This window comes from Octopus sinensis, linkage group LG3 (assembly GCF_006345805.1).
Source record: "Octopus sinensis linkage group LG3, ASM634580v1, whole genome shotgun sequence".
Taxonomy (NCBI): Eukaryota; Metazoa; Mollusca; class Cephalopoda; order Octopoda; family Octopodidae; genus Octopus; species Octopus sinensis.
Genome location: NC_042999.1, coordinates 157,323,436 through 157,440,057, shown reverse-complemented (window position 1 = coordinate 157,440,057; position 116,622 = coordinate 157,323,436). Strand labels below are relative to the sequence as shown.

At 39.4% G+C, this 116,622-nt stretch overlaps 1 protein-coding gene and 1 non-coding gene across 4 annotated transcripts; both read left to right on the top strand.

The window, feature by feature from the left end:
• Window positions 1-11,102: 11,102 nt before the first annotated feature.
• Window positions 11,103-101,840, top strand: LOC115209390 (succinate-semialdehyde dehydrogenase, mitochondrial). Of its 3 annotated transcripts, XM_036501536.1 has the most exons (14): window positions 22,202-22,211; window positions 37,231-37,242; window positions 37,378-37,382; window positions 41,791-41,929; window positions 55,176-55,297; window positions 58,342-58,425; window positions 59,905-60,075; window positions 70,759-70,875; window positions 74,541-74,684; window positions 77,975-78,118; window positions 83,422-83,580; window positions 86,576-86,745; window positions 89,188-89,246; window positions 100,968-101,840. In XM_036501536.1, coding segments are annotated over exons 1-14 (1,533 nt in total). In that variant the 5' UTR covers window positions 22,202-22,210; the 3' UTR covers window positions 101,174-101,840. The 3 variants fall into 3 exon arrangements, with proteins under 3 accessions (XP_029633639.1, XP_029633638.1, XP_036357429.1); XM_029777779.2 differs by lacking the exons at window positions 22,202-22,211; window positions 37,231-37,242; window positions 37,378-37,382 and adding an exon at window positions 11,103-11,281; XM_029777778.2 differs by lacking the exons at window positions 22,202-22,211; window positions 37,231-37,242; window positions 37,378-37,382 and adding an exon at window positions 11,310-11,524.
• On the top strand, window positions 73,976-74,094 carry LOC115209977. The gene has a single exon (XR_003881347.1). It is a non-coding gene; the product is annotated as a 5S ribosomal RNA (ribosomal RNA).
• Window positions 101,841-116,622: the final 14,782 nt, after the last annotated feature.

Genomic DNA, 116,622 nt, shown 5'->3' with positions numbered 1-116,622 from the left:
TTGCAGGTGGAGGCACGTGGCTTAGTGGTTAGGGTGTCAGCATCATGATCGTAAGATTGTGGTTTCGATTCCTGGACCAGGCAACGCGTTGTGTTCTTGAACAAAACACTCCATTTCACGTTGCTCCAGTCCACTCAGCTGGCAAAAATGAGTAACGCTGTGATGGACTGGCATCCCGTCCAGCTGGGGAACACATACGCCATTGAAACTGGGAAACTGGGCCCATGAGCCTGGCTAGGCTTTTAAAAGGGTGAGTGGAGGCGCAATGGCCCAGTGGTTAGGGCAGCAGACTTGCGGTCGGAGGATCGCGGTTTTGATTCCCAGACCGGGCGTTGTGTGTTTTTATTGAGCGAAAACACCTAAAAGCTCCACGAGGCTCCAGCAGGGGGTGGTGGCGACCCCTGTTGTACTCTTTCACCACAACTTTCTCTCACTCTCTCTTCCTGTTTCTTGAGTAACTTTGCGATGGACTGGTGTCCCGTCCAGCTGGGGGGAACACATACACCACAGAAACCAGGAAACTGGGCCCATGAGCCTGGCTAGGCTTGAAAAGGGCGACAAATTGGATTGAAGCCTTGAGATGTTAATTTATTTACTAAAAGGTGACATTTCATTCTGCCATTTGACACACTTGCATTGATCTATGCACTGCAAATTTTCTGGGTGTCTCCTTATTTACTATTTTTAGATCTTTCTAGAATCAAGTCAATCCTATGAATGTTTCTCTCGTGCAACATAACAAGTAAGCATGCCAGTGTATGAATTAACAAGAATACTTCAAAAACAAAATAGCTTTAACCTTTTAAGCACTCAGATTACTCTGTCAAATGTAATACATATTCCTTCACATTGATATACTCTCTTTTACTCCTTACTCTTTTACTTGTTTCAGTCAGTTGACTGCGACCATGCTGGAGCACCACCTTTAGTCAAGCAAATCGACCCCAGGACTTATTCTATCGGTCTCTTTTGCCGAACATCTAAGTTACAGGGACGTAAGCACACCAGCATCAGTTGTCAAGCGATGTTAGGTGGGGGGGGGGACAAACACAGACACACAAACACACACACATATATGTTCTCTTATCTGTGGTAAATACTCTGAACATGTTGTCTTGTCTGTGGTAAATACTCTGAACATGTTGTCTTGTCTGTGGTAAATACTCTGAACATGTTCTCTTGTCTGCGGTAAATACTCTGAACATGTTCTCTTATCTGTGGTAAATACTCTGAACATGTTGTCTTGTCTGTGGTAAATACTCTGAACATGTTCTCTTATCTGCGGTAAATACTCTGAACATGTTCTCTTATCTGTGGTAAATACTCTGAACATGTTGTCTTGTCTGTGGTAAATACTCTGAACATGTTGTCTTGTCTGTGGTAAATACTCTGAACATGTTCTCTTATCTGTGGTAAATACTCTGAACATGTTGTCTTATCTGTGGTAAATACTCTGAACATGTTCTCTTATCTGTGGTAAATACTCTGAACATGTTGTCTTGTCTGTGGTAAATACTCTGAACATGTTGTCTTGTCTGTGGTAAATACTCTGAACATGTTCTCTTATCTGTGGTAAATACTCTGAACATGTTCTCTTATCTGTGGTAAATACTCTGAACATGTTGTCTTGTCTGTGGTAAATACTCTGAACATGTTGTCTTATCTGTGGTAAATACTCTGAACATGTTGTCTTGTCTGTGGTAAATACTCTGAACATGTTGTCTTGTCTGTGGTAAATACTCTGAACATGTTCTCTTATCTGTGGTAAATACTCTGAACATGTTGTCTTGTCTGTGGTAAATACTCTGAACATGTTGTCTTATCTGTGGTAAATACTCTGAACATGTTCTCTTATCTGTGGTAAATACTCTGAACATGTTGTCTTATCTGTGGTAAATACTCTGAACATGTTCTCTTATCTGTGGTAAATACTCTGAACATGTTCTCTTATCTGTGGTAAATACTCTGAACATGTTGTCTTGTCTGTGGTAAATACTCTGAACATGTTGTCTTATCTGTGGAATCTCTGAACATGTTCTCTTATCTGTGGTAAATACTCTGAACATGTTGTCTTATCTGTGGTAAATACTCTGAACATGTTCTCTTATCTGTGGTAAATACTCTGAACATGTTGTCTTGTCTGTGGTAAATACTCTGAACATGTTGTCTTGTCTGTTAAAATACTCTGAACATGTTCTCTTGTCTGCGGTAAATACTCTGAACATGTTCTCTTATCTGTGGTAAATACTCTGAACATGTTGTCTTGTCTGTGGTAAATACTCTGAACATGTTGTCTGTCTGTGGTAAATACTCTGAACATGTTCTCTTCTGCTGGTAAATACTCTGAACATGTTCTCTTATCTGTGGTAAATACTCTGAACATGTTGTCTTGTCTGCGGTAAATACTCTGAACATGTTCTCTTGTCTGCGGTAAATACTCTGAACATGTTCTCTTGTCTGCGGTAAATACTCTGAACATGTTCTTGTCTGCGGTAAATACTCTGAACATGTTCTCTGTCTGTCGGTGGTAAATACTCTGAACATGTTCTTCTCTGTGGTAAATACTCTGAACATGTTCTCTTATCTGCGGTAAATACTCTGAACATGTTCTCTTATCTGTGGTAAATACTCTGAACATGTTGTCTTATCTGCGGTAAATACTCTGAACATGTTCTCTTATCTGTGGTAAATACTCTGAACATGTTCTTATCTGTGGTAAATACTCTGAATATGTTCTCTTATCTACGGTAAATACTCTGAACATGTTGTCTTGTCTGTGGTAAATACTCTGAACATGTTCTCTTATCTGTGGTAAATACTCTGAACATGTTCTTATCGCGGTAAATACTCTGAACATGTTCTCTTATCTGTGGTAAATACTCTGAACATGTTGTCTTGTCTGTGGTAAATACTCTGAACATGTTCTTATCTGTGGTAAATACTCTGAACATGTTCTCTTATCTGCGGTAAATACTCTGAACATGTTCTCTTATCTGTGGTAAATACTCTGAACATGTTCTCTTATCTGCGGTAAATACTCTGAACATGTTCTCTTATCTGTGGTAAATACTCTGAACATGTTGTCTTGTCTGTGGTAAATACTCTGAACATGTTCTCTTATCTGTGGTAAATACTCTGAACATGTTCTCTTATCTGCGGTAAATACTCTGAACATGTTCTCTTATCTGTGGTAAATACTCTGAACATGTTCTCTTATCTGCGGTAAATACTCTGAACATGTTCTCTTATCTGTGGTAAATACTCTGAACATGTTGTCTTGTCTGTGGTAAATACTCTGAACATGTTCTCTTATCTGTGGTAAATACTCTGAACATGTTCTCTTATCTGCGGTAAATACTCTGAACATGTTCTCTTATCTGTGGTAAATACTCTGAACATGTTGTCTTGTCTGTGGTAATACTCTGAACATGTTGTCTTATCTGTGGTAAATACTCTGAACATGTTGTTATGTCTGCGGTAAATACTCTGAACATGTTCTCTTATCTGTGGTAAATACTCTGAACATGTTGTTATGTCTGCGTAAATACTCTGAACATGTTCTCTTATCTGCGGTAAATACTCTGAACATGTTGTCTTGTCTGCGGTAAATACTCTGAACATGTTCTCTTGTCTGCGGTAAATACTCTGAACATGTTCTCTTGTCTGCGGTAAATACTCTGAACATGTTCTCTTGTCTGCGGTAAATACTCTGAACATGTTCTCTTCTCTGTGGTAAATACTCTGAACATGTTCTCTTATCTGCGGTAAATACTCTGAACATGTTCTCTTATCTGTGGTAAATACTCTGAACATGTTGTCTTATCTGCGGTAAATACTCTGAACATGTTCTCTTATCTGTGGTAAATACTCTGAACATGTTCTCTTATCTGTGGTAAATACTCTGAATATGTTCTCTTATCTACGGTAAATACTCTGAACATGTTGTCTTGTCTGTGGTAAATACTCTGAACATGTTCTCTTATCTGTGGTAAATACTCTGAACATGTTCTCTTATCTGCGGTAAATACTCTGAACATGTTCTCTTATCTGTGGTAAATACTCTGAACATGTTGTCTTGTCTGTGGTAAATACTCTGAACATGTTCTCTTATATGTGGTAAATACTCTGAACATGTTCTCTTATCTGCGGTAAATACTCTGAACATGTTCTCTTATCTGTGGTAAATACTCTGAACATGTTCTCTTATCTGCGGTAAATACTCTGAACATGTTCTCTTATCTGTGGTAAATACTCTGAACATGTTGTCTTGTCTGTGGTAAATACTCTGAACATGTTCTTTATCTGTGGTAATACTCTGAACATGTTCTCTTATCTGCGGTAAATACTCTGAACATGTTCTCTTATCTGTGGTAAATACTCTGAACATGTTCTCTTATCTGCGGTAAATACTCTGAACATGTTCTCTTATCTGTGGTAAATACTCTGAACATGTTGTCTTGTCTGTGGTAAATACTCTGAACATGTTCTCTTATCTGTGGTAAATACTCTGAACATGTTCTCTTATCTGCGGTAAATACTCTGAACATGTTCTCTTATCTGTGGTAAATACTCTGAACATGTTGTCTTGTCTGTGGTAAATACTCTGAACATGTTCTCTTATCTGTGGTAAATACTCTGAACATGTTCTCTTATCTGTGGTAAATACTCTGAACATGTTCTCTTATCTGCGGTAAATACTCTGAACATGTTGTCTTGTCTGTGGTAAATACTCTGAACATGTTCTCTTATCTGTGGTAAATACTCTGAACATGTTCTCTTATCTGTGGTAAATACTCTGAACATGTTCTCTTATCTGCGGTAAATACTCTGAACATGTTGTCTTGTCTGTGGTAAATACTCTGAACATGTTCTCTTATCTGTGGTAAATACTCTGAACATGTTCTCTTATCTGCGGTAAATACTCTGAACATGTTCTCTTATCTGTGGTAAATACTCTGAACATGTTCTCTTATCTGCGGTAAATACTCTGAACATGTTCTCTTATCTGTGGTAAATACTCTGAACATGTTGTCTTATCTGCGGTAAATACTCTGAACATGTTCTCTTATCTGTGGTAAATACTCTGAACATGTTCTCTTATCTGCGGTAAATACTCTGAACATGTTCTCTTATCTGCGGTAAATACTCTGAACATGTTCTCTTATCTGCGGTAAATACTCTGAACATGTCTCTTATCTGTGGTAAATACTCTGAACATGTTCTCTTATCTGCGGTAAATACTCTGAACATGTTCTCTTATCTGTGGTAAATACTCTGAACATGTCTCTTATCTGCGGTAAATACTCTGAACATGTTCTCTTATCTGCGGTAAATACTCTGAACATGTTGTCTTATCTGTGGTAAATACTCTGAACATGTTCTCTTATCTGTGGTTAAATACTCTGAACATGTTAGCTTATCTGTGGTAAATACTCTGAACATGTTGTCTTATCTGCGGTAAATACTCTGAACATGTTGTCTTGTCTGTGGTAAATACTCTGAACATGTTCTCTTATCTGTGGTAAATACTCTGAACATGTTCTCTTATCTGCGGTAAATACTCTCTGAACATGTTCTCTTCTCTGTGGTAAATACTCTGAACATGTTCTCTTATCTGCGGTAAATACTCTGAACATGTTCTCTTCTCTGTGGTAAATACTCTGAACATGTTCTCTTCTCTGTGGTAAATACTCTGAACATGTTCTCTTCTCTGTGGTAAATACTCTGAACATGTTCTCTTCTCTGTGGTAAATACTCTGAACATGTTCTCTTCTCTGTGGTAAATACTCTGAACATGTTCTCTTCTCTGTGGTAAATACTCTGAACATGTTCTCTTCTCTGTGGTAAATACTCTGAACATGTTCTCTTATCTGTGGTAAATACTCTGAACATGTTAGCTTATCTGTGGTAAATACTCTGAACATGTTGTCTTGTCTGCGGTAAATACTCTGAACATGTTGTCTTGTCTGTGGTAAATACTCTGAACATGTTCTCTTATCTGTGGTAAATACTCTGAACATGTTAGCTTATCTGTGGTAAATACTCTGAACATGTTCTTTTATCTGCGGTAAATACTCTGAACATGTTGTCTTATCTGTGGTAAATACTCTGAACATGTTCTCTTATCTGTGGTAAATACTCTGAACATGTTCTCTTATCTGCGGTAAATACTCTGAACATGTTCTCTTCTCTGTGGTAAATACTCTGAACATGTTCTCTTCTCTGTGGTAAATACGCTGAACATGTTGTCTTGTCTGTGGTAAATACTCTGAACATGTTCTCTTATCTGTGGTAAATACTCTGAACATGTTCTCTTGTCTGCGGTAAATACTCTGAACATGTTGTCTTATCTGTGGTAAATACTCTGAACATGTTGTCTTGTCTGTGGTAAATACTCTGAACATGTTCTCTTATCTGCGGTAAATACTCTGAACATGTTCTCTTGTCTGTGGTAAATACTCTGAACATGTTCTCTTGTCTGTGGTAAATACTCTGAACATGTTCTCTTGTCTGCGGTAAATACTCTGAACATGTTGTCTTATCTGTGGTAAATACTCTGAACATGTTGTCTTATCTGCGGTAAATACTCTGAACATGTTGTCTTATCTGTGGTAAATACTCTGAACATGTTCTCTTGTCTGCGGTAAATACTCTGAAGATGTTCTCTTATCTGTGGTAAATACTCTGAACATGTTTCCTATCTTCTATAGGTGTGTTGACCATACCACTGTGGTTTGCCTTCTGGGTGCTGTCAATGCATATTGTCTGCGTGATTTTGAGACTCTGCAAACTCCATCTTGACTTTGAATCAGAAGGCCTTTCTGTATACTGAACTGCTTCCCACAGCACCTCACTTCAAATGTTCCCATGTTGTATACATTCAAATCCTGGTCCTTATACACATCCATTTTCATTTCCAGTCCATTAACATGACTCCCTGTAGCTGTTATTCTCCCTCAGTCTTCCGGGCTTTGAGAGCATATTTCTATTGCGTTAAGATATATTTGGTGGGGTTGTCAATACGTCCATAATAGACTCAATACAGTAAATTTCTATGCTTCTGCCTTATAAATACATATTTCTTTACTACCCACAAGGTAGTAAAGCTCCATTCGGCTCCGGCAGAAGATTAATGGGGAGCTGCTGCTGACTCTTTCACCACAACTTTCTCTCACTCTTTCCTCCTGCATCTTGCAGCTCACTTGCGATGGACCGGCGTCCCTTCCAGGTGGGGAACCTATACGCCTAGAAACCGGGAAACTGGCCCTTATGAGCCAGACATGGCTTGAGAAGGAACAAACAACAAAAAAAAAACATTTTTCTCTCCTTCCCCTCCCCTATCCCCAGACACCAGAGAGGACAAACAAGGACAAACGGTTTAAGTCAATTACATCGACCCCAGTGCGTAACTGGTACTTAATTTATCGACCCCGAAAGGATGAAAGGCCAAGTCGGCCTTGGCGGAATTTGAACTCAGAACCTAATGACAGACGAAATACGGCTACGCATTTCGCCCGGCGTGCTAACGTTTCTGCCAGCTCGCCACCTTATTTCTTTATTATCCACAAGGGGCTAAACACAGAGAGGACAAACGGTTTAAGTCGATTACATCAACCCCAGTGCGTAACTGGTACTTAAATTATCGACCCCGAAAGGATGAAAGGCAAAGTCAACCTTGGCGGAATTTGAACTCAGAACCTAACGACAGACGAAATACGGCTACGCATTTTGTCTGGCATGCTAACCACTCTGCCAGCTCACCGCCTTATAAATACAAGTTATTTTTCCCTCTAGTTATGATCGACATTTTGGGTAAACACCCTAAATGATCGGCTGGTGTTTTTTACATGCCACTGGCATGGAAGCCAGTCAAGGCGGCGCTGGCATCGGCCAAGTTCGGATGGCACAGGTATCACAACTACAATTTCCATTTGATTTTTATTTGATTGGGATGGAAGCACTCCATCGGTTACGACGACGAGGGTTCCGGTTGATCCGAATCAACGGAACAGCCTGCTCGTGAAATTAATGTGTAAGTGGCTGAGCATTCCACAGACACGTGTACCCTTAACGTAGTTCTTGGGGATATTCAGCGTGACACAGAGAGTGACAAGGCCGGCCCTTTGAAATACAGGTACAACAGAAACAGGAAGTAAGAGTGAGAGAAAGTTGTGGTGAAAGAGTACAGCAGGGATCACCACCATCCCCTGCCGGAGCCTCGTGGAGATTTAGGTGTTTACACTCAATAAACACTCACAACGCCCGGTCTGGGAATCGAAACCGCGATCCTACGACCACGAGTCCGCTGCCCTAACCACTGGGCCATTGCGCCTCCACTTTTATTTGATTATCATTTATTCCACAGTCTTCAAAATCACCTGGATGGAAAAAATATGAATTTTGTAGATGAGGTCATTATATTACTGGAAGAGTATTTTTCATCATGGACAATGTGCTGAGGATATTGCTGTACTCTGTCTCCGATGTCCCTTCCACTGTGACACCAGAGCTGCCTGGGGTCATCCATTAATGTAGGCCACATGTTCTACAACACGAAGTTAGTTGAGCCAGATGAGAATCTGGGCTGGATATTTCTATCACCCTCAATGCTCGCTCTTGTACCACTCATTCTCTCTCTTGAACAAGATGTGATAGCTTGCTTTCTCAGCAGCCTCCGACAATTTTCTGGCATTCTCTTTTCTCTTCTTTGCAGTGCTCTTCTTTGCATGTACTCTCTCTCTCTCTCTCTCTCTCTCTTTCTCCCTTAAACACACAAACACACACTGAGTCAATGAGCTTTATTCATCATCATCATTTAACGTCCGTTTTCCAAGCTAGCATGGGTTGGACGATTTTGACTGAGGGCTGGCAACCAGATGGCTGTACTAGACTCCAGTCTTGATCTGGCAGAGTTTCTACAGCTGGATGCCCTTCCTAACGCCAACCACTCCGAGAGTGTAGTGGGTGCTTTTTACATGCCACTGGCACGGGGGCCAGTCAGGCGGTACTGGCAATGACCTCGCTCAAATTTTTTTTACATGTGCCACCGGCACAGGTGCCAGTGAAGCGATGTTGGATAATGATCACGCTTGAATGGTGCCCTTTTACGTGCCATGGGTACGGAAGCCAGTTGGCTGCTTTGGCAATTTCCACTTATTTCTTATTTTTATTTTCTAAAATTTTCGTTGCGTCTTGCAACCGTTTCAAATAAAAATAAGAAATAAGTGGAAATTTTACCGGTGAGTGTGTTAAATAATAAGGCACTAAAAGAGAATGACTCTCCCCAGACACAACAGAATATGCTTCAACACACGAACTCATATAAAGAGTCTTGCAAACCAAATCCCAAAACGAAATATTGCTTTTTGCATCCCCCCAAAACTGAGGCCATCACCTTACCTGCAGAGGAAACAACCTTGGCCTTCTCTGAAGCAGGTGAAGAGCGGGTGTTTCCATTGCATGGATTGTTTCTTTGTCTCTGGCTGAAAGTGATGTACCCAGCACTCATCCAGGGTTAGGAAATGCACAAGGAAACTAATTGGATCTTCCTCAAACAATGTCACATTCTCCTGTGATGTGATCAGCCTTGTGTGCTTTTAGTCATAAGATGTGGCAGCTACTGACAGAACCCTTCGTCATACTAAGTTTATGGTGCAGAATATTCTCAACTCTATAAAAGGACTTGCTAATAGCATTGGCTGTTTGATTTATAAGCCAGTCGCCTGTCATCCATCACCATGTGATGAACATGATCAATGTTTTTCTCGGTGGTGGCAGTCGCAAGATGTTGAGACCTTGGGTCATCTTCAAGACATTCCATTCCCCTCCTAAATTTAGCTGCCCACTTGCACTTTTGTTGAAGCTGGTGTGTCATCCCCTAATATAGCAACCATATGAATGTCTTTCGGGGACAAATCCTTATTCTGCAGGTGTTTGATAACAGTATGACACCAAATTTTCCGCTGAGGTCGACTTTGCCTTTCATCCTTTCGGGGTCGATAAATTAAGTAGCAGTTACGCACTGGGGTCGATGTAATCGACTTAATCGTTTGTCCGTCCTTGTTTGTCCCCTCTATGTTTAGCCCCTTGCGGGCAATAAAGAAATAAGATAGAGCCAAATTAGGAACTAGGGAGGATGACCCACCAGTGCAAAGCCAGTCACACACAGCAGCCATGGAGCACTGTCTCAATGAAACAAACCCCTTTCATGAGTTTTTCTGGGCGTTTGGTCTGACAGCCTTTTGTAACTGTCTCATCATCCATTTTCAAGAGAAGTCACTTCAGACGTGAGTTTACTTGAAAAGAAACAAAGGTTGTTATTGATAAGAAGTGTTGAATTTAATGCACACAACATTTCACAGCTCACGTCTCTTTCATAGTCAGCCTACAAACTTTCCCGTCTCCTCTTTTTTTACTCTTTTACTTGTTTCAGTCATTTGACTGCGGCCATGCTGGAGCACCGCCTTTAGTCGAGCAACTCGACCCCGGGACTTATTCTTTGTAAACCCAGTACTTATTCTATCGGTCTCTTTTGCCGAACCGCTAAGTGACGGGGACATAAACACACCAGCATCGGTTGTCAAGCAATGCCAGGGGGACAAACATGCACACACACACATATATACATATGCATATATATGACGGGCTTCTTTCAGTTTCCGTCTACCAAATCCACTCACAAGGCTTATGTAAGCCTAATACTTATTCTATCGGTCTTTTTTGCCGAACCGCTAAATTACGGGGACGTAAACACACCAGCATCGGTTGTCAAGCGATGTTGGGGGGGGGACAAACACAGACACACAAACATATGCACATACATATATATATATATATTCATATATACGACGGGCTTCTTTCAGTTTCCGTCTACCAAATCCACTCACAAGGCTTTGGTCGGCCCGGGGCTATAGTAGAAGACACTTGCCCAAGGTGCCACGCAGTGGGACTGAACCCGGAACCATGTGGTTGGTAAACAAGCTACTTACCACACAGCCACTCCTGCGCCTGTTGAGGTTTACTAAAAACCCGTTAAAACAGTTAAGCTTTAAGACTAAAGACGTAAAGATTAAAGATTTATCATTTTTCAGTTCACGAATAATAGTCTCCCGCGGGTTGTTATTCACTTGTAGTTCGCTACTAGTCGAAATCCTCCCGTGAATGAGCTTACCTCATTATCTCAGTAATACTAGTAGCAGTAGTAATAGTAGATCAGGCACGTACTCCAAAGCAGCTGTCACTTTACAGGAGAATACAACTTTAATCGAAGCTGTTTATATTTGTATGTAGAATCACATTTTCTATATTTTTTTTTCGTGTGTTCTTATCTTTAACATTTTTGCATGTAACTGATTTTTTTTTTCTGAACGTGAATGAGATTTTGTATCGTCCTTAAAAATTTGCTAGAGGAAACATAAAAACAGCAAGGAACGTTTTTTTCACCGGAATATTTATTTCATAAACATCAGAAGTCTGTGCTCGTATAACAGAACTATTTATCACCAGTTTCGGCTTTGTTTCTAAGGTTTGATTATATTTTATTATCAGTAACTTGTCCATGTTCTGTTCCAGGTATATTTTGCAAGAAGTCATTTTCTTTTTCACAAATATTTTTGTCCTTCTTTAAGCAAGCACTGTGTAGATGTAGTTTTCATGTCTAGCAGTTTGCATGCACACATTATCTTGTTTCGGAGGTCCCATTCTTGTATTTTTATATTTGCAAAATTTGGATCTAGTTTTGACAAAAAGAAAAAAAAAATTTTTTAATTGATAAATCAAATTTCGTTTTTACATTAAACTGCGGCTTAATTAACAAAACTTATAATCTATCGCATGCAATTATTTTTTTGGGGGGTCGGGCTGTGATATTGCTGGAATAACTGTAGATTGGTGCCTCACCGATTGTGTCTCCTCAAAAATGTATATCTTTAAATGAAATTATCAGAAATACGTTTTCGAGGTTGTACATTATGATCATATTGATGAAATTTACGAAAAAGCTTAGCATTTTTCATTATTCTTTTCAGGTTTATGTGTTTGAAATATCAATATTACGTAACCTAGACTCTCAAAATTTATATTTCTGCAAAATGTCAGTTCAAAATATGCGTTTTTAAAGACAGTTATGAGAAAGTATGGAGAGCATAGAATTATTCAACACTTCTTACATATTTCTAAGCCACGATCCCTGCAAAATTTCATCAAGAAAATCTGCATTTCTGAGAATGTGGAAACTAAATCCGTGGGTAGCGCCTAACTGTAGTTAAGCCCTTTATTTTTACTGAAAAGTAACTGGTTTCTCTATACAGTTTCGACTTTGTGTATTCGATCAAGTAGCGAAACTTGTTTCCTTAAACTACCCTCAATCAAAATCTGAAGGGTGCGGCGTGTGACAAGGTTGTTCATTTGAATTGCAGCTACTGTCAATCATCTGATAAGCTTCTACACAATTTCTGTCCACGCAATTTTAACCCTTTCGTTACTGTATTTATTTTGAGATCCTCTGTATTTCTTTCAATTATTTTAAATATAACGAAAAATTTAGTAAAATAACTTAGTTATCATTAAGCTAGTGTTAGGAACATAAATTGTGACTAAGGTCTGGTAGAAGATTTTAATTCAGAACTTATGAAAATATGACATTTGTACTACAGAGCCAGAGGCGGTTTCAGCCGGGTTCGTATCAGGTTTGGGTTGACACGAGACCATAGTAGAATACATTGGCCTTAGGTGCTGTGCAGTTGGATCAAACCCAGGACCTCATGCTTGTGAAACAAAGAATGCCATTTATATTTAAATTACTGAATCCACTATTGAATCACATTGAAATACATGGATTTGTTTGTTCGAGACATATTCTCTTTTTCTCTTTTACTTGTTTCAGTCATTTGACTGCAGCCATGCTGGAGCACCGCCTTTAATCGAGCAACTCGACCCAGGGACTTATTCTTTTGCCGAACCGCTAAGTAACGGGGACATAAACACACCAGCATCGGTTGTCAAGCAATGCTAGGGTGACAAACACAGACACACAAACACATACACATATATATATATACGACAGGCTTCTTTCAGTTTCCGTCTACCAAATCCACTCACAAGGCTTTGGTCAGCCCGAGGCTATAGTAGAAGACACTTGCCCAAGGTGCCATGCAGTGGGACTGAACCCGGAACCATGTGGTCGGTAAACAAGCTACTTACCACACAGCCACTCCACATATATATGAATATATTTTTCAAATAAATTTGCCATATCTTTCTATTTTCCTAAATCTCAATTTGGTTTGTAACAGGTCTCTGCTTCAATTTGAATCTGAATCTGAACTGTTTCTTTTCTGATTGGGAAAATTTTCATAAATGCAATCTTTCAGACTGAGTTATAATGTCAGCAAAAATCTGGTTACAAAATTGTATATTACACACATTCTAGATTTTCAAATGATGAAAGGCAACATGAATGATGTCTGTGTATGTACAAGTATGCTACACGACAGTGAAACATGGGCTGTGACTGAAGGGGACATGTAAAAGGAAATGAAGTCAGCATGCTCTGCTGGTTGGGTAATGTCAGTTGCAACTGTGTGTTCACCCATGTAAGGTGTTGTTATCTGTTTGGTGGGACATGAAAGGTTTAGTCCACTTTGAACTTTTAAAACCAGACCAAACAATAACTAAGGAGATCTACTGTGAGCAGCTTGAGCGGCTTAACCCCTTCGTTACTGTATTTATTTTGAGATACTCTGTTTCTTTCAATGATTTTCAAATATAAGAAAGAATTTAGTAAAATAACTAAGTTATCATACAGCTAGTGTTAGGAACATAAATTGTGACTAAGGTTTGGTGAAAGATTTTAATTCAAAACTTATGGAAATAAGACATTTGTACTACAGAGCCAGAGCCGGTTTTGGCTGGGTTAGTAATGAAAGGGTTAAGAAGAAAAATGACCATCTTTGGTTTTGAGACAAAAGTTGTTCTTCCATCAGGATAATACTCAGTCACATACAGCAAGGATGACCTGCCAAAGGCTGGAGCAGTTTGAATGGGAAACAATACCCCACCCACCATATTCACCAGACATTGCCCCATCTGATTATCATTTATTCCACAGTCTTCAAAATCACCTGGATGGAAAAAATATGAATTTTGTAGATGAGGTCATTATAATACTAGAAGAGTATTTTTCATCATGGACAAGTGAACTTTGGAAGAGGGGCCTTACAAATCTACTAGATAGCTGGAAAAGCATTGTAGAAAATGAAGGAGAATATATTTTAGATTAAAAATGAACTTTATTCAGCTTAAATTTGAAAAATAAAATAAGTATTAAAAAAATCACATTATTTATGGGATGACCCAATATATATGTGATATATATATATATTGATGATGGTGATCATCATCATCATCGTTTAATGTTTGTTTTCCATGCTAGCATGGGTTGGACAGTTCGACCGGGGTCTGGGAAACCAGGAGGCTGCACCAGGCTCCAGTCTGATCTGGCAGTGTTTCTACAGCTGGATGCCCTTCCTAATGCCAACCACTCCATGAGTGTAGTGGGTGCTTTTTATGTGCTGCCGGCACAGGTGCCAGGGGAGGCTGGCAACAGCCATGATCGGCTGATGCTTTTTACATGCCACCAGCATGGAAGGAAGCTAGTCAAAGCGGCATTGGCATTGGCCACGTTCGGATGGCACAGGTATCACAACTACAATTTCCATTTGATTTTTATTTGATGTTGATGTACGATCAATGTTGCCCTACGATCCAAGGTAAGCACAGCAGACCGTCCTGCAATCCAAGGTACTTTGGATGGGCTGGGACTTCTATGGGAAGCTGGTGCAGGAAGTAGCCATGAACTCATGTTATTTGTCAGGTCTTCGCAGTCACAGCATATCTCAAGAGGTCTCGGTCTTTCGTCATTGCCCCTGTGAGGCCCAACGTTCGAAGGTCATTCTTGACCACCTCATCCCATGTCTTCCTGAGTCTACCTCTACCCCGGTTTCCTTCAACTGTTTGAGAGTGGCATTTCTTCACACATCTCTCCTCATCCATCCGTAGTACATGACCATACCAGCTTAAACGTCTCTTGCATGCCACATTCAATGCTACTGTGAAGCATGGCAGTTCGCACACATGCGTCGTACAATCTACCTTTCACTCTGAGCGAGAGACCCTTTGTCACCAGTAGGGGTAGCAGCTGTCTGAACATTGCCCAGGCAATTCTTATTCTAGTAGTAACGTTCTCTGAGCATCCACCTCCACTACTGACTTGGTCCCCTAGGTAGCAGAAACTATCAACTACTTCTAGTATCTCCCCCTGGTATTCTACCTACGCCTTTTCTACAGATCGAGCAGGGCCACCTACCTGAGGGGGTGCGTGATGAATTCACCTTCCTATTTACTATAACCTTGGTCTTTGCTACATTGACTCTAAGGCCTTTTGATTCTAAACCTAGCTTCCACACCTGAAATTTCTTTTCTAGTTCCGGTAGTGATTCTGCTATGAGGACCAGGTCATCAGCATAGAGGAGCTCCCAGGAGCAACCCGTCTTGAATTCTTCTGTTATTGCCTGGAGGACTATGAGGAATAAAAGGGGACTGAGGGCTGAGCCTTGGTGGACACCTACTTCAACCTGGAATTCTTCACTGTACTCATTGCCGATCCTAACCTTGCTGACAGCCTCTCTGTATAGGGCCTGTACAGCCCTTACTAACCATTCGTCATTCTCCAGTTTCTGCATCACCCACCAGATAAGGGATCAGGGGACCCTGTCAAAGGCTTTCTTCAAATCCATGAAAGCTATGGTGATGGGTTTATCTTTAGCTAGGTATTTCTCCTGCAGTTGTCGAACCAGGAATATGGCATCAGTGGTCCTTCTACCCGGAACAAAACCAAACTGCATCTCATCTAAGTGGACTCTTTCTCTAATGAGATGGGCTATCACCCTCTCTGACCTTCATCACCTGATCCAGCAGTTTACTACCCCTGTAGTTATTTCTATCTAGAGCATCACCTTTACCCTTGTAGCAGTTGACTATGGTGCTGCTATGCCAGTCATTGGATATGACTCCATCATGAACTACCTGGTTTGCAATGCGGGTGACTAGGCCATAGCCCATACTACCAGATGTTTTAAGCATCTCAGCAGTGATTCCTGATTGGCTGGGGGCTTTTCCTGGCTTCATACCCTTAATTGCTTTATCTATTAGGGAGCTGTCTATTCAGATAGCTGATCCCTCTACTGGGTCAACATTTGGCAGGCTCTCCTCCTCCCATTCATTCTCCACATTCAGCAGTCTCTCATAATGGCTTCTCCAAGCCTCTTTCTTTTCAGAAACATTAAAAGAAAGTGCACCATCATCCATGCGGACGCATTTCTCTCCTGTGACATCACAATTTTCTCACACACTGTCTTGCAATCCAAAATACCTCGGTTCTTTGGTCCTCATGTCGCTGGACATTGGCAAACTTCTTTTCTGCTTTGCCCTTGGCTATGTATACCTGCCGCCCAGCCTCCCTTTTGGCTACCTGGTACATTTCCATGCTACCCCATTCCTCCAGGCTTTCCAGGCCTGTTTCTTTGCTCTAATGGCTTTGTCTACAATACTATTCCACCACCACATAACTCTAGGTCTGGAAGGGACTTTGCACCATCCGCAGACTTGGTCTGTGGCACTCAGCAAGCTGTCCTGTAGGAATTTCCAGCTACCTTCTATGTCAGACGTCTGTAGCTCCTCCTCCCTCTCATCAAATTTCTTGATGAGGATGTCCCTAAATCTCTGACCAAATTCTTCTTTTCTGTATTGGTCTGCTTCTTGGTATCCTTCTGGCCTCAAGCCTAAAGGAACTAATGACTAGCCTATGCTGGGGAGTACATTCTTCACCCAAGAGGGTCTTTGTATTTAAGAGCAACCCTGCGTCCTGCTGTCTGGTGAGGATAAAATCAATCTGGCTAGCAGAGTCCCCTGACTGATAGGTTATAAGGTGGCTGTCTGGCTTCCTGAAGTTAGTGTTGCAGATTAAAAGGTTACATTTGTCACAGAATTCCACTAGCCTAGTTCCATCATTTTTTCGAGTGCCAATACCATGGCCACCATGTACCCCAGTGAAGATATCAGATTCCCACCCAACATACCCATTAAAGTCTCCAGCCACAACGATGAGGTCATTGCCACTCTTCTTTGAGGTAGCCTGTAGAAGGGTATCATAAAAATGGTCCTTCTGATCATTTGGTAGCCCCACATGTGGGGCATAGGCGGAGATAATTGTAGCTATGCTGTTCTGCAGGACTAGCCTGAGCTTAAGCACTCTATCGCATACCCTAACAACCCTATGACCTTATCCACCCATTTCTCCACAAGGAGTATGCCAACACCCCCTACACCATCCATGTTACCTTGCCAGAAGACTTTATATCTATGTGCCTTGCCTGTGAGAACCCTAGCTGAAGCTCCTCTCCACCTTACCTCTTGTATGCAGCATACGTCAACCTGTCTCCTTTCAAGCATTTCTACAATCTCACTAGACCTACCTTTCAGTGTGCCTACATTGATAACTGGTACGGGTGGTGACAGATTTCTGAAGAGAATGAAACATAAGATAACTGGTTAAATGGGTGGGTTGATGAGCAGCTGCACTGGCTGCATTTGTCCTATGAGAGAGAGAGAGAGAAGTGCAGGTAATACATGGAGAATAGCCCATTGAGGAGGAAAGGTTGGAAGAATAGACACAGGTAATGCTGGCGAGAGAAGGGATATCTGGTGTAGATGGTGCGAATATAGATGTATCTGATATTGGTGGTGGGGATGGGAAAGGGTGGGCGCACCGTGAACAAGCGATGTATTATACTAGCAAATGCACCTGTCCTTTGGGCGGTTTAAGTTGCTTTGGTGGTATTTTTTCCACCAAATAATTGAATGACTGAGAAGGTTTATGAATAACAATGCAATCTATGTTTCCGATTAACCTAGGAACAGAAAACCAAACTGAAGGCTGGTTATTGTGGAGGTCGTTGCACTTTAATGATCATAGAACATATAAGTTTGCAAGTGATGCAAAGTAGAGCTATTGAAGTGTTTTGGGAGTAGATTACAGATAATGACTACAAAATATAGTTGTTTTACATGAAAGTGAAGTTTCTTGTAAGAAACAGTCACATAAATGGTGTAAGGAAATTGAAGGAAGGTGTTGAAACTTCCCCTTTGTGAGTTTATTTTATTCAACAGCGAAGGGAGCTATTTTTTTTGGAGAGAAGTATGATTGGTACGTTCAAAAGTGGCAATATAATACCTACTTGAAAAGTAGAATTAAAGGAATGTATTTGCTACGTCATACATATCATCATCTAGAAAAGATTTTCTAACTAGAAAGGGTATGGCCTGGTCACCCTGTAATGACATGCATAAGATCTGGTCATCAAATCTAAGTAGAGACTTCAAACTTGAAATCTTCAAAGCCACAGTCGAACCAATTCTACTATATGGCTCAGAAACCTGGACGTTATCAAAGAAGCTTGAGAGGCGGTTGGATGGAACCTACACTCGCTTCCTTATGAGAGCTCAAAATCTCTTGTGGAGGCGCCATCCAACCAAAATGCAAATATATGGGAAACTACCACCTGTGTCATCTCTTGTGAAATGTAGGAGAGTCCAGTTTGCTGGACATTGTTGTAGAGCTAAAAAAGAGGTAATTTCTACTCTTCTCCTCTGGAAGCCATCTACTCGCAATATCAGAGGGCGCACACTCTCCTACCCTGATGTAATCTCCAGGGATACAGGCATCCAGCAACAGGACCTCCGTAATGCCATGATGGACCGTGAAGTCTGGCATAGCATTGTAAATTCCATTGTCTCGACCACGATCGAACAATGATGATGATGCTATGTGCTTACAGTGTACAACCACTCTGAAATTGACTTCAGGTAACGGAAAATGAAGATACAAAGAGTTTGACTTCATTTCACGAATACTGTTTTGAATCTTTCGCAGTTCGCAGTGAAAAGACATCGCACAGTAAAGCAGACAAATAATAAATACAAAAAAAATGTGAAAACAAACTAAAAAATATTCTGTAATACAAATATATGACCATATAGATTAAAAGAGTATCAAAAGTAGTTGGAATAAATAAACAGGCAAAATCCTTTCATTATTATAATATTCTCTAACCAAAACATTAAAACACAAAATACACACCAATACACATATAAAAAAATATATAGAAAATAATAATACATAATACATAGGCGCAGGAGTGGCTGTGTGATAAGTAGCTTGCTAACCAACCACATGGTTCCGGGTTCAGTCCCACTGTGTGGCATCTTGGGCAAGTGTCTTCTGCTATAGCCTCGGGTCGACCAATGCCTTGTGAGTGGATTTGGTAGATGGAAACTGAAAGAAGCCTGTCGTATATATGTATATATATATGTATGTGTGTGTTTGTTTGTCCTCCTAGTATTGCTTGACAACCGATGCTGGTGTGTTTATGTCCCTGTCACTTAGTGGTTCGGCAAAAGAGACCAATAGAATAAGTACTGGGCTTACAACAGAATAAGTCCCGGGGTCGATTTGCTCGACTAAAGGCGGTGCTCCAGCATGGCCACAGTCAAATGACTGAAACAAGTAAAAGAGAATGACAACAAATAAATAAATGATAAATTAAAAGAATGTAAAAACCACTGACTCTTTTACTTGTTTCAGTCATTTGACTGTGGCCATGCTGGAGCACCGCCTTTATCGAGCAAATTGACCCCAGGATTTTTGCCAAACCGCTAAGTTACGGGGATGTAAACACACCAGCATCGGTTGTCAAGCAATGTTGGTGGGGACAAACACAGACACACAAACACACACACACACACATCACCGTGATCACCGTGACTGACCAGGCTATCAGATGTTGTTACACATCGCTGGTCACAATGCGCTTTGCATTGCTTTAGCCTTCAAGTGACGCCATCCCGCTGGTTAAGCGAGCAGGCCAACAGAAGAAAGAGTGAGAGAAAGTTGTGATGAAAGAGTACAGCAGGGATCGCCACCACCCCCTGTCGGAACCTTGTGGAGCTTTAGGTGTTTTCGCTCAATAAACACTCACAACGCCCGGTCTGGGAATCGAAACCGCGATCCTACAACTGCGAGTCCGCTGCCCTAACCACTGAGCCATTGCGTCTCTCTCTCTCTACACACACACACACACACACACACACATATATATATATATATAATAAATATTAGGGAATAAATCCAAACTTAAGTTTTTCATTGTATGATTTGCCTAATAGTGGTTTTGTCTCTAATTTAATATAATATATATATATATATATACACACATACATATATATGACGGGCTTCTTTCAGTTTCCATCTACCAAATCCACTCCCAAGGCTTTGGTTGGCCCGAGGCCCAAAACTCAAAAGGAAGTTTATTTGTTCGTTTTGCAAGATTCTTGATGTGTATTTGGGGATGGTCATGTTGCCAGTGTATCCAATGGAAACACACACACTATATATTTGGTGTTCGCTTGCTTCATCTTTCATCATATCATCATCATCCTCCACAGCAGCAACTAGCACATTTTGTTTCTTAGTTTCTGTTTGTTTTAATATTTAAATTCTCTATTTGACTTTATTTTCAGCCACAACATTCTTATTCATTTCTGTTTATGAAATTCTCTGTATGTACTTTTGCTTTCTTGGTGGTTGAAACAAAGAGATGACTTTGTGCTGTAGCCATTTTTCTTCCTATGTGATTTAAAGCACTACGCCATATACCCACAGGCATATAGCATAGTGGTTAAGACCGCGGGCTACTAACCACAAAATTCCGAGTTAGATTCCAGGCAGTGTCATGAATAATAATAATAATAATAATAACAATAATAACAATAACAACAACAACAACATCGAAAAATACCTTAGAAATAAGAACCCAGGTTCGAAATTCCTGATGAAGGCTGGAGAGTATATCAGCCAAAACGTGTTAACAACCAACAAGATGAAGACAAATATCTACTCATTGTAAATAATGTAAATAATGCTATTCAAGTTCACTGAAACTTATCTCCTGCCACTCAAAATAACAATTCAAATAAGATAAAGAGTACACACTTTATCTGCCTAAACAGTGCAATGGGACCTGCTTGGTAGTCAAGTCCCTGACACCCCACTATATTGAGGCCACCATTGTTACGTGGTATGGGAGGAGGGGGAAATGTTTTTATTTCAAGGATGCACCTTTATCCCTCGGGGTCAGACATGCTGTTTAACATCCGCAGATCACCATGTCCATCAACAAATCTCAGAGCCAAACACTATTGGTAGCAGTCATTCATTTGGGGGAGCCGTGCTTTTCACATGGGCAACTTTATGTGGCCTGCTCCTGTGTGGGAAGTAGAAACACTCCTTTTGTGTATGCTCCACAAGGCAGAACACGCAATGTTGTCTATAGCGAAGTTTTATAGACGTAGAAAGAAGAACAAGTCATCATTGCAGCCGATATCATTATAAACGGGTGATCCAGAAGCATTGGCCGGACATAGTCTCAAACCATGGCAGCATGACTCATGGACTCTTCCTCTTCTTTATTGGACAATGCTGACTTCTCCGACAATAATGCTCACTTGGCCGATATCAGTGCTTGGCCAAGTTGCTCATAGAGTTAGGCTAGAAGGGCCAGGCCCCTTATTTTTTTGTTAAGGCTGTTGGTAAGTTTTGCTAAGTTACTCTAATCTGGATCCCCAATGCAAACCTTCGAATCAACCTTCTTCACTGCAGATCTACAATGCAAACCTTTGATGCATCCTTATCCAATGCAAACCTTCAATGCAATCTTCTCCAATGCACATCTTCGATGCAGCTTTGATCGATAGTACCCCTAGGAGGGGTTAGGACTAGATCGGGATTAGTCGCTGCCTTTTAGGGGCTCCTGAGCCCCCTTTTCGCCAGGTTAGCTTAGGCTTAGGTTAAGGCTTAGTTGTAATCTGAACATAACCTCTTCTGACATGGAGAATCAGGAGCTCTTTTGGGCGTTCTATTTTCCTTGCCGGAAGGGCTCCCAGCCCATGGTCGGAGGGGAGTTAGATGATGGGGGTGGGGTTCGAAAAGGCTGGCATGAACAACCTGATCACCTCTGCCCGTCAAACTCCCAACCCATGCTTTCCCATCATGACACTGATTCTGCAGAACCGGGTTGGGTATGAAAACCAACTTTAAAGTATAAATATAAATGTTTTTGAACCAGCAATGTTGTGTTCGGTTAAGTCCTATTTGAGGTGAAAAATCAATAAACTGATTCCTTATGGGGTTTTCTATTTAATCAGGATAAAAAATTGATAAACTGATACCTTATAGGATTTCCCACAAAAATTGCTACACCCCATTTTCAACCATAACTTTTACCAGTTTTGATGTATTTTGTTCAAACTTGATGCCGGCATTACTTAGGACTTGTGGGAGCTTTGAATGTTTTAAATTTTCCAAAAAAAAAACAAACACAAACAATTGATGATTGGAAAAAATCGATAAAACGATTCCTATGGATTTCCCAATCAAATTGTCTGCAACCTATTTTCAACCAAATGTTTACCAATTTCAATGGATTTCACTCAAATTAGACGTTGGTGTTACTTAGTTTGGTTTGAAACAAAGCACTTGATTAGCTTAATAATCCTAACTTAATCCTGGCCAACGCTGGACTATACTGCTAGTATATATCTCTCTCTCTTTATATATGTAATGATATATAATATATATACATACAATATAATGTTATATATATATATTTATAAAATATAATATAATATATACATATAATATAAAAAAGCACCCACTACACTCACAGAGTGGTTGGCGTTAGGAAGGGCATCCAGCTGTAGAAACACTGCCAGATCAGACTGGGCCTGGTGCAGCCTTCTGGCTTCCCAGACCCCAGTTGAACCGTCCAACCCATGCTAGCATGGAAAGCGGACGTTAAACGGTGATGATGATGATGATATAGAGGTGAATTAACCAAACCCCAAAGAATTCCTCTTAACACATGGCTATTAAATAAGTTTGTCCTGAAATTGAAGTTGTGGTCCTCCCGGCTTCCCAGCCCCCGGTCGTACCGTCCAACCCATGCTAGCATGGAAAACGGAAGTTAAACGATGATGATGACTTAATCATACAAATTCTAAGATACCTTCATTAAAAATGAGAATAAGAATAAAAATATCTATATATATAACTTCCTAATATACTTTTACAATATTGAAAAGATTTTAAAAATTAAAAAAAATTATGAAATTTTAAAAATTCATAAAAATTCAATAAAATTAAACACCTGAAAATATGATAACAATGTATATATATATATATACTCTTTTACTCTTTTACTCTTTTACTTGTTTCAGTCATTTGACTGCGGCCATGCTCTAGCACCGCCTTTAGTCGAGCAAATCGACCCCGGGACTTATTCTTTGTAAGCCCAGTACTTTTTCTATCGGTCTCTTTTGCCGAACCGCTAAGTGACGGGGACGTAAACACACCAGCATCAGTTGTCAAGCAATGCTAGGGGGACAAACACAGACACACAAACACACACACATACATATATACGACGGGCTTCTTTCAGTTTCCGTCTACCAAATCAACTCACAAGGCTTTGGTTGGCCCAAGGCTATAGTAGAAGACACTTGCACAAGGTTCCACGCAGTGGGACTGAACCCGGAACCATATATATATATATATATATATATATATAGAAAGTGCTAAACATAAGGAAGCCCTCATCGACTATTTTATAACCATGTCAAATTAAACCGCCTATCTAAATAAACTTTACGGGAATTAATAATTTATTGTGAAATTTACCCGTATGTATGTATTACCATTATTATGTTAAATGTAAGTTAATAATATTTAAAAAGTAAAAAAAACTGCTATATCTTTATATATAATAGTGAAGTTGTGTGTCTGTCTCCTACGATTTAGATTCCTAACTGCTCCCACATTTTGCGGTGCAGTTTAACCAAAACCGGGTATCTTATAGTCGTGATTCATATCGAGCCCTTCTGGGTATTAGCATGAGTCTACGATTTAAAAAAAAATTTACCATCATTTTTTTCCATTTTAATGCATTTTTGGCATATATAAGGGAAGTAACTCTCTAAAAATTTATTATTAAATCTCAGAACGTAAAAAGCTACAGTAACACTCCCCCTCTTTGTGGTTAGCCATATTGAGATGGCTATTATACTTTACATCTCTAAAAATGCTTATATAGTTATTTCCCGTACAAACCCGAGCAACACCGGGCGATACTGCTAGTATGTTATAAATTTATTGAATAAAACTAGTAAATGAAACTATTTACCACAATTACTGTATGGTGCTAAGTATTATTGGAATAAAAAACACTACTCTAAAAAAATTCTTTATGACTAATATCATTTGAGAGGTTTAATTCAAGGGGAGATAATAATAAGATACTCTTATCTTTAGGTATAATTGGATTTTTTCTAGTGCCAAAGATTTAGTGATTTATTTTCTTTAATATGTGGCCTGTCTAATCCTTTTTAAGGTAATATTCTTTAAATTTATTCATAGTTTTAGGTATAACCATATCTAATACTATTATATTATTCTATTAAAACTATATTTAACTATCTTCATAATAATTACTTAAGATTACATACTGGGGGGTGGTATCTATTCATATATTTTTCATTTTATTATGTGTAAAGCTATTTTTGTGTCAGCATTTTGTTCCCTCTCTTCTGTACTGTTCAGTAATACTTCTTTTGACTGGAGTATTTTCATAAATGTGTATACATATATACGATGGGCTTTTTTAAGATTCCGTCTACCAAATCCACTCACAAGGCTTTCGTCGGCTTGAGGCTATAGTAGAAGACACTTGCCTAAGGGGCCACACAGTGGGACTGAAACCAGAACCATGTGGTTGGTAAGCAAGCTACTTACCACACAGCCACTCCTGCGCCTATATATATATCCCTCTCTCTCTCTTTGGGAGAGGCACAAGCACCTACATGCACATACGCACACACGGCAGTAACTTCCACCTACCGAATTCAATCACAAAGCTCCGGTCAGCTCGGGGCTATAGTGAAAGACACCTACCCAAAGTGCCACGCAGTGGGACTGAACCCGAAACCATGTAGCTAGGAAGCAAGCTCCCTAACCACACAGCCATGCCCGCGATAATATAATATATATATATATATATGTGTGTGTTTGTGTATATATATATCATATAATGTAATATATATACAATATAATGTAATATATATATATATATATATATATATATATATATATATATATATATTTATATATATAATATAATGTAATATCATCATCATCATCATCATCATCATTTAGCGTCCGCTTTCCATGCTAGCATGGGTTGGACGGTTCAACTGGGGTCTGGGAAGCCAGAAGGCTGCACCAGGCCCAGTTTGATCTGGCAATGTTTCTACGGCTGGATGCCCTTCCTAACACCAACCACTCCATGAGTGTATTGGGTGCTTTTTACGTGCCAGACAAGTCTGGCAAACGGCCACGATCGGATGGTGCTTTTTATGTGCCACCAGCACAGGGGCCAGGCGAGGCTGGCAATAGCCACGAACGGATGGTGCTTTTTACATGCCACCGGCGCGAGGCCAGTCGGGTGGCGCTGGCAACAGCCACGAACGGATGGTGCTTTTTACGTGCCACTGGCACGAGGCCAGGTGGGGCGGCGCTGGCAACAGCCACATTCGGATGGTTCTCTTACGTGCCACCGGCACTGGTAACTCGGCTGCAATTTCCATTGATCGATTTCGATTCTGATTCTCACTTGCCTCAACACGTCTTTACAAGTAGAGTTTTGTGTCCCAAGAAGGGAAGGTATGCATAAATGGGCTGCCTACATCCCATGTAGAAGGCCACGGGTTATGGGTTATGGTCTCACTTGTCCTGCCGAGTCTTCTCACGCACAGCATACTTCCAGAGGTCTCGGTCTCTCTCTCTCTCTATTTATATATTTAATATAATGTAATATATATATATATATATATATATATATAATGTATATATATATATATATATATATATATATATATTTATATATAATATAATGTAATATCGGCTGGGCTGATGGTAGGACCACTTCTCTGAGCTGCTCAATCACCTGCCTCCATCTATGACAACCGACGTGCAGCCACCTGGTGAAGAGTACAGGTGCAACACTGTCCCTCCAACAGACAAGGAGGTGCACGGTATCCGGAAAAATCTCTAGAACAACAAGGCTCTGGGTGAGGACGTATCCCAGCTGAGATCAACAAGGCTGAGCTTGATGCCTTCGCAGCCTGGCTCCATCGTGTCTTCTGTGTTGTGTGGGCGACGGAGTGTTTTCCTGATGACAGGAGCAAGGCAACTATTTTACCTTTCTTCAAAAAAGGTGATAGAAAGCTATGTTCCAACTACAGAGGCATCAGCTTGATCGATGTGGCTGCCAAAACCTTTGCAATCCTTCCTCTGAAGAGGTTCCAGGCCATCCGTGAGGTTCATACTCATCCTTCTCAGGGTGACTTCCATCCCAGGAGGGATGCATTGATTAAATCTTCAGTCTTCGGCGAGTCCTGGAACAACAGTGGGCGCACCAACAACATGCCATCCTCCGCTTCATCGATTTTGCGTCTGCCTTCAACTCGGTGGATCGGGAGGCCCTCTGGCATATTATGCAGGCGGACGGTATTCCTGTGAAACTGCTAAACCTCATACAGGGCTACTATCGTTCAACAAGGGCTCGTGTGAGGGTCTATAGTGTGGAGACGGAATTGTTTGATGTCACTACAGGTGTTCGACAGGGTTGTGCGCTCTCACCAACCCTATTCAATTACACCATCGATTACATTCTCAACACTGCGCTTCGGGACTACCCGAGCGTAGAGGCTGGGAGAGGAGTCATGGTGATGGACCTGGCCTATGCAGATGACATTGCGCTTTTGGGCTCTAACCGGGCAGATGTCCAAGATGCTCTCGAAAGGGTGTCTACCTGTGCTCAGCGGTGGTGGTTGCAATGAGTCAGGGCGCAGCCGAGGTTGAGTGTCGCATAGGTGTTGCCAGATCTGCATTCATGCGCCTCCAGCATGCCTGTGGGACAGAAGAGAGATCTCTTCGGTGACCAAAAGGCGAATCTCCCAGGCCATCGTTCATACTATCCTCCTCTATGGTTGTGAAGCATGGCCTATGAGGGTAGTCGATCAGCGAAGGCTGGAGGTGTTCGACAATGACTGTCTCCGCCGCATTCTTCTCTGCCGACACATTGATCGAGTTCTTACAGCCAGTCTTCGTCATTGCCTGAATCTCCGGCCCCTCCCTTCGATGCTTCTACAACGGCGCTTAAGGTGGTTTGGTCATGCAGCCTGGTGTCCAGAGGGTGAGCTGAACCGCGATGTCCTTCTCCCACCTCCACTTCCAACTGGCACAAATGCACAGGCAGGCAGCTGAAGACCTGGGCAACGACGATAAAGGAGGACCTCTCCAAACTCTCAGGTCCACAGGTAGCCGGTCTGCGCAGATGGAACTGCGAATGGCTGGCTATCTCCAGTGACCTCGCACAGGACCATCGAGCGTGGGCAGCTATGGTTCGTGATGCCGTCAGGACCAGAGAAGCTGACTCAATCCACCCTGGGTGAATGCTGTCACAAGTACAAGTATATATATCTCTTTCTCTTTTACTAGTTTCAGTCATTTGACTGCAGCCATGCTGGAGCACCGCCTTTAGTCGAGCAAATCGACCCCGGGACTTATTCTTTGTAAGCCCAGTACTTATTCTATCGGTCTCTTTTGCCGAACCGCTAAGTGACGGGGACATAAACACACCAGCATTGGTTGTCAAGCAATGCTAGGGGGACAAACACAGACACACAAACATATGCACACACATACATATATATATATATATATACATATATACAACAAGCTTCTTTCAGTTTCCATCTACCAAATCCACTCACAAGGCATTGGTCGGCCCGAGGCTATAGCAGAAGACATTTGCCCAAGATGCCACGCAGTAGGACTGAACCCGGAACCATGTGGTTGGCAAGCAAGCTACTTACCACACAGCCACTCCTGCGCCTATATATTTATATATATAATACAGGGTGTCCATAAAGTCTCTTTATAATTTAAAGAATTATTACAAAGGCAGTTGATGAGATATTTTAACCAGATTTGCTTTATTTTAATAATTGTTTATTAAAGTTTTTATTAGTATTAAATTTTTGTGTTTCAGATACTCTGTTGATGGAAGGGAACTGATTCACTGAACCCCTAAAAAAAATGGCTACTCCTTATGAAAAGGCACAAGGTGTGTGCTGGTTTATTGAGGCAAAATTGGATGTTCAGACTCAACGGAACTACAAAACTAAGTATGGAAGAGATCCACCACCGCGTCCTTCAATTTGTGCATGTGTGGTGAGGAATCATGTGCAATCGAATAATTGATCCCTTTTTTTCAACAAGGCAACAATTACTGCAGATGTTTACCTCGACCTTCTGACTGAATATGTGGCACCACAACTGACTGATTTACAACCAACCATCATTTTCCAGGAAGATGGTGCACCACCACATTGGGGATGGCTTTGTAGTGACGTCATATTCCAGTGTGCGTGTGCGGAACGTATTCTTCAGTGTGCGTGTGCGGGGTTGGAACCTTCTGGAACGGCATAAGGAAGTTCCCTCATGCACATGCGCTAGAGACTGGGGAAGAAATTCTATCGCGTTCCTTAATAGCGTCGTCGACTTGAGACACGGCGATAGAAGAGAAAGGATGTATTTTTGAACGTGTGATCAGCCTATTCTCCTGTCCCAGACGTTTAGGATTTAACCTGTTTCTGTTGCTGCTGAATTGTTGTAAGAAACTTACAAACGTTAGAATTCAGCCTTGCTGTGTTGAACTAGGTGGTTACCAGTATACCAACATGCTTCATTTGTGAATAAGAGAATAAAGAATCATATATATTTTTAAAGTTGTGTTTTGTTACCGACTGGTAGTTTCTAGAAACAAAAAGAAAGGAAATTGTGTTGCACCCAAGTTGCACCCCAAAAGTGTAAAGAAGCAACCAGTTCCCTTTACAGCATGTTCGTCAGTTCCTCAATCAAACAAGTCCAGACCGATGGATTGGAAGGAATGGGCTAATTCCATGGCCACCGCGTTTGCCAGATATCACTCCCTTGGACTTCTTTTTATGGGGTAATGTAGAAGATATCGTGTATCAAACAAAGATACGGGACATTGCTGACTTGAAGCAAAGGATTCGTAAAGCCATTGCCACCGTTGATGAGGCTATCCTACAGCGAACATGGCAAGAAATCGAGTACCGTCTTAATGTGCTTCGCACAACTAATGGTGCCCATGTTGAGGTCTATTAAATAACAGTTAAAAAAAACTTTAATAAACAATTATTACAATAAAACAAATCTGGTTAAGATATCTTGTCAATTGCCTTTGTAATAAAATTTTAAAATTGTAAAGAGACTTTATGGACACCCTGTGTAATGTAATATATGTGTATGTATATATATATATATATATACACTCTTTTACTCTTTTACTTGTTTCAGCCATTTGACTGTGGCCATGCTGGAGCACCGCCTTTAATCGAGCAACTCGACCCCGGGACTTATTCTTTTTTGTAAGCCCAGTAATTATTCTATCGGTCTCTTTTTGCCGAACCGCTAAGTAACAGAGACATAAACATGCCAGCATCGGTTGTCAAGCAATGCTAGGGGGACAAACACAAAGACACACAAACACACACACGCATATATATATATATACATATATACGACAGGCTTCTTTCAGTTTCCGTCTACCAAATCCACTCAGAAGGCTTTGGTCGGCCCGAGGCTATAGCAGAAGACACTTGCCCAAGGTGCCACACAGTGGGACTGAACCTGGAACCATGTGGCTGGTAAACAAGCTACTTACCACACAGTCACTCCTGCGCCTATTTTATATATATATAAAACGGTGGATATATATATATATATATATATATTATATATATCCTAAATCCTTAAATCCTTAAAAATGTTTTAGCCCGAAGGCCGCGGCCATGCTGGGGCACCACCGCTGAATGAGCTACACTAGTTTGTGAATCCACCTCTGATACGTGGCAATGATCAACAAGGGGTTCGATGCTGCTGCCCGCATCCGTGTCTCCGTCGTGAGGTAGGTTCATCGGACTCCAACAAGAAGAGACCAGTTTATTTAAAGAAAACCCACATCCACACCATGTAAGTCTCTCAGGCATTTAGGGAGGATGTTAAAGAGCTGTGGTCCTCTGAAACCCAAGCTGTTGCAGTATCTGGACCTGTATTTTGATATATATATATATATATAATGTAATGTAATATATATACATATATATATATTTATATATATAAATGTGACCACGTGTGTACCATTTGCGATTTTTTTTTCCGTCTTCCCTTCTCTGGATCTTTCCTTTTCTTATGTTACTGACGAAGAGCTCCACTCGAAACGTAAAACCTCCTTCTTCCCTTCCTTCCTGAGCATCCAATAATACTATATTTGTTCCATGTCCTCGCATGTTGTGTTTTCTCTTTGTGTTTTCATTTTGGATTAACTATATATATATATATATACATACATAACATATATATATAGATATATATATATATATATATATATATATATATATATATATATATATATATATATATAATGTAATATATTATCATCATCATCATCATCGTTTAATGTCCATTTTCCGTGCTAGCATGGGTTGGATGGTTCGACCAGGGTCTGGGAAGCCAGGAGGCTGCACTAGGCTCCAGTCTGATCTGGTAGTGTTTCTACAGCTGGATGCCTTTACTAACGCCAACCACTCCATGAGTGTAGTGGGTGCTTTTTATGTGCCAGGGGAGGCTGGCAGTGGCCACGATTGGTTGGTGCTTTTTACGTGCCACCAGCACAAAAGCCAGTCAAGGGGGCACTGGCATCGGCCATGTTCGGATGGTGCTTTTTACATGCCACCGGCACAGGTATCACAACCACAATTTCCATTTAATATTTAATGTCTATCATTGGGCTTCCTATAAGGTTTATAACTATTCTTATTTAGATCTAGTGATACATCAAGGAAACTGACAACTGTCAGGTTGGCATCTATAGTTATGCTAAGATTGAAAGTATTCATCATTTGGATAACGTCCTTCCAAAACCGCTCTTGTGCTGGTCCATTGGTATTTGCGGTTAAAGCTAGGCATCATCTTTATAAATGGTGAAATATTTATAAACCTTATAGGAAACCCAACGATAGACTTAGTTATTTGAAGATAGCTTGTTAGATTCTCTGAGTTTCAAATGTTTTACAGCCAATTTAGATCACTCCATCCAAACCAATTGATCTTCCATCCACTACTCCCAATTTTCAACATTCACACTGAGAGACTTAATATTTGATGGCATCCCTAAAATGTCTCTTAGGTTTACATTTTGGATGTTTACCACATTGCAACTTTTCATAAAACAACTGCTAAAGTAGCCTGTCATTTTGCATTCTAGTAAAGTGCCAAACTCAACACACTTGGTTGCATAAGTGAAGCATTTCAGTACTTGATGTGTTAGATTGCTGATGACCTGCAATGTTTGGTGTTAGAGATTGCCATTTAATATTAAAGATCCTCCTAAGACATGTTTGATGGAAACTTTCCAAAGCCTTGATGTGATGACAACATGTTGTCCCAACTCCAAAGGGGAGTTAAGACGTATGATTCGTAGATACTGAGCTTGGTTGTGATGGTGATCCCTTTGTTACACTACACATGAAATTTGAGTGTCCTATATGCTTTGCTCTATCTTGCATAGTACTGTTTGAAATTATATTCAGATTATTCCTCATTCATAACAATATATATATATATATATATATATATATATATATATATATATATATCACGTGATCAACCAGACCATCAGATGTAGCTACACATCACTGGTCACAATGCGTTCGCATTGTTTTAGCCTTCAAATGACGCCACCCCTCTGGCTAAGCAAGCAGGCCAACAGAAGAAAGAGTGAGAGAAATTTTATATAGTGAGAGAAAGAGTGGTGCAAAAGTACAGCAGGGATCGCCACCACCCGCTGCCGGAGCCTCGTGGAACTTTTTAGGTGTTTTCGCTCAATAAACACACACAATGCCCAGTCTGGGAATTGAAACCACGATCCTACGACCGCGATTCTGCTGCCCTAACCACTGGGCCATTGTGCCTCCACACACACACACACACACACACACACACACACACACACACACACACACACATATATATATATATATATATATATACACACACACACACATACAGAGAGAGAGAGAGAGAGTGGGGGGGGAGTATATCTCATGGCATTTGGCTGCCATTTCTAGCTACAGCATTTACCATGTAGACGGTATTTCCTGTCTCTTCACATGAACTCAGTTAACGATAGTGAAAGCGGTAAACACACCCACTAACACACTAACAACATCACATCACACACACACACACATACTACATTAACTTCCATTTATTTTTTTCGTAAACAACCAAAACTATCTCATGTCCCTTAAAAGATTACTGGTCCAACTTTGATGACAACTTATATCTGAGTCTAAGGACCTTTCATGCCAAGTTTGAACATGACTGGTTGACTGGTTTTTGTTAAGAAACAGATAAACAAACTAGCAATTTTATATATTAGATATATACATAAATATAAAATACATGAATTGGGATGTGTAGACCTGGCAAATGGTAGCTATCTGAAAGTTAAAATCTGGGAGATGTTCATGAGGATTTTGCTGCGCTGGAGTGGCTGTGTGGTAAGTAGCTTGCTAACCAACCACATGGTTCCGGGTTCAGTCCCACTGCGTGGCATCTTGGGCAAGTGTCTTCTGCTATAGCCCCAGGCCGACCAATGCCTTGTGAGTGGATTTGGTAGATGGAAACTGAAAGAAGCCTGTCGTATATATGTATATATATATATATGTATGTGTGTGTTTGTGTGTCTGTGTTTGTCCCCCTAGCATTGCTTGACAACCGATGCTGGTGTGTTTTCGTCCCCGTCACTTAGCGGTTCGGCAAAAGAGACCGATAGAATAAGTTCTGGGCTTACAAAGAATAAGTCCTGGGGTCGATTTGCTCGACTAAAGGCGGTGCTCCAGCATGGCCGCAGTCAAATGACTGAAACAAGTAAAAGAGTAAAGAGTAAAGAGTATCTGTGATTTGAAAATTCACAATGAATCCATTGAATAGATATAATAAAAGAACTTCAAAGAATGGAGTTAGCTAACCATGTTTACTGTTTAGTTAAATGCAAGTTTCGTTAGCCTCAGTAAACCAGACTTGTATAATATCATTTTCATGTTAACAACTACTATGTATTGTGAAGATCTTTCTTAATAGTCCATGTTGAAGCCAATTTAGATGATATAGATTCAACATGGAACATCATCATCATCACCCTCATCATCATCGTTTAACGTCCGCTTTCCATGCTAGCATGGGTTGGACGGTTCAACTGGGGTCTGGGAAGCCAGATGGCTGCACCAGGCCCAGTCTGATCTGGTAGTGTTTCTACAGCTGGATGCCCTTCCTAACGCCAACCACTCCGTGAGTGTAGTGGGTGCTTTTTACGTACCACCAGCACAGGTGCCATACGAGGCTGGCAACGGCCACGATCCGATGGTACTTTTTATGTGCCACCGGCACAGCTCATATAAAACAAAGCAACATCAACAACAATGGAAACATAGTAATAAAAATGGTTTTTGATTTAGGTACAAGGCTAACAGTTTTGAGGGGAGGGGTCTTGTTGATATCATCGATCACAATACTTGACTGGTACTTTGTTTCATCAATCCTAAAAAGATGAAATGCAAAGTTGGTCTCAACAGGATTTAAATGCAGAATGTGAACAGCTAGAAAGAAAGATGTTTTGTCTTACACTCTTAATCAGATGGGACAATGCCCGGTTAAAATGGTGGATGGGGTAGCTGCTCCAGCCTCTGGAATGTATGTGGCAGAGCATTATCCTGATGGAAGAACACCTTTTGTCTTGAAACCAAAGATAGTTGTTTTTCTTCTCGCGCTGACTTAAGCCGCTCAAACTGCTTGCTGTTGGTCTCCTTTGTTATAGTTTGGTTTGGGTTTAAACGTTCAAAGTGGACTAAACCTTTCATACCCCACCAAACAGTTAACAACACCTTATGTGAGTGAAGACCTTCTTTAGCCTGGGATGCCAGTGTTTCTCCCAGTAAGAAGTTGAGTAAAGTATATGTTGCAGTAACCACTTTATTTGAACACATGTGTTAATATATGAAGAGACTACAACTTTGCATGTAACACATCTATTTTTTCCAGAACAGACTACTGCTGAAATTCTTATACTGGTACTAGATGTAGAACCCCCCCCCCCCAAAAAAAAACCGGAACTTATAACAAGTACAACTTGTTTGCTAGGGGCCATCCAGTAGGCTATTTGCTCTGCTCTGTGAGGCTGAAATATAGGGTAGAGGACTGCTTTGATACAAGTTACTTGCCTGAAGTATACAAGGGTCTCTGAGATACTTTGAGTCACTAGTGTTGTAAGGACTAAGGCACTAATGGATAGAAATAGGTCCGTGTGTAATGTAACCTTTGAAAAAGAAATCTGTATTTTTCATTTTTTGTGCTACGAGCTAATTTGTGTTGAGGATGTTACAAACCTAGACAGCTAATATTTGGCTGTCATGCATTATAGGTCACTGTGTTCTCATGTGGTTTGATGTCTTAATTCTCTTATTAGCACAATTCTAGTTGAACGTAATTGCATGCAAGTTATTGTTTTAAAACTCAAGGTTGAAATTCTTTGCAGTTCATGAGTAAGGTGGTGCCGTATCTAGTCTGATATGTTCTTTTCGCAGTGTTCATGAGTTATTTCATCGAACTTTTCAGATATCAATTGGTGGGCTCTACTGGACGAGTTAGGTAAGATAGACATGTATTCCCTTATGGCTGATGTAGTTTAACCCTTTAGTGTTCAGATTATTCTATCAACATAATGCTTATTGATTCCCATTGATTTGAATTAATCATGCATTATCTCATATCTTCAAGATCTTGATGGTGTAATTACTTAATGTAGAATAACATTGTAGGGTAGGTGTGACAGCCTGGATCTAGTCAGTTTGAACGTAAGGCAGATTAAATATTTTGGCCGGATATGGCCTGTCTAAATACTAAAGGGTTAATTCTTTTTTTTTTAAGGCTTGAGCACCAATTGAAAAATTCAATTTTGATGGCAAAGAATCCAAATTAGATCAAAAACATCTATAATATCAGTTTTGTGATATGCTTTTCTGGAGGGATCAGATATGTTACTTCACCTGTATTTGCATAAATGTAAAGGTAGCATTTGGTATGAGTGGCAAGTTTTAAGGGTGCTCCTCAGAAAGCTTTTTTGATATAATTCTTTTTCACTCTTTTACTTGTTTTCAGTCATTTTGACTGTGGCCATGTTGGAGCACCGCCTTTTAGTCAAGCAAATCGACCCCGGGACTTATTCTTTGTAAGCCTAGTACTTATTCTATCGGTCTCTTTTGCCGAACTGCTAAGTGACGGGGACGTAAACAAAAGCATCGGTTGTCAAGCAATGCTAGGGGGACAAACACACACACATACATATATATGACAGGCTTCTTTAAGTTTCCATCTACCAAATCCACTCACAAGGCATTGGTCAGCCTGGGGCTATAGCAGAAGACACTTGCCCAAGATGCCACGCAGTGGGACTGAACCCAGAACCATGTGGTTGGTTAGCAAGCTACTTACCACACAGCCACTCAATACATCAACCTGGATTAGATCTGGATACAATTATTAGGTTGATTAGGGTACCTCAGGCAATCCGCTTAGTGGTTTTTAAATGTATTGGGTCATCCCATAAATAATGCATTTTTTTTTATACTTCTTTTATTTTTCAAAATTAAGATAAACGAAGTTCTTTTCTAAGCTAAAATATATTCTTCTTCATTTTCTACAATGCTCTTCCATTTATCTGGCAGACTTGCAAGGCTCCTTTTCCAAAATTCACTTGTCCATGACGGAAAATACTCCTCCAGTACTGTTCTGACCTCATCTACAGAATTCATATTTTTTCTGTAGAATAAATGATAATCAGATGGGACAATGCCCGGTTAAAATGGTGGATGGGGTACCTGCTCCAGCCTCTGGAATGTCATCCTTGCTGTATGTGGCAAAGCATTATCCTGATGGAAGAACACCTTTTGTCTTGAAACCAAAGATAGTTGTTTTTCTTCTCGCACTGACTTAGGCCGCTCGTTTGGTTTGGGTTTAAATGTTCAAAGTGGACTAAACCTTTCATATCCCCCCAAACAGTTAACAACACCTTATGTGAGTGAAAACCTTCTTTAGCCTGGGGTGCCAGTGTTTCTCCTTTCCCTACCCAGTCTTCGGTGCTTGAAGAGAACCCATTTCCTGTCACCAGTCACTATTCAGTCCCAAAAAGGGTTCATTCATGAGACGTGACAGCAAAGAAGATCACACATTCAATCTTTGTATGTGATTAGACTCAGAAAGTTTGTGAGGAACCCATTGACCCAATTTGCTGACTTTTCCAATGGCACACAGGTGTTGCTGAATAGTTGAATGACCAAATCCAAACTTCTTTGCTAGTTCCTCAACAACTACAATTTGATTTTGTTCCGACAGGGTTTGCAGGATGTCCTTATCGAGCTCTACAGATCTTCTAGGATGAGGCTTGTCTTCTAGGCTGTAATTTCTGGAACCACCGCTTATTGTCGATCCCCATATATTGTATTAATATTCCTTGCACTTTCCATTGTGTTGTTTCCTTTGTTGAACTTGTAAAGCAAAATGTTCCAAATATGCTCCTTTGCCACTTCCATTATAGCTTGAAAAAATAACTGTTAAAATCGAACTGCACTCTTCAAAACTTGAACTAAGAATAAGGACAATGTAAAATTACTACCTGCCTTCATAGCAAGTTAATGCAGATAGTTTATCGCATTCCCCTACAACTTTTAGTTCATGCAATTGAAAAAAACCACATCATTTTTGGGATGACCCAATATTTTAAATGGATCATTTTCAAAACGTATTAGGAATTATTTGGCCTACTTTGTCATTTTCCTAAGAAATTTAAATTTGAAAAGTGAAGATGTTTAGTAAAAGCATTAAATTTTGGAATCATGTCAATCATGTATTTCTAGATTAAATTAACTTATAGGTCAATAAGTCACTGAAAAAACAAGCATGGACATAAGAATTTTCTGCTTTTGACCATTATAGATTTTTAACAGTCTTTGTAGATTTCTTCAGCATTACTTGATTATTTAATAATTGGTTCTTTGCACTACAAGAAAGGTATTTCGATGTAAAATTTCGTTTCAAATTTTATTTAAAAATTTTAAATGTTAAGACCAATGTATAATTTCAAAGAGGAGAACAAAATTCAGTAATGCAAATAATTATTCAAGAGTTGTTATATGACACAAGTTTTCTTGATGCTTTTCCATTTGAGCCACACACAGTTGATGGTTTGGAAGTTTGGAAGTCTTTTCATTAGTTCTTTTCAAATGACCATACATCTTTCCAGTGGTTCTTCTGGTTAACCCTTTAGCATTTAAACTGGCCTCAGAATCCAAGAGTCAGTAGCCTTTGCTAAAAAAGAAAAGGAATACCTTGGGTGTGAGAGCGGAGTACGCCATTGATCAAATAAAAGGTTGGGTGTGAAATTCCACCAGAACACCTGATGAAGGCTGGAGAGTACACCAGCCGAAACATTGTGTTAACATCAAACAAGTTGATGGCACCTGTCAATCCATTATAAATAATGTACATAATTCCTTGCCAGAGCAGCCAATGGCACATAAAAGGGCACCATTCGAGCGTGATCGTTACCAACGTTGCCTTAGAGGCACCTGTGATGGTGGCATGTGTAAAAAGATTTGAGCGAGGTCGTTTCCAAATCCTGCCTGACTGGCCCTCGTGCTGGTGGCACGTAAAAAGCACCCACTACACTCTCGGAGTGGTTGGCGTTAGGAAGGGCATCCAGCTGTAGAAACTCTGCCAGATCAAGACTGGAGCCTGGTGCAACCATCTGGTTCACCAGCCCTCAGTCAAAATCGTCCAACCTATGCTAGCATGGAAAGCAGACGTTAAACGATGATGATGATGATGATGATATCTGGCCAAAAATATTCTGCCTGTTTTATGTTCAAACTGGCCAGATCTGGTCTCTCACACCAACCCTACAATATTGTTTAACCCTTTTGTTACTGTATTTATTTTGAGATGCTCTGTGTTTCTTTCAATTACTTTAAATATGATAAAGAATTTAGTAAAATAACTTAGTTCTCATTAAGCTAATGTTAGGAACATTAAAAATAGTTGTTTTTCAGTATTTCTATGGATATTAACAACGAAATTTTTACTGATGAGAAATGTAGCTGCTATTTCTTGTATGTTAGTTAACAGCAATATATAATCTTTTATATTTTATGTTCTCTCCTTTTTTTTCTCTCCTTGTTTTTCTCTTCTTTTTTCTCTCCTTGTTTTTTCTGTGTCCCTTTCTGTAGAAGAGCATAGGCTCGATTCGTAAAAGACTTTTTCTATTCCTGAGCATTATACTAATACATCTGTTTGTTTTGTACACCACCTGTCTTCATCTTTTGTTTTTTTCGTAAACTCTCCCTATATAATCACGTGTGCATGTGCATGCACGCACACACACACACTTCATTAGTTATTGTTGCTTATCTCCAGGTCAGCTCTGACCCAACGGATCAATGATCAAAAGCATTGCACACATAGTCAACCTACTTTTTATTTTTCATGCATAGTGTGTCTTGGAATACATTATCTAATGTGCTCTTCAAGAAAAACAGGATGTAACATGAAGGAGACTAAGGCTTGGGATGGTGATGATTGAAATACTTTTAAAAACAGACTATATAATCACAGTTCAAATGATTTTAAAAAAGGTTGTATTGTCACGGTTGGAATGCTTTAAAAAATCAAGCCAAAGACAAACATGGTATTTGGAACCTCTGTATTAACTGACATGGTCTTTAGTTTGTCATGTGAATAGAGCTGGAAAAAAAAAATATATATATATATACAGGTGCAGGAGTGGCTGTGTGGTAAGTCGCTTGCTAACCACTGAACTGTTCAGATGTGTTATTTTGCTGCTCCAGATGCCACGTTGTTTCAACGTGAATTGTTGAACTTTCGACTCGATTGCAGGTAGGCGTTTTGTATTTTTGCGAGCGAAGTGAAGTTTTATTACTTGCATTAATGTTTTTTAGCATTAAATATTTTTTTAGCAGATAATAAAGCTCCACTTTGCTCCGGATATAATTTTTCTGCCTGTTGTCGAGTGTAAAGAAAATTGTGTTTTTGAGGCGGCATAGTCCGTCTGCAAAAATTATTTTGAAATTGTCGTTGTGTTATCCACGGGATTTACCAAGGATTATTTTACCAAGGTGTTTCACCAACAGTGTATTTGGCCTGGAATACAATTTTTGGCCGAAAAAGTGAACAAAGAAAATGAAAAATTAATTCCTTTGTCTGAATTTGAACTCTCTTTCTCCGTCTATCATTCATTTGTAAAAAAAAAAAGAACTTTTTTTTGAACTGCCATTTTAATTTTATTTCTTCCCTTCTGTTGCTTTTTTCATTCTCCTTTCTGTGTCTAATTTATTTTGTAACATTTTGAACTGTTTTTCTTACGTTATGGCAAGGAATTTCACTGTGTGGGAATTGACACCTCCCAAAAAGTACTTAAAGGAGCTCGAGGACAAAACCGTGGTGTTGAGGACATATTCGAGGTCACTCGACACCATAATGGTTTTCCCGAAAGCCACCATTATGAACGAGCTGGCAGACTATATGCCAGCCGTTAAACATATTCAACAGGGAGCCAAATACGCAACGATTTGGTTGCTGTTTGACTTCCCTAAAGCAGCTTGCGATTTCGCGAGTAAGCCCATTGAGGGCGAAGAGATTCTGTTTCTCCCAAGCTATAAGGGGGAAAAATTGATACGATTATGGGTCTGCGGCCTGCCGCCCGGCTTTGAGCCCGAGTGGGTGGAAGATTCCATCCGCCGGGGTCTGAGTGGTGGTAGCGCCAAGATCCTGAACGTGAGAATGCAGCCTGCGGCTGACTGGGAAAGGGCAAAAGCTACTTTGACTCTGTGGACCCAGTCGGCCAAGAGTCTGGTTTTGCTGGACTTCTTGAAGATGGCCAGGTCCAAGTATTCGGTGATGCTTGAGGGACGCCCCCCCAAGTGTCACCTGTGTTCGGAGACCGGCCACATTAAGAAAAACTGCCCCAGGAACCAGAGTAGGATCCTGGAGAAGTTAATATCAGAGCCTCTCCCTGCCCCACCAATGGAGGGAGAGAAACAAAGTGAGGAGGGGGAAAAATCCTCCTCCAAAAGAAAAAGAAAAGTGGGGAGCAATGGCGACCCACCAAAGGAACCGGAGGCTGCGGAAGAAAAAGAGGACCCGGTGCGTATAGCACCGGAACCTCAACCTCCCGAGGCCCAGCGTAAAAAGAAAAAGAAAAAGAGGAACGGGACGCAACCAGCGGACTGTAACACCCAGACGGCATCTCCCATGTGTCCTCTGGCGGTTGTGATGCCGGAGAAATTTTATGTAGTCCTCTTCCATAAAGGAGGCACTGTAGAAAACGAAATAGGTAAGATGAGGAAGAGAAACCAATGGGAGGGACTTCGGTCCTGCATGGAATATCCCGAGTGGCCTTCGCAGCTGGCTGCGGAGGTCCTACTCGAAAATGATATGTGCAGGATCGAGAATTCTTTCCCGGAGGATCTCTTGCAAGTCATACCTGTATGCGGAAGCCTGACGATGGACGATTGCGTCATTAAAGCAAGAGAGTTCATCGGTCGGGTAACGTAAAATTGTAATTGTGTTACATTGTGACAGAGGTTTATTGCCTCTGAAGAGACTTTTAAAAGTGTAAATTGTAAATTGAAATTTTTGTGAAAATTTTTTGAATTTTTGTAATTTTTGAAATTTTGTAAATTATTGAAAAAAAAGAACATTGTTTTAGAGAAGCAAAAGTCGGCGGGCGCTTTCTGACTTCTCCCATCACCATCTTCATCAACCACCACCATCATCCATTAATGTCCTTGTCCAGCCCGTAGCTACTCTGTGTGCTGCCCTAGTGGCAAATTATTAAAATAAAGTAGCTTGCTAACCAACCACATGGTTCCAGGTTCAGTCCCACTGCGTGGCATCTTGGGCAAGTGTCTTCTGCTATAGCCTCGGGCCAACCAATGCCTTGTGAGTGGATTTGGTAGACGGAAACTGAAAGAAGCCTGTCGTATATATGTATATATATATATATGCGTGTGTGTGTTTGTGTGTCTGTGTTTGTCCCCCTAGCATTGCTTGACAACCGATGCTGGTGTGTTTACGTCCCCGTAACTTAGCGGTTCGGCAAAAGAGACCGATAGAATAAGTACTAGGCTTACAAAGAATAAGTCCGGGGTCGAGTTGCTCAACAAAAAGGCGGTGCTCCAGCATGGCCGCAGTCAAATGACTGAAACAAGTAAAAGAGTAAAAGAGTATATATTTGAAATATCTTTTGTGTAAAGCAATTCTGGAAAAGTGCCGATTTTAACTATCTGATAAGGTCTCAAAACGTCATTTGTTTATTTATAAATTCATTTTTCTTTTCCTAACAGATGTTGCCCATTTGCAAAAAAGCATTTGGTTTTCAGAGACATCTTTATAGAGCGATGTCCTCATACAGCAGTTTTGTTCACAACAAGGCCTATATCAATGGAGAGTGGATATCTTCTCAAGATGGGAAAATGTTTAAAGGTAAATTAATACTACAAAATATTTTTGAGTTAGATGGAATATTTACAATACTGTTTGTATTATTTGCTTTTTGAAAATTATGACCTCATTCTCTTTCTAATTATTTATACACTTGCAATAACATTAACTTATCACTACTTAAACTGTAGACATGAAAGCCTTTTAGCTATGCAGATTGAGATGATATGAAGACATTCTATTGTTGTCTTAAATAAACAAATATAATTTGGTCACTTCTTATGGATCTGTTTCAGTACAATCATCTCTCAAAATGAGAATCATTCTGAAATAAATTTTCCTTTCAGTTTTGGCTTGGTTTTTACACCTTCATGCCCTTCCTTTATCAACCACTTGAGAATGTATTAACCCTTTCATTACCAACCCGGCTGAAACCGGCTCTGGCTCTGAGTATAAATGTCTTGTTTGCATAAGTTTTGAATTAAAATCTTCCACCAAACCTTAGTCATAATTTATGTTTCTAACACTAGCTTAATGATTACTAAGTTATTTTACTAAATTCTTTGTTATATTTAAAGTAATTGAAAGAAGCATAGAGCATCCCAAAATAAATACGGTAACGAAAGGGTTAAGTGCATTTTATTGTACCAGCAACACTAAAGAAGTCATATCCTGAACAAGACAAAACGAATGGTCCTCTTGATTCAACATTGTCTCCATTTGTTAGCCATTTGCTAGTGGGGTAGTCTTGTACTCTGCAAAACAAAAGATGTTTTCCTTGCTCTGTAATGTCCCTGTTTTTACTAGTTAGTGTCACAATGGAGTGGGTAGAAAAAAGAGTAATTGCAAGAGATAAAGTGTGTGTATGTGCTCATGCATTTGTATGAATGTATGTGTTACATTTCAATACTCTATGTATAATATATGTGTATTCATATGCATGTATTATGAATGACTTGCCTTTGTGTCAAGGAGTTGTATGCATGTGTGTATCCATTTCTATATGTGAGGTTCTGTGTTTTCTTTCCATTTTCATTTTTTATACCACTTTTCTATACTGAACCAACCACATGGTTCAGGGTTCAGTCCCACTACATGGCACCTTGGGCAAGTGTCGTCTACTATAGCCTTGGGCCAACCAATGCCTTGTGAGTGGATTTGGTAGACGGAAACTGAAAGAAGCCTGTCGTATATATATATATATATATATATATATGTATGTGTGTGTGTGTATGTGTTTGTGTGTCTGTGTTTGTCCTCCCAACATCGCTTGACAACCGATGGTGGTGTGTTTACGTCCCCGTAACTTAGTGGATCAGCAAAAGAGACCGATAGAATAAGCACTAGGCTTCTAAAGAATAAGTCCTGGGGTCGATTTGCTCGACTAAAGGCGGTGCCCCAGCATGGCCGCAGTGAAATGACTGAAACAAGTAAAAGAGAGAAAGAGAGTCTTATTGTATACCTCAACATAAAAGAAAAAAAGTGCAGGATATTGAAATACAGATAAGAATAATACTTGAAACTCTTGGCCCTTGAGTCACGTTGTAACTTCTGCAGATTAAAAGTAATAAAATTTATTTACTCATGGACTGAGTTCTATTTATCCTGTTTCTTCTACCAAACCTAGAATGTATTTATGATTAGAGATGAAGTAGAGCAGAAAATATAAAATTAGAACCGTAAATAAAGAAGAGATGATAGAAGAATGTTAAATATTAATAAGGTAATTTTTAGTTAATCAAAGAATAAAATATTCATTTATAAAGTATGAATAAAATTTTTAAAATATGTATATACTAGCAGTAAAACCTAGGAATAAGTTAGGATTATTAAGCTAATCAAGTTCTTTATTTCAAACCAAACTAAGTAACATTGGCGTCAAATTTGGGCAAAATCCATTGAAATTGGTTCATATATATATATATATACACCCTTTTCCTTCTGGTCTTTCAAAATGTGACCTCATGTGTATCGTTGGCGATTTTTTTCCCTCTGTCTTCCTTTCTCTGGATCTTTCCTTCTCCTATGTCTATGTTTCTGACAAAGAGCTCCACTCGAAACGTTAAACCCACCTCCTTTCCTTCTTTCCTGAGCGTCCAATAATACTATATTTGTTCCACGTCCTCGCGTTGTTGTATTTTTTTGTGCTTTCTTGTTTGGATTAACTTTATATATATATATATATATATATAATATATATATATATATGTATGTGTGTGTGTGTATGTGTTTGTGTGTCTGTGTTTGTCCTCCCAACATCGCTTGACAACCGATGGTGGTGTGTTTACGTCCCCGTAACTTAGTGGATCAGCAAAAGAGACCGATAGAATAAGCACTAGGCTTCTAAAGAATAAGTCCTGGGGTCGATTTGCTCGACTAAAGGCGGTGCCCCAGCATGGCCGCAGTGAAATGACTGAAACAAGTAAAAGAGAGAAAGAGAGTCTTATTGTATACCTCAACATAAAAGAAAAAAAGTGCAGGATATTGAAATACAGATAAGAATAATACTTGAAACTCTTGGCCCTTGAGTCACGTTGTAACTTCTGCAGATTAAAAGTAATAAAATTTATTTACTCATGGACTGAGTTCTATTTATCCTGTTTCTTCTACCAAACCTAGAATGTATTTATGATTAGAGATGAAGTAGAGCAGAAAATATAAAATTAGAACCGTAAATAAAGAAGAGATGATAGAAGAATGTTAAATATTAATAAGGTAAATTTTTAGTTAATCAAAGAATAAAATATTCATTTATAAAGTATGAATAAAATTTTTAAAATATGTATATACTAGCAGTAAAACCTGGGAATAAGTTAGGATTATTAAGCTAATCAAGTTCTTTATTTCAAACCAAACTAAGTAACATTGGCGTCAAATTTGGGCAAAATCCATTGAAATTGGTTCATATATATATATATACACCCTTTTCCTTCTGGTCTTTCAAAATGTGACCTCATGTGTATCGTTGGCGATTTTTTTCCCTCTGTCTTCCTTTCTCTGGATCTTTCCTTCTCCTATGTCTATGTTTCTGACAAAGAGCTCCACTCGAAACGTTAAACCCACCTCCTTTCCTTCTTTCCTGAGCGTCCAATAATACTATATTTGTTCCACGTCCTCGCGTTGTTGTATTTTTTTGTGCTTTCTTGTTTGGATTAACTTTATATATATATATATATATACTATACTAATACATCTGTTTGTTTTGTACACCACCTGTCTTCGTCTTTTGTTGTTTTCTTCGTAAACTCTCCCTATATATATATATATATAGCAGCACACACACACATGTATGTATGTTAACCTGTTGCATACATGTTCGTGTGTGTTGCCCTTATATCAACAAAAAGTCTTAACAAAAAACTTACTCGTCGCTAGAAGGGGACTTAACTCCTGTTTGCAAACAATGGTGATTTCTCCAACTTGAAAATTGTTAAAAGTTTTGGTTAGAAATTTAATTTTACTGCTATTCGCTGGTGCCTCTGGTAAAAATAAGTTGACGAAAATAGAGCTAGGGTCATGATGAATGTCCTCCTTAAATTGGAGCGACATGTGTGCTAATTTGTGGACATGCATAAATTACATTCACACACACACACACATCCTGCCTTTTATATATACAGATATTCATATACATACACCCACATATATACACAGAGATATACACATATACCTATACATGTACATGCATTCACACGTACACACATATTTATACATACATGTATATGTACATAGATACTCATACACACACACACACACACAAACACACACACACATATATATGCACTCTTTGTACTCATCACTCCTAAAAAGAAATTAATACAGAACCATATTGATCAGTCAATGCCTATTGGTGATTGAAATTTTGAATTAGTGTGTTTACACTATAGAGTTTCAAGGAAAGTATAATTATTCTTCACAGTTTTGTAAAATATTGATGTCTAAATGTACAGATGAATATATATTTCTTTACTACCCAGAAGGGGCTAAACACAGAGGGGACAAACAAGGACAGACAAACGGATTAAGTTGATTACATCGACCCCAGTGCGAAACTGGTACTTCATTTATCGACCCCGAAAGGATGAAAGGCAAAGTCGACCTCGGCGGTATTTGAACCCAGAACATAACGGCAGACGAAATGCGGCTACACATTTCGCCCGGTGTGCTAACCACTCTGCCAGCTCGCCGCCTTCTGTACAGATGAATATAACTTCATACACAGATATGCATGCGTGCATACAGTTAATTGTAGATATACATACATGCACACATATGCCTATACATGCGTACACACACACGCAGGTACATGTACATGCCTGCACAGACATAAACATATACATGCATTTAGACACACACACACACATATATAAAAATATATAGATGTGTCTACATATATGTACATGTATGCACACATATACATATATATATAAGTATACATATCTACACACACACATTCATACTTATGCATACATACATATATACACACACACATACATTCATACTCATGTATACATACACACACACACAGGCATGCATGCATACATACACGTCCACGTACACATGTGTATGCATCTGCTTGTACATATATGTGTGCCTACATAAAAACATATACATGTGCACACACATATACATGTGTACATTCTCATATGTATATATACACATACCTACATATACAGGCATATGGTCATACACATACACACATAGACATCATCATCATATCATCATCATTATCATCATCATCATTTAATGTCCATTTTACATGCTGCATTGGTTTGACGGTTTGATTAAGGTGGCAAGCTGGCAGAAACGTTAGCGCACCGGGCAAAATGCGTAGCCATATTTCGTCTGTCTTGACATTCTGAGTTCAAGTTCTGCCGAGGTCAACTTTGCCTTTCATCCTTTCGGGGTCAATTAAATAAGTACCAGTTACGTACTTGGGTCGATATAATCGACTTAATTGGTTTGTCTGTCTTTGTTTGTCCTCTCTGTATTTAGCCCCTTGTGGGTAGTAAAGAAATAGGTTTGATTGAGGACTGGCAAGTCAGGAGGCTGCATTAGGCTCCAATCTGATTTGGCAAGGTTTATACAGCTGGATGCCCTTCCTAATGCCAACCTCTCCAAGAGTGTAGCGGGTGCTTTTTACATGCCACTGGCATCAGGGTCAGTCAGGTGGCAATGACATTTACCACACTCAAATGGGGCCTTTTATGTGCCACTGGCACAGGAGCCAGACAGGTGGCACTGGCTCGGATGGTGCTTTTTACGTGCCACTGGCATGTATGCCAGTCAGGCGGCACTGGCATTACCCACATACATCTCTTCATATACATACATATGTACTTAAATACGCATCCACATACAGGCTTAGAACATATCTACACATGCCCATAATTAATTATGTATATGTGTGTATGCATACATTCACATAAGTGCAAGAAAAAGGAAAGTATTTGTTTAGTTGTATGTAAAAAAGTCGAAGGTGGGAGAGAGAGTTATGTAACTGGAAAATAATTTTGAAGTATACAGAAGATGTGTATATAAATAAATAAATAAATAAATAGGCACATATTAATTTAAATTATATATATAGGCAGCACAGGAGTGGCTGTGTGGTAAGTAGCTTGCTTACCCACCACATAGTTCCGGGTTCAGTGCCACTGCGTGACACCTTGGGCAAGTGTCTTCTACTATAGCCTCGGGCAGACCAAAGCCTTGTGAGTGGATTTGGTAGACGGAAACTGAAAGAAGCCTGTCGTCATCATCATCATCATCATCATCGTTTAGTGTCCGCTTTCCATGCTGGCATGGGTTGGACGGTGCAACTGGGGTCTGGGAAGCCAGAAGGCTGCACCAGGCCCAGTCTGATCTGGAGTGTTTCTACGGCTGGATGCCCTTCCTAATGCCAACCACTCCATGAGTGTAGTGGGTGCTTTTTACGTGCCACCGGCACAGGTGCCAGACGAGGCGGGCAAACGGCCACGATCGGATGGTGCTTTTTACGTTCCACCGGCACGGAGGCCAGGCGAGGCTGGCAAATGGCCACGATTGGATGGTTATATATATATTTGTATTTTTCGACTTTTGTGTGACTCACTTGATTTGACATGTTCATGCCCATTATTTATTCTTTAATTCCATTTCCTGAAGAAGGAATATTAGTTTCAACATTTCAAATTATGAGTTATTTTTTTATCAGTAAGCATAACAGAATGATATTTTGACAAATTTTTGTTATCATTTTTATGAATTTTACAGATCAAATTCATCAGATACATTCTAAAAAAAAGGACTATTTGGTCAGTTCTGGTAGCTTATTCATTCACAAGTTTTGCTTCTTTATCAGCCAACATCGCATAATGCCAAACCCTATATCCCATTTGAAATTTTCCAGTTTGCATTCAGTTGCAGATTTTCGATAGGATGCCTCGGAAAAGCAAGAGTTACATTGGCAGAAAACCAAAAAAATTCTTCCATTTTGCATTCCTTGCAGGCAAACAAGACAGAAGAACAATGTGTGCTTCAGCGTGCTTGCAAAGCTGCTTCTACTGCAGAGCATCACAGATTGCTCAGCAAGCAGAACTCCGGTGTGCTCACAACGCAGCCTCCTTATGAGAGCTCAAAATCTCTCGTGGAAGCGCCATCCAACCAAAATGCAAATATATGGGAAACTACCACCTGTGTAAATTCTTGTGAAAGATAGGTGAGTCCAGTTTGCTGGACATTGTTGTAGAGCTGAAAAAGAGGTAATTTCTACTCTCCTCCTCTGGAAGCCATCTACTCGCATTACCAGAGGGCGCACACTCTCCTACCCTGATGTAATCTCCAGGGATACAGGCATCCAGCAACAGGACCTCCGTAATGCCATGATGAACCGTGAAGTCTGGCGTAGCATAGTAAATTCCATTGTCTCGACCACGGTCAAACAATGATGAATGATGAGGCCTCTACTTCAAATGGCTGTGCTTTAGAGACTGTTTAACAAAGGGCCACAAGGCTTAAGGCTGATTCTCAATGTAAAATGCGTTCTCATGTCTTTTCGAGGGTTTCTTCCTGTTGCTGGTCTAACAAGGCCTTTCATTACAGCCCCCATGAGGACTACACATCACATCCACATATCATCATTGGCAAATGTCTACTGTTTGTGTCCATTGTAATGCAATGAAGTGACCAGCAGAATCTACCGGTATATGCTGCTCCAGTGGAATGGTTAGCTTACCTCATTTACAAGTCAGTGCTGAACCTTTGAAGTTCCTGCTGTTTGAAGACCATCCAGATTCTAAACACTTTCTTCGGAATATAAGAGCCTACAGTTCCACTTTCCAAATGACAAGCTTTGGTCATTCACCAATAAAAGATGGGAAATATATGCCCACCTTCAAAGTACAAGGCCAAATTTACCACCAAATTGGCTCCCTTATTCCACATGATGGTGATGAACACAGCTTTCTCCCAGATTTGCTTTATGGAGAATGGACCTGAGGAAATTGCATGAAGCACTTCAGTTGCTACAGGAACAAGACCATCACTTCTGCAGCCTCTTCAATATATGATTCATACCATCAACCCCTACGTAACCATTTTCAAAACTGATCTTCATGTTAGAGATGCTAACACCAATTAGTTTAAGGTTGTCATTTAAGGTGACCGTGCTCCACAAGGGCAGCGTCAGGGTTGCTTTAACAAACACCAAACCGACGCAGTTGCAGTGCTTATAGCAAGTTTCAATGAGTGTGCTTCAAACTGTGATATTGTTCTTGAATAGCAAGACTAGCGTCTTCAAAAAATAAGTGAAATTAATCCTGTGTATGATGCCCTCCAATATCCATTATGGTGATGATGGCTACTGCATTGACTTGCCAAAGTTTAATCTGGAAGTGGTAATGCATCTTCAACCATGAAAAACCATTTCACAAATGGAATTTTATGCATTTTGGCTTATGGTTCACAACAATGACATCAACGTTCTTCATAGAACACAGATGCTCCTCAATCAAAACTGTGCAGATGTATTTACTAAGGTAGATATTTCTTATTTTATGATTTCTTTCAAAACGTTTCCTTAGCCAGGTCACTAACTATTTACTCCACACATTTCTTCCCTTTCCAGATTGACACCAAACGGGTAAGACAGCATCAAAAGGAATTGCGGGCAGAAGAATATGACAATCTTCATGATGAAATGAACCGAAATGATCAGGTTGTTGCTTCGAATATTGTACGTTCTGTCATCCTCCCATACACTGGAGGCCCCCGGTACATGCAGGATGCTCTCACTTATGTCCACCACTATGGCTGTCCACATTTTTTCATCACCTTCACTTGTAATCCAAAATGGGTTGACATCCTCTCTCTCTTACTTCATGGCCAAAAATCCTCCAGATAGGCATGATATCACATCTAGAGTGTTTCATCTGAAGCTTATGAAAATGATGGACATTATAAAACATGGATATATTTTTGGACCATTAAGATGCTTCATGTACACCATAGAATGGCAGACAAGAGGACTCCCTCATATCCATATCATCCTCTGATTTCAAAACAAACTCATGTCAATGGATATCAACAACGTTATCAGTGCAGAACTGCCAAATCCCCAAGAAGACCCAGTCCTTTTTGAAATCATAAAAACCACCATGATCCATGGCCCACCTAAATCCAAGGTCTGCATGTATGGACAATGGGAGGTGTACAAAGCGTTACCCACATAAACTAATTCATGACACCCACACTGGTGATGATGGCTATCCTTTATACTGTTGCAGGGCACCACAGGTGGGTAGACATATGGCAGCAATAAAAACGGTTGATGGTCAAGAATTGAATGTCAACAACAGATGGGTGGTACCACATAACAAGGTAACATTTGTAAAATGTTTACGACCCACATTAATGTTGAATTCTGCAACTCTGTGAAATCGATTCAATACATCTGCATGTATGTACATAAGGGAGCCAATCGAGTAGTTATTGAGTTGGCTAAGGCTGGCGATCCTGATGCTGCCACAGATTACGTCTCATTTTTCCAAACTGGACACTATATCTCTACTAACGAGGCATTTTGGCCATATTCGGCTTTCCAATCCATGAACATGAAACTGCAGGTATTCATCTTAGAATGGGCAACAGGTGTATTTTAATTAAGAAAATATATTTGACTGTGCAAAACAACCTTTAAGAACAACCCTGACTTGGTTCTTTGAACTTTGCACTTCAGACTTTTTTGCCAAAAGACTTCTTTATGCAGAGTTGCCTATATTCTACATGTGGAATAAACCTTCCTGCTGTTGGCAAAAGAGAAAGTGAGGGTGCATTTCAGAAAGGGATGCTTCGGTGCATGAATCTGATGCCCTCTCAAGAGTGTACTCAGTTCACCTGCTTAACTCAGAATGCTTTCACCTGCATCTTCTGTTGCATGTTGTCAAAGGTCCAACTTCCTTTCAACACCTTTGTACTATTAATGGCCATATTTGTTCCAACTGCAAAGAGGCTTGCCCTGAATTAAGTCTTTTTGGTGATAACCACTATGACCACACCCGCCAAGAAGCATCGATGTTGCAGTCCCCCATTGCTTTTCACCATTATGCTGGTGTACTGCAGTCTTGCGAATCCACAATCTTTCTGGGAGAAATATTGCTACAGCATACGTTTGGACATCCTTATGCAATCTCACTATGTATCAACAGACATCATTTTACAGTTTACACTTGCAATGTTCAACTGTGGCCTCATACTCCTAGAAGATACCATTTTGGAAATGGGTAGTCATCCCTCGAACAACTACTGTGTCGAATACCCTTACAGAGAAAATGAGGCACTTTGAAACTAGAACCTACTAAGGGAGACATACTACAACACTGCCGGGCTTCTTTTCTACGTTGAAGAAAGAGAAAAACTTTTGAATCTTGCACAAGCTGTTGTCTATAATTCTGTTTTGAAAATGTTTGAAGAGACCACTGGTGGCATCCTCTTCCTTGATGCACCAGGTGGCACAGGAAAGACATTTCTCCTTGCCAAAGGTTGCCAAAGTTGACAGATTGCCATTGCAATGGTGTCTGCAGGAATAGCATCAACACTGCTAGACGGTGGCCAAACAGTCCATTCAACATTTAAGCTTCCCCTTAACATCAGCCATGTTGAAAATCTTACCACCAATATAAACAAGAATTCTGATGAGGCAGTTGTCTTTCAAAAATGCAAATTGATTGTCTGGGACGAGGCAACAATGTAGTGGAGGCACATGGCCTAGTGGTTAGAGCAGCGGACTCGCGGTCGAGGGATTGCAGGTTCGAATCTCAGACCGGACGATGTGTGTGTGTTTATGAGCGAAAACACCTAAACTCCATGCGGCTCCGGCAGAAGGTAATGGCGAAACTTCTGCTGACTCTTTCGCCACAACTTTCTCTCACTCTTTCCTCCTGCATCTTGCAGCTCATCTGTGACGGACCGGCGTCCCGTCCAGGTGGGGAACCTATATGCCAAGAAACCGGGAAACCGGCCCTTATGAGCCAGGCATGGCTTGAGAAGGAACAAACAACAACAACAATGTGCCATAAGAATGCTCTTAATGCAATTGACACAACACTACAAGACCTGTGCTCCAACTATAAACCTCTCCACCAATTACATCAATCATGAATAGATGTGTGAAAAAGCCATCCTAGCTCCAACAGATGCCACTTACCCAAGCCCTAAACACATGTCTGCTTCGTCAACTTCCTACCCAAGAGTGATGCTCTTCGGTTGATTCAGTTACTGATCCAACACAAGTAACGTTTTTTCCAACAGAGTTTTTAAACTCACAAGAACCATTGGGATTGCCACTGCATAAACTTAGCCTTAAACTTGGTTGTTCTGTTATACACTTGAGGAATTTGGAGCCTCCTTGGCTTTGCAATGGCACATGTTTAACTGTTAAGCAAATGTTGGATAATATTTGTTTCTTTATTACCCACAGGGGGCAAAATATAGAGGGGACAAACAAGGACAGACAAACGGATCAAGTCGATTACATCGACCCCAGTGCATAACTGGTACTTAATTTATCGACCCCGAAAGGATGAAAGGTAAAGTCAACCTCGGCAGAATTTGAACTCAGAACATATGGACGGGCGAAATACCGTGAAGCACTTCGCCCGGTGTGCTAACATCTCTGCCAGCTCACCGCCTTGGATAATATTCTTGGATAATAATGTTGAATAATATTCTTGAAGCCACAATCATCACAGGAAAAGGCGCTGGTGAGTCTGCTTTTATTCCCAAGTTCCACTCATTCCGACTGACTGTGTCTTTCTGATGACAAGAGTCCGATTCCCCTTTCAATTAAGCTTTGCTATGACCAATAACAAAGCCCAGGGTCAGTCACTAAAAGTGGTTGGGCTGGCCCTCAAAACACCATGCTCTTCACATGGACAGCTGTACATGGGGTGTTCCAGAGTTGGAAACTAGGCCAATCTCTTCTACTACGCTCCTGAAAGAGTGACAAAAAACGTGGTTTACAAGGCAGCCCTCCAATGGTTTTTCCATTGAGTTGAAATCCTCTTCATTTTGGCCCTTATTGCACTTATTTACTCCTCACGATAGTTATGTTAATCTTCCAACAAATGCCCGTTGTTAAAGTCAAGCATTTTTTCATTTCAATGCACAGCTTCCCAGATGCCTCAGATAATTTCATATTGCAATTAAACATATTTCTTACAGATTGCCTTCATGTCCATAGAAATGTCGTGTATGCTTTTTGTACCGATTCTTCAGTGATCCAGTCAAGCAAACAGCATTCCAAATGATAATTTTCCATATTTTCACATTTTAATACCCAATATTTGCAAATAAAACATGTTCCTTCTTGAATACCACTTATTTTTGATTTAACGTCTCAACTATGTCAAATAATTCTCAATTTTAAGCATAGACAGAAGTGAAATTACACCATTTTAGACTCCAGTTTTATCACAAACTTACTCCATCCAATGGACAGGGGTCATTTGCTAGCATTATATGTACTATCCAAATGTTAATTATACAAACCTTTATATTCATATGTACTAATTATTCTGCAAAAACATTGTACACACACTTACATTCATATATATGAAAATATATATGCACATACGCACAGACACACACACACACACACATATATACATACTTATACATACACAAAAATATACATACCTACACAAATATCAAATATAGAAGAAAAATTAAGGGAATTTACTTTCTTCTCTGTGAAATACCAACACATTTGGCACTTCCAAAGTTTGGGAAAGCATAGGGGTTCTAGATTTGGTCAGGAGTTTCCTAGTCCCTAGTTACACTCAACATGGAAACTCTATTTGCTCCAGCCCCCGACATCATACTTTTATTTTCATCTCCTAAACTTTTCTTCTACAAACCAGGTTCATAAATAACATTACTGACTACTTCAATATATTTCTCTGACTTACTATACTGCATAGCAGCAAACTTTATGTGAGATGGGTCACAAGTTGGGTGACCAGTTCTATTAACATCCACTGGATGTTTGTAACAACATCAAAGAATTTCTTAAACCCAATAGCCCATCACTTTTAGTCATTCAGCTGCTCCACTGATTAACTCTTATTATTTGTTTTTCTCCAAGACTATGGTTCAAATGACACTCAAAAATACAAAGCAAAGCAGATTATCTTAAGGAATCTCTGTTCTGCAAGCTATGAACGTATGCCCCAATTTCTTATGAATCTGTTCATTTATTCCCAAGCCCACCTATGTCTCCTTCCGTTTTTTCTTTCATTTAAGAATAGCATTGATCTGTATCACAGTTTAACCCTTTCGTTACTGTATTTATTTTGAGATGCTGTGTTTCTTTCAATTACTTTAAATATAACAAAGAATTTAGTAAAATAACATTGTTATCATTCAGCTAGTGTTATGAACATAAATTGTGACTAAGGTTTGGTGGTATATTTTGATGCAAAACTTATGAAAACAAGACATTTGTACTACAGAGCCAGAAGCGGTTTTGGCTGGGTTGGTAACGAAAGGGTTAAATATCACACAAGAGATGATTGTATGTGAAAGAAGAAATATCATTCTTTACTGGCTTTTCATACTGAAGTTTCACAATGCTGAAGTGAAGGGTATGAAGAAGTTGAGCAAGCTGGTGAATTATCCACTGTTAAGTACCTTAATTAGAAATTTGATGCTGTAATGGAGGTTATTGAAAGTATAAGGTATTGTGAATTTAATCATATAATGTATTATTTCATTTTGTGTTCTCAACAAATGCAGTTGTTTTTTAATGTAGTGACCAATCCTGCAAATGGAGATGTTATTGGAGAAGTTCCTGATATTGGACCTGAAGACACCCAGAAAGCTATTGATGCTGCTCATAAAGCATTCTATACATGGAAGAAAACAACAGCACGTGTAAGACTATTTTCTCTGTACACTGATAAGGAAGTTTTACCAGTTTGTTTACTTTGAAACATTAGCTATTGTTAGCTTTTAAGTCATATTCAAAACAGAAATTAATGTTATAATTTTTACTTAACCCTTTCGTTACCATATTTATTTTGAGATGCTCTGTGTTTCTTTCAATTACTTCAAATATAACAAAGAATTTAGTAAAATAATTTAGTTATTATTAAGCTAGTGTTAGGAACATTAATTGTCACTAAAGTTTGGTGGAAGATTTTAATTTAAAATTTTTGAAAACAAGACATTTGTGCTACAGAGCCAGAGCCGGTTTCAGCCGGGTTGGTAATGAAAGGGTTAATATTGTGTACTTCTATCATGTTAGATGTAGTTGATGGGTTCTTTTGGCAGGCTCTGTAGGCAAGATGTTGGCCTATTGGCTAAATATCTTGTCATCTGTGTTGAGGTAACTAATAGCTGGTATTCGGTCAGTTATAATGACGAGTGTCCTTGTCGATCCAGTCAATGGAACAGCCTGCTCGTGAAAATAACATGCAAATGTCTGAATATACCACAGACATGCGTGCTCTTAACATAGTTCTGAAGGAGATTCAGCATGACACTGATTGTGATGAAGCTAGCCCTTTGAAATACCACTGCTACTCATTTTTGACAGCTGAGTGGACTGGAGCAACCTGAAATAGAGTGTCTTGCTCAAGGACTCAACACGCAGCTGGGAATCGAACTCAGGACCTTACATTCTTGGGTTAAATACCCTAACCACTAAGCCATATGCTTTCACTGTGTTGAGGTTGTAGTGTGTGCGCGATTCGAATATAAAGGCACCTACCTTTTCTTCGCTCCGATGGAGACCCTTCAGTGGTAACAGATCCTTCGACACAGCCCCGACCCAAATGCTAAAGATAGCAGCTGCTTCACCCAACCTTAGCAACGTCTTCCTCCGTCTTGACACGTCGACGACCCTGGTTCGAAAGGCCGAAATCGCCGCTCCCTGCGCGCACCTCACGGCTGCCCCTTCCGGTTGCCCCAACTTCCGGTCAGTGCACCCAGCTGCTGACGTCATCCCACAGAGGTATATATTCTTGGCCAAATACTGATTGTTCCACATTATACTTTACTTTTCTAGACCCTTGTTGACCTCGATAAATTTTTTAAAAAACCCTACAAAAATTATTATTTGAGATTTATTAACTCATAATCTTATAAATGGTATCATGTCTGATGTTGTATTCTGGCTACAAAATTCACAATATACTACTCTTCTGTATCTGCCGATGTTGTATACAATGGTATCCTCCAATGCAGATTATGTTTTTGAGGTATTTTTGTGCCCACCAATATACTCCACACTGTTCTGTTTTGGTTCCTTGCATTTCAACTCCTGCTGAGGTCAGCTATGTCTTTCATCCTTCTGGGGGTGAATAAAATACAATACCAGTTTAGGGTGGTGAAATGGCAGAATTGTTAGAGCATTGGATAGAATGTCTTAAAGTATTTCTTCTGGTTCTTTTCATTTTAATTTCAAATCCTACTGTGACTTACTTGCGTTATATAATTCTCTAATAATAATAATAATAATGAAATTATTGTATACAGTGCTCAGGTGCACCACAACTTGTCAGAAAGTGCGTATAAAGTATATGCAGTAATGTACAAATATCTGGAAAGCGAACAATGTATGAGTCAGATACATGCTTGTGTGTGTATGGAGGGGAGAAAATCAGGTGTAGTGTTGGCGAATCTCAGAAAGCATGGAAGTTTTGAAGGATGCAGTGCTCCGACAACTAACAACTGATGCCAGCAGTTTGTTCCATGCTTCAGCAACTCTCAGCGTGAAAAAATGTTTCCGAAAGTCATGGGAGCTGTGCTGTTTTCTGACTTTGTAAATATGTCCACGGGTGTTAGACGGGTGGAGTTTGAAAAGGTGCTCAGAGTTATTGTTTGTAAGATGGTTAATAATTTTATGGGTGTCTGCCAAGTCAGCTGCCAGACGTCGGAGTTTCAATGTGTCCATGCCCAGGGAAGTAAGGTGTTCAGAATATGGCAAATGCCTGATGGAGGGTATTCTTTTGGTAGCACGTCGCTGAACGGCTTCCAGACGATTAATATCCTGGGCAAGATAGGGATTCCAGACCGATCAATGTTTAAGCCTTTATTTTCTGTGTAATTCCTACCAATATAACAATGATGTCTACTCTTTTCAGCTTTCTGACTACACTTCCTCCATCTCCATCTTGATTCTCTCATTGCTAAGCTCTCATAATATTCATATCTTACCAACCAAAATCTGCACTAAAAGTTTTCTTAATCATTTCTCATAAAGCTATGAAATTAGCCCTCTGACTTAAAGCTGATCTGAAAAATTTCAAATTGGATATCATCTGTACAAAACACGTATTACCTGCTTGTTTTGATCTTCATGTTCATAAAATTAATTTCTAGCCTATTCAAATGTATTTTAAAAATCAATAAAAAGCACCATCCGATCGTGGCCATTGCCAGCCTTGCCTGGCCCCCGTGCTGGTGGCATGTAAAAAGCACCATCCGATCGTGGCCATTTGCCAGCCTTGTCTGGCACCTGTGCCGGTGGCATGTAAAAAGCACCCACAACACTCACAGAGTGATTGGTGCTAGGAAGGGCTTCCAGCCGTAGAAACATTGCCAGATCAGACTGGGTCTGGTGCAGCCTTCTGGCTTCCCAGACCCCAGTTGAACCGTCCAACCCATGCTAGCATGGAAAGCGGACGCTAAACGATGATGATGAATAATTACAGGTATAAAGTTGGCATATATTGCATTCATAAGAATGATGCAAAAGCTTAATGTACTATAGAAAAGGTAATTGATTGTTTTAAAATATTTCTAAGCAACCATTGTCATATGAAAATAAACAAGTCAGGACTTTGGTAAATAAATTCGTTCTGTGAATTTGATGTTTTCTTCAATCATTTGTACATCAACTTTATTGAAATTTTGAAGTATTATTGCTGAAGTAGTTATTTTGAACTTTCTATTTCCAACTTTTTACTGAACAGGAGAGGAGTAAAATTTTGAAAAAATGGTTCCAATTGATGGAAGATAATAAATCTGCGCTCGCTGAACTACTGACATTAGAACAGGTGAGTTGTTTCACACTTTGACCTCCTCCTCCTCCTCCTCCTCCAGAAAGAGAGGATAACAAGAGATATCTAACTTCAAAGAATTCTTGAATCTTGAGATTATCTCCCCTTCTAAAGCAGACCTGGGGTTGAGTAGATCGATTAGCTCTCTCTCCTTAAATTTTTGCCTGTAGTTTAAAGAGTTACTATACAATGTACAATGCACCCTAGAACATATTACGAAACCTAAAGATATATTCAGTAATACAATATATTCTAGTGAAATGAAACACTGTTCACCCATCAAATTTTCGACAACTGCTTACTCTGATCAATGTTGTTGTTTTTTAATCTCCAAGATCTGCCCTGATCCAGCAAATCTATGATCGAAGGCAGTTCAGTCAGGATAATTCCATCTAAATGTAGTGCAACCAAAACAATATTAGCCCATACATCCACAGTAGTATATGGAAAACGAATGTTAAATGGTGATGATGATGATGTTTCAAGTATCAAACAAAAAAAGATCAGTGATGGAAAATTAAGTCTTAATCTTCAGTTCACATCTGTCATGCTTTATAAGAATACTAGCAGTATCGCCTGGCGTTGCTCGGGTTTGTAAGGGAAATAACTATATAAGCATTTTTAGAGAGTTACTTCCCTTATATAATAGCAAAAATGCATTAAAAATAGGAAAAAATGATGGTAAATTTTTTTTAAATCGTAGACTCATCGTAGACGCGTGCTAATACCCAGAAGGGTTCGATATGAATCACGACTATAAGATACCCGCTTTTGGTTAAACTGCACCGCAAAATGTGGGAGTAGTTAGGAATCTAAATCGTAGGAGACAGACACACAATTTGACTTTTATATATAAAGATTAAATTGACCCAGTTCTTGACTGTGTTAATTTAATTTATCAACCCTGGAACAGTAGAAAGTAAATTAACCCAGGACATAAAATGCTGTTACAAGTGCTCATGATTCTTAAGGACCAAAATTCTTCAGAAGTATTCATCTATTTTTATGAACATTCAATACTAAGTTGTATTTCGGAATGGTCATTTTGCCAGTTTAGCCAATAAAAACACACGCACTATATATTTGGTATTACTTTGCTTCAGAGAAAGAAGAAAACAAAGGACCACTGATGTGGTCACAGGAGTGTGACGAAAGAACTCTGGCCGAAATAAGATTAAGATTAATGTAAAAAAATAAATAACACTGAAGCAAAGTAACACCAAATATATAGTGCGTGTGTTTTTATTGGCTAAACTGGCAAAATGACCATTCCGAAATACAACAATGTCTGTTTCAACACACGACTTCACATAAAAAATCTTGCACAACAAATATATAAACGTCGATACTAAGTGCTTATTAATAGAAATATGTAATACCTTTTTAAGACTTGGATGAGTGGAGCATAATTTATTAGTGACTAAATATAATTATTGTAGAAAAACAGTGTTTGCATTGATTTCTTCAATCTGACAGGGAAAGACTTTGTTAGATGCTGCTGCTGAAGTGACTTATGGAGCAAGTTTCTTTGAGTGGTTTGCTGAAGAAGCAAAGCGTGTGTACGGAGATATAGCACCACCCACAGCCACTGATCGACGAATCCTTTTACTGAAAGAGCCAATTGGTGTAGCAGGACTCATTACACCTGTAAGTTTTTCTTTGAACTTTATTAATATTGTTTATTTAGACGAGTGGTTAATTAATAAAATTCATTTATAAATGTACTAGCAGTATTGCCCAGCGTTGCTCGGGTTTGTAAGGGAAATAACTATATAAACATTTTTAGAGAGTTACTTCCCTTATATAACCCGAGCAAAAATCATTAAAAATGCGTAAAAATGATGGTAAATTTTTTTTTAAATCGTAGACTCATCGTAGACGCATGCTAATATCCAGACGAGCTCGATATGAATGACGACTATAAGATACCCGCTTTTGGTTAAACTGCACAGCAAAATGTGGGAGTAAGGAATCTAAATCAGAGGAGACAGAGTCTCACACACACAACTTCAATTTTATATATAAAGATATCAACTGAGTTATTTTTTTTTGTTCTCTTCAATTATTCTAACCCCCACCACCAAATTCCTTTCAACACATGGCTATAGTGTTCCCCCACTACTCCTGCTCGTGATCAGAGATGCACATATCATGACCCTCTAAAAGACATGCTTAATTGGTTATGGGCAAGCAACTGACAAGCAAATCTGTGGTATTGAGCAGAATATTTAGTGTAGCCTATCTTTTATACCAAGACAAAACAATGTACATGATAACACTTCCAATCAGCTTAGATCAGAAGCCATGAGAGCCACTGCCTGGTATTGCATCATATATTTATATATATATATATATGTATACTCTCTTTTACTCTTTTATTTGTTTCAGTCATTTGACTGCTGCCATGTTGGAGCACCACCTTAGTTGAACAAATCGACCCCAGGACTTATTCTTTGTAAGCCTAGTACTTATTCTATCGGTCTCTTTTACTGAAGAGATGGCAGGGGGACAAACACACACATGTATTTATATATATATATATATATATATATATATACACAGTTGCGGCCAAAATGTTCAGAACGGCATTGTTTTCGTCAGAAAAGTAGATATAATTTTTTATCAAAGTTGTTTTATATTCTATAATTTACACAGACAATAAATACGATATTATTTGTTATTGCCTGAGATGTTGGTGTAATTTGAGAGGATAATACAAAAGTTATGGATGATTTAGTGATTTACTGCAAAACCCATGGCGGCTAAAATGATCAGAACGGTTGCTTTTACTCCGTGTTTTAGTATATTTAACCAGCAAACTCTAATGTTTTGAATTTGTTTACATGATGGTTCGTTTACTAAACATTAGTAAGAATATTTGCAGTGTACTTTGTTAATATAATGCCACTTACTCCGTTACCAATTCCTCAGTAGATTATTAAGCTTCGAAGGAAGGATAATTTAAGTGTTGGATCTATTGCAAAGATTGTTAATAAGTCAAAAAGTGTTGTACACGGTATTCTTAAGGTCTACGATGATTGTGGTTCGTGTGAAACAAGAAAGTCTACAGATAGGCCAAGAAAAACGACCAAGAGAGAAGATCGTGCTATGGTAAAGTTGGTTAAAAAGGACAGATTTAAAACTGCTGCTGCTGTTTCTCAGCAATAACAATTAATATTGTATTTATTGTCTATGAAAATTATAGAATATAAAACAACTTTGATAAAAACTTATACCTACTTTTCTGACGAAAACAATGCCGTTCTGAACATTTTGGCCGCAACTGTATATATACAATATATACACACATGATGGGCTTCTTTCAGTTTCTGTCTATCAAATCCACTCACAAGACTTTGGTTGGCCTGAGGCTATAGTAGAAGACACTTGCCCTCGGTTTTATGTAATGGGACTGAACCCGGAACCATATGGTTGGTAAGCAAGCTACTTGCCACACCTTTGCAATGAATTTGTCATTCTCCAGTTTTAATTTTATATCTTGGACAGTTAGCAGCAGCTCCTGAATGATGTTACACAAAATGTGTTTTATCTCATTTTCTGCTCACAGTGTGTCAATCTTGGTATCTTCGAATAATTCCATATTTTTTGAAATTAGCCTTGATAAACAATCTGCATGGCTTAACCTCTTGGATGGTATATACTCCATCTTAAAGTTGTAATTCAGCAATATCATACCCCAGCATTGTAACCTATTTGCAATATGGGTAGGAATTACTTTCTCCCACCCAAAAATTAATAATAATGGTCAGTAATCAATTTATAGCCAAAAAATTCTACCGTGCAAAAATCTGTGAAATTTCTTCATGGCAAAAATGATCACTAGAGCTTCTTTATTTAACTATAGATTTTCTCTGCTGCTATCAAAGAATGTGAGGCATGAACCATTGCATTCATATTACCGTCTTTCTATTTGTGTAGCATTGCTGCTCTTATACTGTATTCAGAAGTGTCAGAAGCTACAATGATCTCTGCTGCAGGATTGAAATGAGCCAGCAACAAATCCGATATTAATATTAGGGCTTTGAACAAACAAATGACAGCAGAGTGGACATACAAAATATACAATTGACGAAGACAGACATTAAGGGCCATTAGGCCAAGACAAATCGTAATGGGTAATGCCTGGGAGAAATTCTGAGAGGATATAGAATAAATAGAAGAGAAAAAATATTGATAGGCAAGAGAAATGACGTCCTGGTCGTCAACAGTAAGTTTTTACATTATATCTCTCTCTATATAAACGGCAGTTTGTCTGTGCGTTTTCTGTGTGTCTGTTTTCTCGTACCCTCACTCTGACCACGGCTTTCAACTGATTCTGATGAAACTTGACACACACATAGCCCAATGTCATAATTCAAAACTAACGCAGCGAAAATTTTGAAAAGTTCCCCCAGTTCTGAAAAAAATCGATAAATTCGACATGGGGTCGAGAATCAGAAACCCAAACCACAGACCGTCTAGGGGACGCAACTCCACCTTTTTTAACTCTCAAAAAAAATTTACCATCATTTTTTTCCATTTTTTTGCTATTTTTTGGCTATAACTCTCTAAAAATGCTTTATAGTTATTTCCCTTACAAACCTGAGCAACGCCGGGCGATACTGCTAGTATATATATATATATATTGATATTTATTATATATATATATAAATTGATTGTCACGTGTCCCTTGACCTCTCTCTCTAACTAACCCTATCTCTCTCTCGCTATGTCCCCCCTTCCCATAACCATCATCGCCATGGTCCTCTATGCCTCCCCCTCCCCAAAACCATCATCGCCATACATAAAAGAGCGATCGCATTTATCGTTAACCCCACTCGCTTCAAAATATCTAAAGAATACGCACAGATCATGAATGGCTAAAAGTTAAGTGAATCGTCCAACCTCGCTACGACTACCTTCTTTCTTGCACTTATTCTTATTCTTTCTCTATTCTTCAATTTCCATCTCATTGTATTGTCCCTCATTCTTTCAGTATTCCCTCATTACCCTGTCTAGCTCAAACATTTTTTTTTTTTTTTTTTCGTTTAGACTTGTCTCCAGGTTCATAGCCACTCTGATTTTTCAATTTTTCAATTTTTCGTTTAGTATTGTCTCCCGATTCATACAAACCCATTTGCTAGCTCACGATTAACAGAATCCTCTTTACTCAGCTACGGTGTTATATTAGCTATCAATAATGATATTCCCTCTGATTTTTCTGATTTTCAAACCTATTTATCTAATGTTTATTTATCGACAATGCCGTCCCCAGTCAAATTCCCTCACACCGCTTATTGTCACGTGTCCCTTGACCTCTCTCTCTAACTAACCCTATCTCTCTCTCGCTATGTCCCCCCTTCCCATAACCATCATCGCCATGGTCCTCTATGCCCCCCCCCCTCCCCAAAACCATCATCGCCATGGTCCTCTATGCCCCCCCTCCCCAAAACCATCATCGCCATACATAAAAGAGCGATCGCATTTATCGTTAACCCCACTCGCTTCAAAATATCTAAAGAATACGCACAGATCATGAATGGCTAAAAGTTAAGTGAATCGTCCAACCTCGCTACGACTACCTTCTTTCTTGCACTTATCCTTATTCTTTCTCTATTCTTCAATTTCCATCTCATTGTATTGTCCCTCATTCTTTCAGTATTCCCTCATTACCCTGTCTAGCTCAAACATTTTTTTTTTTTTTCGTTTAGACTTGTCTCCAGGTTCATAGCCACTCTGATTTTTCAATTTTTCAATTTTTCGTTTAGTATTGTCTCCCGATTCATACAAACCCATTTGCTAGCTCACGATTAACAGAACCTCTTTACTCAGCTACGGTGCACCCGCACTCCCACCCCCACCACGCATGCCGGAAGTTCCTATTCTCTTCCATCCCGGGGTTGCTTCCCATGAAGACTGCAAATGCTCTCACTATCCCTACCCCTCCCTACCCCTAGTCTCGACCTATGTAAGGTAATGTTCATACAGTGCAAAGTATGAAAGGCTAGCATTATGCAGGTTGTACTGAAGGCTACTTTACTACTTCATTTCTTGCACATGAATTCTGCCAAATGCGAGCTTTCTTTTCAGGTACACGAAGCTACTGTCCACCGTCCCAGGGTCTCTAGAGCCCATGCCTTCCACACCCTCAGGGTTGGCACCCTCAACGTTGGCACTCTGAAAGGTAGGTCTGGTGAGATAGTCGAGATGCTTGAACGGAGATGTGTGGATATATGTTGCATGCAAGAAATAAGGTGGAGAGGAGGATCAGCTAGGTTCCTCACAGGCAAGGAACGCAGGTACAAGATTTTCTGGGCAGGGAACACTGACGGGGTTGGTGGCGTGGGTATACTTATCGCTGAGAAATGGGTAGATAAAGTAATTGAGGTAATCAGAGTAAGTGACAGAATACTTAAGATTAGATTAGTGCTTCATCATAGTTTAGCAACCATTATATCAGCCTATGCTCCTCAGTCGGGGCTACCCGATGGACAGAAAGACCGATTCTATGACACTCTACTGCAGACTACCTCATTGACGAACGACAGAGACCTTATCTTTGTGGCTGGTGACTTCAATGGTCACGTTGGACGACATGCTGGGGGATTCCATGGCGTACATGGAGGCTATGGCTATGGCTCCCGCAACGAGGAGGGAACCAGGCTGCTGGAGTTCTGCGATGCAAATAATCTTATGATTTGCAACACTAACTTCAGGAAACCTACCAGCCACCTAGTCACTTACCAATCGGCCAACATACCAGCCAAATTGACTACATCCTTACAAGGCAAAGGGAGAGAAGGCTGCTTATAAATGCCAAAACCTTCCCAGGTGAAGAATGTACCCCACAACATAGACTGGTAGTTAGTGACTTTAGGATCAGGACTAGGAGGACAACCAGAAGACGACAAATATGGAGAAGAAGGATCTGGAAGCTTAAAGATCCTGCAAATGGACAGAGATTTAGGGACATATTACTTGAAGCCTCTGACGAAGTAGAAGGGGATAGAGCATCACAGGGGGTAGAAGACAGCTGGACGTTTCTAAGGGACAACCTGCTGAGAGCCACTGACCAGATCTGTGGCTGGTGCAAAGTCCCCTCTCGACCTAGAATAACGTGGTGGTGGAACAATATTGTAGACAGGGCTATTAGAGAAAAGAGACAGGCTTGGAAGGTCTGGAAAAATGGGGGTAGCAGGGAATTGTATCAGACTGCCAAAAGAGAAGCTAGGAGACAGGTTTATTTAGCCAGAGGGGAAGCAGATAAGAAAAAATTTGCCAATGTTCTGCGCCGTGAGGACCAAAGACTGGAGGTGTTTCGTGTTGCAAGACAGTGTGTGAGAGAGAATCGTGATGTGGGGAGAGAAGTGTGTTCGCATGGAAGATGGTTCACTTGCGCTAAATGAGGATGCAAAGAGAGAGGTCTGGAGATGCCACTATGAAAGGTTGCTGAATGAAGAAAATGAATGGGATAAAGAGAGTCTGCCGAATGTTGACCCAACAGAGGGACCAGCTATCCGAGTTGATAGTTCTGTGGTAGCTAAGGCAATTAGAAGCATGAAGACAGGGAAAGCCCCAGGCCCATCAGGAATCACTGCAGAGATGCTCAAAATGTCTGGTAGTGTCGGCTATAGCCTAGTCACCCATATAGTTAATCAGGTGATACACAAAGGGGTCATACCCAATGACTGGTGTAGCAGTATAATAGTCAACTGCTACAAAGGTAAAGGTGATGCCCTAGATACAAATAACTACAGAGGTATCAAGCTGTTGGACCAGGTGATGAAGGTTACGGAGAGGGTCATAGCCCAACTAATTAGAGAGAGAGTTAGTTTAGATGAGATGCAGTTTGGGTTTGTGCCAGGGAAAAGTACTACTGATGCTATATTCCTGGTAAGGCAGCTGCAGGAGAAATACCTAGCCAAAGATAAGCCCCTGTACCTGGCTTTTGTTGACATGGAGAAAGCCTTCGACAGGGTCCCCCGATCCCTTATCTGGTGGGCAATGAGAAAACTAGGGATAGATGAATGGTTAGTGAGAGCTGTGCGGGCCATGTATAGGGACGCCGCTAGTAGGGTGAGGGTTGGAAATGAGTACAGTGAAGAATTCCGGGTAGAGGTAGGGGTCCACCAAGGCTCAGTACTCAGCCCCCTCCTATTTATCTTAGTCCTCCAGGCAATAACGGAGGAATTCAAGACAGGATGCCCTTGGAGCTCCTCTATGCTGATGACCTTGCTCTAATTGCTGAGTCGCTATCAGAACTGGAGGAGAAGTTTCAGGTGTGGAAACAAGGATTAGAATCGAAGGGCCTCAGAGTCAATCTAGCTAAAACCAAAGTCGTAATCAGTAGGAAGGTAGACAAATCACAAACACCTTCAGGTAGATGGCCCTGCTCGATCTGTAGAAAAGGTGTAGGTAGAAACTCTATAAGATGCACCAAGTGTAAGCTATGGACACATAAGAGATGCAGCAATGTCAAAGGAAGGCTAACTAGGAAGATGGTTTTTGTATGTGGCAGATGCTCAGAACAATAAACACTGAAAATGCTCTGAGACCAACTTCCGTCACTTTCCAGGGAGAAAAACTAGAAATAGTTGATAGTTTCCGTTACCTAGGTGACCAAGTCAGCAGCGGGGGCGGGTGTGCTGAAAGTGTAACTGCTAGAGTAAGAATAGCTTGGGCAAAGTTCAGAGAGCTCTTACCTCTGCTGGTGACAAAAGGCCTCTCGCACAGAGTGAAAGGCAGACTGTATGATGCGTGTGTACGAACAGCCATGCTACATGGCAGTGAAACATGGGCCGTGACTGCTGAGGATATGCGTAAGCTCGCTAGAAATGAAGCCAGTATGCTCCGATGGATGTGTAATGCCGGTACTCACACTCGGCAGAGTGTAAGTACCTTGAGAGAAAAGCTGGACCTAAGAAGCATCAGTTGTGGTGTGCAAGAGAGACGTTTGCGCTGGTATGGCATGTGGCGAGAATGGATGAAGATAGTTGTGTGAAAAAGTGCCACACCCTAGCGGTTGAGGGAACCTGTGGAAGAGGCAGACCCAGGAAAACCTGGGATGAGGTGGTGAAGCACGACCTTCGAACTTTAGGTCTCACTGAGGAAATGACTAGAGACCGAGACCTCTGGAAGTGTGCTGTGCGCGAGAAGACCCGGCAGGACAAGTGAGTCCACAACCCGTGGCCTTCTACATGGGATGGAGCCAGCCTACGTATGCATACCTTCCCTTCTTGGGACACAAAACTCTACTTGTGAGACGTGTTGAGGCAAGTGAGGATCAGAATCGAAATCGATCAATGGAAATTGCGGATGTGCTACCAGTGCCGGTGGCATGTTGAAACTCTGCTTGTGAAGACCCATTGAGGCAAGTGAGGATCAGAATCGAAATCGATCAATGGAAATTGCGGATGTGCTACCAGTGCCGGTGGCATGTTGAAACTCTGCTTGTGAAGACCCATTGAGGCAAGTGAGGATCAGAATCGAAATCGATCAATGGAAATTGCGGATGTGCTACCAGTGCCGGTGGCATGTAAGAGAACTTTCCGTTTCGCGACCGTTGCCAGCACCGCCCCGTTTCGTGTCCGTTGCCAGCCTCGCCTGGCCCTCGTGCCGGTGGCACATAAAAAGCACCATCCATTCGTGGCCGTTTGCCAGCTCTGTCTGGCACCAGTGCGGGTGGCACGTAAAAAGCACCCACTACACTCACGGAGTGGTTGGCGTTAGGAAGGGCATCCAGCCGTAGAAACACTGCCAGATTTGACTGGGCCTGATGAAGCCTTCTGGCTTCACAGACCCCAGTTGAACCGTCCAACCCATGCTAGCATGGAAAACGGACGCTAAATGATGATGATGATGATGATGATGATGATGATATATATATATATATATATATATATATATATATATATATATATATATATATAAATTGAACTAATCCTATATCTGGCACGTGGCAGTTGCCAGTGCTGCTGAACTGACTCCTGTGCAGGTGGCAAGTAAAGAAACACTGTTTAGACCCTGTGCTTGAGGAGATCCATTGAGTCAAGTACACCAACATCAAAAATCAATGGAAATTGTAGTTGTGATCCCTGTGCCGGTGGTACGTAAAAAGCACCATCCGAACGTGGCCGATGCCAGCGCCGCCTTGATTGGCTTCCGTGCCGGTGGCACGTAAAAAGCACCCACTACACTCATGGAGTGGTTGGCGTTAAGAAGGGCATCCAGCTGTAGAAACACTGCCAGATCAGACTGGAGCCTGGTGCAGCCTCCTGGCTTCCCAGATCCCGGTCGAATCATCCAACCCATGCTAGCATGGAGAACGGACGTTAAGTGATGATGATGATGATATATATATATATATATATATATATATATATATATATGAATGAGGGAGTACTCAAAAGTAGCCAGTAACATTCAATGGAGGACAAACCCATTGTAGTTTAGGCTTCCACCACTAGAAGCCACTTAGTGCAGCCCTCAAGCATCAGTCTGCCAGCTGGCATTGTCTGATGGGATCATACTGCCACCTGGTGTGCTTTCGTTTCACAGTGTTTCTTCCCAGTTCATTGAGTTTTGTGATGACTGAAACAAAAGGACAAGTGTGCTATCATGAAGTACTATTTTCTGCTGTGGAAAACAGTGACTGAAACAGCTGTCATGTTTCAAACAGCTTACAAGGCTGCTGTCATGAGCAAAACACAAGTTTCCGAGTGGTTTCAATGCTTTAGGAATGGTCACTTGTTGCTTGAGGACCAACCTCATTCAGAGTGATCGTCGACCTCCTGAACAAATGAAAACATCATGAAAATTCATGAACTGATTGTGGAGAACCATCACCAAACAATTAACGAACTTGTTGATACATCTGATGTGTCCTGAAGTTCCTGCCAACGAATTTTGAGTGAGGAATTGGGAATGAAATGAGTTGCAGCTAAATTTGTGCATCACTTGCTCACAAAAGATAAAAATCAGTCATGACTGAATGTGTATCGTTAACCGAAAGAACAGTTGAAAGTTGATCTGGACCTTTTTCTGAAGGTCATTGTTGGTGGTGAAAGCTGGGGCTATGGAATTTGCAGATATGATAGAGGTGAAAGAAAAAAAAAAATTACAGAGGCATTAAAAGCATCACCTCGGAAGAGTTCCAACACTACTTTGAACAGTGGAAAACACTTATGGACCGGTGCATTGCTTCAAGTGGAGAATACTTTGAAGGCAACAAAAGTATAAACATGTAAAACTAAGTGAATAAAATAATATTCTGCAAATTTCCGGTTTCTTTTGAGTACCCCCTCATATATGCTGAATTTTGTACAATTTCTGTCTACTAAATGCACTCATAAAACATTAGTCAGCCTTGAGCTATAACAGTGTACATTTACCCAAGGTGCTGTGCAGTGGGAGTGAACCTGAAACTACATGATTGCTTTGCAATCATGTCTGATATCCAGTTGTGAAAACTATGATCTGCTTTGGTTCTTTCATTCTCTAAAGTTATAATAAAGAATATATTGTGTTGTTGTTGAGTCATTGCAAGCTTTACAGCTTGTATACAATAATGTATTGGCTTTTTTCACATTGTATTTTGTAATGATATATTATTAAATATTCATGTCTTTCGTGGTACATTTATGATTTGGTCACTCACTTTGATACTTATCACTGTGATCACCTTGACCGACCGGGCTATCAGATGATGCTACACATCGCTAGTCACAATGCGCTTCACATTGTTTTAGCCATCAAATAATGCCACCCTGCTGGCTGAGCAAGCAGGCCAACAGAAGAAAGAGCGAGAGAAAGTTGTGGCGAAAGAGTACAGCAGGGATTGCCACCACTGCCTACCGGAGCCTCGTGGAAGTTTTAGGTGTTTTCGCTCAATAAACACTCACAATGGCCAGTCTGGGAAAGAAACCGCGAGTCCGCTGCCCTAAAAACTGGGACATTGTGCCTTCACACTTTGATACTTATACATTGTTGAATATATAATTATGAAAGAATGATAAATTAAAAGTGAATACTGCAATGTACATGCATATTTTTAATAATTTCTATGACTCTAACATGATGCAGTTTTTCCTTAGTCTCAACAAATAATCATAGATGGGACCATTTGCTAAATATTTCGACTTCAGGGAAAAATAGATAATTTTATAATTGTACAGAGAGTGTTTATCATACTGATTGATAGTTGATGAATTTTAACTGACCTTATAACATAACTCTTTCATATATTATTTGACCCATTGTTTAAATTTCAGCAAATTAGGTTTAGAGAAAAAGGGCCAAAATTTATGTATTCTTGTATTTAAATCTTCCTAGTGGAATTTTCCCATTGCAATGATCACCCGGAAGCTCGGTGCACTGCTGGCTGTTGGTTGCACTACAGTTATAAAACCTGCTGAAGATACACCCTTGTCTGCTCTTGCTCTTTGTCAGGTAAGAATAAAACCTGAGAAGTGGTTTACAACACTACAAAATGTCATTTTTCTTTGATATTCTTTCTTAATTTTGGGATGACGGTAGGTGTGTATTTTTTTTATGAAATCATTGTATAGATTTGATATATTGTGACTAGATCTTTAGTTATGTTATAAAACTATGCTACTGTCACTTGTTAATAGTATTACCATTTATACATGTGTAAAAGTCGAATTTTTATGGCATTTTTTATGTCAAATACATGGGGTCAAGTATTACATGGATACTACTTTTGAGGGGCTGAAATTCAAGCTAGAATCTGAAGTACCTATTTCTTTATTACCCACAAGGGGCTAAACATAGAGGGGACAACATAGGTATTAAGTCGATTACATCGATCCCGTGCGTAACTGGTACTTAATTTATCAACCCCGAAAGGATGAAAGGCAAAGTCGACCTCGGCAGAATTTGAACTTAGAACGTAGCAGCAGACGAAATACTGGTAAGCATTTCGCCCCGTGTGCTAACGGTTCTGCCAGCAGAAGCCCAACTGATCTTATCTTATCTTATCTTATCTAGCTTCAGCTCACGAGCTGTGGCCATGCTGGGGCACCACCATTTAAAAAAGATGCTTGTCAGAAGTGGGATCTGTAAGTGAATTAAAACAAAAACATAATGAATTATAATTATATTAACACTACAAAATGTCATTTTTCTTTGATATTCTTTCTTATTTTGGGATGACGGTAGGTGTGTATTTTTTTTATGAAATCATTGTATAGATTTGATATATTGTGACTAGATCTTTAGTTATGTTATAAAACTATGCTACTGTCACTTGTTAATAGTATTACCATTTATACATGTGTAAAAGTCGAATTTTTATGGCATTTTTTATGTCAAATACATGGGGTCAAGTATTACATGGATACTACTTTTGAGGGGCTGAAATTCAAGCTAGAATCTGAAGTACCTATTTCTTTATTACCCACAAGGGGCTAAACATAGAGGGGACAAACATAGGTATTAAGTCGATTACATCGATCCCAGTGCGTAACTGGTACTTAATTTATCAACCCCGAAAGGAAAAGTCGAATTTTTATGGCATTTTTTATGTCAAATACATGGGGTCAAGTATTACATGGATACTACTTTTGAGGGGCTGAAATTCAAGCTAGAATCTGAAGTACCTATTTCTTTATTACCCACAAGGGGCTAAACATAGAGGGGACAAACATAGGTATTAAGTCGATTACATCGATCCCAGTGCGTAACTGGTACTTAATTTATCAACCCCGAAAGGATGAAAGGCAAAGTCGACCTCGGCAGAATTTGAACTTAGAACGTAGCAGCAGACGAAATACTGGTAAGCATTTCGCCCCGTGTGCTAACGGTTCTGCCAGCAGAAGCCCAACTGATCTTATCTTATCTTATCTTATCTAGCTTCAGCTCACGAGCTGTGGCCATGCTGGGGCACCACCATTTAAAAAAGATGCTTGTCAGAAGTGGGATCTGTAAGTGAATTAAAACAAAAACATAATGAATTATAATTATATTACCAAATCTATGCATTAAAACACATGTCTTAGTAAAATATGAGGGTTGCATGGAAACCACGGATCTAGCGATTAAGTAAATGTTTTGAGGCTTATCAAAGTCATACTTCGTATGACAGTGGCACTTGCCAGTGTTCGCCAAGAGTGCTGTGTGTGAAACATGTTTCTTACCATGTAAATGAGTGTATGATGCATGTGTTTATTGCGCTTGAAAAGTATGCAGGCTTGCAACATATCCTGTGCATACATTTTAGTAATGCTGATGTAGCACCCATCAACAGATGCGTAGTGCTCATGGATCTTTTCGGTTTGAACGGCAGTTTTTAACATAATTTCTAGGTAACTAAAAAATTTTTAACTTCGTATACTGGTAGAATGTGTTTATAAAACATCTTTTTCTCTTGGCTTTATTGAGAAAATTCTATAGTTTGTAAGATATTTGTTGTTTTCCTTTCTTCAATTTCTGCAATTTCAACCAATCACTGACGTCTATTGAGGTAAAAAAAACATTCTGTGCCGTATGAATATGTCCCTCGTTTAAGAAACAGATTGGGTTTATTTACATTTGTGAAGAAAAAAAGATACCCTTCTCCCACCCCTAACCCTAACTAACCCTAACCCCAAAAGTGATTGAAATGCAATAGATCAATTCTAGGGTCATAATTATGGGTGACAATTTCATATGACACCGCTAGAAAAAACTGCCGTTCAAACCGGAGAGATCCGTGCTCGCTACTAAATGGTGTTTTACTATAAGCACCCAGCATTCCACCTATAGAGCAGACTACAGTGAGGTAGCCACACAATTTTGTAACAGTGTTAATTCTATGTACAGGATAATATGGTACCTTGACCCACAAATGTTGTCCTGTTATTCGGGAAATACCAGGGTCGACTTTTATAAGGAGTCTATGGAGAATTCTCAATTTTTGGACCAAAAATAGGGTGTTGAATTTTACATGAGATCGACTATTAATCAAGTATATATGGTTTTTTATTTAGTACTGCCAGATACTGTAGAAGAGTAATCTAAATCAATGGAGTGTAAATTATATTAACTAGTAATACTGTTGTAATTTTTCTTTATATGCAAGTAATATCAGTGGAAATGTAGTCGTCATGTGCTAGGCACTAAGTGGAATGATATTTTAAAAAGACCATTTTGCTCCTTTTTTACCATTTAAGTTATAATATATTGAGTCAAGTACATCAACATAAAAAATCAATGGAAATTGTAGTTGTGGTCCCTGTGCCGGTGGCATGTAAAAAGCACCATCTGAACGCGGCTGATGCCAGCGCCGCCTTGACTGGCTCCCGTGCCGGTAGCATGTAAAAAGCACCCACTACACTCACGGAGTGGTTGGCGTTAGGAAGGGCATCCAGCTGTAGAAACACTGCCAGATTAGACTGGAGCCTGGTGCAGCCTTCTGGCTTCACAGACCCCAGTTGAACCGTCCAACCCATGCTAGCATGGAAAACGGACGTTAAATGATGATGATGATGATGATGGTGATGATTTCTGACATATCAAAGATTTATATAAAAATAATAAACGTGATATGGCTTACGGCCATATCACATTGAAAGCACCGGTTCTCGTCTGATTACCGAAGTTAAGCAACATCGAGCCTAGTTAGTACTTAGATGGGTGACCGCTTGGGAAACCTAGGTGCTGTAAGAATTCCCTTTCCTTCAGCGGTGGTGCCCCAGCATGGCCGTGGCCTTCGGGCTAAAACATTTTTAAGGATTTTAAGGATTTAATAATTATGCCACCAGTACGTTTCTGATAATTGTTATAACTATGAGCTGCAATTGAATAAATATGCTTCTGCTTCAACTTTTAACATCAGGCCTTCAGGATAACTATTATGTGTAGAAGATAAAACAGCTATAAGAGAATTGAAAAGATGTTGTGCAGAAGATGTCATTGGTTTCACCTGTAAACTGACAAAGATTTCATGAAGTTTCTTATTGTATGCATTATTTAGAATTGCTCACTTATTGTAAGGTCCGTTTTGTACTAGTTAATGCTTTTTAGTAAATCTCTGCGTAAGGATTAAAATTATCCTATTTTTGCCTGCATTTTATTTCTATTGCTTTTTTCCTCTTTTTTTTTTTATTATTCAGCTTGCAGAAGAAGCAGGTGTTCCGGCTGGAGTTGTTAATGTTGTGACATCTTCCAGAGAGAAAACTCCCACTGTAGGAAAGCTTCTCTGTGAAAGCCCTAAAATAGCAACCATTTCCTTCACAGGATCAACAGGTGTCGGAAAGGTAGGCCATTATTTATTTGTTTGATGAAGTGGTTGAATAAGGGCCAAATGTTTCAGCTGCTGGATTTAAAAATGCTGTCAAAGACGAATAACCTATGCAAGATCGATAGGTATATACCTTTTAACTTAGAAGTTAAAGCCTTTGTCAAAAAGTTTAATATCAACTGAAGAATTGAATGCTTAGTTACAGCCACTCCTGTAGGCGCAGGAGTGGCTGTGTGGTAAGTAGCTTGCTTACCAACCACATGGTTCCGGGTTCAGTCCCACTGCGTGGCATCTTGGGCAAGTGTCTTCTGCTTTAGCCCTGGGCCGACCAATGCCTTGTGAGTGGATTTGGTAGACGGAAACTGAAAGAAGCCTGTCGTATACATGTATATATATATATGTGTGTGTTTGTGTTTGTCCCCCTAGCATTGATTGACAACCGATGCTGGTGTGTTTACGTCCCCGTCACTTAGTGGTTCAGCAAAAGAGACCGATAGAATAAGTACTGGGCTTACAAAGAATAAGTCCCGGGATCGATTTGCTCGACTAAAGGCGGTGCTCCAGCATGGCCGCAGTCAAATGACTGAAACAAGTAAAAGAGTTATATTAGGGAAGCTTTCATTACACTGAAAGACCATGAACCTGACTTTTATGATAGACCTAAATGCAGGCTAATTAACCCTGCTGAGACTCAGCTAGTTTTAATGAGCAAAAACATTTTAAAGAGATTTTGATAATGAAATTAAGGAATCCTCTAACTTGTTTCTATGGACCAATGGTTTCTTGGTGATATCTTGATACGCTGGAACTTACCTGTCAGTTTCTAACCACCAATGAACAAGAAATAAGCCTGATTATGCAAGCATGTGAAATACTATCATGCAGTGGTGGATATATTCAGATCGGAAAAGATAGCACTTGTGACCTATTTGATGTCCCAATAGGTTTGTATGACAGTGCAGATATATGTGGTTTGGTTGGTTTATACATATTAAAACCGTTTAAATTCAAAATTCCTCAATCATGGCATTATTGTACCCTGGAATGATGCTTTCACAGTGTCATACAACATGATGACCATGCTATGGATTCTTTCAGAAAACAGTTAATTTCCACACTAACCCAACTAGGATCGACTTTTTAGATGTTTCTTTAGACCTTAAGGCTAATTCCTATAAACCCTACTATAAACCCAAAGTAAACCTAAAATATATTAATAAACACACTTGCCACACTCCTGTTATATTTAAGAACTTAATTCATAACACTAGTTATAGAATCACATATCTTTCTTCAACTAGAGAAATATTTGAAAAGGCATTCCCATATAAATAAAGGCTTAACAAAATAATAACTTTGCTGATAAAATCTTTCATAATATTCCTCTTTTCAAATATCTTGTAAGAATAGATCCTGCTGTATTTTATGTTTGCCTTGCCCTTCTCCCTAAATGTTAAGGCATGTACACGTAGAAGATTCTTGCTCTTATTAGATAATCATATTCCCAATAATAAAATATTTAATAGACTTAAAATTAAACTTACATATTTCTGTCCCACTAAGGTAAAGAAGTATATCAACATACAACTGCTGACTTTGACCAGTCCTGGATGCACTTGCAGAAATAAGTCCAAATGTCCTCTTGGACAAGCATGCAAAACTTCTTCAGTTGTTTATGAAGCACAAGTAACTACAAATTATGACACCGGCCAATCAGAGACCAAACATTATATAGGATCCATGGAAGGAAAATTTAAATCCAGATACACCCATTTTCCTTCCTTTAGGCACCTTGAGAAGAGACACACAACAATACTCTCAGTATTAATCTGGAAACTTAAGGACGCAAACATTAACTACCCCATCGACTTGAAGACTGTTTCTTAGACAAGACTTTGTATTAATGGATCAAAAATATGTTCCCTGTGCTCACTTAAAAAATTTTATCTTTTAAAGAACCTATGAACCTCTAGAAATTGTATAAATACAAAGAGCAAAATTTCCTCGTGTCTGCATTTTACAAAGTGTATTTTAGTGGTAATAAACCAATAGACAGACCAAGTGTTGTCTTATGAAATTTCAACTGTCATAAGAACCTGCCTATATTTGCTGTATATATATATATATAATATATATATATATATATATATATATATATATATATATATATACACACACACGATGGGTTTGTTTTAATTTCTGTCTATCAAATCCACTCACAAGGTTTTAGTTGGCCTGAGACTATAGTAGAAGACACTTGCTCAAAGTGCCACTTAGTAGGACTGAACCCCGAACCATGTGATTGGGAAACAAGCTTCTTGCCACACCCTCACTTCAAAAAAAATATTTTCAAAATAAATTTCTTCTCCAGTGTAAAAAAAAATTATTAAAAATGTTTCTTATTTTTACAATAAAAGGTGTTTACAAGCATGATCTTCCTTAGTGAAAATTGCTGATGGTTTAAAATACTGAAAATATTACATTTAACGAAGGTTTACAAAATTCAAGAAACATCGTACTTAATCATTTTTTTGTATGTGGTTCAGTCAAACTGTTTTAATTGCTGGTACTGGAGAAAAAAATGGGAACCTAATTAAAGGAAAGTAACTCCAAAAAACAAGAAGTTCTTAAGCAGATAAGGCTGAAAATGTCGCTAGAAGCTGGGATCACCAAGCGTAGATTGGCATATTTTGGTCATATTATGCAGAGAGAATCCCTGGAGAAGGACATCATGCTCGGAATGGTCAGTGGCAAGAGAGGAAGAGGCCGACCAAGAACCCGCTGGTTTGACACCATCAGGAGTGATACTGGAATGGACATGGCCAATCTGAAGGAAGCAGCCCAGGATAGAACTGACTGGAGGACACTGATCCAACAAGTGACCAAGAGTCGACTTTGACTGAGTGGATAGAGAGAGAGAGAACTCCAGAAAAGGAAATGAAAGTGATACAGAAAATTACACACCATTTTGAAAGTGCTGCAACAAACGTTCAACGAAACAGCTGGCACTCCGTTGGTTATGATGGTGTGTGTTCCAGTTGATTTGATCAATGGAACAACCTGCTTGTAAAATTAACATGCAAGTGGCTGAGTACTCCACAGACATATGTACCCATAACCTAGTTCTCTGGGAGATTTAGCGTGACACAGAATGTGACAAATCTAGCCCTTTGAATTACTTTCATGAACTTGATATATGGTTAATCATTTCTGCTCTTTTGTGTATAGCAAAACAAATTTGAAGCTGTATTTTTTGAAATTAAACATACTCTCTTTGAAATAAATGCTTTTTTTTCATCATTATAGAAATTGTTGTTAAATTCAGCATCAACAGTGAAAAGATTATCTCTTGAACTTGGTGGAAATGCCGCATTTATTGTATTTAATAGCGCTGATATTGATAAAGCTGTCAGTGGAGCTATGGCATGTAAATTCCGTTGTTCTGGTCAGGTGAGAAACTAAGGCATTCTTCTAAATTCTTTCACTTTTCCCTCATTAAAATTTAGTACAGTATCACCATGAAAAAAAGCCTCATAACATACAGGAAATCCTGCTCGCAGTACATAAATACCACAAAGATATTCATAGACCAATGGGACATACCACCACACTTGAAAAGCAGACATGCAGGATTAAAAATCAGCAACAGGAAGTATATCAAAATGATAAACATACATACATATATACATCATCATCATCATCGTTTTTATGACTGCCTTCTATGTTAGTAAATAGGTTGAATGACTCTTTATGATCTGAGTCACGTCTCATTTGAAACCACTCAGCCAAACACTAGATCCACATATGTGTCATTTAGCTTAATTTCTATGGCTGGATGCACTTCTAATGCTAGTAAATTTAGAGAGAGTATTGGGTGTATTTTCTTGTAAACACCAACACAACAGTGGTTGAATAGTACTCATGTAGCCAATCACTTTACAGGGTGAACAGTTAGTTGGTGTGTGTATGTATGTGTGTGTGTGTGTGTGGGGGGGTATATGTATATACGAAGGGGTGCTGAAAAGTAGCTTGAAACATTCTCTGTTGGATAAGCCAGTTGTAATATATGTATATGTATATATATGTGTGTGTATAAATATATATATATATATATATATATATATATATATATATATATATATATATATATATATATGTATGTATGTGTGTGTGTGTGTGTGTGTATATATATATATATGTATGTATATATGTATATATCGATAGGTGAATGAATTATCCTATGTTTACCGTCAACATGGAAAATTCGATGAACCAATACCAGGGTAGCAAATTCACATCAGAAACACGGTTGAAGCGACCTATCCAAAGGTAGAAACTCCAGGTTCATGTGCAGAAATTTGTGTGTTATATATGAATAAATAAATAAATGGAGTTGAACGAAGATGTTAATAAAATTCCTTTACTCTTGACATATGTTTCAAAGACAACATGGTTTTATTCCAAAGGAATAAACGGTGTAAGATGCAATCTCCTCATCAGGAAAGAAAGGGAGCCTCACTCGACAACAAGACATTATAACAATTATGATGACTGCCTACATGATAAACAAAACATTAATAAGTGTTTAAAAAAACCGTTAGTAGAATTGACGTCAAAGTTAGATAGTAGGAAGAGAAGGGTTAAAGGAATAATAAATAGGGAACAAATAGAGAGGGAGGGGTACGTTGATTAAAAGAATGTTCAAAGGCTTAGGAATGGATTTCTCTATTGAAGTGGAGTGCACATTAAACTAATTGTTCAAACTATAATGACTATCGAAATCATTTATATGAGTAAAAGATATGTTTCTGCCAGTGTTTACATTTGTACGATTTCTCTATAAGTGTGTTTACAAAGGGATCCTTAGAGAAGAGAAAATAGGAAGAGTTCAGAGTTGCAAATGTTACAAAATCTCCTGTCTTTATCAAAAGGAAAGGATACAGACAGTATGAACCAATCTAACTTAAAATCTATATTATTGTCTTTAAGACACCAAACTAATTTACTTAGCACTGTACTATGTCATTTTTTACTATCCCTAAATGATGAATAATGGTTTGAAATTCTCTTGGATAACTGGGAAGTGGACGCACCTATATAGAAGAAGACATCGGTACCAGAAGAAATTTTACACTGGTATATAGAATTCTTAATCTTAGAATTATTAGACAAAAATTTAATTCTGTTGGTGTTGTTCTCTGAGATCGAAACGAAATTTTTATTGCTATGATTGTTGTTACTATTATTATTACCACCACTAACAACACTATTCCTATTATTATTAGTATTATTATTGTTAATACAACTAATAATACTATCAACAATAATACCGTTATTATTATTATTATTATTAACATTACCATTGTTATTAACACGACTATTACTATTACTATTATTATTATCATTGTTATCACCATCACTATTACCGTTACTATTATTATTAATACTATTCTTATTATTATAATTGTATGAGGGGTTGGAGTTAGCAAGATTAATGCTGGAACTCCCGGGTGAAAAACCTTTATTTAGCAGCTTGGTATTGTGAGAAGATATAATTTGTGAAAGATTTCTAGTGTTAGAGAAAGCGAGTCTAACTATGTGGGAATTGATAATTGAATAATATCTAGACTTTTTGGGAACTGCAAGGGAAGGTTCGATTTAATTTGTTTTCCGAAAGGGATTATGAACCAGATACTATTCTTAGTGACTTTTGAATTGTACGTAGTGTTATTTGTAAAAGTAGGGGGGAAATTTCTGGGTTGGAAATTCGGGGTTAAATAGCGCTTACTTCCCCTGGTCCGTAAAGAATTTATATTATGTATTGGGCTCTTACACTATTAGAATTAAAATCACTATTCCTATTACAAATATCTATTTTATCTGGAGAAGCAGATGTAGGTCTAGAATGAGCAGAATCGATGTATGATGCTTTCTCTTTATAGCCAGCTTTTAACAAGGCGGTGTTATAGAAGTCTGCCTTTTGGTTAAAAATGTCAACATTGGCAGATAATTTAGACAGTCTAAGAGATATGTTTTTGACTAAGTTATCGGTAACTGCCCTAGCGTGATTACTGTAAAGACTAATATACTTAAGATTTGTGGAAGGTTTATGATATGGGAAGTATGAGTTATTCTGTAAATTGAGGGTAATGTCTAAGAAGTTGGCTTTAGTTAACTCATCGTGAAAAACGATGCGCAAGCCTGATGAGAAGATTGCATCTTACAGCATTTATTCTTTTGGAATAAAACCATGTTGTCTTCGAAACATATGTTGAGAGTAAAGGAATTTTGTTAGCATCTTCGTTCAACTCCATTTATTTATTTATTCATATATATGTATATATATGTATGTATATATATATGTATATATTTATATGTGTATATATATATATATATATATATATATATATATACATATATATATATATATGTATATATATGTATGTATATATATATGTATATATATGTGTATATATATGTGTATATATATATTATTGGAAGATGTATATATGTAAGTATATATATGTGTGTATATGTATATGTGTATATATATATGTATATGTGTATGTATAATGTGTATATATATATGTGTATGTGTATATATATGTGTGTATATATGTGTGTGTATATATATATGTGTGTGTGTATATGTGTGTATATATATATATGTGTGTGTATATATACACACAAAGTCCATTTTATATGTATAATTCTATTTCTTATGTTACATTCATCTGATAGTCAAAAGACCCTTTCTATTTGTTGTTTCTTTGTATAAGCACATTCGTTTTCCTTGCCCAGGGGCTTAATGCTTTTAGCTTAAGTCTTTGATCCAACCGGTTTCAAGTATTCAGCTATTCAGCTTGCATAATGATATCTATGTGCACTTGGCATGAGAGGCTATCTGCAATTGTCACGAGTACAAAGGCTTTAGTTGAGTGTTGTTTGTGTATAGAGAGGGGTATAGTAAAGGAATACTTTTTCAGTATGTGTAATTATTATTTTTGCTGTCCTGATTATTTTATTGATATGATGCAGATGGAAATTTGCACTTGATATGAAAAATAAGTATATGAAAAATAGCCTCATGACTAACAAAACCTAGTTGTCATTTAATTTTGCCTCTTGTATCTCTTGGAAAGTAAATATCAGTCATATGCTTGGACTGAGTCAACTTGATGGTAACATCTTGTTTATGAAAAAGAACTTGTTTAAAACAGAAATTACTGATTTCACCTTAGACACAAGGTTAAAATTTGAAGGCCTTTAATCTATTTGATTGATTCAAAAAAAAGGAAAATGTTATATCTCAGTGGGTTTCATCATCATCATCATCGTCATTGTTTAACGTCCGTTTTCCATGCTGGCATGGGTTGGACGGTTTGACTGGGGTCTGGGAAGCCAGGAGGCTGCACCAGGCTCCAGTTTGATCTGGCAGTTTCTACAGCTGGATGCCCTTCCTAACTCCAACCACTCCAAGAGTGTAATGGGTGCTTTTTACATGCCACCTGCATAGGGGCCAGAGGAGGCTGGCAATGACCATGATTGGTTGGTGCTTTTTACATGCCACCGGCATGGAAGCCGGTCAAGGTGGCACTGGCATCAACCACATTCGGATGGTGCCTTTTACATGCCACCGGTATGGAAATCACAACTACAATTTCCATTTGATTTTGATTTTGATGTACTTGACTCAATAGATCTCCTCAAGCACAGCAGGTCACCCTACGATCCAAGGTACTTTTGAATGAGCTGGGGCTGGTTATGCGACACTAGTGCAAGTTTTAGCTGTGAACTCACTTTATTTCCTGGGTCTTCACAGTCACAGCATATCTCCAGAGGTCTCAGTCTTTCGTCATTGCCTCTGTGAGGCCCAATGTTCAAAGGTCATGCTTGGCCACCTCATTCCATGTCTTTCTGGGTCTACCTCTACCCTGGATTCCTTCAACTGTTTGGGAGTGGCACTTCTTCGCACATCTCTCCTCATCCATCCATAGTACATGACCATACTAGTGCAAACGTCTCTCTTGCACACCACATCTGATGCTTCTTATGTCCAACATTTTCTTCAGGGTTCTTACACTCTGTTGTGCATGGACACTGACATTACACATCCAGCGAATCATGCTAGCTTCATTTCTTTGAGCCTATGCATGTCCTCAGTAGTCACAGCCCATGTTTCACTGCCGTGAAGCATGGCAGTTCACACATGTGCATCGTACAATCTACCTTTCACTCTGAGCAAGAGGCCCTTTGTCATTAGTAGGGATAGAAGCTTTCTGAACTTTGCCCAGGCTATTCTTATTCTAGTGGTAACACTCTCTGACCATCCACCCCCATTACAGACCTGGTCACCTAGGAAGTGGAAACTAGAAATTTAATTCTGTAAGGTGCTATATTATATTTGTCAGTCTACCAGAATAAGTAAGATTTAGTATTATTATTGTGTGAAGAATATTTTAATGTTTTAGGCATTGGATGATTTCTAAAATTGTACAATAAGCATCAAATTATATTTAGTGGAAAGACATGTTACATTGCTTATCTAATTTGTTTGGGATACTATTCCCGCTTCACAATCAAGTTGGTTAGCATTTAGACAGGTATGTTGCCATAAATACTAGTGATCACTGTTATACAATTTAAGAAAACGATATTAATTACCCATTCAACTTATATTGAATAAATTTAGAAAGTTTAAAGTTTTGTATACATTTGTGAAAATCTTGCATTGCATTTTTATTTTCAACCAGACATGTGTGTGTGCAAATCGTTTTCTTGTCCAAAGTGGAATTCATGATGAATTTGTCAGGTCTTTTGCTAAAGCGATTGAAACTAATTTGAAGGTGGGTGATGGCTTGAAGCCTGGAATAACTATGGGTCCTCTTATAAATTCAGCTGCTGTCGACAAGGTAAGATTTTTTTGTCATTTCTTCTATCTTTTCTTTTCCTCTCTCCTTTTATAAACATAAGTACTATAATCATTTTATAGTTGAATGGCTTATTTTTATTTTATGTTGTGGCATCATGTCACATTTCTTTTCCCTTCTAGAAGCATCAGACTCTTGTTCCAAACCTTCCTGCACAGACGTTCAAAGAACTGGACGTTTTCTTTCTCTCTCTTCTATTTTTTCTCTTTTCAAAGAAAATATTCCTCCCACCGTTCACTATTTTCCTCTCATTCTGGTTTAACAACCCTCCATGTTTGTTTTCATTTGGTTTCTTTTTTATGCTTCCACTGTCCTGTTTTGGTTCCCAAATTTGACCCTCCATAAATCCTAAATTTTATTTCAGAACTTATGGGAGCAACTGTCTTTGAAGATCCATATTGTCGTTGAATGTAGATAGCCGACAACTGATGAAGGATTGTTCTCTATGCTTACTTGTCCTGTTTTCCTTTTTTCTCTCGTTGTTTGCATATTTAACTTGTTTGTTTTTGTATTTCATGTTGTGTATACAGTTGGTGATGTCCTATATCCATATATATATATATATATATATATACATACAGGGGTTGGACAAAATAATTGAAACACCTAGCATCATAGCATCATAATTTTGAAATATCTATAAAACCGTCAAAAGCACATATGTACCTGTGAGAGATGGACTTCAAAAACCAAACTGATTCTGAAAGTGCATTCAAAGAGTTCATCAGCTCCAGAACTTCAGATCTTAATCTTACTGGAGTAAACAAACTTGTAACTCATTGACAAAAATGTGTTGATTTTAATGGTACTTACTTTGATGAATAAAATTCCTGTGTTGTCGAAATATATTGTGATTAATTTCATCGTTTCCCAATGTTGTTCACTTTTTTGCGATACTCCACCTGCATCTAATGAGGACTGCTTCACCGACCTGGGCCGCCGACCATCCCAGTGGACGCCAGCTCCTGGCGAGTTCCAAATAGTCAATCTTTTTGCGGGCACCTGCCAGCACGCTTTGGACCAGTTTAACTTTTCCAGGTGTCCCCGTCATCTAAACATCTCCCCAGCCGAACTCTTGGCCCTTCAATGTCTCCGTCACCGCGCTGACATCATCTTAAAACCGGCCGACAAGGGTGGAGCGATGGTGGTGTGGCACGCGGACCTCTACAAGACCGAAGCTCTCCACCAACTTCAAGACACCTCCTTCTACTGCCCTCTGCCCTCAAACCCCACGCCCAGCTACCAATAGACTATATTTATCAATATCTCCTCTTGTCACAGCTTTGCGATGTTCCTCTACCCTTATTTTGAGGGGCAGCATGTTTCGCCTTTGTATAACCTACCACAGCTGCATGGGATGGAGTACATGCAGTTCCTGGTTATATTCTCTTCTATTGGTGGTTTTACTTGAGAGGTCTTTCACATAGGGTTGACAGACTGTGGACAGTTTATTGGTTTCAGCCTTTCTTTTGTTCATAATTGGAGAGGAAAGTATGCTTTTGGGGTAGTTGTTGCTTCATAGATTGTTACTGAGCTTGATCATTTCTTCGTGGTGGGTATCACGATCACTACTTATATTCAATGCTCGATGTTTTAGGCACTGAGCAATCCCTCTCTTTGCACTGTAAATGTAAATAATGTAAATAATGAACCTTTTTACCGGCTAACTTCTGGGCCTGAAATTTCTTGGGACACAGTGAACCACTGTGGTGACACTCTATTGATTGCTACTTGGTGTGGGGATCATAAAGATGGAGCCAAGTTTCATTTGTAGTGACTAAACAAGCCATAAAGTCAGCCTCTTCCACTGCAAACCAGTTCAAAATAACCACTGGTGTCATCACTCTATTGCACTGCTGAGATATGTTCAGGCATTTCAACATCCATTTTGTGGAAAGCTTTCTCATGTCCAGAATGTTGTGTTTAATTTGGTCAGCTCTTTTGCAGGAAATCCCTAGGGTCTCAGCTGTGACTTTAGCTGAAATCCAGTGATCCTCAAGAATCATGATGTCACAGCATTGGCTTTGTCCTCAGTGGTTGTGGAAGTTGGCTGTCCTGATTGGGGTTCATCTGTGACCTCAAAATGACCAGTCTGAAGCCTTGATACCCAGATTTTCACTATGGAATAAGATGGGCATCCATCCTTCTAGATTCCGTAATCTCACCATGGATTTTCACTGCCTGTTTGCCATGCAAAAAGAGGAACTTCATGACTTCTGTGCTTCAGTTTTACCAAAATCCACTGAAGGAGCTTCCATCATGTGTTAAATCTGCAAAAAAGAGAAAGATATATTATATACTATCATGATTTTTGAAGATCTTCTAAATAGCTGTCCTACCTCCCTTGTAATTGTAACAACTCTACCCTTTCATGATGCCCTTAAAGCCTAGAACTTTTCGGCACCCACTCATAAGCTGTGTGAAATGTGAATTGTGCAATACTGCATGCTTTTGTTAGTATTGACAATATAGTTAACATATATAGGCATAGGAGTGACTGTGTGGTAAGTAGCTTGCTTACGAACCACATGGTTCTGGGTTCAGTCCCACTGCATAGCACCTTGGGCAAGTGTCTTCTACTATAGCCTCAGGCTGACCAATGCCTTGTGAGTGGATTGGTAGACGGAAACTGAAAAAAGCCCGTCGTATATATATATATATATATGTGTGTATGTGTGTGTATATGTTTGTGTGTCTGTGTTTGTCCCTCCCCAACATCACTTGACAACTGATGCTGGTGTGTTTATGTCCCCGTAACTTAGCGGTTTGGCAAAGGAGACCAATAGAATATGTACTAGGCTTACAAAGAATAAGTCCTGGGGTCGATTTGCTCAACTAAAGGCGCTGCTCCAGCATGGCCGCAGTCAAATGACTGAAACAAGTAAAAGAGTATATTCTGAAATTATATTTTATGGATTTGTTGTTGTTTTACAGTTGATGCATCTTTAAATATTGATTTAATTTCTTTGTAAATCAGGTTGACTCTCTTGTCCAAGATGCCTTGTCAAAAGGTGCCAGAAAGGTCTTTGGAGGTGAAAAACTCCCAATTGGGGAAAATTTTTTTCAACCCACCCTACTATCTGATGTAACAACTGACATGCGTTGCGCCAATGAAGAGATTTTTGGACCATTGGCACCTGTAATCAAGTAAGTTGAATAATTTACTACCATCTGTCTGTTCTTCTTAACCATCTATCTATCTACCTGTCCAACTAATCTATCCATCTAACTCTGTGTTTCTCAATCACTTTTTACCTGTGGACCCTTTTGATTCCTGTTTTACTCAGGTGGACCCTCCTAGCCATTTGTTGTTTAAAAAATCATGGTATATTTTACTCTTTTACTTGTTTCAGTCATTTGACTGTGGCCATGCTGGAGCATCGCCTCTAGTCGAGCAAATTGATCCCAGGACTTATTCTTTGTAAGCCTAGTACTTATTCTATCGGTCTCTTTTGCCGAACTGCTAAGTTACGGGGACGTAAACACACCAGCATCGGTTGTCAAGCGATGTTGGTGAGACAAACACAGACACACAAACATACACACACACACACACACACACACACACACGCACGCACACATATATACGACGGGCTTCTTTCAGTTTCCGTCTACCAAATATCCACTCCTAAGGCTTTGGTCGGCCCGAGGCTATAGTAGAAGACACTTGCCCAAGGTGCCATGCAGTGGGACTGAACCCGGAACCATGTGGTTCGTAAGCAAGCTACTTACCACACAGCCACTCCTATGCCTATTTTTATAATTAAAAATTATTAGGAATTGTATTAACAAATTTGTTAAAATATTTTGTGCGTTGTATAACCAATTCATTGCAGATAAACTTTAACAACAAAATCTTTATATGGATTTCTAAGAACCATATAAGGAGCTTGGTTGAGAACCATGGATCTATCTAATCTATCTATTTATACCAACCCGTCTGTCCATGTATGTATTTGTCCATCCATTTTTGTTTCAATGTGGTTTCAAGCCAGTAGAATTGTAAAGGAAAAATTCTCTTCAATGTCATTTACAAATTTGACACATTTCCTAACCAGCATCTCCTTTCTGTTTTATTGATATAACTCTGCAGAAAAGTTGGTTGCTGTTGTGTCACACCAGGTTAGCCATAATTTAGCAGGTCTTTGGTACATTACATATACAGCTGAATATGATTCGTACTTTTATGATGCCATATATAAATATATATATATATATAAATATATATACTCTTTACTCTTTTACTCTTTTACTTGTTTCAGTCATTTGACTGCGGCCATGCTGGAGCACCACCTTTAGTCGAGCAATTCGACCCCGGGACTTATTCTTTGTAAGACCAGTACTTATTCTTTCGGTCTCTTTTGCCGAACTGCTAAGTGACGGGGACGTAAACACACCAGCATCGGTTGTCAAGCAATGCTAGGGAGACAAACACAGACACACAAACACACACACATACACACATGTATATATACATATATACGACAGGCTTCTTTCAGTTTCCGTCTACCAAATCCACTCACAAGGCATTGGTCTGCCCGGGGCTATAGCAGAAGACACTTGCCCAATATGTATATATATATATATATTTTTTCTCTCCTTTTTTATCTCTCCTTTTTTTCTCTCCTTTTTTCTGTCCTTCTTTCTTTCTGTGTCCCTTTCTGTAGAAGAGTGTAGGCTCGAAACGTAAATGACTTTTTCTATTCCTGAGTGTTATACTAATACATCTGTTTGTTTTGTACACCACCTGTCTTCGTCTTTTGTTTTTTTTGTAAACTCTCCCTATATATATATAAATATATCAGGTTTCTGCAAAGCTAAAGACTACACTGCATGTTCAAAAATGTAATGCTTAAGAGAATACAGTGAAGAGTATTAGTATTGAGATCTATTTTCTTCAATGTCCTGTCTTTATTTGTAAGCCTGCTGTTATTGTTTAGCCCTAGGTCAACCATGATCAAACAAGCCTATGACCAAAGGCTAGGAATACATCATTTAATGTGTCCTTCCTTGTTTAAGGCCATGGTGTGTGATTTGAGAGAAAATTAACTGCTAATTTGAGCAGATTTTGGAAGTGGCTACTGCAGAGGTGGGCAATACAAACCTCCTTGTTGTATGACAGCTATTTTTCTGGGATCTTCTCGGTTTGAACGGCAGTTTTTTCTAGCGGTGTCATATGAAATTGTCACCCATAATTATGACCCTAGTATCGATCTATTGCATTTCAATCTGTTTTAGGGTTAGGGTTAGTTAGGGTTAGGAGTGGGGGGGAAGGGTACATGAAATGATTTAAACAAAGTTTCAAAATTTATTTCAAAAACCAAACTTTTTGAATTCTCAGAGCTCAAAATGGTATGTCTCTGGATTCTATAGAAAGCAAAAGTCACATGTTCTGCTTTATCATAGTTAATCAAAAGGTTTGGAAAATTAACAAGGTGAATAGAGCATTTAGAATTAAGTATCTTTCTGGCAGAAGGCTGTGAACTCCTGGTCCAGGTAACTGACTTAAATAAAATGAGGTTGTGTAAATAAAGGTCTAAAAAATGAGAAAACAATAAGAAAAATATTTTCATATTTTGATAATTGCAGATTTGAAACAGAAGATGAAGCAGTCGCTCTTGCTAATTCAACATCATATGGACTTGCTGGTAAGTATCTCTGTTAAAGAGCAGAGTTTTCTGGCAGAACCGTTAGCACGCCGGGCGAAATGCGTAGCCGTTTTTCGGCTGTCGATACGTTCCGAGTTCAAATTCTGCCAAGGTCGACTTTGCCTTTCATCCTTTTGGGGTCGATAAATTAAGTACAAGTTACGCACTGGGGTCGATGAAATCGACTTAATCCCTTTGTCTGTCCTTGTTTGTCCCCTCTGTGTTTAGTCCTTTGTGGGTAGTAAAGAAATATATCTTTCATTCCTAATTAATTGACTCAAAAAAGGTCATCCCCATTCATTCACTCAGCCCAACAGATCTGGTTCAAAATTCTTCTTTTTTCAGTACTAGTGCTGCCTGATGTACAATGTGTGTCAGGTATAATGTTGATGAAACTTCTCCAGTTGCTTGATATGATGCTTGTAGGTTGTCTATGTTTCATACTCAAATACCAAGAATGTAAGAACACAGGATCAGTTTTTGAGTTTCCCCAAAACAACACCAACTTTTGCAGCTGTGGGGTTTATTTTGGCATCAAGGGTACCAACTCTATTAAGTGTACTTCCAAGATAACATAATGTTGTCCACTGCTTCGTGTCTTTTACCTCCCATGAAAATGTCAAGCTCCACTTGTGCTTCCCTGACTTCTTCATATGAATATTGAATCTAAATGCAGGTGAGAACAGAGCAGGTGCTATTATGTCACCCTGTTTGACACTGCTTTCCACTGAAATTGGTCCTGAAAGTGTCCTATTGAGAAGCCCATTGAGGAGGACACATATATATATATATGCACACACACACACACAGACACATACACACACACGCACACATACACACACACACACAGGCACACAGACATAGACACACACACACAGGCACACACACACTCAGACACACAGACACAGACAGACACACACACAGACACACATACACACAGACAAACATACACACACAGACACACACACACGCACGCACACACACGCACGCACACACACGCACGCACACACACAGACACACACACAGACACACACACACTCAGACACACAGACACACACACACACACACACACACGTATTAAAATTAATCAAAGGACATACTAAGTATGTCTCCCTGCCAGAAATAACAGTCAAAACTCTTATTTAAATCCCCCCCCCAAAAAAAAACAAAAAAAACCGATGATAAATTACAATAATCAACCGTTTGCAAGAAGATGGGTTAGAACAATCTCTCAACATACATTCAAATAGTTGGACTCATGTGGGCCAGTTTCTGGACTGGCATTATAGCCTCCTCTCCCTCAGCACGCATTTTCATGATGGAAAGCCACGACCTATCACGTTGAAGTCTGCGATTCACCTGATTGGTTTTGTGTCAGTATGAAAATAATTTTAATACGCAACAAAAAAATTCATAGGCGCAGGAGTGGCTGTGTGGTAAGTAGCTTGCTAACCAACCACATGGTTCCGGGTTCAGTCCCACTGCGTGGCATCTTGGGCAAGTGTCTTCTGCTATAGCCCCGGGCTGACCAATGCCTTGTGAGTGGATTTGGTAGATGGAAACTGAAAGAAGCCTGTCGTATATATGTATATAAGTGTGTGTGTGTGTATATGTTTGTGTGTCTGTGTTTGTCCCCCTAGCATTGCTTGACAACCGATGCTGGTATGTTTACATCCCCGTCACTTAGCGGTTTGGCAAAAGAGACCGATAGAATAAGTACTGGGCTTACAAAGAATAAGTCCCGGGGTCGATTTGCTCGACTAAAGGCAGTGCTCCAGCATGGCCACAGTCAAATGACTGAAACAAGTAAAAGAGTAAAAGAGAGAGTAAAGGAAAAAATATTTGCGAAGATATTATTGACTCTATTATTATCTAGAGCAACAATTAAAAACGATAATAACAGAATCAATGATATAGGCCAGTGGTTCCCAAACTTTATCAGGCTGCCACCTCCTTGATATCCAGGCCACATTCCTAGCGCCCCCCCACTCCAACTAACCATAAATATATTACCTAATAGTAATGAAACAAGAGGAGTTGACATAAATAAAGATGAAAAGGAAAACGAGCCAAGGGAAATTAACTTTTGTAAACACCATCCAAGCATATGAACAGGGAAACAAAAATGCTAAAAGGACCAACATAGTAAGTGCAAATATCCAAAATTAAAATACTAACCTAACGCATAGAAAACAGTGAAATGAGTAATAATAATAATAATAATAATAATAATTATTATTATTATTTCTTTACTACCCACAAGGGGCTAAACATAGAGGACAGACAAATGGATTAAGTCGATTACATTGACCCCAGTGCAAAACTGGTACTTTATTTATTGACCCCGAAAGGATGAAAGGCAAAGTCGACCTTGGCAGAATTTGAACTCAGAACGTAACTGCAGGCGAAATACGGCTACGCATTTCGCCCAGCGTGCTAACATTTCTGCCAGCTCGCCTAATAATAACCGAGACTTTGTGAATAATAGCCAAAATAATATATTGGAAAGTGATACTAAAATTGAAAATCAAGAAACAGAATGTAAATTAGAAGATAAAAGGGGCAGAAAGAACAAAAGAAATAATCAGGGAAGCAAACAAGATATAAATACTAGAGTTATAGATTAAAAAATGTGGTTGCACAATAAATAGATTATGTTCCCTTGATTTTAACTGCAAAGCTAAAGTAACAGTATATAGGTGCAAGGTAATCTCAGAAGATCAGGTATAATATTGCATTGGCACTTGCAAAACATATATAAAAAGAATTGCCAACTACAATAACTCATTTAGAGATTGCAAAAAGAGAAATAGCACTAGTTTAAGTAAACTAATTTGGTCCTTAAAAGTTAATAATAAAGAATATAAAATTACCTGGGAAATAATTAGTAGAGCTAAACGATGCAGTAGAGGAAGCAAATGATGTGAATTGTGTGTGTGGAAGAAATTTACCAAATTCTTACATCAAAATTCAAATTACTAAGCCATAGAAGTGAGAGTGCCATACGTTGTATTCACTAAGCTAAACATACATTTCATAAATTTGAATAATTGCTTAATATATAATGTTGAAATTAGAATTGAAATCAAGTAAACAATAGCAAGTTGAGAGGGTAATTAAATTAACCCTTTTGTTACTGTATTTATTTTGAATGCTCTGTGTTTCTTTAAATCACTTTAAATATAACAAAGAATTTAGTAAAATAACTTAGTTATCATTAAGCTAATGCTAGGAACATAAATTGTGACTAAGGTTTGGTGGAAGATTTTAATTCAAAACTTATGAAAATAAAACATTTGTACTACAGAGCCAGAGCTGGTTTCAACCGGGTTGGTAACAAAAGGGTTAAACTCCTAAATAGATTAACCTTTTTCTAGGGATTACAGAACAATTTGGGAATGAAATTAACGATATCCTTAAATTTTAATAAATGAAATTTAGTTATAAAATTAGCAAATAAAATAATAGAATTATAGCTCATTGTGGAGGCGCAATGGCCCAGTGGTTAGGGCAGTGGACTCGCGGTCGAAGGATCGCGGTTTCAATTCCCAGACCGGGCGTTGTGAGTGTTTATTGAGCGAAAACACCTAAAGCTCCACGAGGCTCCGCCAGGGATGGTGGTGATCCCTGCTGTACTCTTTCACCACAACTTTCTCTCACTCTTACTTCCTGTTTCTGTTGTACCTGTATTTCAAAGGACCGGCCTTGTCACTCTCTGTGTCACGCTGAATATCCCCGAGAACTACATTAAGGGTGCATGTGTCTGTGGAGTGTTCAGCCACTTACATGTTAATTTCACGAGCAGGCTGTTCCGTTGATCGGATCAACCGGAACCCTCGTCGTCGTAACCGACGGAGTGCTTCCCCCCCCATAGCTCATTACTTACAATATCAACAATAATAATAAGAGCAGATGTGGTAGCAATACTAGGGAGAGGGAGAATAATAATAGTAAAAAACATACTTAAGGTAACCTGATACTAAGTGTTGATACTATTACTTACCATTTAAGGATGGTTTATATCTGCAGAATACTAAAATTCCTTTTGTGTTTAGCCAGTAGATTTGAAAAGATTACAATCTAGGCTATTTTTTGAACAATGTCAACACCACATGCATTTCAGCTGGACTTGTATTTAATTTAGATTCTATCTGAAAAATGCAGTGAATTCCACCCTGAAGAAGTGGCAACTAACAATAAATGCTTATAAAGATGCATAAGGATAAAACTTGCGTTAATGATGTTTATCAAGTAGTCAGCATGCTATAAAAATTTATCAGCAATTTATACATCAAATTGATAATAATGTACATATATGTGAATGGTTTGAAAAGTGCTCGCACATGGCTAAGAGTTGTTATATATATGCATATATATATATATATATATATATATATATATATATACATACATATATTATATTAAATTAGAGATAAAACCACTATTAGGCAAATCAAACAGTGAACATGATAAGCCAATACATAGAAATAAAATTTATTTAAAAAATATAAAAGTTAAAATTAAAAAATTATTTAAATAATTTAAACTTATAAATTTTAAATATATATATATATATATATATATATAATATATATATATAAATATATATATATATATATATATATATATATATATATATATATATATATATATATATATCATCATCATCATCATCATCATCATTTAACGTCCGCCCTCCATGCTAGCATGGGTTGGACGGTTCAACTGGAGTCTGGGGAGCCCGAAAGCTGCACCAGTCCAGTCAGATCTGGCAGTGTTTCTACAGCTGGATGCCCTTCCTAACGCCAACCACTCCGAGAGTGTAATGGGTGATTTTATGTGCCACCGACACAGGTGCCAGATGAGGCTGACAAACGGCCACGCTCGGATGGTGTTTTTATGTGCCACCGACACAGGTGCCAGACGAGGCTGGCAGACGGCCACGCTCGGATGGTGTTTTTATGTGCCACCGACACAGGTGCCAGACGAGGCTGGCAGACGGCCACGCTCGGATGGTGTTTTTATGTGCCACCGACACAGGTGCCAGATGAGGCTGGCAAACGGCCACGATCGGATGGTGCTTGTTACGTGCCCACAGCACGGAGGCCAGTCGATGCGGTACTGGCTACGGCCACGTTCGGATGGTTTTCTTATGTGCCACGTGCCACCGGCACTGGTACCACAAGATACAAATTCCATTGATGTTCATCTATTTTGATTTGTTTTGATTTGATTTGATTTTCACTTGCCTCAACAGGTCTTCACAAGTGTCACAAGAAGGAATGTATGCACAGGTGGACTGACTACGTCCCAGGTAGGGGCCATGGGTTATGGCCTGACTAGTCTTGCCGGGTCTTCGGATGGTGTTTTTATGTGCCACCGACACAGGTGCTAGATGAGGCTGGCGAACGGCCACGATCGGATGGTGTTTGTCATGTGCCCACCGCACTGACTACGGCACTGATGGATTTCTTGTGTGCCACAGGCACTGGTACCACAAGATACAAATTCCATTGATGTTCATCTATTTTGTCTATTTTGATTTGATTTGATTTGATTTTCACTTGCCTCAACCGGTCTTCACAAGTGTCACAAGAAGGAAGGAAGGTATGCACAGGTGGACTGACTAGTCTTGCCGGGTCTTCGGATGGTGTTTTTTGTGCCACCGACACAGGTGCCAGATGAGGCTGGCGAACGGCCATGATCGGATGGTGTTTGTTACGTGCCCACAGCACGGAGGCCGGTCGATGCGGAACTGGCTACGGCCACGTTCGGATGGTTCTCATGTGTGCCACCGGCACTGGTACCACAAAGTGTGTGCCACCGGCACTGGTACCACAAAGATACAGATTCCATTGATGTTCATCTATTTTGATTTGTTTTGATTTGATTTTCACTTGCCTCAACAGGTCTTCACAAGTGTCACAAGAAGGAAGGTATGCACAGGTGGACTGACTACGTCCCAGGTAGGGGCCATGGGTTATGGCCTGACTAGTCTTGCCGGGTCTTCGGATGGTGTTTTTATGTGCCACCGACACAGGTGCTAGATGAGGCTGGCGAACGGCCACGATCGGATGGCCAGTGATGCGGTACTGACTACGGCCACGTTCGGATGGATTCTTGTGTGCCACCGGCACTGGTACCACAAGCGGTACTGACTACGGCCACGTTCGGATGGATTCTTGTGTGCCACCGGCACTGGTACCACAAGCGGTACTGACTACGGCCACGTTCGGATGGATTCTTGTGTGCCACTGGCACTGGTACCACAAAGATACAAATTCCATTGATGTTCATCTATTTTGATTTGTTTTGATTTGATTTGATTTTCACTTGCCTCAGCAGGTCTTCACAAGTCGGAAGGTATGTACAGGTGGACTGACTACGTCCCAGGTAGGGCCCACGGGTTATGACCTGACTAGTCTTGCCGGGTCTTCGGATGGTGTTTTTATGTGCCACCATGTTCCCACAGCACGGAGGCCAGTCGATGCGGTACTGGCTACGGCCACGTTCGGATGGTTTTCTTGTGTGCCACAGGCACTGGTACCACAAAGATACAAATTCCATTGATGTTCATCTATTTTGATTGATTTTCACTTGCCTCAGCAGGTCTTCACAAGTGTCACAAGAAGGAAGGTATGCACAGGTGGATCGACTACGTCCCAGGTAGGGGCCACGGGATATGGCCTGACTAGTCCTGCCGGGTCCTCTCATGCACAGCACACTTCCATAGGACTCGGACTTCAGTCATTTCCTTGGTGAGACCTAAAGTTCGAAGGTCGTGCTTCACCACCTCGTCCCAGGTTTTCCTGGGTCTACCTCTTCCACAGGTTCCCTCAACTGCTAGGTTGTAGCACTTTTGCACACAACTATCTTCAGCCATTCTCGTCACATGACCATACCAGCGCAGCCGTCTCTCTTGCACACCACAACTGACACTTCTTAGGTTCAACTTTTCTCTCAAAGTACTTACACTCTGACGATTATGAACACTGACATTACACATCCATCGGAGCATACTGGCTTCATTTCTTGCAAGCTTACGCATATCCTCAGCTGTCACGGCCCATGTTTCACTACCATGTAGCATGGCTGTACGTACACACGCATCATATAGTCTGCCTTTTACTCTTAGCGAGAGACCTTTTGTCACCAGCAGGGGTAAGAGCTCTCTAAACTTTGCCCAGGCTATTCTTACTCTAGCAGTTACACTTTCAGCACACCCACCCCCGCTACTGACTTGGTCTCCTAGGTAGCGGAAGCTATCAACTACTTCTAGTTTGTCTCCCTGGAACGTGGTAGAAGTTGGACTCTGCACATTTCCAGTGTTTATTTCTCCTGAGCATCTGCCACAGACAAAAACTATTTTCTTAGTTAGCCTTCCTTTGACATTGCTGCACCTCTTATGTGTCCATAGCTTACACTTGGTGCACCTTATAGAGTTTCTACCTACACCTTTTTTACAGATCGAGCAGGGCCATCTACCTGAAGTCGTTTGTGGTTGGTCCACCTTCCTACTTATTAGGACTTTGGTTTTGGCTAGGTTGATTCTAAGGCCCTTCGATTCTAATCCTTGTTTCCACACCTGAAACTTCTCCTCCAGTTCTGATAGTGACTCAGCAATTAGAGCAAGGTCATCAGCATATAGGAGCTCCCAGGGGCATCCTGTCTTAAATTCTTCCGTTATTGCCTGGAGGACTATGATAAATAGGAGGGGGCTGAGGACTGAACCTTGGTGGACCCCAACCTCTACCCGGAATTCTTCACTGTACTCGTTGCCAACCCTCACCTTACTAGCTGCGTCTCTGTACATGGCTCGCACAGCTCTCACTAACCATTCATCTATCCCTAGTTTCCTCATTGACCACCAGATAAGGGATCGGGGGACCCTGTCAAAGGCTTTCTCTAAGTCAACAAAAGCCAGGTACAAGGGCTTACCTTTGGCTAGGTATTTCTCCTGCAGCTGTCTTACCAGGAATATAGCATCAGTAGTACTTTTCCCTGGCACGAACCCAAACTGCATATCATCTAAGCTAACTCTCTCTCTAATTAACTGGGCTATAACCCTCTCCGTAACCTTCATTACCTGATCCAACAGCTTGATGCCCCTGTAGTTATTTGTATCTAGGGCATCGCCTTTACCTTTGTAGCAGTTGACTATTATGCTGCTACACCAGTCATTGGGTATGACTCCTTCGTGTATCACCTGGTTTTGTCTGGATCCAAAAAGCGTTGGTGGATGAGACTGGCTGCAGACCACCAAACAGTCACCATGACCTTCTTTTGGTGCAACTTTGGCTTTGGGAAGTGCTGTGGAGCTTCGTCTGCATCCAACTACTGAGCTGAGCATCACTGGTTGTTGTAAAGAATCCACTTTTCATCACAAGTCACAACACGGTTGAGAAATGGGTCGTTCTTGTTGCATAAAAGAAGGGAAGACGACACTTCAAAACAGCGCTTCTTTTGGTCGTCGTTCAATTTGTGTGGCACCCATTTCTCAAGTATTTTTGTTTTTCCAATCTCTTTCAAGTGGTTGGAAATTGTCATATATGTTATATCTAATTCAGAAGCAAGCTCTTGAACAGTTGTGTGTGGATTGGCTATGACTAAGGCTCTTAGTTATCATTGTCAACATCTGATGGCCGACCACTACTCTTATCATCTTCAAGATTCTTGTCACCACTACGAAATTTCTTGAACCACCATTGTGCTGTACATTCATTAGTGGTTCCGGGCCAAATGCATCGAATTTGCTTTTTGTTCATGTCGTATTCAACATTCCAGAAAAAATGGCTTAATTATTCAAAAAGAAAAAGAGTAACATAATTAGATAGAGCAAAAAATGGGCTTTAAAATGATATATAAAGTCAAAGTAATTTGATGAAAATTAATTTGAAAATGCCTAATTTAAAACCAAAATTAAAAATTCTGCAAGAACCTTTCTTGACAACCTAATAGATAGATAGATGGGTGGATAAATATACAGATAGACGGACAGATAGAAGGATAGATAGATATATGGAGAGATAGACTGGCAGAGAGAGAGAGAGAGAGATGGATAGATAGATACATAGATAGACAGATAGAAGGATAGATGGATGGTGAAATAGAGAGAGAGATAGATGGGTAGATAGATAGATACATGGATGGTACCTTCTGGTGGTGTGTGGTCTGTGTATAGCTTTGTTGCTGGTTCTGGCTTAAGTATAACTTAATATGTGTGGGCACATTTCGGATCTGTAATCCTTCAACAGAGCTTCCATGGTGGTTAGTGCTGGCATTGGTAAAAGGCTCCGGAAGCAGTAAATGAATTTTCAGCCGTCAAGCTAATTCTGTTACCCTGTTGTCTTGCTGTACTAAATACATAAGCAGCTTGTCTAATGTTTTTTTTATTTAAACAGCCTACACAAAGCAACTTTTACAAACTAGTTACTACAACAAAATTCAAGAGTACATTTTGCACCAATAGCCAATATGAGAGTTTCTCTCATGGTATCTACCACAGTATAGTTTGTTCCAACAGAACATCCGTTTTTAAGTGGAAATACACATTATCTCTTGGTATTAATACTGCCTCCATTGCTAATATATATTTTCTTATTATATATTTGTGGGAATATATTTCTTTACTACCCACAACGGGCTAAACATAGAGGGGACAAACAAGGACAGACAAAGGGATTAAGTCGATTACATCGACCCCAGTGCGTAACTGGTACTTAATTTATCGACCCCGAAAGGATGAAAGGCAAAGTCGACCTTGGCGGAATTTGAACTCGGAACGTATCGACAGACGAAATACTGCTATGAATTTCGCCCGGCGTGCTAACGTTTCTACCAGCTCCTTGGCTTGGAGACTACAATATCCCTAATCTTCATGTTTTTCAATCTTTACTCTTTTACTTGTTTCAGTCATTTGACTGCGGCCATGCTGGAGCACCGCCTTTAGTCGAGCAATTCGACCCCAGGACTTATTCTTTGTAAGCCCAGTACTTACAAACAAGTAAAAGAGTAAAAGAGACCTTATGCAATGAGGGTGGGGGATAGAGCAGAAAAAAAACCCCATTAAATAAAGACTTAGGGGATTTTAATGTGCTAGTTGTATGTGATCCGTGTCTTGCATCTACACAGGAGATTACAAAGAAAGAAAAGAATCTGCCCAACAGACAAGAACCTTGGTTTGGAGGTTGTGATGTTTACTTCAGAAGTTTATTTCTGAGCCTTCTAAAGGATGCAGAGGCATCCCTGAGAAATTTTGAATAATTTCCCCATCCAACATGCAATCACTAGAAATGATGTTGCCTTGAATGTGGCTATTTGTTGCTGTTGTATTGAGAAAGAGGAGTGGAGGAAAGATGGAGTAGTTTTCTGGATATTACCTGTCAACCCGATTCTTCCAAAAGTTTTATTGCTACTTATTTTCCCATCGAATATTGTCTATGTAGAATTTAGATATCTCACCTCACACCTTGAAAAACTTCCTCTATTTTGTTTCTTTAAACCAGGTATAGGCAACATTTATAAAAAGATGAGCTGCATGAGACATGGCTCATCATTCACTATTAAAAACCTGAAGGTTATTTTCTCTCAGATAGCCTTGTGGACCATAGCTTGACCATGACTGCTTTAAACTGTACAAAAACACTGTCAATGAATTTTCCTTTCATGAACAACTCATAACTAAAACCTTTTCAAACTTTTCAAATAACGATGCTATATATCATGATTTCTTATCTCTAATGGCAACAATCCAAATATAACATTGTTAAAGTTGCATTTCTAAGCTTCTAAAGTCAGAAAATATTTCAGCCTTGCTTAATTGTAGGCCCCTGTATAATACAGGTGTGACTCACATTAATATGCCGATCATATATCTGGATGGTGCTGTTGTTATTCACAGAAATACCCTTGACAACAGTTGATTAACAAGAATTCATTCAACAGTTCACTGCAAGCCATACTATAATTGCTTCAGTTCCTTTCAAATAACCGGCTGCATCACCTATACAAATCTATCCTATACATCTGTCTCTACCTATGCTAAGTGGAGGTGCATGGCTCAGTGGTTAGAGCATCGAGCTTACGATCATGAGGTTGTGAGCTCGAATCTTGGACTGGGCTACGTGTTGTGTTCTTGAGCAAGACACTTTATTTCCCGTAGTTCCAGTTCGCTCAGCTGTAGAAATGAGTTGCGATGTCACAGGTGCCAAGCTGTATCGGCCTTTGCCTTTCCCTTGGATAACACTGGTGTTGTGGAGAGAAGAGGCCAGTATGCATGGGCGACTGCTGGTCTTCCATAAACAAACTTGCCTGGACTTGTGCCTCGGAGGGTAACTTTCTAGGTGCAAGCCCATGGTCTGTGTCATGACCAAAGGGTGGGGTTCTCAGACCTATGCTTCATATTTTCACTTTGTCTCTTCCCTGAACACTGACAGGCAACTTTGTCTAATCCTTTTTACCAAGAATTCATGCCTTCTGAAATAAGCTCTCCGCTCATGTTTTTTTCATTGGCATCAAACACCAGAAGTTCATGCAGAACACTTATTATGTTAACCTCATTTAAGGAGGGAGGTTTGTAAAGGACATTGAATTTTCCTTTTCCTCCTTTGGTTGTATAAATAGAAATACTTCTCTAAATTATGTTTTATAAATGTATATGTGAATGAATATCAAGTGTGAAATAATTTTTTTTTTAACATATTTGCATTTTTCTGTTTTCAGGGTACTTCTATTCAACAGACATTTCTCAAATTTGGCGTGTTGCTGAAAAGCTAGAGACTGGGATTGTTGGTGTCAATGAAAGTTTGTTATCTGCTGCTGAATGTCCATTTGGAGGAGTTAAGGAATCAGGTATTGGACGAGAAGGGGGGAAATTTGGTGTTGATGAGTTTTTAGAAATAAAATATGTGTGTATGGGAGGGCTTTAAATGAAAAGATTTATATTATAAAAAATGTCGAAAATAGATTTACAAGTGAAATATTTTAATTTTTATCCATTGAATAGGAATTGGATAGCTCTTGATTGATTCTGATTCACAGGAATTGTTGGAGCAAGTGGTTGTGAAATCTGATGCCCATTCTAACATTAACCATTCAACAAAATTGGGCATAATACATATTTTCTTAGCTAAACTGAATTTCATAGAACAATGTTCATTGCTAGCAATCTATACAATTATATTTTCTGAAATGAAACACATAGATGAATTTTGAATTTTGAAATACCTATGATTTATAATTCATATCCTTTTTGTTTATTCTATGTTTATGTGAAAATAAGTGTACTGACTAATGATACTGAAATTTCTGTGATGATTTTATTAACTATTGCTTTACTGAGACATATGAACCTGTCCAGTTGTGTTGATGGGACAGAAGCACTAATCTGTTGTTATATCTTCTATTTTGTTTCTTATGAAACTTTTTCAGGGTAGATTTAGATTTTATTTGAATGGTCAATATCCTTTTCTATTGTTATATGTCTAGCAATAAAAAAGTAGTGACAAAAATTTGTATTTCAATGATAATTATTTTTAAAGACATTAATGTTATTTTTTCTTTGATTAAAACTATTCTGATAGAAAAACCCAAAAACTGTTTGCTAATTTGCCTTATTCCTACAATTAATAATTTGCCATCTGATTACAGAAAATCTAATTAAAGGAAATACCAAACTTTCAAATTTATCAAGAAAATTGTTACAAATCAAATCAAATTGTAATTTTAAGGGATGCATTAATATTGGCCATATATGACAACTTTTTACAACTTGTAAAATAAGAAAAGAAAAATCAAAAAAACAAATGAAAATTTTTAATTGTTAAGTTAATTAGTAACTGTTAGATTGTCACATGTTAAGCTATTAAGTTTTTCTGATGTAAAACAAAGTATCTTTGTACTTAGTTGTTCTTGCCAAAAGATAGCAAATATTACAGTGTTGATATTTTACTTTTTATATTCTGAGCTCAATTCCTGCCGAGGTTGACTTGACCTTTTATTGCCCTGATGATAAAAATTATCAAGTTAAGTATTTGGGTTAAACTCATTATTTACATTCCTTCCTCCAAAATGTTAAACTGTGTTCTAATAATGTTAGAAATTGTTATATGTGCCAAATTATCATGAATCAAGTAGAATAAAATCAGGAGTCTGAGGAAATTGGTGGTTGCCTGCACTGGGAAAATTTAATCCTTAAAAATTCATTGAAGGGACATTTCAGTGAGTTGGTTACTCAACAATTCAGACTCTTGTCTTTCTTTAGAGAGACTTTAAGTGGCTTTGTCAGCTTAGTTACATAAATGCAGATGAGAAGCTGAAAGAAGCGGTGGAGTGATATGGAAAGAGAGATTTGGGGAGAGAGGAGGGAAAAGACAGTGCTAATACTTTTTCAGATCAGTATAGTAAGAAGACAATGTTGCAGAATATCTCTATATATATAATCGGCAAAATGTCTGTGTGTGTGTCCTTTATACAAATCCACAATTTTTCAGATAGAGGGCTCGCACTTTCTATGGTCATTCAAAATCATCCAAGGGTGGTCGTGCATATCTTTACATTTCCCCAGTCACCACACAAAGCCATTAAAAAAATCAATAGAAATGACTTTTTTGTGAATTTTCTATTCAAAACCCAATCAAAATGCCCGAAACTTGATACGCCAATTGAATGCCAGCTAGCTGTATGTGATTGGTCGGAGATTTGGACAGTACTCGCGTGTATGTGCGCATGCACGCAGCTGTATATGCATGCACTAGCAGTATGACCCGGCGTTGCTGAGTCATAGTGCTAGTAGTGTAATAAAGTGATATCTGAAATCTGAAGGAACTGGTTGTGCTCTATGATCAAGTTGTAACTATTAAGATATAGAGAAACAAAATAACACATAACTTTAAATTGTGACTGCCTGTGAAACAGAAAAGTGCAGTTGTGTGTGTTTAGTTCACTAACTGAAAACTGGAGCCATGAATTAGTAAATTATTAAAAACAAATCGAAATCGATCAAAATCAATGGAAATTGTAGTTGTGATACTAGTGTCGGTGGCACGTAAGAAAACTATCCGAATGTGGCCGTTGCCAGCCACGTCTGGCACCTGTGCTGGTGGCACGTAAAAAGCACCCACTACACTCATGGAGTGGTTGGCGTTAGGAAGGGCATCCAGCTGTAGAAACACTGCCAGATCAGACTGGGCCTGGTGCAGCCTACTGGCTTCCCAGACCCCAGTTGAACCGTCCAACCCATGCTAGCATGGAAAGCGGACGTTAAACGATGATGATAATGATGATGATGGATTTCAGTAAGGTTTAACACATTTTAAAACTTGAAATTAACCTGCAAAAATTAACCTTTAGTTTATTAACATTTGTTTTTGTATGTATTTTTTGTAGTAACAGCAAGTTATGATACACGTTAAGAAGTAACATTTCTGGGGAGGAATGTTCTAACTTTTAAATTCTGATAAATGTATACAATATTTTGTTATCTCCGTATAAATGACACGTAGATAAATTCTAGGAGTTTGGTTTTCTCTTCTGGTGGTTTTTATGTTTTATGATTTGTTTATATATAAAAATATATTCCATGTTAATTTCGTATGTAAATGGAAGTAGAGAAACTATTAACTTATAAGAAAAGAAAAATCAAAAGAACAAAAACAAATGATGCAGGAGTGGCTGTGTGGTAAGTAGCTTGCTTACGAACCACATGGTTCCGGGTTCAGTCCCACTGCACTGGCACCTTGGACAAGTGTCTTTTACTATAGCCTCGGGCTGACCAAAGCCTTGTGAGTGGATTTGGTATACAGAAACTGAAAGAAACCCGTTGTACATATGTATATATATATCATCATCATCATCATCATCATCATTTAGCGTCCGTTTTCCATGCTAGCATGGGTTGGACGGTTCTACTGGGGTCTGTGAAGCCAGAAGGCTTCATCAGGCCCAGTCAAATCTGGCAGTGTTTCTACGGCTGGATGCCCTTCCTAACACCAACCACTCCGTGAGTGTAGTGGGTGCTTTTTACGTGCCACCCGCACTGGTGCCAGACAGAGCTGGCAAACGGCCACGAACGGATGGTGCTTTTTATGTGCCACCGGCACGAGGGCCAGGCGAGGCTGGCAACGGACACGAAACGGGGCGGTGCTGGCAACGGTCGCGAAACGGAAAGTTCTCTTACATGCCACCGGCACTGGTAACACATCTGCAATTCCATTGATCGATTTCCATTGATCGATTTCGATTCTGATCCTCACTTGCCTCAATGGGTCTTCACAAGCAGAGTTTCGACATGCCACCGGCACTGGTAGCACATCCGCAATTTCCATTGATCGATTTCGATTCTGATCCTCACTTGCCTCAACACGTCTTCACAAGTAGAGTTTTGTGTCCCAAGAAGGGAAGGTATGCATACGTAGGCTGGCTCCATCCCATGTAGAAGGCCACGGGTTGTGGACTCACTTGTCCTGCCGGGTCTTCTCGTGCACAGCACACTTCCAGAGGTCTCATACATATATATATATGTATGTTTGTGTGTCTATGTTTGTCCCCCCCCCAACATCGCTTGACAACCGATGCTGGTGTGTTTACGTCCCCATAACTTAGTGGTTCAGCAAAAAAAAGACCAATCGAATAAGTACTAGGCTTACAAAGAATAAGTTCTGGGGTCAATTTTTCTTGACTAAAGGTGGTGCCGCAGCATGGCCGCAGTCAAATGACTGAAACAAGTAAAAGAGTATATAAGTGTCTGTATTTTGATATCGAAGCAGATATTATTTTTAAAATGTTTTTCTTAAAAATGATATCTAATTGGATAAAAAGTTTAATAATTGTAATTAAATAGAAATAAATAATTACTCTTTTACTTGTTTCAGTCATTTGACTGCAGCCATGCTGGAGCACCGCCTTTAGTCGAGGAAATCGACCCCAGGACTTATTCTTTGTAAACCCAGTTCTTATTCTATCAGTCTCTAAGTGACGGGGACGTAAACACACCAGCATCGGTTGTCAAGCAATGTTAGGGGGACAAACACAGACACACAAACATACACACACACACACACATATATATATATATATATATATATATATATATATACGATGGACTTCATTGAGTTTCCATGTACCAAATCCACTCACAAGGCTTTGGTGGGCCCAAGGCTATAGTAGAAGACACTTGCCCAAGATGCCACGCAGTGGGACTGAACCCGGAACCATGTGGTTGGTAAGAAAGCTACTTACCACACAGCCACTCCTGCGCCTATGATAAAAAAAAATGTCAAAATATATATTAATTTCTAGTCTGGGGTAGAGGGCCAGTTGATTAGATCGACCCCAGTACACAACTGGTATTTATATTTATCAATCCTGAAACGATTAAAGACAAAGTCGGCCTCAGCAGAATTTGAACTCAGAACAAAGACAGATGAAATACTGCTAAGCATTTCATCTGGCGTGCTAATGTTTCTGCCATCTCACCCCCTTTATATATATATATACATATTGAAGATCATCATGGCTTGGCTTCGAGAGCGAAGATTAGGAAGGCTGTCCATGTTGCGTGCATGCACGCTCATGACTGACAAGTCCGACTCGGGAAAGGCAGGTCCGTGAACAGTGTCCACAGATGAAGGTATCATCCGGTGTGGTGTCAGAGGCAGCTCGGGCCTTCCTCCTGCATCTTTTGTCTTTATGCGCATCTCTTCTGTGTTCTTCAAACTCATTGACCACATTGAAGATCGTGTGGCACCAGGCATCATGGTCCACAGCCAGGTCTGTCCAGCATTGGTGGTCAACATGACATGCAGTGAAAGTCTTTTTGAGGCAGTCTTTGTAGCATTTCCTTGAGGCTCCTCTCTCACAGTGGCTGGTGGAGAGTTCACCAAACAGCAATCTTAGGAACTCAATGGTTCTCCATTCTGGAGATATGCCCCGCCCATTGGAGGTGGTACTTCAGTAGCATAGATTCAATGCTGGGGATCTCGGCCTGCTCCAAAACTCCAATGTTTGTGACGAAGCCACTCCAGTGAATGTTGAGGATGGTGCGGAGACATCGCTGGTGGATGAGACGGATGTGACTGTGGTAGGTGACCCAGGTCTCCAAGCCGTAGAAGAGAGTGGTGAGAATCTGACACTTCACATATAAATATCAAAGATGGTTTAGTATGTATGTACATACATGTATGCATACATATACATACATGTACATATTCACACATGCACAGTATGGTATCAAAGTCAATCACTTCAGCTTTAGGGGATTATTTGTTTTATGTATAATGAATAATATTCACTGAGACTGAAGTCTGATAAAAAAATAATTCCTTATCTTCTCTGGAGAAATATGAAGTATATTTTTTTAGAGAAGATCGTAGTAGTAATCAAGAGAGGGAAAATGAACTGAAACTCAGCATGAGGGAGTACTACTCCATACACAGTGGCTGGATGAGAGACTAGGGTCACCTATTGTATGTCGTAGAAATTTCAGTAGATCTTTGCATGGAACTAGGATCTCTATCACTTTTATAAAAGGGCTAAGGAAGATCCCTCAGTTGGCTAAATGAAAAGGATGAAAAGTTACTGAGTTTTGAAATGCCCTTACTGTTTGTATTTCAATGCCAAACAGTAATACAAGCTACTTTCTTCGAGAAAAATTTGCTATTACCTTTACTTGCTGCTTGCTTGATGAGGGCTGGGGTCATCCCAGGTTAGTGGTCCCAGAGATGTTATCATGCATAGAGCTGACCAGGTCCACCAGTGCTCTCCATTGCTGGTGGTCCTGTGACAGCCTCTCTGCATCCTCCAAGGTGATGTTGATCTTCCCCAATTACATCCAGCCATCTGGTGTGGAGCCTACCACAAGGTCTCTTCCAGAAATTTTTGTGGGGAAGGGGCCAGTTGATTAGATCAGCCCCAGTACACAACTGTTACTTAATTTATCGACCCCAAAAGTCAACCTCGGTAGAATTTGAACTCAGAACGTAAAGTCTGACGGTCATAATATACAAACATTTCTCATGGCACCAGTACAATGTTTACAGATGCTTACATTTTTTTATGTTTTCCGTGAATTTTTCACGGGTCCAACTAGTTATTATTATTATTATTATTATTGAGTGAGAGAGCAGTTCATGCCATCAAAGTGACACTGGGGTAAAATATACGAAGCCCAATATACTTATCATGACTACCCCTCTGATAAGGGTACACCAGGCACATGCATCACAACCATATGTGCGCGACATGGTGATCTCATATCAAGATAAACTGCACATGACCTTGCAGGTGGGGCCCAGTTAGAATTTTCTTCAGGTTGAGTATCCCATCCCGCTCAAACTGTCCCTGAATAAGGGTTGTTTAAGGATGTTGAAAAAACCACCCATGTCTCCAGAGGTGAATTATTCAAACCCCAAAGAATCCCTCTCAACACATGGCTATGATGCTCCTCCACTACTTCTGCTCTATTATTATTATTATTATTATTATTAAGTCAATATGAAGAGCACGATGTGAATGCAATAAATATTTTATTGGTTTGAATGATATTTTGACAGTCTGGTTATGTATGAATGAGTGACAAAGAGTTGAAAATCATAATAATAATAATAATGATAAAATGCCCTGATGCAGTACCAGGCAGTGGCTCTCATGGCTTCTGATGTTAACCGATTGGAAGTGTCATCATGTACAGTGTTTTGTTTTGGTATAAAAGATGGGCTACAGCAAATACTCTGCTCAATACCACAGATTAGCTTGTCAGTTGTTTGACCGTAACCAGTTGAGCATGTCCCTTAGTGGCTGACAATATGTGCATCTCTGATCACGAGCAGAAGTAGTTGGGGAGCATCGTAGCCATGTGTTGAGAAGGATTCTTTGGGGTTTGAATAATTCACCTCTGGAAACATGGTGGTTCTTTCAACATCCTTAAACAGCCCTTATTCAGGGACCATTTGAGCGGGATGGGTTACTCGACCAGAAGAAAATTCTAGCTGGACCCCACCTGCAAGATCATGCACTGTTTATCTTGATATGAGATCACTATGTCGTGCACATATAGTTGTGATGCATGTGCCTGGTGTACCTTTATCAGAGGGGTAGTCAGGATGGGTATACTGGGCTTCATATATTTGTACCCCAGTGTCACTTTGATGGCATGCACTGCTCTCTCACGCAAAAATAATAATAATAATAATAATAGTTTCAAGTTTTGACACAAGGCCAGCAAGTACAAGGGAATGGGTAAGTTGATTATATCATTCCCAGTGCTCAACAAGTACTTATTTTATCGATCCCAACATGATGAAGCGCCATGTTGACCTTGGCTGAATTTGAACTCAGAACATAAAGATATGAAATGCAGCTACGCATTTTGCCAGATGTGCTAACAATTCTTTCAACTCGCCGCCTTAATAATAATAATAATAATAATAATAAAGATTTATATTGGTGGCACAAAATCAAAGCTTACTTATGCGAAACTATTAGGCTAACGTTTTTCAAAACGGTACTGACTCTAAATGCAGATTGTGTGTCATTTGATGAAACGATAAACCATCTCGTTTTGGAACGTCCTATGTTGACACCAAATGAATACAAAAATCGCCACGATAGGGTAGGACAGTATTTATATTGTAAAATATGTAAACTCTACAAAATCAGCACTCCTGCTTACTGGTATGAACATCATCCTGGTCACGATCCTCTGGGATTTTCTAGTCAACACCGACAGAGCAATCCGGCTAATCGACCAGACATAATTATCAAAGACAGGAAAGAAAATACTTGTAGACTAATAGGTGTCAGTGTTCCCACTGATAAAAATATATCTGTAAAGGAATTTGACAAATTAAGTAAATATAACGACCTAAGCAATTTCGCCTCACGTGCTAACGATTCTGCCAGATCGCCACTTAATAATTATAACAGCTATATATATAGGAGCACTCCGTCGGTTGCGACGATGAGGGTCCCAGCTGATACGATCAACGGAACAGCTTGCTCGTGATATTAACGTGCAAGTGGCTGAGCACTCCACAGACACGTGTACCCTTAACGTAGTCCTCGGGGATATTCAGCGTGACACAGAGAGTGACAAGGCCGGCCCTTTGAAATACAGGTACAACAGAAACATGAAGAAAGAGCGAGAGAAAGTTGTGGTGAAAGAGTACAGCAGGGATCACCACCATCCCCTGTCGGAGCCTCGTGGAGCTTTAGGTGTTTTCGCTCAATAAACACTCACAACGCCCGGTCTGGGAATCGAAACCGCGAGACCGCTGCCCTAACCACTGGGCCATTGCGCCTCCACTAATTATAACAGCTACAACAACAACAACAGCAATAATAATAATCTTTGAAGAGGATTGGCGTAACTCTTCACAAAGATAAATACGAAGAGCGCGATGCGACTGCAATGGATATTTTATTGGTTTGAACGATATTTCACAGCTTGCCTGTATTTGTCGAGTTCAAAATTAAAAGTGATGCATAGAAATTCAAAATTATAGAAAATTAAATTCAGAAGTTCGAACGAGGAGATCCTGCGTTCCCACTTTGACGGAATGACATCAGTCTTCAATTTTCAATTTTACGACTGACTAAAAGAAAAAAGAACAGGAAAAGGAAGAATATTTAATCAAAAATTTTTGAGTAAATATGATGAGTTCCTCAGTCATTTTGCTCATTCACAAACATATTTCTCATGCATTTTGAGGGCTGAAAGTGTATAGATTCAGAATATTTTCTGAGAATATGCACTTTCAAGTGTTCTTCAAAATTGCAGCCGTTTGATGTAAAATGTTCGGCAGTTTCCGTCGAGCTACTGTTTTCGACATCGCTTCGATGTTAAGAAAAGTTGTTGATTTTATGCACGAAATCAAAAGTATCCCGAATATAGGAACTTGATCTTTTTGCGACAGGGAGTAGAAAGTCATCCAGCCACTCCAAAATTTTGGCTGTACAACATCCGCTGAAAATTGGGCTCATTGGAGGAAATCTTTTGAAGTTTATGTGTATTTTGAGGATACCATAAAATACAGGTGTTCTTTTTTCTGTCCATAAAATCCTGGATTCAGTCTTATTAATGAAATCGTTTTCTTCCATTTCCCTGTAATTGAGGTTTGGATCGACAGGTAATTCTTCATATGAAGTTTTGTCACTTAAAACTTCTTCACAAGCCGAAATATACTCACTCTTGTCCATAATTACAATAGCGTCTTCCTTATCCGCCATTTTGATAGCAATAAAATCATTGTTAGCTAAACGACGGAGTGCGTAACGCTAGGAATCTGTGAGGTTGTTCCAGGACTTCTTTCTACTTGTTTTAAGGCCTTCTTTAATGCATGTCTGACTAGATTTAAGAAATTCCAGTAGTGCTTGTGAACGTCCGTCCTGAACTTCATCTGGATATCAATTACGATTCTTTTCAATCCAATTACACCAGATTCGATCATCATTTTTATTTTCAGTAAGCATTAGGTTTTCTGTCTCTTCTTTACCACTTTTTTCAAAAAAAAAAATATTCCTTCAGCTTGTGACATTGGACAAACAGAACTTGAGCTAGTTTATTTTTGTTGAAATTCTTAGACAGAGATATCGTCTCATGGAAGTTTTACTTTAGGTAGATTTATGGCCGACTTATTTTCTAGTCTGATTGATTTTCTTGGGCAAGTATTTTTCACAGTCTTACTTTCATTAGATCCTGACTACCTTTTGGGTTTTGCTTGAATTCTTCACTTAAAACATGGAACCTATTGTTCCGAATGTTTATGTGAGAAGTCATAACTTTTAGTCGTTTTTCTTGGAGTAATCCAGGAGTAATCCATTTCTGGGTGGGTGATAGAATGTGAGCGATTTCTCTGGTTTTTGTTGGCATTTGAAAAACCTTTACTTTCGGAAAAGGAACGAATTTATTGTTTTCGAGGCAAAATCTTATATGTGCTCGCATTTTTGACTGAAGGAGTTTCGAATGACCAGTTCAAATGCGTACGTCTGGGCAAAAAGACGACTATCAGGTGCGCCAACCTGGGGATAATTAATATGAACTTGCTGAACTGTAGGAATTATGTTTGTCTGTGGCGAGTACAGCATTGTTATTTGTGTTGTTTGTTCCTGTGGTACTGGTAAGTTCAAACTCATAAACATCTCCGAAAAAATTGATTGACAAAACAAAATGATTGTTCCTGGTGTTCCTTGTGTTCCCCTCTCGAATCCCCCTCCTCCTCCACTCTCCCCCTCTCTCGCTCCCTGAATGTAATTAGTTTCTCTCTGATAATTCCATGACCTTGCTGATATCTGACGTCAGTAACACAGGACTGCTGCTATTTAACATCAGTTTAGTTCCGTTATCAACAAAACATGAAAGCTTTCAACATTTTTTATCTTAACCGCTTTCAAGAATTGGTTTGAGAGAGTTTAGTATGGAAAAGGAGAAACAAAGCCAGATAAAGGAAGAAAAAAGGGAAAAGACATCAATTCAATACGAAGTGCTTCAGGTGGTCGCACACCACAAGGTTCAACGGAACCTACTGAAGCAAGCCAACATGCTCACGGCATTATCATGATCGATGGCGAGGCTCAGGCGTTAGAACAGGCATCACCTCACACCTCGGTAAGGTGAACCGCCAACGGTGGCAAGAACTTCGCTGTTAGCGTCCCAGCCCCTCCAATTGTCTCGAACGCTTCAGGCTGGAAGAAATAGTTCATTGACAGGTCCCAATAATTAAGGATTTTGTTCCGTTCGGTTACGGAAATAGTGACTCTCTCACATTTCGCAACATCCAGGATATGGGAGGGAGTAAAGAAATCACAGACTGTGGTGTCCTAGATGAGGCACTTACCTCTTAGCCAGGGATGAAGGATAAGACCAACTGGTCTCTTCCCATAATTTCTGGAGAATCCCGCCGGATCCAGAACTGAGGAGATGTTAACTCGAGCCAGGGCGCGTTTAATGATTAAGTTTAGCTCGGTGTGACGATCAAAACAACCAGTATTTAGGCGTGAAGACCAGTGGAGTCGAGAGGCCTACCACAGCAATATCTCAGTTCTCCCACAGACATCGGCTCCAACTCTGAGTGCGATGGAGATGTGGAGTTTATCTAGACTGAGTAGATCACCAATGTTAGCCACAGTCAGAGCATCAAACCAGACCCCAAGAATTTTGCACTGGCAGGAAGTATGCGACACCTTCAAAATTGATCAGATTGATCAAAAAAGAGAAAGCTGAAAGTGACACCTAAGCTCAGATTTCCCGTTCTCTGTTTCCAGCTATCCTCCACTGTAACCCAGCTCTCTCTACTGTGATAGAGCTACATCTATCTCCCTATTGGAACTCGTACATATTGGAAGGAGAGTTAGCGTGGGTGGAGGAAAGAAAACAAGGAAGAGATAGAGATGAGCACTTGTGCAGACCTAAACCCCCAAACCGTTTGGGCAAAGCAGCTTGATCGCGGGACTCTGGAGAGAGCCTTACATTGACCATGTACTCGAGTTTCCTGAAGATTTAGGTCGTCAAAGCATATTGGAGAGACGACGAGAATCTATAGGAGGGACTAACCCTGAGAAAATACAATAATTTAGGAATCGACAAGTAATTCCTAAGTATTAAAAAACCTTGGTGAGGTTTGATTACCTCAGGTTTGCACACACACACACATACACACGCATACATGCACGCACTCTCGCACACAATATTCATTTCAACATTTTTATCAATATCTATATACATAAATATGTAATGGGGTCTGTCTATGTGTTTGGGCTTACTCTAACTCCTCCCACACCGTCCAACCGATTTTAAGGATTTTGGCACATAGGTAGATCATATACCTTCAAGTTCAAATAAGGCTGGAATTTTTCGAAAACTCGATAATGCTCATATGGCATCAATTTTTGTGAGCTCAATCGGGCGTTTGAATGGAAATTCCCATAACGATGTTATTTTTCCTGCAGCTTTTTTGTCCGATTTTGATGAAAATCGATCAGTGAGCTAGGTTCATGGCAGTGAGTTGATGTCAGTATATGGCATTGACAAAATATCGATAATTGCGCCTAAGCAGTGGTTTTATAAAATCAGTAGGCTTTTTGCGTGCAGATACCCACCGGGATTGTATTTTTCGCCGTAACTTTTATATTTTTTCTGTCCGATTTTAATGAAATTTGAGATGCAGGTAAATTTTGTGGTGGGGCAGACGGTAAAGATGCTTATTTAATTCAAAAAGGTTTTAAAAGGGCACAAATGCAAATAAGCATTTCCTTAGAGACATTCTTGTCGATTTTGTAGAAATTTTATTGCCCATTAGTTGATGCCAGCCTGAAGAGTTGATAAAAAAAATCGATAATTGCGTGTGAGCAGGGGATTTTAAGAAACCAATAGGCTTTTTGTATGCAATTACTCACAGGATTAATATTTTATGCTGTAACTTTTACAGAATTCATCCGATTTTGATGAAATTTGACATGTAGGTAAAGTTTATGGTCGGAGTCATGTAGTAGAATTAAAATTAAACTGGTGAAAGGCAGAAATCGTCAAAATTCACTCACAATAAAATAGTGAACTGATTTTGAAGAAATTTGACCCTTGAGTAAAATTAAGCACTTCGACGTATGAAGCATCGATTATTCATATAATGTATTGGGATTTAAAAGTCAATGGGATATTTTCATGTAAATGGTTACATGGATTTTATTTTATGACATACCCTTAGCACCTCGGATTTTGCTGAGCTTGGACAAGCTGATCAATTTTGTACAGAGGGTGGCATTAAGGCGAGAGAAATAAACAAACATCACTCTCAACGGGTCGAGGTGCACCCAAAAGTTTAACTGCGATTTCAGACGGTCCAGTACGTATGAGTATGTCAAAAGCGTTATCCGGGTAAAATCCCTGCCGAAGCAGATATAACATCTCAATGGGTAATAGTTGGCATGGGGAACGTAGAAGATTTCAATACAAGGTCAGAGGTGGGCTTAACTTCAACACAGAAAACATGAGCAACGCCGGGTACAACAGCTAGTCCCTTCATAAACATAGAATTAATTTTCCTGTTTTGATTTGCTTGCAACTTCCTATACTCGCGTGATCCATACATTTTTCTCATTTGCCCATTTGTCTGTCAGACGATGACCTGGTTGGATTTAACATTTGTAGATGGCTGAAGGGAAGGAAAAAATTAAATAAAAAGTTTTAGGGTTATGCGGCGAGTGACCAAGAGATCAGCATAGCTAGACGATTTTGTTACATCCCACCAGCCTTCGTACAATGTAAAATTCCTAGTATAAGATTTTTGTAAAGAAGTAAGTTATGTTCTATTGAGATGTCCATAGTGGTGAATGAATGCATGAAAACATTAGATGTATCATGGGAGATGATGGCATTAAGTTTGGTCGATACTGCAAGCGCACTTGGACGAAGAGTTGTTCTTATGTGAAAGACGCCAGCGCAAACGCGATAGAACCAAACTACAAGCAGGGAGACCTTAGAGAAACGAAGTAAAGGAACTCAATTAAACATGGCCGCAGCCACATTAGATAAGTGTGACAATCGGACATAATTAAGGGAGCCTGTTTATTCGACCAATTACAGACTGAATAGAGCTGTAAACTTAGTGTCGTTTGAGCCTACTTTGGGATTTTAAATGTTTGTGTTAAACTAATGCTAGTACAGACATGCTACAAACCAAATCATTTTCTTGAGCGAAATAAGGAACAAATTCTTTTTTGTACGAGGAACTAAAAGATTATTGGATTTAAGACCGGAACCTAAAGTCTTTGCTGTCTCCTTTGCGATCCCCAAGTCCCTCACTAGATTACCTAATTCACATTTGTTGATCAGTTGAGGTTCTTCACCTTCACAGCTATTGAAGTCTTCATCAACGTTGCTATTTCTGCCTTCTAACTTAGAACTTAAGTGTGTCTCCAAGGTCTCTCTCACGTTTCTTAGTCATATACTTGCCGCAAATGTAACAAAGATAAACAGTTTGCTACACATAGTCTAGAAAACAGCCTTGCTTCAAATGATGTAGAAGTCTATAATGAAAGGAGAGAGGGGCATTTTTAAACAGCACATATTAGATTCATCAACTAAATGTATACATAATAAAATTAAAAAAACCTAAGCAACGTAACCTTGTAAAGCACGTTTTTCTCTCCTCATCGCTTGTGGTTGACTGAAGCTACAGCCATGCAGGAACCAATTTGTGTAGCTGAAGCGACATAAAGGTTGCCAGGTGCCTATTTCTCAAAATTATGCCTGTTATAGTCTATGGCAATTAATAGTAATAATAAAAGACAATTCGAGCATAATGGTAAAATGCAATGATCGACTTTGTGAAGAAACTATACGTGATAGGATATTTTCTTTGTAATTTTTGAAATCAACAGGTAAAAATTTCACTCAGTAAATGTGAAACAGTTTTTTGGTTGTAGACCTGTGTAATCTGTATTTCTCTGACACATGGCGTTTCGTGTGTTTTTCTTACAAGTGCTCTATTTTTTAAATTCTTGAAACAAGCCCCTGACGCCGTCGGTGTTTACACCAACAACTACAACTGAAATCGCAGGATTGAGAGGGACAAACTGCGGGTCTTTTCGGTTTGAACGGCAGTTTTTTCTAGCGGTGTCATATGAAATTGTCACCTATAATTATGACCCTAGCATCGATCTATTGCATTTCAATCTGTTTTAGGGTTAGAGTTAGTTAGGGTTAGGGTTAGGGGTGGGGGAAGGGTATCTTTTTTTCTTCAGAAATGTAAATAAACCCAATCTATTTCTTAAACGAGGGACATATTCATACGGCACAGAATGCTTTTTAACTCAATAGACGTCATTGATTGGTTGAAATTGCAGAAATTGAAGAAAAAAAACAACAAATATCTTACAAACTATAGAATTTTCTCAATAAAGCCAAGAGAAAAAGATGTTTTATAAACACATTCTACCAGTATACGAAGATAAAATTTTTTTAATTACCTAGAAATTACGTTAAAAACTGCCGTTCAAAGCGAAAAGATCCTTGGTTTTTATTTCACTAAATTCATATTCTTGATGATTCACATACCTTATCTGAAATCTTTAAACATCCCCATGCAGTTGTTATTGTTATAGCTTTAAGTACCAATTGTCAAATTCATGTCAACTACTGATCATAGCAGGTTGACTTCTATTCACAAACTCTAGAACAAAGTTTTTTTCTTATTAGTAGTATGCTCTCTTGAGTTTTTGAAACGCAGTCAACTATCGCCCAATCTCACTCACCTCCCACACCATTAAAGTATTTGAAAGAGTGTTAAGATCAAGGATAACTGACTTCCTGGAGACCCACAAACTCCTAAATGCAAATCAGCATGGCTTTCGCTGTGGCAGGGACTGTCTATAACACAGCTCTTAC

What these genes read in the sequence shown, in the direction of transcription:
- LOC115209390 (XM_036501536.1), top strand. An exon ending in GGAAGAAAACAACAGCACGT is followed by an intron (nt 55,298 to 58,341) that starts GTAAGACTATTT and finishes TTTACTGAACAG; the next exon opens with GAGAGGAGTAAAATTTTGAA. An exon ending in AATTCCGTTGTTCTGGTCAG is followed by an intron (nt 78,119 to 83,421) that starts GTGAGAAACTAA and finishes ATTTTCAACCAG; the next exon opens with ACATGTGTGTGTGCAAATCG.